This window comes from Lissotriton helveticus, chromosome 6 (genome assembly GCF_964261635.1).
Source record: "Lissotriton helveticus chromosome 6, aLisHel1.1, whole genome shotgun sequence".
In the NCBI taxonomy this organism is placed as follows: Eukaryota; Metazoa; Chordata; class Amphibia; order Caudata; family Salamandridae; genus Lissotriton; species Lissotriton helveticus.
In genome coordinates this window covers 634151892-634296070 of record NC_136067.1, presented here as the reverse complement: position 1 = coordinate 634296070, position 144179 = coordinate 634151892, and positions in this window count along the sequence as shown.

Genomic DNA, 144179 nt, shown 5'->3' with positions numbered 1-144179 from the left:
CATATTACAGAGACTGGGGGATTTTATAAAGGAGAAGGGGGTCCTTTCAGACCTGCAGTATGGGTTTAGGGCCAGGAGAGGAACCATGGACCAGTGCCTAAACCTCCTTATGCTGGTTGGTAAATACACCAAGGCCAAGGAGGGAAATCTATACATGGCCTTCATGGACCTCTCCTCGGCCTTTGACCTTGTCAACCGAACCAAGTTATGGGCCATACTGGCCAGTCTGGACATTGACCCATCGCTGGTCAACTTCCTAGCGTCACTTCACACAGACTTGACAGCCTCCATCAGAATCGATCGGGAGGGCAGCTGTACTCGACCATTTCGTTCTAAAAGGGGTGTTAGGCAGGGCTGTATTTTGCCCCCCCTCCTATTCACCCTTTATATTAACTCATTGGGCAAAGATCTGGAGGACTCAACACCTGATATTCCACGCGTGGGGGATTCCCTGGTGCCCGTATTACTATACACGGATGACGCGGTGCTCTTAGCCCGCACAGGGGTAGGGCTGCAGAAACTTCTCGACGCATTTGGGGAGTTCATGGTCTCACTCGACCTGGCGATCAACAGCAAAAAATCCCATATAATGGTGGCGGGGAAGCGCACGAAAACTCAAAAGTTAAAGACGTTTACCTGCACTGGTGAGGGGGTGACTAGGGTACCAGTTTTTACTTACTTGGGTGTTATCTTTGAAGAGGGGGGCTCTTGGACCGCCCAACTAAATGCAAAAAGCCTTGCAGTCAAGAGATCAACCTCAGCTCTAATGAGCTTTGCAAAGCGATTGGGCTCGCATCCAATGGACGCTCTCTTGAAAGTGTATAAGACAAAATGCTTGTCCATAGCCATGTATGGCGCTCCCTTGTGGGGCTCCTCGCCACAATGTAAAATACAAATTGCGGAAAATACTTTCCTCAGAACATTGCTTGGAGTCCCACAATCAACACCAGTTTTCTCCCTGCATACTGAGTTAGGCATAGGCTATGTAACTGATGAGCTACAATTGGCCCCTCTGGTCTATTGGGCAAAAACCTGGTTAAATAGTGATATCCCTTTGAACCACTGCATCCTCAAGGACTGCTTGGCGTTAAAATTCCTTGGCTAGTTTACATTAAGAACACGTTGAATAAATTGGGCAGGCCAGATCTTTACAAATACCCGAACAACATAGTTAAAAGAGACGTAAAATGGATTAAGGAAAACTTCCTGTTTAGGGCGAATCAGGCTAGGGAGAAGGAGGAATTATTTAAGCCAAAAGTTAGAGCAAATTTTTTGCTCTTAACTACTCCCTCTCTAGAACCCTATTTAAAAATTGTTAGTAAACCATTCCATCATCACCTCCTCATTAGATTCAGGTTTAACATTATACAATACTCCCTGGCTGACTTCCCAGTGTGGGGGGTACCTTATACACTGAGCCCATGTAGTTGTGATAATTTCTCAGAGCAGTCTCTCTTGCACTTTGTAATGTTCTGTGACCACTTCAAGGAGGGCAGAAGGCGGTTCTTAACCCCAATTCTAAGAGAAGCGGGTTTTTTACAAGTACGCCCAGCTCTCTTTTACTTACAACTATTAGGTACCACAAAAGTAATTTTCAGGGTTGCTAGCTTCCTGGTAGCTGCCATGCGTATTAAGAACAGGAAGCTATCCCCGAATAACCTGGCGGGGTGATTGAATATACTGTGTTCTTTTTTACTGCTTTTAACTGTTTTTTAGCATGCCCATTTTTAATAATCTTTGTATGTATTCAATATTATCATTAATGTTTAATGTCTTTTTAAACTGATGAAATGTGACATTGCCTTTTTATTGCATGACTTTGCTTTTATGATTTTAACAATCGAATAAAGCTTGTTTTGACTGACTGACTGACTGACTGAATAGCCAATTAAATGTCTCATGGCTATTTCACAGACAGCTTGGACAGGCTAAAAAAAAAGTAAGAAGACATCAATTTTACCACCCTTAATTTGTATTGGAGCTAGCCTCCATCCCCCATTTTGACAGTTGGACACCCTGAAACAGGTTTGACTTCTGGCAGGACTATCAACCCCTATTTGTAGCAATTGGGCATAAACAAACTTGGAGGAGATAAAGAGCACATTGAGCTTGCTAAAAAACATAAATAACCACCCACCAATCCCTTTAGCAAGTATTTTAGTGATAACATGAGGGCACATCATGAATTCAAACTAAATCCCATTGCGGTCTTATCTCAGCCCTTGCACAGTAATATTCAAACAAAAAGCATTAGTGCTGTATATATGGCAAAGCTATCTGTTAAACAAAGCTCACATATACCATTATATTGCATTTTGTTAATTTGAGAGTATCAGAACTTGCTTGTGCAAAAAAAAGTAAGCAAAACTTCTCCGCCTCTCTCTGCACTGTCACCTCGACTTTCAAAAAGTTTCAGAGGTCAAAATGTTAAAGGAAACCCGTGCTCTGAGCCCTGCTAGGCTTCTAAATGTAGAATTCGACCTTCAACCCTTTACCAGCTGTCCTATTTGTGTGTAAGGCTTTCCATGCGGTTCTCCCAATTCACAGTGACCCTGGAGACTGATAGCTGAAAAGCAGACCTATTCCATTCCTGTGTGCCAGAAATTTAGAGGTAAAAGAATAACTTTGTCTGGTTTATATATTTATTTTCAATTGTAAGCAGTGTGTGGTATACTTTTCTAGCAGTATAGAGGTCATCTATTCATTGTATACTAACATGTGTGCATTTACTGAAGCCTAAGAGCAGTTTGAAAGATGCTCTGAGTTGCAGAACTGCATTTAAATAGTGAATGTTGCCTAATTTTGACTTTGGTGTTTGAAGCAGTTAAAAATGAATATCCTACAATATATTTGCATTGTATGAATCCCCAGAGTGTTCTCTAGATAGCCCAGGAATGGGAAATCAGAAATATATAAGGTATACCCTTATAGAAATTAGTTTTGTACTCCTGGGTAAAGTGACATTTTCACATGTAAGTTTCCTCCTATTGCAGTAGAGCACTGCTTAAATTCAACTTTAATGCTAGGAATTCACAGTATGATGATTAGCCTTTATAAAGATTAAAAACGAATGTAAAACACTTATTTTTAATAATATTTTTTTTCATGTAATCAATTTTTTTTATAATAACTCCAACCCTTTACATATATGAATAAGCAAGCTTCATTCCTGTTTGCCTTCAACATGTATTCATTTATAACCCTAAGCACAGAAGCCTAACTTGAAACATGAAAAATCTGCGCTACTTTGTAAAAGGACAGTTATTATTTAATATCAAAACCACGGATGTGATTATGTAAAAAGGCATTAAGAAAGGAAATCCCTACTTTCAATATTTACCTGTTATCCAAAATAATGAAACTGATTTTTTGTAACTTTTTTTAAAAGCATTCAAGCCTCCACACCAGGTTGACACTGACTTAAAATCCTAGTTGACTTAGCATACCTTTATCTCTGTGGCCTGTAGTCAAAAATAGCCATGTGCTATTTATGCAGCTGTTGTTTGATCAGCGGGCATTGAATTCTCATGCCTTTTTTTCTGTATTTGTAATATTCTGACAGAGTTAAATCCCATTTGTTGTGTCAAACAGCTTCTTCTCAGGGAGACAGGTTAAACACAGCTGTTGGAAAGCCTCTTTTTTCTAGTGTTGAAATGTAAGCACGGTGACAGTCTATTTAAAAACGGAGGCATTTCACTGCAGTCAAATCTATCATTCTATAATGTGTGTTTAGTTCAGCAACAACCAAATTCACTCATATAATGTGAATGCCTTTTAATATCTAATACAATGTATCTTAAGGAAAATGCTGTAACATTTTGTATTTCAGTCACAATCATTACAAAGTACATCATTTCTTTTTTGAGGCCTGTTTTATTCCTATTGAATGTGAATTCTAATTGTATCTTTAGCATTGTAGCAATTTGCATACATATAGGGCCCGATGTAGGTAATTCTTATTTACCACTTCTTAAATACCGAATTTTACCGATTCGGTATTTAAGAAGTGGTAAATATGAAGGGGGGGGATGTAGGTATTTCCAGATGTGTAAATACCGAATCTTTAAGATTCGGTATTTACCGAATCTGGAAATACCGAATCGGTATTTCCTATTGATTCCTATGGGCTGTGAAGCCCATAGGAATCAATGGGCAATACCGATTCTGTAATTACAGAATCTGTAAATACCGAATTTCTCAAGGGTGCAGGGGGTGTCACTTTGACACCCTCTGGCCACCCCAAAACAGGCTCGGGTGCCATGTGGCAGGCATACATGCTCCAAGGGCAGGTCTGCCTGTCATATGGCAGAGGTGTGCATGCACACCGGAATCGGTATTTTACCATCAAATTGGATTTGATGGTAAAATACCGATTTTGTAAGGTTTGTGGGACTCAGAAGAGTCCCACCTACATCTCAAATTTACCGAATCGGTAAAAATACCGATTCGGTATTTTACAGAATCGGTAAATTTACCGATCGGTAAATTTACCGATTCTGTAAAATTAAGGGCCCTACATACCATTTCTGTAATACCGGTCGGTAACGGCCGAAAATACCGATTTTCGGCCGTTACCGACCGACCTACATCTGGCCCATAGTGTCTTACTCTGTCAATTTAATAGTAACATGCAGCTATTTAGCATATGTTATATAATTAATTTCCAGATTTATATTTAATATTAATCAAATGACATTCTGCATAACAGAATGATGACAGAAAAAAAAGCATTGAGCTCATTCCAGACATTTACAGAAGGGGGTCATACACTCACATCATACAATACAGCGCGCTTAAGGCTAGCCATTCTGACACAAAAAGCGCAATCACTATTTACTCACACAAGTATCGCCGGTGTCAAACCACAAACCACATAGACATTTAAACACACATTTCACCCACAAATCAACACTTAGGAGAGAAACAAAAGACAGCCCATAGACTGTACTTAAACCAAACCATTTTTAAATACTAGTTGTAAGTCATATTTACAAGAAGAGCTTCTCAATAGTAGCCCAAAAGACTGCACAAAAACAGCCCAAAGACTGTTCCATTTTGAAGAAGCTAAAATACACCAAATTCACTATTACTGGCTGGCAGAACACAAAAAAAACCCGCTCTGCATATCTCCGCTTATAAAAGTGAGCATATTAGGATCCTTTTTATGTACATATTTTAATTCCATGGGGTACTTTGTCACCAAGGAAGAAATACGTTTTTATACCTAAACCTATTTAGGTAACCCCTCTAGGGAAGCCGGCTGATTCTATTCACATCACATTATGGTACCTCTAAAAAGCAACACACTCTTTGATGTGCGCTTAAAACAGGCATGCCCAAGAATATTGTAAGCTATACAATATTATACCGCAGTGGCACTTAACACCAAATGAGCTGTTATATATTATTCACAAATTAGAGAACAATCTCCTCATTACCTGCCTACACAAATTATAATTTATATATTTTCTCACATTCCCATCATATATTGGCCAATTTCAATTCCCATCACATATTGTCGCATCAAACGACCTTCACATATTGTCGCATCAAGCGACCTTACCACGCACAAGTCTCCAGATTCCAACTGCCAAGTTCTGAATCGACCAAATGGTCGTTTTTAGAATACTCACGCCAAAAAGGTTCTCAGTCAGGAGGATCAAAATCAGGAAGTCCAGAAATATACTGAGCTGCAGAGGCAAAGAATTTCAGTGTGCAGGGTACCTCCTTAGTAGATACCTGTCCTGTCCTCAGTAGATTCCTGTCTCCTGTCAAGACCACTCCCTTGGATAGTCGCTTCTCTGATGAGGTCCACTTTGAGCGCCATTTGAAGACAATAGAAACCTTCTCAGGGGTCTCACTGATACACCCGGTCCTTTTAAACCAACAAAGAAGAGATTGGCAAAGAAGCTGTAATATAATAGACATCTTTATTAACCTCCAATGAGGGAGACTACATCACACAGTACCCTCAGGAAACTGTAGGAGGCATTCTAAGGAGTACAGAGAACAGGGACCTTATATATACATAGATTTACATTGTCAGCATAAAACCAAGGGGAGGTCCTGGCTCATTCCAGCATGCAAAATGACTAATATGGGTATACGAAACTTGTTTGCTCAACAAAGTGGGAGGTGAGACCAAACTGAGCACACCAGTAAGAATACCCTGACAGTTATAACATAAGGTCAGGTGCATTCAACTAGCTAGGCTCCTCTGAGCATGTGCAAGGCTCTGGAAGAGGGAAATGGCACATGGCAAGCACATGGCTAACTAAGATGGCTGCCAAGTACAAAATGGCTTTTAGCTCATGCTAACAGATCCCTGCAATCTTTAACAGTTTCATGCACTGCTTGAAAGCAGTGGGCGATGCTCCTCTGCCATAGCGGAGAGGCCGCCACAGCAGTTTTGGAATTTTACTGGGACATAGCTTAATTGTCTTATTTTTTGGGCTTTCAAATTCCTTCCAGTTATCCAGTATAACTATACATTTCTAAAAAGTAGGCAAAATTCTGAAATTGTGTAATATGTATAGATCCTTTCAGGTTTTCCTATTGAAACAGTTGAAATAATTTTTTTTTTTTATTGAATTGAAAAAACTGCTATTTCTGCAAACATTTTCACCTGCAACTTCTTCTAAGTAAGGCAGATTTTTTAAAACAATATACTATTATGTCTGCTTGACGCTTCTGGTTGCGCGGATATATAGGAATTGTAGGTTCACTTTGAACCGGAGGTACCCAGAGACAATAACTGAGCTGCATCTCGCAATGTTTTAGTATTGTGTCCTTATATATATATATATGTTATATAGGAATACATTTTGTGAAAGAGTGAAAAATAGGTACAGAGGAACCCTACATATTTCCGAAATGGGAATAAAATGCAGAGTTTAGAAGCAGTGATTATTTGCACGACTCTGAAATTGCGGGTACCCATACAAGCATGTGAATTAGAGCACATTTTTCAAAATTACTTCTTTATTACACATTGTCTTACATTTGGAAGGCATGAATGCAAAAAAGTCAATTGCTAATAACACTTGTTCTACTATGCTGTATTCCCCTAAGTTTCCCGATATAAAGAGTACCTTACTTGTGTGGGTAGGCCTAGTGGCTGCAACAGGAAATGGCCCAAACTGCAACACGGACACATCACATTTTTTCAATGAAAACTGACCCTTTTTTTGCAATGTGCCTAGCTGTGGAGTTTGGATCCTAGCTCTACAGGCACCTAACGAAACCGTGCAAATCTGTACATTTTTTAAACACTCAGGGGAATCCAGGATGGGGTGACTTGTGTGGTTCGTTCCAGGTTCTGCTACACAGAAACCCTAAACATTTTTTTAAACTCGACAACGGGGGTAATCCAGGGTAATCCAGGGGAGCCCAGAATCCCTTGTAAACCACAAACGCCTAAAAAAATAAAGCACCTTTTCCACACATTTCCTTGATGGAAAGTTCTGGAATCTGCAGGGTGCAACAAACTTCCACCCACCCTGCATTTCCTGAAGTCTCCTGATAAAATTGGTGCCTCGTTTGCGTGGGTAGGCCTAGTGCCTGCGACTGTAAACAGCCCAAAATGCAACATGGCCGGTCATTCTGGCTGGGAGGGACCGCTATCGAAGCCAAAAGTAATGCATCACCAGGACAGTCCGTCCATCATTCTCTTCTCTCCAGAATAAACATCCCGAGGTAGAGACGATATACTGAACAGGGGAAATGTACTAAGACTTTTACACTTGATTACAAGCCTGGGCAACATCAGCTCCTCTGATCTCCTCCAAATAGAGTTTCTGTCAAGCAACGATCCACAACGCTTAGAAACAACTAGAGCAACTTGGAACTCCATCGAAACAGCTCAGAAAATATTGGAGGAAGTAGCAATGTTTAAAGAATGGGGGATTATACTAAGACTTGAAAAACAACCTCCCTATCCGACACCTTTTCTACCTCCTACCAGACCGTCGGTGCGAAAAAACACCAAATCAGTATTAAAAGTAGCAAGGAGCACCTCTCCAAAAGTGCACCCCAAGACAAAAAAACATTATTTTCTGAACAAGAACCAAGGCAACCTGGTCACGTCTCACCAGTCGCACTACTGAACTGGAGGTCGATTCAACGCACCATCAACACAGTGGAAAACACAAATTGACAAAGGGGAAGGAACTCCCATCACCCCTTGGAAAAGACGGGGCAAATCAGCATACGCGCTTGGAATATTAATGACTTAGCTAGCAAAAGCAACGATCCAGAGTTTATACAGTATTTAAACTCATTTGATTTGCTACTGCTCCAAGAGACCTCGGAGGAAAAGTCATTTGAGCTGCAAGGGTTCACATCTTGTTGTATTCCAGCAAACAAAAGCTCTACCTTCGGTCATAGATCAGGGGGTCTAATGATTTTTGCCTCAATAGCAACAATAGGCAAGAGTATGACAATAGAATCTCAAATGGCACCTCCAAGTGCAATACAGGTGGCAAAGATCTCCCTTTGGTTAAATAACCGACCTCAAGATGTTATAATAATCAACATCTACATCCATCCCAAACAGAAACGACAAGCAGCCAACGAACTGATAAAAGTCTTGGGGAAAATAATGGACAAAGAGGATTCTGACTTACTCATCTTGCAGGTGATTGCAATACTTTCCTTATCAGTTCGGACCCAGTCGACGGCCTTAACCAAGAACTTAACGCTGCATGGGGAGTACCAAGACAGGGCTCTGCAAAAATTAGTAAACTTACAAAATGCTCAAAAAATCCACTCCGACACTTAGAACACCTTAACTTAGGAGCCTTGAATGGGCATTACGCTGAAGACGACCCACCGGTCGCAACCTTCCACTCTGACAATCAATATTCCCATCTGGATTACATATTTACATCTTTAAATATGCTTGGCAGGGTAACTGCGTTCAGGATAGGGTCGAAAGACCTCAGCGACCACTTGCCCCAGAAAGCCACAATAAAAGTCAACTCACTTCTTGAAACTGAACCACACACGGGTATTGACATTGAAGTGACTTCGAATCTAAGGCGGCTCCGGTGCAACCACTGCAACATCGACTCCATAAGCCTTGCAGCCAAAACTCTTTTCACTCATTTCTCCTCACTTTTTTCCCCTTTACGAGTGTTTTGCATTCTGCAGCACACATTCCAAACAGTGTTGTGTAATTTCCACTAATCAATGGGAACTGCGTGTTTATAAACAACATAAACTTTGTGATGGTGTCACGCTCATTCCATGCATCCCTGTAGGATATGTGGTTGTATTGACCAGCTATCCCACAGTGCCACAGAAGCCCCCTAACCTAAACAGGGAGCAAATGGTTTTGGCAACTACTGAACATGACAACCTTGACCCCTCAGGAATCATTGTGACAAATCTAGAACCTTTCTCTCATACAGCTGTGCTCTCTTTTGCTCAGAGAATTGGACAAAGAATACACAGAGGGGCGTTTTCAATATTTATTGAACAAACATGATTCTTTTAGAGAATATGTATGCTGTGATGATCAATTAACAGAAGCAGATGAAAGTTATAACAAACATCAAGACAGTAAACAGAACTGAAAGTCACACCATCTTGCTGAAACAACATATACAAAATCATAGAACAATCTAGCGTACTCCTACTATGCAGACCCTAATCTACGTGTCTAGCGTGTATCTGTATATTATTGCCAAAAATCTCCTTACTAAATTGATACTTGTATAGCGCACTACTCACCCGCAAGGGTCTCAAGGCGCTTGTACAAATACCGCTGTGGAACCCATCCTGGCTTTCCCTGTGAGGTGTCCACTCCTGGGCACCCCCAAGGTGGAGGCTAGGCATCCTTAGCGTTGCGGGGGCCATTGTGGAGATTAAGCAAGCTATTGCCCAGAGTTGCAGAGTGGGACTCCATGATTGGAATAGGCACCGAGGCGAGAATTATCAGGTCCGTGGAATTTTGAGCCCAAGACCCGCCAAGGCGGGGAATTGAACCCTGTTCCCGGGCTAGACCTCTGCATCAGGGTCTGCCGCTCTAACCATTGAGCCACACTTCTCCACTGGATAATCCAACCCATTACCTGGTGGGTAAGGATGTAGGACCCAGTCTTGGTCGTGAGCTGGACACCCCTCACAGAGGGGCCAATTCAGAGAACTATTCTGAGAAAAAATCCTAAACTTACTACTTTTGATATTCACGGAAGGCACTTACAATTTTGGGTATTTACAGAATGCACTCATGACTACTAACTTTACATATGCACTCGGGCCGGCATTTCCGCACTCGGGCCGGAATTTCCGCACCGGGGCGAGAATCCCTCATTCGTGCCAGGATTTCCGCTTCCGGGCCGCAATTACTGCTCCTGGCCAGAATTTCCAAATTTGGGCCAGAATACCCGCACTTTGGCCGCTGATCATTTTCCTCAAGGGTAAACACCTGTCCAAGTGCCTACCATCCCTCACCATGCATAAGCTGACACACTGCAGCCAATCCCAGCCCTGCAGCATGTATGAATGCAGAGCAGACACACACAAACCCTTTCAACATGTCGCTGAATGTGTTTGTTCCTCTGCCCCTTGCCATGCGGCAAGAAGACTTGAGGAGGAGGAGGAGGAGGAGGAGGAGAGTATAGAGGATCTTTAGACAAAGGACCAATCTATTTGGAATGTCCAGCCAAGATGTCAGGGCCAGATACAGTTTCCCTCCAGAAGTCGTCTTGGAGATGGTATATGAGTGGAAGCAGGAACTTGACTCTGACCTGCAGCTCCCATGCCATTACAGCCTATCTCAAGATCCTTTCTGCTCTCCATTTCTTTGCCACTGGGTAATTCCAAAGGGTCCCCAGTGACCATGTGGGCATTTACCTGGCAAGCCAGTTGTGGTGCTTGCATCAGGTACTGACATGCATCACTGCGAGAGCCCACCACCACATACTAATACCCCACATACTGGCCATGGGACAAAGGGCAGCCAGAGATTTCTATATCATTGCTCGCTTCCCATGTGTGCTGGGTGCAATTGATTGTACTCATGTGGCCCTTCAGCCACCCGCTGCAACCCACATATCTTCTGCAACAGACACCAATGGCATTCCATCATTGTGCAAGCTGTCTGTGATGCCAGTGGGAGATTTATTGATGTGTATATAGTGTTCCCAGGCAGTATCCATGAGAGCTTTGTATTCTGCATTTCACCTCTTGCCCAGCGGATGGCAGTGGGAGGATTTTATAACATGTGTCTACTGGGTAAGGACCAAGCACTAAAAATGAGGGTATGTGCAATTTAAATGTCTGAATACCACATTACATTAACAACTATTGTACAATAAGAACCATAAAGCAACATACACAGTCTCAACAGACACTGCATGTACCAATTTGGACATCATGTCCTGTTCAAAGAGGGAAATGTAACCAATTGCCCTTTCTTCCCACCTCAGGCGACACTGGGTATGCACTCTACCCATAACTCCCCACCCCTTACATATATGCAAACACTATACCTCATCGTAGGTACAATAGGGCACACATACGGACTCGAGCCATCATAGAGCGCACTTTTGGGTTGTTGAAGTCACAATTCAGATGTCTTGACCATACAGGGGGTGTGTTGCTGTACTACCCTGAATTTGTGTGCAAGATCATATTAGCCTGTTGTGTTTTGCACAGCTTAGCTTTAACGCATGGCTTACACATACCTCTTGTACCTCGACTAGCTCTGAATCTGGGAAACCAGGCCATTGCACATAACTGAGGTCAGAGTAGGCAAGTCTGTGATGCTGGTTGCCATGTTTTTCACATGAGCGACCTGTTGTGTCATGGACAAAATGTGGTTTGCAGTCTGTAGTCAATTATGAAAGTAGTCCCAGAAATTCCATCCCGGGACTACTTTGCAAGCCACACTGACTGCATGTAAACCACAGCTGTTGAAAGACATCAAAAGATTGACCGTGCTTCAGATAATGTGCCAGTGTTAGCGATCAGTGTAGTGGATGTCCCTAAGGAATCTATTGATGCAGAGGGAAAACTGTACATGTTCTGAGAGACTTTCCTGCACCTTAGGAGTATGGGCATCTTAATCACGAAAGGGCAGAACTATTGCATTCTCAGAGCCTTTGCCCTCAGCAGATTTGACTGCCCCACAAATGATGGGCCCACAATGTGAGTGACAATGTTATGGGTGAAGTTGTTATGGGGGAAACACTTGATGCTACATTTACCTGATGGGCAGGTGCGAGAGTGTTTCAGTGCTGCAGCCAGGCTATCTTGCATTCCGCTGGATGGTGTCATACTGTCAGCAGCTGTGATAAGACATTCATGTCCATATTTCAGTACATCAGATGGTAGCTATGATAAAAGAACTATCAATCTCACAGCTGACTAGATGTTGAGCACCTCAATCTTAGAGTCCCATAAGTATCAACTCCTCTGCCAGTAGCCTCGAAGACCTGCTGTGGTTGGGTCCAACTGGATATCCAGAGACAAAACTTCTAAAAAGCGTGGATGCAGCACCAGGGATGAAGTCATAAAACAGCCAATGTTATCTTTTTCAAAATTCTTTATTCTTCTTCATATATGTAAATCGGACAACAGCCAATGCGTTTCGTTCCTGTTATAGGAACTTCATCAAGGTGAATAAAGTATTGAATGGACCAAATTCAATTTGGTGAGTCCAGATGATATTGAGTCAAATCTGACGAGACCAAGTAAAATCCAATTTGTAAAACGCATCTGTGCAAAGTTGCAGAGAATCCATAAGGTGCAAACAAAGTTACTCCAGGTTTTTCAACTCGACATTCCCATATAAATATGAACAGAGTTCATCGCACATCAAAAAATTCAACGTAGTTTCACTTGTGCGTATAGTATGTTATGTTATGTTATGTTAAGGGGAGCTTTTAGAGCGCTCTGTCACCGTGGGTTTCCTGGCGCTGGTCTGACACTGAGAAAGGAAAGGGAGTTAACCAGAATGTGGAAAGAGGAAAGTTTTTAGAGATTTACCGAATTGGGTAATCAATGTAAAGCAGAGGAGTCCAGATCATTTTAGTATGACTAAACAAAGACCAAACTTCAATAAAATGATGGACCAAATAATACAGAGCCAGTCAGTTCAATAGTGGGACCCCTTTATGTCCAAAGTCCAACTGACTGGCTCTGTATTATTTGGTCCATCGTTTTATTGTAGTTTTGTCTTTATTCAGTCATACTAAAATGATCTGGACTCCTCTGCTTTACATTGATTACACCTTCACCATTAAAACTAACTTGTTTCATGAGTATAATGTTGTCTGTTGACAAGTCAAAAGGAGTGTACATCACCATGCTGACCTGTATCGCATTTGCATATCAGTTTAAACATTGGATTGCAGAGTTCATGTGTGAGATGTGCAATAGTCAGGTACATGATGTGGCTCATTTGTGCTTCCCTACCCATGAAGTCACATAGCTCATTTTGGATTGAGAGATCACACATTTGTTATGTCCATCATTTGAGTGTCCTTTGTTCGCATACTCCATTTCTAACTTCATGGTAGTACTTACCTGACAACGGATGGTGTCTTGTACAGCAGACATCCTAACCTCATATGTCAACTACTCATATGTGTGAAAACAGTAGAAGACGAGGCAAGCAGAATGCAACGTTTCACTAGGATCTCACATTGTGGGTAAGTTGAGAAACTTTGATGGTTGCCGCCTGCACTGAATTTGCGTTGTGCTTTTCAGCTAAGTGATTAGAAAATGTCTCTTCCTGAAGATTCACCTTAGCAGCCCATACACCCATCTCACAAGAACCCAACTGGCATCAGTGCGAGCCTCATCCAAGTCAAGTCAAGTCAAGTCAAAAGATTTGTATAGCGCGCTACATACCCGGAGGGTCTCAAGGCGCTTGAAGAAGGGTGGGGAGTTACTTGTCGAATATCCATGTTTTGAGTTGCTTTCTGAATGTTGGGTGGTTCTGAGTAAGGCGAAGGTGAGTGGGAAGTGAGTTCCAAGTTTTAGCTGCTAGGTAGGAAAAGGATCTACCTCCCATGGTGGTTTTGTTGATGCGAGGTACAGTGGCAAGGGCTTGGTTGGAGGATCGTAGCTGGCGGGAGGGGGTGTAGAAGGATAGTCGTGTGTTGAGGCATTCGGGTCCGATTTTGTAGAGTGCTTTGTGTGCGTGGGTTAGGAGCCGGAAAGTGATTCTCTTATTGACGGGGAGCCAGTGGAGGTTTTTCAGGTGATCAGAGATGTGTTCATTACGCGGGATGTCTAATATGAGCCTGGCTGAGGCGTTCTGGATGCGTTGTAGTTTTTTCTGGAGTTTTGCGGTGGTGCCGGCGTAGAGGGTGTTTCCGTAGTCCAGTCGGCTCGTGACCAGGGTGTGGGTGACTGTTTTTCTAGTTTCGGTAGGGATCCAGCGAAATGTTTTTTTGAGCATGCGAAGAATGTTGAAGCAAGATGAGGAGACGGCGTGGACTTGTCTGTTCATCGAGAGTGAGGAATCCAGGATGACGCCCAGGTTCCGTGCGTGGTCCGTCGGGATGGGTGCTTTTCCAAGGGCCTCTGGCCACCAGGAGTCGTCCCAGGCAGAGGGGGAGGTACCTAAGATGAGGACTTCTGTTTTGTCCGAGTTCAGTTTCAGACGGCTGTGCTTCATCCATTCGGCTACTTCTTTCATTCCTTCGTGTAGGTTGGTTTTGGCTGTGTTAGGGTCTCTGGTGAGTGATAGGATCAGTTGAGTGTCGTCGGCGTAGGAGATGATGTTGAGGTGATGTTGACGTGCGATGGTCGCGAGGGGGCTCATGTAAACGTTGAAGAGGGTGGGACTGAGAGAGGACCCTCGAGGTACGCCGCAGATGACTTCAGTAGCCTCTGACTTGAATGGTGGAAGGCGGACTCTCTGGGTTCTTCCGGTGAGGAACGAGGTGATCCATTCCAGTGCTTTTCCTTGGATTCCGACGTTTCGGAGGCGCTGTAAAAGGGTGCTATGACAGACTGTGTCGAAGGCTGCGGAGAGGTCGAGGAGGATGAGGGCGACTGTGTCTCCATTGTCCAGTAGAGTCCGAATGTCGTCTGTTGCAGCGATGAGGGCGTTTTCGGTGCTGTGCTTGGCTCGGAAGCCGGATTGTGAGGAGTCGAGGGATTTGTTGGTTTCGAGGAATGCGGCGAGTTGGTTGTTGACAGCTTTCTCGATGACTTTGGCCGGGAATGGAAGGAGTGAGATAGGGCGATAGTTTTTGAGTTCGGTGGGGTCAGCTGTGGGTTTCTTCAGGAGGGCGCTGAGTTCGGCATGTTTCCAACTTTACGGGAAGGTTGCGGAGTTGAGGGAGCAGTTGATGACGTCTCGGAGGTGCGGTGCAATAATGGAGTCTGCTTTGTTAAAGATGTAATGAGGGCAAGGGTCTGTGGGGGATCCTGAGTGGATAGAGTTCATCAGACGGATGGTGTCCTCAGTAGAGATTGGCTTCCAGTCATTGAGGATGTTCAGGGGGGGAGGGGGTCCTGCAGGGGAATGGGTGTGTTGATCTCCGGGTTGGTTGTCGAAGCTGTTGTGGATGTCTGCAATTTTGTTGTAGAAGAATGAGGCTAGGGAGTCGCAGAGGGCTTGAGAGGGGGTGATGTCGTTGGAGTTGGCTGATGGGTTGGTAAATTCCTTGACGATGTTGAATAATTCCTTGCTGTTGTGGGTGTTGTTATCTAGACGGTCCTTGAAGGCTGTTTTCTTGGCATTTCGGATTAGTTGGTGGTGTATGCGGGTGGCGTTTTTGAAGGCGTCCTTGGTGCTGGTGGTTGGGTCTTTTTTCCAGGCCTTCTCGAGGGAGCGACAGAATTTCTTGGATTTCTTGAGGTCATCGTTGAACCAGGAGGCCTTCTTGCTGCCTAGTTTGATTTGTCGTTTTTTCAGTGGTGCTAGGGTGTCGGCGCTGTTGGATAGCCATTGGGTGAGGTTGGTGGCTGCTTGGTCGGAGTTGGAGGATTGGGCGGGGGGCTTTTGAAGAAGCGATGATGAGATCTGGTCGATGGTGATTTTGTTCCAGTTTCTTTGTAATGTGGGTCGGGGGTGGTTGTTGGATGTAGGCTTGTTGTAGGTGAAGTGAACGCAGCTGTGGTCAGTCCAAAGGAGAGCTGTGGTGTGGCTGAAGGAAACATGCTTGCTGGAGGTGAAGATGGGGTCGAGTGTGTGACCTGCGATGTGGGTGGGGGTAGTGACAAGTTGTTTAAGTCCGAGGTTTGCGAGGTTGTCCAAAAGGGTGGTGGTGTTGCGGTCGTTGTTCTTTTCAAGGTGAAAGTTGAGGTCTCCCAAAAGGATGTAGTCCTCGGAGGGGAGCGCGTGTGGGGTGATAAAGTCAGTGATGTCTTCACTAAATTGTGCGCGGGGTCCTGGTGGCCTGTAAAGGAGGGTGCCTCTGAGTGTGGTCTTGGGGTCGATGTGAATCTGGAAGTGAAGGTGTTCAGAGTTGGCGAGATTGACGTCTGAGCTGGTTGAGATGCGGATGAATTTCTTATGGACGATAGCGATGCCTCCTCCTGTGTGGCCGGTGCGGTCCTTGCGAGTGATCTTATAGCCTTCCGGGATGGCAATGGTGATGTCTGGGGCTGAAGAGGTATTCATCCATGTTTCTGTTAGGAAGGCGATGTCCGGAGAGATGGTGTCGAGTAGATTCCAGAGGTCAATGGCGTGTCTGTGGACCGAGCGGGTGTTGAGCAGGATGCATTGTAGGTGGTTGGGATCGGATATCTGTTGTGTGTTCGTGGATGAGGAGTTGTTCTTGGTGCCGTCGAACTTGCAGGAGTAGCAGGAAAAGGGTCCGTGGGTGTGTCCAGGGGCGGCTTGGACGCAGTTGGGGGAGCGGCCGGGGTTAAGGGCTAGGAGGGTGGTGGCATCGTAAGTAATGCGGGAGGGGTGGGCATTACGAGGACCAGGGGCTCTGGCGCTAGGCGCGGTCCAGGCGCGGACGGGCGTAGACGGGCTTACCTTTGGCGCACCTTCGGCGCGGCCGTAGCGCGTGGACGCTGCGCGTGGGGGCATTGGCCATAAATGGATGGTGGAGGGGGCGGAGCGTGGGAGGGGCAGCAGCTGGGAGGCAGTAGCAGGGAGGAGGGGCGGGCCAGGGAGCGAGTAAACAAGATGGAGGGTCAAAGGGAGACTAAGGCAGGGGCAGCAGATGCACCACGGCACCGGGGGCACAAATCAGTTTCCAGCGTTAAGTAAAATTAATTAAATAAATCCCAGCGCAGCTGTAAATAAATAATTAAATCCCAGCGCGACTCGAAATAAATAATTACATCTCAGCGCGAGTCGAAATAAATAATTAATGCACACCGCGAGTCAAGTTAAATAGATATACAACAGCGCGAGGTGATTTAAATAAATTGAATCAGTTCCAAATCTGCAGTCTCGGTCTCACCAGCAAGCCAGAGCGTGAGCAGGAGCTGGGATCAGGGAGCGTGGGGGGAGCGACCGTGCTGGATCAGGTCCAGGTAGTCACAGCGCGTCAGAGGAGGTAGGGAGCCCTCTATTCGTGGGTGGGAGGGGCAGCAGCTGGGAGGCGGTAGCAGGGAGGAGGGGCGGGCCTGGGAGCGAGTAAACAAGATGGAGGGTCAAAGGGAGACTAAGGCTGGGGCAGCAGATGCACCACGGCACCGGGGGCACAAATCAGTTTCCAGCGTTAAGTAAAATTAATTAAATAAATCCCAGCGCAGCTGTAAATAAATAATTAAATCCCAGCGCGACTCGTAATAAATAATCACACCACTTTCAATATGATTTTACCCTTGATATTTTGCAAGAGAGTTTTCATGTCACTGAATTGCAATCCAGTTGTGTATAGGACACTTTGTATGACACAATGTACTATTTTATGTCCATTCTACACTCACTTGGCATACATTTTGTGTCATCCTTTCAGTAGCCACCATGGTCTGATATGGTATATGGTTAAATGCCATATGTGAGCGAATTGTGATGCAGCACATCAGTGTTGTACAACACATACAACATACAGTTGAGATTAAAGGCACATTTCACTAGCATTCAGGTACATTATTCTTGGGTTTACTTACCATGGCCCAGCACCTGCCCAGTGTGTGGTCCCTGACCAGATGACACAGCCAACCTTGTAGCAGAAGTCAATGTGGGTGTTGGAATCTGGGAGAACATCATTGGACCTACAATGATAAGCGTGTTTGCAACTTTACATTTCTGCTTCCACATGTGATGCACTCAATTTCAGGCACAAAGGATAAGCACAAGCAGTTGTGGGCATTACCGTTGCAGAAGTGTGTTGCACTAAATATTATGAGTGATCCCACATTTAACTTATAATGGCCCCACTGCCTAAAAGCAATGTCTATCAAAATGACATGACTACAAATCCTGAGGTAAGGTCCACTATTGTGTTTTGTTAACACAATTGTGGACCGGAAACGGAAATTCCGGCTCGAGCGTGGACGTAAAGTTAATTGTCATAAGTGCATTCTGTGAATACCAAAACTTGTAAGTGCCTTCTGTGAATACCAAAAGTAGTAAGTGTATGATTTTGTCTCAGATTAGGTCTGTGAATCAGCCCCAGAGATGTTAGGTAGCTGCTGGGAGAAGCATCATCATGCAAAGGCCTCTTGATGTCAACAGAAATGTCTCCTCTGATCATACCAGGAAACAGATGCTCCGGGCTGGATTATGATCGGACTACCATTGTTTTTGTGTTACTAATAGCTGTGTTGCCATATGGACTAAAGTAACAAACACATTTGCACAATGTGCGCGCATACCCCGTACACAGGACAAAGACAATATGATAATATTCATGCACAGATGAATCATGTATGCAAGGTCGGTATTTCTAGGAAACTAACCCATAGTGTCACAAATGCAAATGTGTGTCAAAATTGGATTTGAAAAGGTGAAGGCATCTTTTGGAAAGACCTGTGTGTATGAAAAACTGTGGCATTTCCTACTAGACCTAACTGGGACACATGGCAGAACAGAAAAGAGCCTCAAAGGATAGGTTTTGTGCAGGAAGGTAGGCCTTCCTGCACAAAAACTATTCTGACCAGAATTCTGGCACCCTTCCGGCGTGATGCAAAAGTGCCTGTATTGGCACTAGGCAGCCACAAGTGAACCAGTGCTCAGAGAAAGCAGGACTGCACAATACCTTTGTAAATATGGTCCAGTCCTGTCCCCTCCCTATCACGCAACACATCAAGCTCCCTTGATGTGCCGCATTGTATGAAATGTTGTTAATATGCAGAGTAATGTTTAGATAAGTTGCTTTGAACATCTGATAGTCCCTCTACAATTCTGTTACGTCTTTAGCCTATATTGCCTCAGAAAGATGCAACTGTCACATCATCTGTGGCTTCCACTGTGTTTCTTCAAGAGTCATGTAAGATGGAAATCTCTTCACTCTGTGGCCTACAGTACAAGTATGTCTACCTCTGTCAGGGCTACCCTAGTTTTGGTCCTTTTCTGGAGGTTTCCTGCTAACCCCTGGGCCCAAACTCATTCTGTGACTGGACCTGCCTGTACCCTATTCTCTGCCTCATCTGTGGAGAGCCTTACCTTTACGAGCCCAATCTAACTCTGGAATTAACTCATCAAGCTCCAATTGCCTACATACAAGTATCTTGAAAATGTGAACATCCTCACCACATGCACAACAGTGCACTTAATATTAAACTGAGTAGAAAAGTAGAAAAACAAGAAGAGGATTTAACAGAAAAGTTGTCTATGCATTCTGAAACGATATGTGAGGAAAAAAGAGAAGAGTAGCTTAAAAGATCAATGGGTGTGGGAGAGAGATAGAAGTCCTTGGTGTCTTGTATATGATAGGCAGGTAAACATACATCAGACTTCATCTTGGAGGAGATTCCATATTCTCCAAGCACAGCATGTGAAGGACCTTTTAGGAATCTTAGTTGTCTTGGTGAAATTAGCGGTTGGCCAGTGGAAACCCCAGTGCTTCATCAGGACAGTGGTAGAAAATCCACTAGATTTAGAGTGCTCCACCGCTATACCATAGTAAGATTTTTTCAAGATATTTAACTTGCACTAATATGTCTTGAATTGTTTTTCGGAAATTAAATATGTGTTAGTATGAATATTAGATATTTTTTATTTTGTATCGAAAATATTTTTAAATATTTGTTACAATGGAGTGGAAAAACTCACATCTTTAGAGTCCAACGACTTTCCCATATTGGTTTACCATGGAGTAAGAATAGTAAACTACCCCTTTACTGTTCAACATATTCCTCTAAATTAAAACTGTTTCTAATGGATTAAATTGGAGTGGGAATAGTAAATCTACCTCCTTTACTATCCAACAAGATCATTAAATTGGTTTTGAATGGAGTGTGAATAGTACATCTAACCCATTTAGTGTCCAAAACCTTCCCCAAAATGGTTTACATTGGAGTGGGAATTTTAAATCTACCCCCTTTAGTGTCCAACACCTTCCCTTAATCTAATTAAATTGAAGCAGCAATAGTAAATCTAACCCCTTTAGAGTCCAGCACCTTCTTCAGAAAGTTTTATCTTGGTTTGTATAATTTCAATTACTTTGTTTTTCATATTTTTTAATGTTTATGTGTACATTTATTTTAACATATATACTTTTTAAAGTAAAAAGCTTCTCAATATTATAGTGGTACAACATTTATCACACTTTTTTTGTAAATTAAAATATGTAAAGAATTTTGTAAACAGTTAAACGTATTTGCAAAAATTTTTACAACAATTGTACACTGTTATTTTTAATATATACAATTCTAAACATACAATTTTGTATGTTTGTATGTTTACAGCTTTAATATGCATTTTTGTATTTAATGGATAGTACCATATTGTATTAAGTTATGTTTTATTTTACTATTAAAATATACTTTACACATTTATTTATGTTGTTAATTCATTTTTATATACTTTCCGTACATTTTTATAAAATTTGTATACTTTTTTCAAATAATTTGAGTTATATTTCTATTGTTTTCTATTATGGAGAGTTTTTTAAATTAGGGGAAGGGGGTAGGGGGTAAGGGATAGGGATAGGGGGGCTTGGGTTGGGGAGTTTTGGGGGGGATGTTTGTTTGGTTTTGTTAGGGGCTCAATAGGCCGGGAGCGAGAGGACCGGGAGAAAAGAAAAGCAGCCCTGAGTACTGCCTGAGGAACAGTTGTATATGAGCCTTAATGCACCTGTCAGCTACTAGTGCTCTCCTGTCTAATGCCGCTCGACCTCCGGGGTGTGAGCTGAATGGCCGTGTAAGGCTTTTATTTAGGAGCCTGTGTTACGCGAAGGAGGGTAGCATGATTGATCGACGAAATGGTTGTACAAACTATGACTCTGCAATAAAAATATATTTTAAAAAAAATGGAGAGTTTTTTAAATCAACATTTAGCAACCATTTTTTTTTTACTTGACCTGTATTTTGTAACTAATTACTGTCTTTTGGGGCTGATTTCATGAGAGCGAGTCATGGCTATTTGGTGATGTTCGATAGAGAAGTTAAGACTTTTTTAATGTTTTCTTTCCAGGGTTTTAGTAGTGGGGGATGTGGGCAGATGTAGTTAGTGTTGGTTGTAGTTTAAATTTTGTTTTTGAAAGTTGTTTTTGCGCAGTTTTTGTTATGTTGTTTTGTAGTGGTATGTGTAAAGCCTAGTTATAGTTTTGTAACTCTAGTGTTAATATTGTTATATCACTTCTTGTGTTTGTATAGTTCGAATGTTATGTTTATGTTGTATTTGAGAGTTGTGTTTTGTGAGGGTGGGCATGTTATGTTTTCTTAGAGGTGTACAGATTGGGGGCATTGTATGGACCTATTTTTGTATCTTTTTTTTTTAGAGGAATTCTTTTGGTTTATTTTATGCCAATATTACTTTTCTAATTTACTCTACATATTGGGTTTCCTGGAGCAGTTCTTATTTTTCAGGTTTTTTAAAGGTTCCTAATGATTGTGGATTACTTTGGTGGATTTACTTTGGATTTCCTAATGTTTTTTTTTTTGTGGGGGTTCTTTGGAATTTGTCTTTTACATTTTGGACTTTTATGAGATCGGTGTGGAGGAAGATCTACAGTTAGACAGCTAGTATTAAAATAATGCATATATATTTATCAGTCTTCTCTAATTTATTACTATATTTATTACTATTTTTTCATGACTGATGTATAAAAATAAATTGTTTAATATTTATTTAAAAATGGTCATATTATGATGGTGTTTTATTTTGTATAGCTTTACTGGTTAGTATGTAGGTAGGTAGGGATGTTGCTATTACTTCTATGTAGTCTACTATTTGTTATTAATAAAGATTCTACCTTTACATTGTAGCATATTTTACATGTTACTGGTATGTTTATTTGTCTTAGGTTTGATTTGGTTTACCAATTGCTCTATCCTTATTATATAGGTAGCTTTATTCTTTTTGAAGGGCTTCTATGAATTTGTAGAGTGTTGATTGGGTTGAGTGTGGCTTGGAAGTCATGATGCCATCCTTCTACTGTGGTGATGGTTTTGGCTTGTTGAGATATGGTGCTGTTATAAGCATTCCACCATGGGGTTGGGATTTGGGTTATCATCTGTGTACAGAGTAGTGCCATTTGCCAACCCAAACGTCTTCAAAATAGTCCATTAGAGGAATAAACTTGTGTTCATTTTGTTAGTAAAATTGGTTTTCAATAAACATGTTGTAGTGGTTAGCTGCCTCTATTACAGGGACATATACCTGTGCAATTATTATTTTAATTTCCAAGGCAAACTGACTTTTCTGGCATATTCTGCATTTCATGCAGATTTTTTTAAGATGCCTCCAAAAGATCAGATTAAATAGGTAATAGGAGACTTGTATGACTGTGTGTGGGTATGGCATGAGTATTGTTTGTATCAATTTCTGTTCAAACTTTATTTTAATTTTATGTGGGGAGTAGTTATTTTATTTTGATGTGATACGGCAGTTCATATTGAGTACTACTTTGTTTGTAAGCAGCAGTGCATTAATGAGGGGTATCTTTGTGTGTTGATATTTACTATGTAAGGTGTATATCTGTGGGAATGATACAGTGCACATTTTGAAAGTTCTGTCGATCCTCTATGTCTCACATAGGGTTAGTGTTAATAGATTTTTTGCTTTAGCAATTATAGTGTTTTTTGGTCATTGTTGTGGCTGTCGTGTAGTAACAAAGATTCATCTTATGTGGAGCAGTTCAGTTTTCAGAAATTTCTACATCTTTTTATCTTCTCAGGGCAGCCGGATTTTCACTGCTAACTTTCTTAGTATGTGCTAGTAAGCATTTTAAAGTGGGTATTGCTGGTAGCTGACCTGTGATATGATCAGGTACTTTAAGTAGTATATCGTTTAGTATTTTAGTAGTGGGCTCTTGGGAACTAGTGACTGTCTCTTTTAAATCTTGAAATCCCTGCCTTACTTCTGTTTCAATTATGTTTGGGGGTGGTTGTGTTCTCTCATGTTAAGAACAACTTGCTTGTGGCTGCAGCAGTCCCATAACAAGAGTTAGGGTAGTATTTGTACATTTCCAATTTACTTGGCATCACAGATTACTTGTACATTAATTGTGTGTGATGACTTCCTGTTCCTGTATATGTGCTCAGTGGCAGCTGGGGGGCATATTGGGATGTGGGTGCCATCAATGCAGCCAATCACGTGTGGGAAATTTGCCATAAGGTAAAAGTCAATCTTGGTCCTGAGCAAGTCCACATCAGTGTCTGGGAAGTGGATGTAATGCTCCATTCTTTGCATCATGGCATCCAGGAACTTCCTGAAAAAATGGGACAGGCAGCTCTGGGACACCCCACCTACCACAGCAACAACACTCTGGTAACTCCCAGATGCAAGCAGGTGTATGCTACAGAGCACCTGCACATGGGGTGGGATGGCGTGGGCCCTTGATTTTTGGTGCTCCAGGAGTGGGTGCAGGTCCCTGATCAGGTCCATGATGGTTTGGGGGTGCAGTCTGTATCTTTGCAGTATCTCTGGCTCTGTCAATTGGAAGAGTGTAATCCTCTGCCTGTAGACCTGCTCCTCCCTTCTCCATTCCCTCTCTCCTGCTGCCTGTAGCCGTAGCCGCCTTGCTATGACGTAGAATGCCGCCATTCTTGTTACAGTGTTGCATTTTGGGGCCCTATTTTATAGGCTGCACCTGGTTACCACCTGATTTCAATCCATGTTAAATACCGACTCTTAAATACCGATTTTTCGGCAAAATCGGTAATTTATGGGTCACCTACATCTCAATGGTGTTATTTTTTCCATTTCTTAATTTCCGAATCGGTAATTTTACCGATTTGGTACATTTACCGACTCGGTATATTTTCCGAATCGGTAATTTTACCGATTCAGAACATTTACCGACTCTGTATATTTTCCGAATCGGTAAAATTTCCGATTCGGTACTTTTACCGATTCGGAAAAATTCCGAAACGGTAAATCTACCGATTCGGAATTTTTACCGAATCGGGACATTTTGGGCGCCCTACATCTCAATGTCCAAATACCGGTCGGTAACGGCCGAAATTACTGATTTTGGACGTTACCGACCGGAATTTGGCTACCTACATCTGGCCCCATGAGTCTGGGATGGTACCTGTCTTTAATGCATAGGTAAACAGGGGGGGTTAGATGTGTAGGCACAGAAGGATGGATAGTTAAATATTATGTTATAAATGTAACTTTATTTTGCTAATGTAGAGAAGACATAATTTCAATTGTTTTACATTTTATGCTTAACAGATGTAGATTGTAATTGCAGGTCTTTTTTTCAATTTTCAATTGAAGCTGTTAAGGTGTGGGGCAGGTGTCTTGTTTTCTGTTGAGCAGGAAAAGATTGTTTTAGCAACATATTAAACATTCAGGTTTGGGATTTTAGCTTTAATATTTATGCATAAGGACCACTTGATGTTTTTAAAAAAAAATACTTTGAATTTACATATGACTTTATCCAGGTGTTTGAATGTTGAGCTCATTTAATTAATTGTTATCCAATGCTTTGATTTGGATGCAGCTGTATCTTAGTATCTAAAGGTTGGTAAAGAAATAAAAGGAAGACTTTGCTTTATAATTAAAGCATTTATGTTTTTTAATAAAGTTTGATTAGAATGAGTTAGTTAAAATGTTTTACTAACTTTGTGAGATATTTGGCTCGTGGTTGAGGGGGTGTGAGCCCTTCTCAAGCAACAACCACAATCCTTGTCAGGATGAACCACAACAAATCACCAAATAACATCTGCTTAACCCTCTGGTAACTTCTCAAAAAAGCAGGCAGGCTCAACCTAGAGGGAATGTGTAAAGTATTTATGCAGCACACAAAACAACAACACAACAACAAAAATCCAATCATTAGAATGGGAGTAATGGGTTTTACATTTTTAAGTGAAAACTATTACCTAAAATATCAAAGCGCCAATCATGGACCTTTAATCGTGCAAGATCTGGGCAAAGTCGAAAGCTATGGCCGACCACGATGGGAAACGGTTCTGAAACACAAAGTAGATTTGCCCAGTCTCTGCATATCTTTGGACTTCAAAGGAATTTAATAAATTGCATGAGATAGTAAAGTTCGCTGGGAAAGGCAGCTGGCTGTGTTAAAGGAGGAAGAGGCACCGTAAGGGAGATGCTAGACGAAGTCAAGGTGAAGATTCCTATGTTTGTACATTGTGACAGATTTTTCAATATTTCATTCAATGCAATGCAGCAAGACACCCTGTGAGGGCATAAATGCACCATATTTACCATTATATGGTGCATTTCTTTCCTTTCCTTGCACTTGTATATGTTTGGCTGACTAGTGCAAAAAGCAGGCACCCTTGCATTATGGTGCAAAGGGAAATTCTTTTTGTGCATGAAGGGATACCTTCATGCACAAAAGCAATCTCATGAGGTATTGTTCTCTTTCTATGTGTGCTTCTGAATGCAGCATACATCGAAAGAGGAAACAATGAGGGAAAATAAAGATATTTCTCCTCGTTATGCCTCCCCTGGGAAGGTGTAGCATTTTGACACATTCCCAGGTCTACCAATCATGGTAAATCTGGGAATGCACAAAAATCCATGGGTGGATACATGGGATGGAGTAACGCAAGGCAGTGACTTGCACTGCCTTGCTGCACTCCAGATTTATCAAGCACCACAGATCCATGCAAGGTGGCCCTGCGTAGCTTGGTAAATTTGACTTTAGTGTTGCTTTGACCTTGCGTTACCTTGGGTGATGCAAGGGCAATGCAACACATTGATAAATATGGCACTTAGTGCCTTTTTTGAAAGTTGAAAATCTCCAGTGGAATGAAATGGCAGTCTGTAGCTGACAAGAGTTCCACGAGACTGGATACCCATCATGTGAGGAGCCACTGAATAAGATTCCCTGCTGTGGATAAGACCATTGCGGGAGCTGCCATGAAGTCAGGTCTATAGGCCATGCTTCTTGGGCGGAGCAATGTGCAGGTAGGTCCCAGTTCTCAGAACACATTTTTGACAAAAATGTTTTAAGTCCCATGTTTTTGACTTCAGCTATCTAGGCACCTATACCACCATTTCCAAGGGGCCAGGACTGGAGAGATACCACTTGGAGGTTCAGAACCAATTTAGGCAAGGTCCAGAAACGGGTTCAAGTTGGTTTAAGCATTTACCTTTCCTGAGGCTATGATCAGGAGGATAGCCAACTAGCCTTTGGAGTCACCCTGAAAGTCCTGGATCGAAATGTAGTGCAGGGCTCAAGCAGCAGAGCAGACCTCTGGGGATGCAAAGCGGGCTTCAAGGAGCAAATCAGTCCTTCTTGGTACAGCAAAGCAGACTTCAAAAAACACAGCAGGCCACACTAGCAGTGATAGTCCTTCTGCAATTCCAGAACATGAGCTGAAGAATGGGTCTGAGGGTCTCCTGTTTAGACCTGGTACCTACTTTGAAGTAGAAGAAACATCTGGAAGCTTCCCCCCACAGAAGTGTCTTCAATTTCCATTTCTGGCTGCTGCCTGGCAACAGACACAAATTGCTAGTGTGAGGTTCTTTGTGTAAGAGCAGGGCATAGCCTACTGAAGGTGCAAGTGGACTACACCCATCCTACCTGAGATGGCCCATCCAGATACACCTAATCCCTCTATTATGTGGCTGTCCAGCAGGGATATACAAAGGCCAACTGCCACTCATGCCTAGTCAGGTGGCACAGCAAAAGGCTGCCGACACCAAATGCCTAGGGTACACAATTACCAACTTTCTAAAAGTGAAATTTTCAAAATCTTTACTTAAAATCCAATTTTACTATAGAAGGGGTTTAAATTACAATTTCTAGGACAGCAAATATAACTTGTATACCTGCTCTCGATAAAAGGTTAGCACTTAGTAAATGCATCCCTTTGTTATCCTACATGAGAGGTAGGTCTTGCAGAAGTGAAAAACAAAGTTGTGAGTTTTACTCTACCATGACATGTAAACTTAAAAGTACATGTCCAACTTTTTAATTACAATACACTCTGCTCTATGGGCTGTCTAGGGCAGAATTTAGGGGTGACACTAAAAAGGCAGTTTACGGCTTGGCAAAAGGATTACTTTTCCTACTCAAATTGGCTGAAAGGGCTACTTAAGTCGGTGGCACAAAAGGTGCTGCAGGCCCACGAGTAACATTTAATGTACAGGCCCTGAGTAATGCAAATCAGGTGTAAGTTAATTTTACCATGTCTTAGGGAGTGGGCACAGACTCATTAGCACTGGTTAGCAGTGGTAGAGTGTACAGAGTTCTTAGACCAACAAAACAAAGTCAGAAACAAAGGAGGGTGAAGGCAAAAGGTTTGGGGGAGGAGCACCTTAAGGCTGATAGGTCTACCAATCTTGTTAATGTAGTTGCTATTATTTTTGCAGATTTCCTTTTTGCTGTTGTTTTAAGAATCCGGCAGAGTGTCGCTCTCGTGCAGGTTTTGTATTTCTTCTGTGAGAAGTAGTGAGTTTCCTTTATATACTGTATTGTTAATTAAATTAATATTTGAATTTGTTAGTTGTTGCTTTTTTTCAGTTTTTATCTTTGTGGTGGACGCTAATTAGTGATTCTGTTTGAATGTGAAATGCTTGTTTGCATTGTTTTGTGTCATTATGAATATAGTTATAATGTTTATAATGTTTAAAGCCATATTTTAAAGTTTGCATTTTTAATGCAATTTATTTTATTATGTATGTATTTTTTGATGAATGATTAATTATTTAAAATTAAATACTTTTTAATGTGTTTAATGTTAATCTTAATGTAGTAATATATTAATAATATTTTGTGTTGATATATGTATTTTACATTTATTTATATTTGTTCTATTATTCAAATAAGAGTTTTCATGTTAATTTGTTATGTTTTGCTTACTTATAAGTGATAATATTGTAGTTGATATATATATATTTTCTCCATCCAACAAACTTTATTTTGGTCATCGTGGACCATAAAAGTGCATACACACTTAAGAGAGTCCCAGGTGCTATCGCAAGAGACCAGCGAGGCTCGATTAGTAGACCCATAGCCCCGGCCCTGGCAGTTTATGAAGGGAAGACATTAGCCTCAGCAGTTTATGGCTCCGAGCTTTGGGGGTTCGAGAACATCCCGGAACTGGTTAGGGCAGAGAATAAGTTTTTTCGAGATCTAGTCTCCCTTCCAGTCTCAACCCCTCTAAAGCCACTTTTTCTTGTTTTGGGCAGACGCTCAATCAAGGATATAGTCCGCCTGCGCCCATTATTGTTCTGCGTGCGCATGAGAAGATCACCTGATTTGGCCAACTATGCTGCAGTGTTTGACGAACTCATCAGCTTGGGCGGCTGTGCTAAGATCCGATGGCTGACCAAGGAGTTGGTGACACAGTTAGGATTAGGTGAGCTCTGGCGGACGCAATCCCCCCCACCAAAAAATGTTGTTAAGAAAATGTACTGGGACTGGGCACAGAAGGAGGAATTAGAGGGGCAAAGGTGGGGACCCCTGACCGACCAATTTTTTAACATTAAGCCTGCCAGAAAGTTCGAACCATTATTGGATTTTATCCAATCACCTAGTGACAGATCTCTCTTCCTAAAATTTAGGTATGGAACCTTACCATTAAACTCATTCGCTGAGAAGTGGAGATCTTCCCCGTCTGACCGTACTTCATGTCCATGTTGCCCATGCCCCAAAGAGTCCTTAGCCCATTTCTTATTCGCTTGTAGAGCCTATAGGGGGGCAAGAAGACGGTGGCTTAGGCCGATTTGCAGGGAATTGGGCTTCAGACAGCATCTTAAAGCCCTACGCATTCTCACATCAGATGTAACATCACTGGCTCTTGTGTGTGGGGTTGCAAAATTCTTGGGAAGAGCCTGGCAGATACGATCCAACCAGATAAAGATGATTTTGAACGAGGGTATCAAAAGATAATTTAGGTTAACTGTGTCCGACCCTGCTGCTGCCATTTTCAATGGCCCTTCTGGTTTGTTCAATTTTAAATGTATATATATCTTTTTATTTTATTTATGATCTATATACCGCTTTGTATGAATTTTTAAGGGTTGTTTTTACTTGAAATTGGTTTTACTTTTATGATAAATGTTTTTATCGAATAAAGTACTACAACAGCATACACAGAAAATTCACACACACAAAACCATGTACTATAAAACATCTCCATAAATAGCTATACAAATTAATAGATTAATAGCGTTAAAGTGCACAGCAGGGTTCACATGGTTCCCAGGGTGGTAGAACCGGACTGTTCAAATCAACATCCCGACCTCATCCAGCTACCATCTATGTTTCCCCATATGTAAAAGCCACTTGGGACATAAACACTGTACATGCAATTTGCCAAAGTTAAAGCTCATTTCATCAGCAGTCTTAATGTTAAAACATTAAAAGGAGTAAAAAATGTAGATAAAACAGTTAAAATATGCAGACAATATGTACTTTAAGGACGCAGTGACGAATTTAGGAACATCCAGTGTGTACACCACATTAAGGTTATGAATCTAGATACAGTAAAGCCAATGGGCATAAACGTATCGTACTTCAAGCATCTAAATGCCTCATTGCAGTGGAAAACCCCTGAGTTCCAGCTCAGTTGGATAAGTCAGCACTGTCTAGCTCATTTATAACCAGGGCAAATGAAAAAATGTGGAACTCTTACTCAACCTCACATTTGCAGGCAAGGCACCCTCGAGATGTAGTTTTTGACCATTCATTAGAGAAAGTACGAAGCAGCAAGGTCCCAAATCTAAACTGAACATAAAATGTCCTTGCCAGGGTTGGTTGGTTGTCATCCAGAAAAGACTTTAATGTATATTTGTCTTTGAATTTCAAGAATTTGGCTGTCAGATGTCCTAAGGACGAACTCCCCTAGATATCTGCAAGTTTTTGCTCCTATAAAATCTTACCAATTTTGAACTTGAGATTACAGGGCACGATTCCTCTGGATTGCTACATAAACATGATTTTCCCAGTCTACAAGATTCATCCTTTACATGTGCAAATCATGATATTTTACCTAGGGAAACTCAGTAGCTCCTTTAATTCTGAACTATAGACGGCCTGTTCCGGGGGCACCAACAGTCTGCGCTAAAAGTTTAGAGGTCTAAGTCCAATCTCTCCCCCAATTGGTCTAATTCCTAAGTCCAGTCATAGGGAGGTGAGAGGGTACTGGGTGGGAGGCCCAACAAATGCCTCATGAAATTCTTCTCTATTTTACTCAAACTACCAGAACAACAATAACCCCATAATTCCGCCCGATACATTGTCACACCCCTTGCTTGCACTTTATATATATATGTGTTATTGGCCCAGCTGGCTTGTAGGAGGAGTTTTTATACAGTTTTGCAATTCCCCCCGGGGTCTGGGAAATTTGAGAAATGCTTTGGCCATTTGTGGCCCACACTCCAGATTTTCTGTTAACGTGACACCCAGGCTCTCAAATACCGACACCTTCTCAAACATAGTGCCATCAAAACAAGGGTTAGAACGTGATGTTTTGCCTGAGTTGAAGACCATAAATGTAATCTTCTGCTTGTTAATCTCCAAACCCCTGTGTTTGCAGAAGGTGACCAAGCTATCAAGGACCCTCTGGATACCCATGGGCGACTTTCATATTAAGAGGGTGTCGTCCGCAAACATCATTGCTGATACCTTTCTACGTGCTATCTTCAGGGTATCGTTATCCTTTACCTCAATGAGTTAGATGACCAATGCATTAACAAAGAGACAAAACTGGGTAGGTGCAAGCACACCACCCTGCCTTACTCCTCTGTTAACTGGGAGTCGAGAGGTTAGGTTGCCACATTTCCCATACCTCACCGGCAAAGTTGCCTTTATGCAATCTCATAAGCAAACTCAGGAGGTAGAGGGGGATCCCCAGATCTCTAAGTACACCCCATAATTCAGCACTTGGCACCAAATCAAAGGCCATCTTCAGATCCACAAATAATAAACAGAGACTGCCACCCTCTATTGTCACTGTTCGCACCCTTAGATAGTCTTCCTGCGCCCAGGTTTCCTGAAACATGCATACATCATATTGGTCCACAAAAAGCCCCCAATCGGGGCAGGACAGTTTACTTTTTAAACCAGCAACGTTCTAGGATAAGACCCTCAACTTATTACCTAGGTTGCGCTTGTCAGGGGTGCCATCCAAAGTATAGATAACAGGGGGTTGGATATCCCTTGTTTGGATTGAGGGATAATTGTGTAATACTCTCTTGGGTGGACCGTCCCTCAACATGCTATTACATAGGAGAACAGGGATTAGGGTAGCTGGTGTTGCAGGCGCCTCTTTCTGTATCCCTTCTAGACCATTTGCCGTCTGTTGTGTTCCTATTTCCAGCTCCTTTCATCATGCCCCTACCCCATGGCAAGTGGTCTGGCTTGGCTGGCCGCAACTATACTCCTCTGGTTCTCTTGCAGACCTCAGGGCTCTAGTTCCATGGGCTGGTCCCAATGCCATTCTACGTCAATCAACCTCTTCCAGAAGCCCAAATCTATTTGTTACTGGTATATAAAATAGCAAAGGTCTGGGAGGTGGGTGCCAGTGGCCCACAGTTTGAAGTTCCAGTGGCCACCTGACTAGATCTGGGCTAATATGGGCCCTAGCTGGCATGTAATAGTGAAAATAAAAATAGTTCAATGCAAGGGCCCTCATCCCTGTTGGTGGGTAACGGGAATATATTTCTGATTTAGTGTACTACAACAGTCTGTTTTTTTTGTTAATTAATAACTACACAGTCCCCTTGTATTGTCTTATTGACTGCCTCCCACCCAATCAACGCTACGGACCATTAGGATTTCCCCAGCCCTGTTATAGGGGAATTGTTTGTACCTTACCAACCACAAACATGTATTGCTGAGGTCCAGTTGTGTTTCCCTTTGGCCAGTTTTAATTTTTGGTACTCCTGTCATTGTAATTACAAACGAAGATGAAGTAGGGTGTAAGTTTATAGTTGGAAGGTTTATTACTTCGGGCCTACCACTTGAACTCTCCTCACCCCTAACCGTTTTCTGCTTTCCATAGACCCTAGTGGAGTGGGGTTGTTTTTATTTATACCCTGTTTCGGATTGATTGTTCCCAACCTCATAGTTAGGACTGCTGGGTCCAGTGGAGGTGATATGGTCTTGGGCCTGCCGTGCACCTGGACTTTCTATGGGATTCAGGGTAGATTTACCTAACTGATGACTATGGTCATTAGCCCGACTGCAACCCAGGAGAATGGAGGGATCTTGGTTCCTCAGTGCACCAGGCCTATCTAATGGTGGCAGCTAAAATCATTCCCCCTCAGTTGGGCTTGTGTGGTACTTACACTAGTGTGTTTTTGCCTACTATCCCCCATTATTACCAATTTATCTAGGGGGACACTTCTTCACACAATAGCTCTAAATTGGCTCTAGAAGTCCGTTAACAAATTCAGCATCGAAGATGGATAATCCATCTCTGCTCGAGAGTTAGCAGTACTTCCTGTAGATTCGCCAGGATTATCCAGGTCCTCCACACTAGTTATTAACCCCACATTTGTTTTCTTTCTTTCAGCTCCCACCCGCTTGGGCTTCCCATTCTCTGGCATACTGGTAATGATACCCCACTTCCAGGTAACTGTTTTATGTGCAACTTCTTGATGTGGGGATGGCAGAGGCATGGTTGCCCTGGGTGTAGAAGCAGGGGTGGTAACTTGAGAGGTAGCTAAATATAACAGCGGCCTCTCGCACTGAATTAGCAAAAAACAAAGCTAAAGAAATCATCTTCTGTATTGTACAGAGCTTCACGTCCCCTGCCGCTCTATATAGGGAGTCTTAAACCACAGACACCTGGTGGGAGTGCCGTTCTAATCTTTTCCAGGAAAAAATCCTCTCTATTCAGGCGGTGTTTGCCCCCTGTAATATGGATACTAGGATAGCTAAGGCATCACCACCGGCTGATCCAGATCATTATCTGTACACATTCAAGCCTGTGAACCTTACTGAGTCCCTTAATATTCTCAAGGGCCTGAAGTCGAGCTCTCCCTCGGACTCCTGCCCAGCTAGAATGTTGGCAGCATTAATAACAAGGTCAATGGTATCATCCGTCTATCTCTCGTGGCTGCCTGCGTACCACAGGCCTGGAAACAGGCCAAGATGTTGCCTCTTTTCAAAAAGCCGTCCCTCGATCCACTTATCCTAACGAAATACCTGCTCATCTCCCTGCTACCTAGCCTGGCCAAGGTATTTGCGAAGGTTGTTGAGAGACCTATTGCATCCTGCCCTTTCAGGATTTAGAGTCTCCCACAGCACCGAGTCTGTCCTGGTGGAGGTTGCGGAGTCAATTAGGGAGTGCCTGGATGCCGGCGGGAAAGCAGCGTTGGTTTTGCCTGACCTGTCGGTGGCGTTCAACACTATCCCCCACTCCCTCCTCCTATCATGGTTAACAGAGATTGGGGTGTTGGGTGCGGTGTGGGGATGGTTCAGATCCTTCCTGGAAGGACGGGTTCAACAGATATGGCTCCCACCGGCCTCTTCTACTGCTCAGGTAGTGACCACAAGAGTTTCGCAGGTGTCCTCCTTTAGCCCCCTTCTTTTTTACAACTATGTCACACCTCTGGTGTACGTAGCAGAGGAACTTGGGGCTAATTGGCACCCTCATCGCAACATGGCCTATGCTGATGACACCCAGCTCCTTTTCACTTGGGATAAGAATGTGGACTCGGTCTCCTCTGCTCAACACTGCCTGTCCTCTATTTTTCATTGGATTGCCGTTGCACAATTCAAGTGCAATGAAGATAAATCAGAGATTTTTCTCTACAGAAAGTTTCCTCCAAACTTTAGAGACACTTTCTGGCCCCCCGAGTTCCCCAGTCCCAATCCTACAGGGAAGCCGGCCAAGAACCTAGGGGTGTGGTTTGAGAAGAATCTTTCTTCACTACTCAGGTCAGGAAACCTGCGGGGCCTTGTTTTGGTCTTTTGAAATCTTTGAGAAAATGTCTCCCGCTCCTGCCTAGGAAGGCGAAGGAGTCCGTTATTTGCGCCCTTGTTTTGTCTCGATTGGACTACGCTAATGCCCTATATATGGGTGTTCCGGGACTCCAGGTGGCCCAGAATGCGGCAGCCAGACTTCTTCTGGAAATTCTGGCCAGGTCTTGCATGAGACCTTACCTGCGCTCTCTGCACTGGCTCTGCACTGGCTCCCGGTGGTTGAACAGGTTAAATTCAAATCCTTGGTCATGGCCCATCGTGCTTTTCATGGGCTTGGTCTCATCTACTTACAGAATTGCTTCGCCTTCAACACCCCAGCGCGTCATCTGAACTCTCTAACCCAGCGCCTCGCTCCGGTCCACTGCTTCCAACGTCAGAGGCTTGTAGGCAGCCCCTGGGTGAGAAAAACTGCTGTTGCCTGGAACGCTCTCCCTCTCACCCTTCGGAATATCCGGGACCCGCTGAACTTAAAGAAGAACTTGAAAACCTATCTCTTTCCCTAACTCTCTAATGGTTGCCTCTTTCTACTCTGCGCCGGGACACTTACGAGGATCTGTGCGCGATACAAATTAAAATAACATAACAGAGATCTGGGGATGGTGACAAGTGCCTCTTAGTGAGCTCCATTGCTGTGGTTGCCACACCTATAGCCCTCTGTAACATCCTGTTGATTGAAGCTGGTGGCAGAAAGGAGAAAGGAGTTACTTGGTGTCGGAGTTGTTGTTCAGCGGCACAGTTGCACTTTCCCATTATTAAGCCTTGGTGGTACCGCGGTTCAGCCACCTCACTAGGATCAGCTAACAAGCATCTATGGTCCATTAGACAAAATGTGAGCTGTGCAGGCAAGAGGCTTCAAAACATATAAAAAGCACAATTAGCGAGTGAAAAGAATAAGAGTTTTCAGTCTCTGGGCTCACGATTCTGGCCGGCAGTCGAACGTCTCTTGTACGAACCCTGCCCTTCTGAGACATTACTAAATGAGGGCGAGTGATTACAAGTTAGTCGGCCAACAAACAGGAAAAGTTATCAGAACGGTTTCAGATACTCCCCAGCCCCCAACAGTGGGAAGTGATAGACAAAATTTTTCCCTTGGATCGTAAAAGAGACACTCGTCTGATTCCTCAATAGAGGCTCCTGCCAGTAGCCCACCTTGATCCCTGCTGCGAATGAACAAGTTAACATCAAATGACTACATACAGTTCAGCAGAGTACTTTTAATGGGTGCAATTCCAGGGGTATTAGCCGGATGATGACTCAAATAGAAAGAAAAGGATACGTTTATGGAACCAACAAGATCTTACCCGCAGGTCACCATATGGGAGTCGGAGTCAAGGGGGGTGATGCAAGCACCTCCCTCTCACCTGAGGTAGTGGTAAGAACTTGTGTTGCACCCTGGTACTTGTAGCCCCACCAGGGTGATTGGTGGCCCAGCAAGATTAAGTGTGAGAGGCAGAAGGTGCACCCTGGGACTGGGGTCCCACCAGGGTGTTGCTGCTGGATGGTGGATGCCCCCAACTGTGCCCCAGCAAAACCAGCATACCACACCGCGGGATGAGTCAGCGCTTTTGAGCGTGATGCAAGCGCATCCCCCTCACCTGCGGCAGCGGTAAGAACTTGCGTTGCACCCAGGGTGATTGGCGGTCCAGCAAGATTAAGTGCAGGAGGCAAAAAATTGCAGAAGATGGCAGAAGGTGCAACCTGGGGCTGGAGTCCCACCAGGGTGATACTGCTGGATGGTGGATACCCCCAACAACGGCTTGACTGTGCCCCATCAAAACAAGCGTTATGTTTTCAATATTGTTATTTACTATGGCGATAATTTTGTCATCAATATTTATGTTTTTTGTAATTAGGTACGGTGATATTTTCGCAAACAATATTATTTTTACATTTTTGTCAGTCGATATTGTTTTTCCCCATATTATATCATGCGCCCAAAATGGGATTTAGCTACCCAAGCATATCAAAAACCGATAATATTTTGTACTTGACAAGGCTTCACTGAAACCTACATGTCACAGTAGACACACGTCGCTTCATGTGTGCTTTAGAATAAATTCCTAGTTTAATTTTTTCACGTGCACCTCATTTCGCTGTTTCTCTCTGAGGAGCACAGGGTACATACTTGGGATTGCCTGAAACTATTTATGTAGTTGCCACTTATTAAAATAGAAACATCCAGCAGTTTCAACTGAATTTCCACAGGTTTAACAACTCCTCACTCTCAACTCACCTGCTAGTTTTCTGCGTAGAGTTTGAAAAACGTACCATTCGTCTCAGACGCATGAGCAAAAAAGGGGTCTGACAATCAGCCATTTTCCTGATACAGTGGAAACTTTAATATTCTTGTAGGGATGTGTTATAAATTTAAAATCACATGTAGAACTCAACCTCATATAATCCTTTGTTGTATTAACTCAAAGTGTTAGAATCGTGAAGCATGCTAAAAGAAAAATGTGATGTGTTTTAGGTCATTGAAAAGCAACATGGAGATTTAACGTAGAAAATGAATTTAACTAGCAGAACACACTAAAGTGAAGAACTCATGTTGTGCAACTGACAATTATTCATATACCAAATGTGCTTATTAATTGCTCATATGATGCTTTCTTATGTTAGCTGAATTTTAGAGGCCTGAAATGCAGTTCCCTGGAAACTCTCTCTTTAGAAATAGCAGTTTGAATGTCATGTGTGCTGTGCAATTTGTTCTTTCTCATGTTTTGTGTTGCAAGTGAGAGAAGCGCTCCTCAGGCAAGGAGAGAGGCTACTATTGTGTGGCTTGAGTCGCTAAAGGAAGGTAGTTGTGCTTCACAGAGGAGAAGGTCTGGGAACCAAGGACAAAATGTATCAGTGACTAACGCAGTCTACAGGTGGCGGTGTGTGTTAGACGCTGTATTGAATTGTAAACTGTGCCGCTGCTGATCCTAAGAGCACGCATGATTGTTTTTAAACAACTTAGCATATTTGCACATTGATCTCTAACGTCCGCGGCTGATATTAAAAGCACGCTGGACAAATTATTTTAAAATATTTTAAATTGTTCATTGTACCTTTCTCATGTGAAAGCTGCATTTCCTGCACTTTACCGCCCTCGTGGTCCCGTTCCGCCCCGGCTTGTGCCGTTTGTTGCGGAGGGCCAGTTCGAGGAGCGCACTTCCTGTAGGCTGACACCACTTCCGCCCTGCGCTAGTCCTTGCAGGTGAGCGGTCTAGTGGTGCCGAGCCCGCCTTACTATTTAATTGGCGCTTTTTGCTCCCAGCCCCAGTGACTAACGCAGTCTACAGGTGGCGGTGTGTGTTAGACGCTGTATTGAATTGTAAACTGTGCCGCTGCTGATCCTAAGAGCACGCATGATTATTTTTAAACAACTTAGCATATTTGCACATTGATCTCTAACGTCCGCGGCTGATATTAAAAGCACGCTGGACAAATTATTTTAACATTTTTAAAATTGTTCATTGTACCTTTCTCATGTGAAAGCTGCATTTCCTGCACTTTACCGCCCTCGTGGTCCCGTTCCGCCCCGGCTTGTGCCGTTTGTTGCGGAGGGCCAGTTCGAGGAGCGCACTTCCTGTAGGCTGACACCACTTCCGCCCTGCGCTAGTCCTTGCAGGTGAGCGGTCTAGTGGTGCCGAGCCCGCCTTACTATTTAATTGGCGCTTTTTGCTCCCAGCCCCAGTGACTAACGCAGTCTACAGGTGGCGGTGTGTGTTAGACGCTGTATTGAATTGTAAACTGTGCCGCTGCTGATCCTAAGAGCACGCATGATTATTTTTAAACAACTTCGCATATTTGCACATTGATCTCTAACGTCCGCGGCTGATATTAAAAGCACGCTGGACAAATTATTTTAAAATTTTTAAAATTGTTCATTGTACCTTTCTCATGTGAAAGCTGCATTTCCTGCACTTTACCGCCCTCGTGGTCCCGTTCCGCCCCGGCTTGTGCCGTTTGTTGCGGAGGGCCAGTTCGAGGAGCGCACTTCCTGTAGGCTGACACCACTTCCGCCCTGCGCTAGTCCTTGCAGGTGAGCGGTCTAGTGGTGCCGAGCCCGCCTTACTATTTAATTGGCGCTTTTTGCTCCCAACCCCAGTGACTAACGCAGTCTACAGGTGGCGGTGTGTGTTAGACGCTGTATTGAATTGTAAACTGTGCCGCTGCTGATCCTAAGAGCACGCATGATTATTTTTAAACAACTTAGCATATTTGCACATTGATCTCTAACGTCCGCGGCTGATATTAAAAGCACGCTGGACAAATTATTTTAAAATTTTTAAAATTGTTCATTGTACCTTTCTCATGTGAAAGCTGCATTTCCTGCACTTTACCGCCCTCGTGGTCCCGTTCCGCCCCGGCTTGTGCCGTTTGTTGCGGAGGGCCAGTTCGAGGAGCGCACTTCCTGTAGGCTGACACCACTTCCGCCCTGCGCTAGTCCTTGCAGGTGAGCGGTCTAGTGGTGCCGAGCCCGCCTTACTATTTAATTGCCGCTTTTTGCTCCCAGCCCCAGTGACTAACGCAGTCTACAGGTGGCGGTGTGTGTTAGACGCTGTATTGAATTGTAAACTGTGCCGCTGCTGATCCTAAGAGCACGCATGATTATTTTTAAACAACTTAGCATATTTGCACATTGATCTCTAACGTCCGCGGCTGATATTAAAAGCACGCTGGACAAATTATTTTAAATTTTTTTAAATTGTTCATTGTACCTTTCTCATGTGAAAGCTGCATTTCCTGCACTTTACCGCCCTCGTGGTCCCGTTCCGCCCCGGCTTGTGCCGTTTGTTGCGGAGGGCCAGTTCGAGGAGCGCACTTCCTGTAGGCTGACACCACTTCCGCCCTGCGCTAGTCCTTGCAGGTGAGCGGTCTAGTGGTCCCTCACCCTTAGTACTTAATGGTGGCATGGAGGAAGCGCAGCGGACGAGCGCAGCGGACGAGCGCAGCGGGAGCGCCGACTTCGCGCCGAAGTCGCGCACAAGTCAAGCCCGTCTGCGCCCGTCCGCGCCAGTACGTGCCCAGGGCCCAGTTCCCCTGCCCACGATTATGTCACGTATTCTCGTACCGCCTTATTGCGGTTGCGGGGACCTTCTTGTTCTTCGAACATTGTTTTTAACTGTCACAATGCTCCAATTTCTTGTTCATCCTGCAGCCTCTCATTGGAATCTTCCACTTCAAGTATAGACTGTATGTCTTCTACTTTTTGGAACATTCCCTCCCGGAGTCACACTCTCCCCTCCATTCCACCCAATCCCGGCTCCTCTCTGAGGTTTATTAGTATTAATTGTCGATCTCTCGCGAAACACAAGAGAGACATTTTTGACCTGTTAGAGACAGTTAGCCCAGCTGCCATGTTTGTCACGGAAACCTGGTTAAATGACAGCTCTGGCCCTGACATCGCCATGGCTCTCCCCAATGATTACACCTATGTTGGGCGAAACCGGGCTCTTAAAGATGGCGGGGGAATTGCCATTATTTTCAGGAGAGAATTCTCTTGTAAATGGGAAGATCTCGATTTCCCTAATTGCGAAGCTGGTTTGTTTAAGCTCTTACTTACCCCGCATTTTACTTTAACCGGCACGCTGATCTATCGTCCGCCGGGCTCTGCTAGTAGTTGGGCTTCCTCCTTCCCTGACCTTATTGCCCCACTCCTGGCGCAATCAAATAATTTTATCGTCGTTGGTGATTTAAACATCCATTTTAACTCTGCTTCATGTGCTATCTCCACACGCCTTTTACAGGATCTTGCAGCTTTAGATCTCCACCTTCACAATTTCGACCCCACTCATAAGGCCGGTAATCTTTTAGACCCCATTATTTCTAACCTCACTGGCATTTCCTACCAATCTTCAACGCCGGTCCCTTGGTCGGACCATTTTATTGTTAATTTCTCTATTGAAATGGCTACGGTAAACCCCTCTAATCCCGCTCTCCCTCACAAAGCCAGCAGGAACTGGAAACGTTTAGATGTAGATAAACTAAACTCATTTCTTACCAATTCAATACCCCTGTTTTCCAGTATTACTACCGAAGAACTACCTTCTGTTAGACGGTGGTTGACTACTGCTTTGGATTCTTGTCTCCCGATTCAAAGAAATAAATCTCATATCCATCACCCACCAGCACCATGGTTCACTGACGCCCTTCGCCAAGAAAAATCTAAAAGTAAAAAACTGGAACGCATATGGCGCTCCAACTATGATGCTGTTCAGAAAGCTGAATATAAGGCTGCCCTTAAAGCCTATCACGCGGCTTGTGATAGTGCCAGAGCAAATTTTGCTAATACCACTATCCTTACGGCGCAGAATAGACCCAAGGCCCTGTTTAAAATTGTGCAGGAGCTATCAGGTGCATCTACTGTACCTAAGGACCCCAGTCTGGATACTGCCCAGTGTGAAGTTTTAGCCAATTTCTTTGTTGAGAAAATTGAGAAGATCTATGAGACTTTTAACTCTACTCCCGTTGCGTCCACTTACCCTGATCCAACCATATGTACTCCCCCACCGGTTACTTCCCCTTGCTCCACTTCCATTACTCCCCAACTTCATGCCTGGGACCCCATCTCCCCTACGCTTTTAAAAAAGTATCTGCAGGACATAAAATCTGGTTCTCCCCTTGACCCTATGCCTCCTCAAGTTCTGAGCTCTTTGGACCCAGCCCTACTCCTTATTATTCTGAAGGTTCTGAACGCCTCACTTACTGAAGCTACCGTTCCTAACGAATGGAAGCACGCTATGGTGGTCCCATTATTAAAAAAGGCCAACGCAGATCCCAATAACCCATCTAATTTTCGCCCTATTTCTTTGCTTTCATGTTTCTCTAAAATTTTAGAGAAACACGTTAATTCTTTGCTCAATTCTCACGTGGAAACCTCCAACTTTCTTCATGGCTCTCAATCCGGGTTCAGGGCGGGTTTCTCAACTGAAACCACTCTCCTTGGTGTGTCAGAATCCATCAGGCAAAAGGTGGACAATGGGGAGACAGTGGCACTCATATTGCTTGATTTGAGTGCCGCATTTGACACCGTCTCCCATTCCATCTTGTTGTCCACCTTGAAATCGGCGGGTGTCGATGGTTCCGCCCTGGCATGGATTGCTAATTTCCTTTCTGATCGCACGTTTCAAGTTTTTTCTTCTACATCTGTCTCATCAATATTCCCCTCCAATCACGGTGTCCCACAAGGGTCTATCCTCAGCCCTCTTTTTTTTTAATTTATATGTTAGACCTCTTGCTTTTTTGGCGGAACAGGCAGGTCTCACTATTTATTCCTATGCCGATGACACGCAAGTCATCTACTCACTCTCTACCAACAAACATCTTCCCTCCTCCTCTCTTCAAGCTGGACTGAAACAGATATCGGCATGGATGTTTGAGCACAAATTAAAACTGAACGGGGAGAAAACAGAACTGCTCCTGTTTGGCTCTGACACCCCGCTCTGGGGCCCACAACATTGGCCACCGGAGATGGGCCCTCTTCCTACCCCAACTACTACTGCTCGTAATCTTGGGGTCCTCCTTGACAATCAACTGTCCTTCAGGCAACACGTCGTGAAAGTCTCCGCCACCTGTACCACCATCATCAGGTGGCTGAGGAAAATCACGTGGATGCTGCCTGCTGACACCCTGAGAACTGTAGTCCAGGCTCTTGTCACCTCACGCCTGGACTATGGTAACATCCTACTCCTGGGTGCCTGCAAGGAGGTAACTAAGAAGTACCAGGTGGTACAAAATATGGCTGTTCGCCTTATTTGTAACCTACCCGCCAGAACCTCAGCCACGTCTCATATGCGTAAACTACATTGGCTGCGAATTGAGAGCAGAGTCAAATTCAAGGCACTATGTCTTATGCACAAGATCATGACTGGAAAAGCTCCACACTACCTATCTGTTCTTGTGCAGCAATATCTTCCACCTCGCACACTTAGGGCATCTACCCAGAATAAGTTCAGGATACCGCGTGTCAAGAGAGCTAAAATGGGAGGTCGCTCATTCTCCCTGTTGGCACCTTCTCTTTGGAACTCCCTTCCCCTCCCTCTGCGTTCTGAAATGTGCTTCTTGACTTTCCGTAAAGGAATTAAGACCTGGCTCTTCAATATGTAAACTGCTGTCCTGACGCTCCTCCCACCCTGTATACTGTTCTATTTGCCTAGCGCCGGGAAACCTCCGGGTAGCTGTGCGCTCAATAAATGTAATAATAATAATAATAATAATAATCAATGAAAGAACACTGTTGTCCCGTGGAAAAACACCTTCAGGATTGTACCAAGAGCAGATGGCGTGATTTGAACTGGATTCTGGGAATATTACCTACAAATATGTGTCGTTGGGAGTAGGGAAAGTTGCCCTCTTTCACCTTTGGACGAGAGCATCTTAGAGCAATCTCTGTCTCTGTAGCTTTATGCTACATGACCCATTGATCTTGGTGAGACTTCTTAGGATGACTGCACATGCTGACACCTTTTTCCTCCTTCTTCAAGATGCTTAAGTAGTGATACCCCTTTAGTATTCGAGTAGGGATAGATTTAATGTTTTTCACTTAACCAACTCTAGATGCAGGGAAACTTGCACTCATGCTTTCTGATCTTCTGCATTCTGCTTCTAAACTGGATACACAGAGTTGGTTTCATGCTAATTCCAATGTATTTGTACACCATCCTATTGAGGTGTCTTTATGTTCAGTTATTCTTGGCTTTGTAATAAATCAAATAACCTTACATAGTTGTCTGTTGTACTATGTGTCCAAGAGAATTATGAATTTGCTAATTGGTCACCTTATGACTTTTCCTCCCTTTACACTTTCGTGCTGCAATATAGAGCCATTGAAATTGTAACTCTTGAACAGGTTTTGAACTTATACCCTTAAACTCCTATTGTTCTGTATTAGATACTTGCTTAAGAAAAGGAGCAAAAGCCATCGGCGAATGAGGTTTAATAAGCACATAAGTGTGCCATGCATGTGCCATGCATGTTTATCCAGTATGCTTTCGTCCCGGAGCAATAGTCTTCTTAAGTAAAGGATCAATGTAGAGAGACAATTTAGTTCCGACAATCAGTCTCTGTCCTCCCCTTGACCTCAAGCTCAGATCAAGTCCAAAATGCCTAGACCCAGTAGCAGTGTTTATCTTACTTAAAATTATTGGACGGGATATTCCTACGTTACCAAAAATGCCAGTTAGATAGTAGAGAGAGCACCAACAATGGAGTGAGCTATAGTAACACACTTAAACCTTGGCGCTCGGATCACAGTCTGAAATGTTTTTCAATACATTTATATAAAAACGTTTGGAAAAGTGGACTCAGGAAAATATCCGGCAGTACAAATCGTAGTTCACGAAAAAAGACAGTCAACGGTCACCATGTAGGTGCAAGATGTATTTCCAAGACAGTAGTATACTGATATGAGTGGAGATACATTAAAGCAATAGCTCTTCATTGTCGTGCCATCAGGTGTATAACCATGCCTGTACACTTTATATACAATAATATACTGCACGATACCTGCTAAAACATTCTGACAATTACAATATGCTTTCTGTTAAATGCCATCTGGCGGTCAATTGGAATGGAGCCAGAAACATAAAAACAGTGTTATGGCTCCAGTCGTTAACCAGCTGTTAACGCTGATGTCAGGCAACATCCCTGGAACACTGAGCATAATTCAGTAAAACAGAGCTCCATTTCAAGCTGCGAATCCTACCTCAGAAGCAAGGATCGACAGTCTCTCTGGTTTAGTGTTCAATATGATATGTTTTGCTAACCAAACTATGTTTTTTTATTTCATCAAAGTTCTGAATGGCTTGTGCAGATGGTTTGCTTTACAAGAGTGATTGCGATTTCCTGAAATAAAAGAATCTGTGAGGTGTTAAAATTCTAATGTAATTAATAAATAATTAACGCGGTCCTTAGCTAAAATAACGGGTTTATAAAAAAGATACATAGAATATATATTATGCATCCGGATTACTTATTTAATTAGAATAATTGACCCATGTAGGCGAGTCATTACCTTGAACTTACCTCAAATCACTATGTGCCAATGTTTCTTATTGCTATATTTCAGCTAAAACGCAATAAATACACATCACAGAATGATTACTTGTTTTGGCAGTTTTTTATTCTGCATTGCACAATCTGAAATGCCACAGCTAGTAACAGAGGACATGGTTTGTGGATATTCAGCATCAAGTCGTAAACATTGCCAGCTGTTGAACAAACGTCACTTTGAATTAACAGATCATCTGACATAATGGGACAAAATGAGCTAGAGGGTAAAGATCTGTAGCTGTGCAAGTTTTTTGCTGCTCGGATTTTGCCTCCATGTTTTCTCAAATTTGACTAATGTAAGATGCTTGGCATTTTTTAAGGCATAGAATGGAGATTTTCTTTGGCTGTGCAGAGAAAAGTTTCTTAAAGACAAATACGTGTATAGTATATGAAAAAATATCTTTAATTGCAACTCACACGAGAAAGAATATCACAAAGCATCCTTAATCATTAAAACAAAAAAGACTATGGGCCTTATTACGAGTTTGGCAGTCAGACCCCAGTGGTGAAGAAGACTGCCGTATTGCGATTGTCTCGTATGGGCCGGCTGCGGTCTTACTGGCAGCAGTGAATGTTTTTTCATATTTGTCAATGCTGGTGTATATATTTTGCCGCATAACTGCCGAAGTACACATGTGCATGATACATGTGAAAAAATGTCTACTACCTAATGCTGGAGTCAGGACCATATGTGCACAGTCCTGTCAATGGGTAACAGGCTTACCTGGATTTTGGCTCCACAAGGGATGTTTTCTTTGGTGTCTAGATGCTGTTGTGAAGGGAGGGGGAACAGGAGGAAGGGATTCAAATCAACGACTGAAGCGAAGAAATGTTCCCCAAATCCTTCATTTCTGACAACTCGAAGGACACAGTCCCACCACCATGCCAGGCTCTTCGGAAAGCCAACTCATAATTCGTTCAGCAGAGAAACCGCACTGTGCCTCCGTACCGCAACTGCTTTTCTCTGACCAACGTCGTGGGGTTGGGAAAATGGGTGGTGGCAGTGCTCTGGCGGTCTTTCATTCTGAAATCTGACAACATTGTAATACGGTAGGCGGACAGCTTAGTCAGCGGAGGTGAATCTTATGCCGAATGGACCGCTAAACTCTTAACCAGGCCCTATGTTACTAACAATAGATACATTGATGAAAAGAGCAGCTGCTGAATGTAGAAAAAAAGAATGTAATAAAGAAACAACATATCAAGGTCAGTTTACATTAAGTATGTTCCTACATGAAAGTTTGTACAAGGTTAACAAAGAAATTCAAACAACTGGAAGGAGATTTCACAACAGTGGACGTGGACCTATCTAGGGCCTGAACACAAGCACGGTGGTGAATCAGCCAGAGACATGTTGAGAGCAACAGAAGAAGAAAATTCCACAGCAGCAGTTGACAATCACATTACGTGAACCTATGTTTCTTCCTACAGCTTAAACATAATGTAAGCTTTATAATACACACCAGGATTATTCCTATCTATTAAGAAGTTCCTACTTTAAATAACTGCTTTTACTTCTATATGAATATGGTGTAATGTAATGTTTTGTTAAAATATTTTTACAGCGCTCGATAACCCCAGGGTGCCTTGGCGCCAGCTTTGATACAGTAGAAGAGATGTGCAGGAGGAACAGCAAGCTTAGCAGGTGTTAAGAAAACAGGCTTTAAAGCTTTCTGAAGATAATAAGATTAGGTGCACTCTTAATATAGAGTAGTAGGGTGTTCCAGGTTGCTGTTGTTCCCAGAAAGAAACTCCTGCCTCCCCTAGTGGAGTGTTTAAATTTGGGAAAGTCAACATGTTTGGCCATGGTGGAGTGAGAATTCGACTCTGGGTGTACCATTTCAAGTTTTGTTTGAAAAATTCAGGACCTAAGTCATAGAGTGCCTTTTAAGTGATGCAGAGTGCTTTGAAAGTGATGCACTGTTTGATAGGGAGCCAATGAAGGTTCCTGATTGCAGAGGCTACAGAATGATGCCTTGGAAGTTTTAGCAGAACACCTGTCATCGTATTTTGTCAAATTTGCAGTCTCTTGAGGATGTATTGGTGTGCAGTAAGTAGTAGACCATTGCATTAGTCCAACTTATAAAAGTTGCTATAAAAACATTTTTTAAGCTGGACTGGAACGATCAGAAGAATCCTTTTCAAGGTGAAAAAAGTGGAGGAAGATAGAGCACTGACATGGTTGAAATATCATAATATCTTGTCAGTGAAGATTTCTGGGTTCTGGGTCTTGTTGACAGGAGTTGGGAGAGGGCTCACACCTGCTGGCCAGCAGGACGGGGACCAGAAGGACGTTTGTTCTCTGAAAAGCATCACTTCTGTTTTCCCTGCTGTTGGACTTGGCCCTTTTGGCAGGGTCATCCATGAACTTTTTGCCTTCCTCCTGTATTTAGTCCGAACTGTTTTTGTTGGTTTTATGACTCTGGGCACTTTACCACTGCTGATCAGTGCCGAAGTGCATAGGCTCTCCCTATTTAAATTAATGTATGGATTAGTGATTCCATGATTGGCTTGTTTGGTTTACCTGCCAGACCCTAATACAGTGCACCAAGAGTGCCCAGGGCTTGTAACCCAAACGCTGCTGGTGGGCTTGCAGCACTGGTTGTGCCACCCACAGAAGCTGCCTGTAAAAGTGTGTCTAAGGCTTGCCATTGCAGAGCCTGTGTGCAGTCTGGTACTGCCATGTTGACTGGTCAAGTGCACCCACTTGCCAGTCCCTAAACCTTCCCTTTTCTTCATATCAGACACCCCTATTGTAGGCCCAGAGGCAGGGTGCATTGTAAGTATAAGATAGGACAAGCCCTGATGTGCATGGCATGTCGCAATAGTGAATTACAGCCATTTTTGTTTTTCACTATTGCAAGGCTACCTAGTCCCCATAGGCCAGAATGGGCAGTTTGATTATTACATCTTCTAATCCTAACTGAATCAGGGAACTAGGTGGAAATTCGAGTTGAGTATGCCTGAACCCAGAATGATAAAATACATCTTTTAGTGAAGTTGGTTTTAACATTCTGTGTTTGAAAATACCACTTTTAGAAAGTAGGTATTTTCTTGTCTAACTATCCAAGCCTGCCTCTGGTAGGTTGTGTATTCCTTGTCTGGAGTTTGAGTAACAGGGGCTGGGGGATTCCAGGAGACAGGGTGAGTCAACCCAGTGCTGAATAGAGAGATCTGCATCTGGATGGGAGAGAGGAGTTGCACCTGGGAACCTGAATAGGGCTGTGCCTTCCCTGCACAATGCTGGCTCCACCTCCTGTGGTCCGTCTGATGTCTCTGCCCTGCACTGTGAAAGGAAATGTCATGTAAACAGAGTGCTCCAGGACTGACCAGAACTGCTTTGGACTAGGCAGAGGCCTCTCTGCCTTCAGAGAACACAGGGAAACTGTGTATAAAAGAGGGGGCCCAAACCCCAGAACTTTAGATCACTTTTGGACACCAAGAAGAAACATTTGCTGAGGAGTGGAACCAGAGAGACTGAGGAGAGACTATCCCTAGGCTGAAGTGCTGCTTGGAGGATTGGCCTGCTGTGGTTGCCTGACTGCCAAAGAAAGGAGAGAGGAACTTTGTGTGCACATTCATCAAATTGTATAAGGATCTCCAAGGGCTTGAGAAAGAGCTTGCCTCCTGCTGAAGTCTCAGGGACAACAGACTTCACCCACCAGCTCCCCAAGAATTATTTTGTAGTGCCTGCAGTTGTGCTGGACTTTTTGAGGACTTGCGTGCCGCAAGGAGCTGGAAGCGCGACGCAAGAACAGGAAGCGTGTCGCCGAACTGCCGCTGTCGCTTCACAACACGAAGCGCCTCGCCGGAGAAGAGGATCGATGTTGCAACAGACACCGCTGCATCACCGGGAAGCGTGTCGCAGAAAAATCGCTGAGTCATTACAGGTCCACTGAAGAGCCCGACATCGCCCTGGAGAAGAGGATCGACGTTGCAGCAGACGCTGCCACATCACTCAGAAGCATGTCGCAGGGTATGTTGCGGCTCACATGTAAAGCATCTCGCATCTCTGGAAAAAGAGGACCAACGCCGCAGCAGACACCGCCTCATCACCGGTAAGAGTATTGCATCAAGGAGAAAGCGTCATCTTTGTTTCTTTGCACCAGACCGTCAATGCATCACCGTCCTTGCGTGTATGGGACTACCACATCACCTTCCCTGCAACACTTGCATTGCCCTGCGATACGCATCTTAAGGTATATTGACTCAAAAGTGTCGCATTTTAAGATCTAAAGAGAACTAAGCTAATTCTACCATTTTAAGTACTGTATTGTGGATTTTTGTCGTTTGTGGTCTTGTGTTAAATCTATATGAAGAATACTTATTTTTAAAATATACAACTGTGTGGTGTCCATCTGTAGTGTTGTCACTGGTTTACTGTATGTATTCACAAATGCTTTACACATTGCCTCTAAGATAAACCTGTCTGCTTAGCCTGACTAGACACAAGGGTCCCTATTTGTCACAGGTACCTACCTATGCCAACTAGAGACCCATAAATCTAACAATATGCATAAATTTTTTTTTTTTTTTTAAGAGTTTTCTATAGCGCGAACAAGACCCTTAGGTATCAGAGCGCTTCACATTACATGAGATGGTTAACGACAAGTATTTTTCAGGAAGATTTCTCACCTTGTTTTGAGGTAGGTACAATTTCAAGGTAGATGTTTTGAGGTAGTTACATTGATATTATACATTAAAGGATATATAGCAAAATACATATAGCTGCCCTAGACTGATAATATACATTAAAGGATATACAGTAAATACATATAGTGTGTTCGATAAAGATTAGCATCTAGCTAAATATAATTTTCAAATAGAAATAATATCTCCCAAGAGTCTCTTTTCATGTGTATCTTTCAGTCCTTGTTGATGTATTCTAGTTTCTTGAGTCAAGCCTTATGGAAGGAACTTACTCATTAAGTAGAGTTTAGTTTCCCTCTTAAAGGATGTTGTGTCCGTAATTTTTCTAATGTTTGGAGGAAGTGAGTTCCAGATCCTCGGGGCTGCTCCTGAGAAGGCTCTATCGTATGTTTTTTTCTTTCTGAAGATGGCTGGTCTCAACGCTAGCTGCTTAGCACTCCTGGCTGGTCTGTTTCCTCCAGATACTTTGATTTTCTGGGCAAGGTAACTTGGTGTATTGTGGTGTAGTGCTTTGTGGGTTATGCATGCCATTTTTAACTGGATTCTGGCTTCGTAAGGTAGCCAGTTTAATGACTTCAGGTGTGGTGATATGTGGTCAAACTTTCTCGATCCGGTGATCAGTCTTGTCGCTGCGTTGAGACATGCCTTTAGAGGTGCTGTTTAAATTTTTGGAAGACCTGCTAGCGTTGTGCATCCGTATTCAATCCTTGCGATAACTAGTGATTGTACCGCCAATTTGAGATCCGCCTTAGATATGAATGGTTTCATTTTTCTGATGTAGTTCAGATGATAGCGTGCGCTTTTTGTCATTGATTTATTGTTGGCTTTCATGTTTAGGTTCTCATCAAGAATGATTCCTAATGATTTCGCTGATCCAACTAGGGTGGGGGTGCAGTTTAATGCTGTGATCAAGTTGGTCCATTCTTTTACTTCTGTGGGTTTCTTTGATGGTGTGATTAGTAAGTATTCTGTTTTTTGCGCATTTAGTTTCAGATGATTATCAGTTAGCCATTGTAATGATGTTTTTAGGGCATTATCCATTCTCATGATATCCTCCCTGGACGAGATCTTGATGTAAATCTGCGTATCATCCGCATACATATGAGAGGATATTTTGGAATTTCGAAGGATTTCTGTGAGAGGTTCGATGTAGAGGTTAAACAGTGATGGAGATAATGTAGAACCTTGAGGGACTCCAATTGAGTTAGGGCATGATGGTGAGAGTGATTGATTGACCAAGAATCTTTGCGTTCTATTCTGAAGAAAAGATTCAAACCATTTTAGTACATTTCCCGACAGTCCCATCCTGTCGTGGAGCCTGTTCAGTAGTTTCTCATGATTTACCGTATCAAATGCTGATGATAGGTCAAGGAGGATAAGTAGACATGTCTGATTCTGGTCTAATGCCTGTAGTGCATAATCGACAATATGTAGGATCGCTGTTTCTGTGCTGTGTCCTGTTCTGAATCCTGACTGGCAGTCGTCTAGTAGCGAGAAGTTCGTGATGTGTTGGCTTAATTGGTTTTGTACGCATTTCTCAATTAGTTTGGCAAGAATAGGGATATTGGTCACTGGGCGAAAGTTATTTGGATCTGCTGGGTCCACTGACGGTTTTTTGATGATGGGAACGACTTGACCTGTCTTTAGGCAGTCTGGAAGGATCCCTTGAGAAAGGGAGGCGTTTATTATTTTCGTCCATATGGGAATCACAATATGATTTATTTCTCTGATGCATTTTGATGGGAGTGGATCATTATAGTGGTTGTTGGGTTTGATGTCCGATAGTGTTTTGGCTACGGTATTTTGGTCAAGTGTTATGAAAGTGTCCCATAACGCCTTGTTTTTTGTGTTGTTCTGAGTATTTTCCAATGTGATATTGATTGTTTGGGGTGTTCGATTGTCTGTAATGCCATTGTTGTCAGCTTCTTTTCTGAGCTCTCTTTCCATAGTATTGGCCTTGTTTGTGAAGAAGGTTGCGAACTCCTCACAACTTAGTTTCGTTTTTGTCGTTTCTTGGGCAGTTTTGGCCTCTTTATTGGATTGTTGTTTTATGATCTCGAATAGTTTCCGAGGTCTATTTTTGGCGTTGTCTAGTTCAGCTCTAATAAATTCCTTTTTTGAGTTTAGGATTTTTTTGTTGTATTCCCTCCTGATTCTTCTGAGGGTATTCAGTTCAGGCGATGATGGGCATTGTCTCCATTTTCTTTCCGCCAGTCTCAGTTTCCGCCTTTCTTCATTCAGTGTTCCACTGAACCATGTATTTTTAATCTTCTCTGTGATTTGTTTCATTTTTAGTGGCATTGTGGTGTTGATTATGTTCATCACTGTTGTAGTGTAATGATCTGTGAGATCCTCCACTTTCAGCATGTTGTTTGGTGGGTTTAGGTCCTTCTCACAACTTTCTATTAGTAATTTCATATTCAGATCTTTAATATCTCGCGTCCATTTCTTGTGTCTGGTAGGTTGCATGGTCTTGTTCTTTTTCGTTGTATTTATCTGGAACGTTATGGCATGTTGATCTGACCAGTCGCAGGGCTCAATTGCTATAATTGAGGAATTGTTAGTTTTTGAGATTATCCAGTCTAATGTGGCTCCTTTCCTGTGTGTTGGCTGTGTACGCGCTTGGTTAAGGTTTAGCTCCGCTAGAAGGTCTTTAAGAGCATTCACCTGTTTGTCATCCTTGTCATTCCAGTGTAAATTAAAGTCTCCTAGAACAATGTTATTAGTTTCAGAATTGGTGTTGGTGGTAATGATTTCCATTAATTGCTCTATGAAGGACATATTATTGCCTGGAGGGTGGTAAATCGCATGCAGGTTGCATCTTTGATTCTCTGCAGATCTTATCTTGAGACTCAGGTATTCACAGGTATCGATTGCTTCTGATTGATCTTGTCTGACCTCTATATCTGATCTGTATATGCAGCCAATCCCACCCCCTTTTCAGTTTCAGACATTGTCCACTCAACTATGTGCTGACGGCATGCAGTCGCAGAATCTGGAGGATATGCCTGTGTCATCCTTGCTCAATGAGACGACTGTCTGGGTGTCATCTGCGTAGGAGGTAATCGAAAAGTCGAAACATTTGATTACCCCACTTAAGGGTGTGATGTATATTTTAAATAAAGTTGGGCTTAGCGAGGACCCCTGAGGGATCACGCATGGTGAAGAGAAAGGATGAAAGGTAAAGTCATCCAGCCTGATCGATTGGTCACTGTTCAACAAAAATTATTTTATTAGATCCCAAGCACGACCGGGAACAATGATTTCTAGCAGGCATTTCAGCAGCAGTCCATGGTCTACCATGTCAAAAGCAGCTGAGAGGTCTAGCAGGATGAGGGCTGCCCCTGTTGCAGGGATTCTGCACATGCATAGAACTATGCACAGGAAAATGAGACCTCGGTGTTTAGGGGCTAAGCCTTCCTTCTGCCCCAGTACCCGAAATACCAGGACTGACTGACTATAGTGTCTCATTCGCTCCCCTACATAATCACAGATCTGCAAATGATTAGACAACTCAGAACACAACATTCCTGACTCTCTCAGAAATCGAGGTAACAAGATGTACCCTTTTGCTTACTCACTTGTACCTGTCCACAATTAGAATTGACAGAGTCACTGTTATAATTCAAAAAGTTTATTTTAAGCTATAGTGCTCTATAATGCAAGTACACAAGCCACTACCAACAGCAAAACACATTAACCTAAAACAGTTAGTATTTTACAAGTCCACAGATTATGAAGGGGGATGTCATCCTATGCAGACAGTGGATAGAGGACTATACGGCCTAACCACGCTCCCCTTGGTTAGAAGAAGTTGTATTATATAAAGGATGATCTCTGGGCTTTGTCAGCAGACCCCATACCTTAGTGCCTAGTTGGTATTTCTACATAGGAGCAGCACAGCTCTTCTCCCTGCAAAGGTCCCTCTCCAAGTGTGTGTTAGAACATCACGCATCCCCATAATATAAAAGCACGTGTTTCCAGCAGCAGCTGTGTTAGCATGTTTTGTCTAGGTGCTAGGGACTGACCAGAACAGAATAACAAGGGGCATTGTTTATCGACCTTGCACATCATTTCACACTAACCTTCAGGAACAGGCAGAGAATGCAGAAAGCAGACAGTTCTCATATGAAAGGCTCAAACAGAGTCTTACAAAATAAAGTCATGTAGTAACGTGTGCAAAAGCAGCATCATGGCAGCAGAACTCATGCTAACTTTACCAATGTCGATAATGACCCTAACGGCCATATGACACCCCATTGGCCAGGTCGTACCATATAGATAAAAGACCCAAACAGAGTTCAAAGGTAAGCAGAGTCCAGAAGCCCTCAAAAAAGTCAAATTGGAAAAAGAAAAAGAAAAAGAAAAAATAATAAATTTTCATTTAAAATGTTGTTGTTCATTGTGAACGGGATTAATTTGAAAATGGAAAATCCATCAAAGTACGTGAACTTAAGAATGCAATTCGTTCCAATAGTTCATCCCTCGTTCAGGGCAAAAAGGGATGCAATCCAATGAAGTAGCTCAAAGGAACACACATGTTCTTCATAATCCAATGCCTCGAAGAGCATATCCAAGCGACTTGTGTGGTATTTGATGACACTCCATTGCAAGAGGTTCTGTGCAGCGCACAGATATTCCACTCAGCCAACATTCCAAGTGCTGCAGCACACACCATATGGTCATCCCGAGAACAGGCCTGGTCATGGGGCACTAATGGACCCATCAACAGATCATAACCCAGGACTGTGCATGACGTATTGGAGAGGCATAAATCCAAGGCCCAATAGAAAGGGCACTGCTTACAGTAGAACACAGGTTGCATGCAAGTGAAATAGGCAAAGCGAAAAGTTAGTCCTTAACTCACACTAAGCATTGCTAATGGCAAGCATCCAAAAAGTTGTTGCATTTGGTAACAGTACAGTTGCAATTGGCCAGGTCTGTGCATTACCACATGATGGACAGCCATTGCATACCAGGAGCAGAAGAATCAGGATGCCACCAACCAGTGCTAATAATAAGGTGAACCCTGAAAGGCACTGGAAAAAATAGAATGGATAAAGGTCGGTATTACTCAAAAAATCGTCTGAAAAGAAGTCACAAGGCCGGATCCCACTGGTTTTAAAAAATGAGCGAGTACCTCTATATTTTTAGATTAAATTAAATATTTGATGTATTAGTCCCCCAAAATGAAGCGGGAGATTCATGTTCAACAGTGACTGACTCTCACTATATGTTCTGGCCACCTGCAATTCAAAGGTCTCTCGAGCCGAAGCGAGAGACACTTCTTGTTGAAACAATAGCGCTTTGAATGTGCTCAATTTATTGAAATCTGTTTTCAAAGTCAGAATGGAAGGCAAAAGGGAACTATCTACATTCCCATGTGGGGGTGGAAAAAGCACATTCCTACAACAAGTAACACATTGTGAAACTTTTTACTATATACCGGATGCCTGCCCGTAAGCCACAGCAGTCGTGATTATTCAAAATAAGATAACTGACGTCAGAAAGCAAAGTGAGAGCGGGAATTAATGCCGGGACAGGTGTCTCTCTCAAAAAACAAGCCAGATTAGATGCGGACACATTACAAGCGCTGTGCAACTTAACTTGTTTGCAAACTAGGGAGTGTCCTACTGTGGAATTGCAGTCCTCCCCTGTTAGGAAAACTTCCTTACCCTCCCGTTGACATCTGTAGGTGAAAGGTAGGGACCATAATTAATGGAGAAAGGCACTACTCAAGGGTTCAAATCTGCCAATTGAGAAATGTTTCATGAAAGATTTAAATTGAAACAGTGAAAATGGCAGAGAGATAACGCCATGATTTAACCATACAGTCAAATCAGTCTCCGCTACAGAAAATGTTCTAATTATTTAATGTGTAACAGTGTGTATGCAGTATCTCTCATGGACATAAATCTCTGTTTATCAGTTAGATTAAATGGTAAAAACAAAGCAGAAGCATTCAAATAATCCCATGATACCTTTCCCATTTTGAGAGTTTATAACATCCATGCAAATTGCATCACAGATCGTACTTGATTTTGACCATGATATAACACAGATACATCACTTTGAACAATATCAATAACAGACGAAAACATTTTATCCAAAGTATAAATGCTTTAAGACAGTGTATTTATGCTGTTGTCTACTACTGCAAGAACTTTCTCCAAATTTGCTTTGTCAATTTGGCGCAGACGGAATGCTGCTTCCATCTGCGAAAGTTTCCATAATTCATTGTAATCCTCATAGATTAATCTCTTTGATTTGGGAGTTTTAGGACCCAAGATAAAATCAGCCAAATTGATTTTGCTCGACAAGAGTGACAGGTGTTGTTTCACTGACGACAAAGTGAAGTGCTACAACGATTGTTGAGATCATTTTCCCACCGAATATGTCGTGATCGAGTGTGAATGTTGGTAACGGGGATTAGGTCTAGTTTGTGTGTAATCGGGAGTCCCATTATAAAAACGCAGTTGATATGCATTGGAATTGGTTTTGCCACAACAACCATCCTGAGGGGTCCACATCAGAGATAATGAAACTGTCATTTTGAAACAGAGCTTGTAGTACATCAATGGTACAATTGGTGTGTTTAAGCCAATTATCATACCCAGCCAATGACAGAATGGATGGAATATTCAGATTTTTGGCAGTAGCCAGGCCAAAACAAGCATTTTGGTGCACTGTGTCATTTAAAAATAATATTTGAGTCAGAATGAGGCACGCACAATGCATAGCTCCGGTTTCCTGGACCTGCCAAGCTTTAGTGCCCTAAATCGATTTCAAATCAATTGTATGTTTCTAGTGATCATAACCCTGTAAGACCAATTCAGTTCTTTTAATACATTTGAATATATTAGTTTTGTGTGTGTCAGTATAAATTAAGATTGAGACAACAATTTCAATTTAAAGAAATAGGACTCTGGATTGGATGTGTTGTAATCATTGAAACAGGTGAACTTATTTCTAAGAATTTTGGAACTCCCCTGTAAGGGAGTTGGAAAATGTTCCCACCGCGTGTAATTAAAAACAAGTCCTAACATATTTGTTTTGTGCAAGAAATGATGGCCATAATGTTGATAACAGAATAAATCAGTATAATTGGCAGAATTTAAAGACAAATATTCAGCATCAAAAGCAGCGAAATACTTAAATCAGAAAACAATTAATGCAATTGTACATCCCATTCATCTCAATCATCAAAATGTATGTCCTGTGTTATCACATCTCCTAATGAAACACAAACCACGTATGGTATCTTGAGGACTTCCGTCGAACCATGGGTTTTGAATGCAACTTTATCCCAAATGATGCCTTCTGCAACAGGGAAAGCCGAAATGTTCACAAGGGCTTAATCACGTTTCATGATATGGGATGATGTCTGGGGAGCCAGAATTCCGCCAACCAACTTTACAGAAGAGCGTTCTGGCAAATAATGACCATTGATGAGCAAGAAGATCACTGTCACAAACCCAATCGACATGAAGAGGAAAATCCAGATAAGCACCAACAAGCTGTAGGTCCAGGGTGGGACCAGGTAAGTCTTTTTGAACCAAAAGACAAAAATATTTGTTTGTGTTGATGCAGTGCCACAGAGGAGGATGAGGAGGAAGAGTCATAAGAGAAGCTCGTACGGTCCCCAAAATAACCGCTTACTCCCACGATCATTAACGATGGCAGCACAGCATCAGCTTGATGATGCAAAGGACTGTCTGCTACTTCAATATGGGACTCATCCGCAGGATAAGCGTACTCAACATTTGCGTTGGAAGAGGATGAAGGTACAACAGGCAAAAGGTTAAGAGTAGTCTCCATCTCACCCTCAACGACACGGGCATTAGATAAAGAGGCCATCAGACTCAAAGGAATAGCATTGTATGAAACACTAGGAGTCACACTATTCAGAATCGGCAAGATGGTGTAGTTTGACATTGTCAACTGCAACGTATGTTTTCTTAGCGACCAGGCAAAAGTAGTAGTATGAGTGTATGAGTACCCTTCAATCCAAGAACTGGGACTGGTACACAAGATGAGGGACCAAATTATTTTTTGTTCTCCAGCTTTTCTCGTACCAGATCTCCAATCTTGGAAAACCAGCCGCTGACTGGAATCAGCATTCCAGTGTCATTGAAAGAGGATATATATTCTGTAACGTAGCTGTCACAGGTCTGTTGTAGGTCCTGTAACATAGTGAATGGTTATCTACATAAAATGTCGCAGCTGCCACCACAACGTTTAGACCATCAAGGTCTGGCACAACCATTTTATTGCCAAAGAGCGTTTTGTATGGGGTCCGCCCACCCAGAGATCTTCTTCGGAAATTATTAAGTGAACTCCATAAAAATGGGCCAGCCAGTTCCTGCCAGTACCTAAGACTCTGGCTGTCAAAGATTTCTTTCACTCCACTGTTGAATTGCCCTCAGGCCTGTATGGAGACGAAAACAGCACCAGCACCCCAAAATACTTCATCGTGTCCTTGTACGCCTTAAAGGCGAATGCTGGACCTTGGTCACAATGGAAGGTGCCATAGGCAAACCTCCCGACAAAGACACGTAAATCTCTAATGACATTTCAAGAGTCAGCGCTGGATTGTGGCCAAACCCATAGGAATCTAGCGCACAAATCAACTGCAACAAAAATATGTTTATATGTAGTATCAGAAGTCAATGGACTGCAGTCATCAAGACATACACAGCCAAATGGCTGATTTGATATATATAGCTGTGTTCATGGTAGCCGTGAAACCGTTGACAGTTGGATTTGTTGACAAATGTCACAAGAAAGCACATAATTACGGGTTTGTTTGTATTAACCACACCACTAATGACATTGCTGTAAAATAGAGACAGTAGCAGACACTCCAGCATGTGCAGAAGCCACGCCTTCATGTGTGGCTATGATTAAAGGAAGTCTGCGGTCCAAGTTGGGAATAAACCGATCCCCAACTGACAGAATTGTAGCATAGGGAACTTGTTCTGGAAATAAATTATTAGAATACTTTGAAAGGAAGCCCTGCAGGTAAGCAGTTCCATCCTTCATAGCAGCAAAAGCTGTCAAGATGTCATTATCTATCTTAGTCATGGACCTTGTAACTGCTGCAACGGAACATGTGGCTACAGCAGAGTTGGCTGCCTCATCAGCCAAAGAATTACGAACAGCATGCGCTCCCACACACTGATGGCCAGGAGCATGAATAACCTGTGTGAGTGGAAGACGTTCTTTAGGCTACGCCACTCGAACCCAAAGCATTTTATGCTTTATTGCGCGGCCCTTAGAATCCCGATGATCATTCAGAGACCAAAAGACTAAGTTGTCAATAAAAGACTGGACACAGTAGTAAGAATTGCACACAATAAGAGAATTCACATTAGGATCTGCAAACTCGAGTGCTAGAACAAGAGCACGCAGCACAGCCAATTGCACCGTACAGTCCTCAAGTGCCTGTGTTTGCACAATGGAAGACTTAAATTCACCATTTACAATTGAACCAGACACAATAGCACTAGCTGCTGAATAGGCATGTTTGGACTCGATGGCCATTTGAGCCGAGCCATCGGTATAACTGATACATTTGTACTGATCCAAAGGAAGCAATGACGACGGACGGAGGATGAACATGTTCATACTGTAAAAACTCCTGTGTCAGAAGAGCAAGATCAAAGATAAAGATGAATTCAGCCGAAGTCAAAGAAGTAGCCCATTGTATGCAACAGGGATGTAAAGATTTAGAGTTCGGTACACTCGCCTTAGTCAATACTTCTAAAGCAGATATAGCGGAAACCATTAGAATACGTTTCCCATGCGCCAGCGAGTATTCTTTTAGAATCGCCATTTGGACCGGAGTCAAAATCTTTTCGACATTCGAAAATCACATTTCAGCTGCTGTGTACAAATGTCACTTGTATGCAATAGGTACTGTTTTGCCTTCGTTGAACATCAAGTAAGTGAAACCCACCGTCCCCGGTACAATACGTACGACCAGGTCCGTAGAATTATCACGCGTCAACAACTAGTTAGTCTCTAGCAGATCTGACTGTAAAAGATTGTAGAATAGAAGTATGTTCCAGAAGCCAGCAGGCAGAAGAATATGTAGGTTGTACCAACGCATAGAGCAGTTTAATACGCTAGGCATAGTCAAGTATGTATGTCCTCCCGAAATTTAAAAATCCCAGCAAAGACTGAAACTTCTTCAGTGTACACGGAGGTTGCAATTGTTTACATTTCTCCAGAAAGCGGGGGGCTAACTTCCTACCTTCAATATTGAGCTCATAGCCCAAAAAGAGCACTGCGATGTGTGATTTAAAAAAATGACATTTGTATCCATAGTCGGCAAAGGACAGAATAATTTGGTTGACTCAGACAAGATGCTGTATCAGTTCGTCGTCTGTCAGATAAAAAAGATCTACATACGAGAACGCATATGGGTCTATACTGTGTAAGAGAGACACAACACGTGCAACAAAAGCCCAGGGGCTGTTGTTACACCCCATAAGCAAACGAGTAATCTTTTTTGATTTCCGACAGCTGTAAATGCTGTCAAGTCACGCCTCTCAGGAGCCAAGTTGTGACCATAGAAACCATTGGATATATCCTGTATCATTTTGTATTTTTTACGAACAATACCATTCATTAGCACAGAGCTTTGAGTGCTTTGTACCGCAAACTTACGATAATGACTATTCAAATTTCGATAATCTAATGCAATGCGATATGAATGATCTGGCTTCGATACCAGAGAGGATTATTCATCGGTGATACACAGTATTTAATTACACCTTGATATTCCATTTGAGTCCGAATGTCACAAAAAGGAGTTTTAGCCTCTCGTCTGATTTGATATTGTGGTTGTGGCTGTGGCATAGACTGCAATGGTATCTCATGCACCAGTGAACCTCTATACCAGAACACTTGATTGCGGTACTCCGCTGGGAAAAGGGCTGATGCCCACTCAGATGTGTAAGCCTGTTTAGCTTCCTCATGGATGTAAGGTGAAAAACATGGAAGTATCAAGTCCTCCCCTCTAGAAGTGGCCAGAGCAAATTGTGGAGGCCAATCCGCCTCCGCCAATAAAATTTCATAGGAGGAAGTGAGATTATCCCAGAAAACCGTAGTAATTGTACGCTGTATATCACCCTCAATTTGGAAGACAATTTCATAGAGTCTATCCGGGGGAGCAACTTGAGTATCTGCTGTTTCTATTTTAATAAATGTATCAGTTGCTCTCGCCTCCAGACAGGAATGCAGTGCCTCCTGCACTATGGTAACCTCAGCCGCGCTGTCAAGCAGAGTAACTGCCCATGTCCAATTTAGGAGTAGCGTTCTCACCAACTGAGGCATACTTTGCTGTTAAAGCGGCAACTTTCTTCCTTTGATACAGCGGTCAAAAATGAGGCAGCCCCTCTTGTTTTACTTTTACGTCAACCTGTTGTTGTTGATCCCGCCCCTGTTGAGTCGCTGCACCTTTGCAGCTATCCTGGCACTCCTCGCCACCGATTTGAGAGTCCGATGCATCCTGCAAAGAATAAGGAGTGCACTGATCAGGGATTTGGAATCTATCAGGAGTATGCTTAGAACGAATCAGGTGTCGAAGAACCAGCACGCAAACCTTGCTCTGTTGTTGCTGCCCCTGTTTTTTTTCAGCAATAGTCTCCAAGTGTTGCGCCACTTATAAGCTAACAGGTTCTCCCTTCACATTAGCAAGGATCATATAGCAAACAATGTCGAACACTCCCACCAGTCTCATTCCAAACTCCAGGGCCGATTAGGCCCCACGTTCATCCTGAACACGTTTTATCATGGAAGGGAGTACGGTCATTGAGGGGGTGCAGAATCCTATTGAATATACTGCTGCAAACACTCTTCCCCAAGTGTTACAATCAGCAAACTCGGAAACAAGCTCTTTAGGTAAGTTCATGGTCAGAATCCTGTGTTTCTCCACAGGTCTGGTATGTGGAAAAACAGCTTCAAGTTGGCCAAATGTTTCAGAAATCCAATAGGGAATCTCGCCCTTATTTTGCAGATGCCTGCCCATCACTGAATTAATCATGACAGGACTGACAACTATACCACTGTGTCCCAGTGGTTGTGCAGCAACTCCAGGTGGTCCCACCTGTATGTTGCATGACATGAACACTATACCGACTCTATGTAGACATATTAATGAAATATGTAATATGCATAGCTCTGCGACTGGAACATTAAGATAATTTGGACGTAGGGAATGCCCAGCCAAAACGGGCCACGTGGCCCCATCAAATGATAAGGGACCTAAACGGACCACTGGATGTGGAAGGGCTACATTAAACCATATGGTGTGTCGCCAAGTCGTTAACTGAATTTCAAGACATCAATAAGGCCGATAATCTCACGGAAGCGTGGTGACAGTATATTTGTGAAAGAATTGATCATTTCCATCTACTGTCGGACAGGTGACCTAAGATAAAAATACCTCGAAGCGATGTGCATTATCCACTTCAACAACAAAAATAAGATCAGCCCCGTCATTACGGAGTCCATATTGAGTCAAATAAGTGGTAACTGGAGCACGGTTAGGAGCCACTATGGCTACCTTTTAAAATGTAAGCTTGAAAAACCTATAATATCTCAATATAGCAGGCTACACCGTCACAACTGTCTCTGGAAACAGAAGTGAGGGGGTTGTGGACAAGCACTACTTAGGAGTCTCGCTGATAGGTTCCAGAACAAAAGTTGGCGGCGCCTTGTTGTAGGGATTCTGCACATACACAGAACTATGGACAGAAAAACGGGACCTCAGTGTATAGGGCTAAGCCTTCCTACCGCCTCAGTACCAAAAATCCCAGGTGTAGGAGAGTACGATCTGCTTACTATGGTTACCCCCACTTTTTGCTGGTGTTTCACTGTTTGTCGACTTTAGTCTGGCTGGGCCCTGCTAACCAGGACCCCAGCCTAGCTGCTTCCTCTCTAAACTGATTGCATGTACATTAGGTACACTCCAGATTGGTTACTGGGTTACCCTTGTGAGTCCCTAGTATATGGTACCTTAGGTACTAAGGGCGTAGGTACCCCAGACTCCTACCAGGGGCTGAAGCATGTAGAATACCACCCCTGGGAAGCCTTCCAAAATGGCACCACAGGTCTGCTACTGCAGCCTGGGTAAGGTGGTGCACGCACCACTTACTAATATATAAGTTACGTATATCTACCTTTAATCACTAAAACATATAAACCTATAAGTCACTCCTATGGCAGGCCTTATCAATCCTGAAGGCAGAGTGTTTGGTTTTGTGTGAGAGGGTGCCCATGCATGAGCATGGCCTCTCTGCAGCTTTCGGAATCTATTCTCTGAAGCTGTTCTGTGATGCAGCCAGACAATATCCTCTAAAGTGCATTATAACCTCGCGGTAAATGCTAACTTTGGAATGGCTGCATGGAAACATGTTGTGTTTGGTGTCAAAAACTTTGGAATCCTACCCTCCCTGCCAGTTCTGGTGGCGGGGGTAGAATTCCACCCTTCTAGAGGGAGAGACATGTAAACACTGACCTAACTGGTAATAGTTTAGAAGAGCCCCAGCATCACAAAATGGATGCTGCAGTGACAGACACGAGTCTGGCTCCTGCTGCTGGACTAAACTCTGGCATGGGAGGCCTGGACAATAGGTCACACCTCCCAGACAGGCTTTAGTGTATTAGGGCTGGGTGGGTGCATTCATAGAATGCTTTTCAGGCAGTGCTGGGGGCACACTTGGTGTCCCTGTGCATAGCCCAGTTAAAACTGGTTGCAGGGGTACTCAGCCCGTGCACTGGCATGAAACTAGACAAAGAGAAAGGGGTGTAGCCACCCCCCTCCCTAGATCCTGCCATAGGTGGGTCCCCAGAGTATGTCTAGCCCCCTATCTTAGAATAAGTATGGGAACCCAGTCCTTAGGACTTCAGATTACACCTGGATGTAACTCTGCAACATATATCCTGGAACTTTATCATTCTACATCGACAAGAAGATGGAAGAATCCCCTTGGGGTCAAGGAGTGACTCCCCTGTTCAAACAGGCACCAAAGAAGCATCTTGCCGATCTGCATTTCCAAGGCTCCCGCCAGGTCCAAACAGATTTTCGACTCACAACATAGACTTCGCAGAGGCTGACACGAGATCCCAGCAAAGCTGAGACTCACAGCCCAAACGTGTCACATGGGACCATAACTCCTGGACACCATGCAAATTTGCAAGTGCTTCAATTTCCCGAGCTTTCTCAAAGTTGTGCATTGGGCTACTTGTAGTCCGATCCTCAAGCACCATCTGCACCAAGGATTGTGGGCCTACACTCCACAAGTGTTCCGTTGCCAAGGGGTGGTTTGAGGCGGAGCGGATCTGGGGACCAGAGGGCAGAGACTGGATGCAACATATACACTATTGGGGTCGATTCATCGTCGACTGTCTATTGATATGGACTGGGACGGTAGAAGAACTGAAAGGATTTTTTGATTATTTGAATGATAACATCCTGAATCTCCAATTTACTACTCATTATGATAGTAAATGCATCACATTCTTGGATATCGAGTTGTTTGTGGAGGGGAATAGGATAATGAGTCGAATGTACAGAAAACCAACTAGCTGTAACGCAATTCTTCATGCTGGAAGTTGCCACCCCAGCAGTCAAATTAATTTGATACCTTATGGAGAGATGTTGAGGGCACGGCGTAACTGTGCCCTTAATGGGGACTTTGAGAAGAACCTGGAAGATATGTCATACAGGTTCCAGAATCGTGGATATCGTGACGAGATAATTAAGACTGCAATATTTAGAGCTAGGAAAACCAACCGAGAAAAGACTTTGATCAGATATAATAAACAAGATAAAATTAAAAATAAAGAGGGCAAGATTAGACTGATAACTAACTATGGTGGTGATAGCTCTAGATTATTTAACATCTTGAAAAAACACTGGCACCTTCTTCTTATGGATCAGGATCTGAAACCTTTTCTTACTGATAGACCTAGCCTGACTTTCAGGAAGGGCTTAACTTTGGGTAACATGGTAAGTCCCAGTTACCCCAAGAAACCAGATAAAACAGATTGGTTGTCTAAATTTAAAGGTGTCTACAAATGTGGCAGATGTAGTTCGTGTAGATGGCCTAAACCTAAGGTTGTACAGTTTGAGTATAATAACTCAGGTGTAAATGTAATTGGAATGTTCATAAATTGCGATACCACACATGTGGTTTATGTGATTGTTTGCACCTGCGGTAAAATTGACGTCGGGAGCACAATCAGGAGATTGAGAGACAGAATGGCCGAACACTTTAGAGCCTTAAAAACTGGAGACACACGGTATCCCATTGCGTCTCACATGGTACAGAATTATGACAGGAGAGAACAACATACATTTACCTATCATGGCATAGACCATGTCAGATTGGACCCCAGAGGGGGGAATAGACTTCTGACCCTTAGGAGAAGGGAAGTATTATGGCTGATTAAACTCAGAGCAGTTGAATGTGGCTTATATAATGATCATGAATATGAATTTTTCCTAGGTGATGAGTAACATTGTGAATACTGTATGATAATACCTGGATTATTATCACCTTTTAGTTTAATTTATTTTGTACCTTTATATATGAATTGGACAAATGCATTAATCATGTTTTGAAAGTATGACTGTATAGGACTACAAACATCTTAACTTAGATTGCGATGGTGTAACAGATTGCATTAATTATGCACATGACCTGCTTTACAATTTAGGAATATGAAATATTGCTGGATCTCTCTCATTCTGAAACTCTCTCTTACCTTTTCTTTTTCTTTTTCTTTCCTTTTTTAGATAAAACTTTTCCAGGTGTGACTAGGTTAAGTGACAACTAAATACTGATGGACTGATCGGGTATTTATGGCATTTTTAGTAAAGGATCATCTACGTAACTAAGTTATGAGACGTCTTATAATAACGTTGAGACAATATGATCATAACTATACTTGGTGACCAAATGAAATAAATCAGCTCATACATGATGTTTTATATCAGTATAAGATATCATGTAGAGACAAAATTAGATAATATTTGCAGTACGTAAATATTACGGTTATTACTGACACTGTTTAGCTAGCATGCAATAGTGACGCCAATAGACTCGCAGGTACTGATAGATGTGTTTTCTACTATAATGATGAGACCAATCCAAGATGGCGCTTGAATAAAGAGGTTAGCGCCTACTATCGACTTTACTTCATTATTGACTATTGGCTCACTTAATAAAAGTATTATTAGAATTATTTAACGTACTTATATTAATAATACTATACGTGGGTTATTGTACAACATTACCCACTCTAACATGGCGCGGAAAATAGCTACGCATAAATAGCCACTCCAAGATGGCGACGAGAGTGGACGCCACTTTTTTCTCCTACTCGGGAAATCATTTACACGATAGGTAAGCTAAGAAATGAAAAATTGGATTGGAGTCTTGTGAAATCCACAGTGGACGCCCGCATGGCTAGATTATTAAATTAGTCCTGACCTGACGATGCCTGTCAACTAATCAATATACTTATTACTTTATTGTAGAACTCGTACACGGGTTGAATCTACAACGGCAGAACTTCGCGGTGGGACGTTTGTTACTTAGGACCATAGAAGACTTGAGGTGAGGGGCGTTTGAACGTAATAAAATAAGATACATTTGGAATCATTCTGGTTAACTTAAACATACTGAATGTCCAAAGCTCGATTATGTGCCTATTCAGAATAAATTATTTGAACAAACTTAGACAAACAGCACTAACACAATGTGGTATTACATTTGTATGTTAGAGGAATTTGACTATTTAGGAGTAAGAAACTCACAATACTTATATTGTCATTCTAGGACGTCACCCGTTTACTTGCATTACTTTGCGATTGGATCGATAACTCTGAAAAAAAAATTATGATTTTGAACGTGGAACCATAAGAAGGTGAGGTCTTATGTCGAGTTTTAGTATATAAATAGTTAGTTGAGATCCCCATAGTATAAATAGGGACTAATGAGTGATATTGTTTTTATAATTAGATTTGATGGCATACATGATCTCTGTGGGAAGGTGAAAGAGAACATAACACATAATGGTGAGCAACTACTTTTGATAATTCTGATACGTGACTAGACAACCCACTTGAAATAGGTGAAATGTTGTCACTTAATAACCACAACCTGATTGACTCATACAAGCCCTGAATTACTTTTCAAGGCACAATTTATGAAGACTTATCACTTGATAAGATAGGGACGTTCGTTACTAAGCACTCTACTAATCCATCCTATATTTTTAGGTGGATCTTCGAGCACGAATCAATCCTGAAGACAGAGTGCTTGGTGTTGTGTGAGAGGGTGCCCATGCATGAGCAGGGCCTCCCTGCAGCTTTGGGAATCTATTCTCTGAAGCTGTTCTGTGATGCAGCCAGACCATATACTCTAAAGTGCATTATAACCTCACGGTAAATGCTAACTTTGGAATGGATGCATGGAAACATGTCCTGTTTGGTGTCAAACACTTTGGAATCCTACCCCACTCCAGTCTTGACAGCAGGGGTAGAATTCCACTCTTCTAGAGGGAGAGACACACTGACCTAACCAGTAATAGTTTAAAAGAGCCCCAGCATCACAAAATGGATGCTGCAGACACAGACACTAGTCTGGCCTCCTGCTGCTGGACGACACTCTGGCAGGGGAGTCCTGGACAATAGGTTTCCCATCACAGGGAGATGTAACCACCTCCCAGACAGGCTTTAGTGTGTTGGGGCTGGGTGGGTGCATTCATAGAATGCTTTTCAGACAGTGCTGGAGGCACACTTGGTGTCCCTGTGCATATCCCATTTCAGACCGGTTACAGGGGCTCTCAGCCCCTGCTGTGCTGTGAAACTGGACAAAGGGAAAGGGGTGTAGCCACTACCCTCCCTGGATCCTCCCATAGGTGGGTCCCCAGAATATGTCCAACCCCCTATCTTAGTATAAGTACAGGAACCCAGTCCTTAGGATTTTAGATTACACTTGGATGAAACTCTGCAACTTATATCCTGGAACTTCGACATTCTACATCTAGAAGACGGAAGAATCTCCCTTGGGGTCAAGGAGTGACTCCCCTGTTCAAACAGGCACCATAGAAGCATCTTGTTGGTCTGAATTTCCAAGGCTCCCGCCGGATCCCAATGCATTTGCGACTCAGGACATGGACTTCCAGACTTCTCAGAGACTGACACGAGATCCCATCAAAACTGAGGGCCGCAGCCCTCACGAGTGACGTGGGACCAGAAATTCTGGACACCGTGCACATTTGCAAGTGCATCAACGTCCCGAACTTTCCTGAAGTTGTGCATTGGGCTAATTGTAGTCCAAGTCCGAGCACCATCTGCACCAAAGATTGTGGGCTTACACTCCAGGAGTGTTCCATGAGCCCGCTTCTAGCATTTCTGTTCGAGGCCCCTTCGCGATCCGTGGTCCGTCGACTGGTGGGTCCCCACAAAGGTAACTCTTCTGTTTCTTGGGCGCTTCTTGTTGCTCCAGACGTGCTCTGACTCCCCTTCAAAGGTTGAGTCCCTCAGACCTTGCTCGTCTGCACCAAAGCCAATTTTTGCTTCCTGCATGGGATGCTGTTGCCAAGGCTTGTTGGGTCTAATTCAGAAACCGACACCGCAGCACTCGACACTCTTTGTGGAACCGCTCAAATCCAGCTCCTGGTTTTCCTTGATGCCTCCTGGTCCTCGTGGCTGAAGAGTCAAGCTTCACCTTATTCACCTGAAATCACCCGACATCGACTAGCATCTTCTCATCGCCTTCCTGGTCACTGGCAAGTGACCGAGACTCTGTGCCCTCTGCTTTTAGGTTCTTCAGATCTCCAATCCACCCAGACACTTTCCACTTGGTCGCCTGCAGCACTTTTCAGCAGCTCGCCATTGAAATCGATGACAAAACCCGACATGAAAAGACACCTATGCACCCGGCTTCCCTGGGTGAGGTAACTCGAGTACTCTGATGCTCCTGTGGGTGTTGACTCTAGAATCTCCTAGTTCTAAAGGGGTTTGCTCCAAGTCCTCTTCTAAGTGTCCTTAATCTGTAATTTTCCAACCACAAATTTCCTCATAGAAGTTAATGGTGATTCACGGCTGTGTTTAGAAACTGCACACGTCCCCTGTGGGTCCCCTGTGTCACTACCTTGGGTGGTCCCTGGTGGCCCTAGCAGTTCTAAAGGCTCTAGGCCTTGTATCTATGTCGGTCGTCGTTCTTACACCACTTTCTTAATATATGGTTTGGTGCGCCCCTAGGGCTCAAACTATATTTTGCTAATTTACTGTGTGCTAAATAAGTTTACTGAATGTACTTTTGCCTCTAGCCTCATAAAGAGACTAGAGTGATGTGTTTAGAATAAATACTTATATTTTATATATATACCTGGTGTGGTTCTCCTTTCATTTGGTCATTCATGAGATTATAGACTGGTAAAACAAGCTGCTTTACATTCCTTCAAGACTTGCATGAAGGCTGCTCTCCACAGCTACCACTAGGATAGCTTTCTATATAGGTTGTATTTAAACCTACCATCAATAAGTGTAGTTTGGACTGGTGCAAGGTGCCCACTAGAATAGTGGACAGCATATGCCAGGTGAACTTCTCACACCAGGACTGACTAGCTATAGTGTCTCATTCACTCTCCTACATAATCACAAAGCTGCAAATAATTAGACAACCCGGAACATAACACTCCCAACTCCCTCAGGAATCGTGGTAGCAAGATGTACCCTTTCGCTCACTCACTTGCACCTGTTCACAATAAGAATTGACAGAGTCACTGTTATAGTTAAAAACATTTAATTTAACTATATTGCTCTATAACGCAGTCCACAAGGCACAAGCAACAGCAAAACACATAAACCTAAAACAGTTAATATTGTAGCAAGTCCAAAGATTATGAAGGGGGATGTCATCCTATACAGACAGAGGATAAAAGAATATAAGGCCTAACCACCCTCCCCTTGGTTAGAATATGTTTTAATATATAAAGGAAGATCTCTGGGCTTTGTCAGCAGACCCCATACCTTAGTGCCTAGATGGTATTTCTCCATAACAGGAGCTCTTCTCCCTGGAAAGGTCCCTTTCCAAGTGTGTGTTAGAACAACATGCATCCCGTTAATATCAAAACACGAGTTTCCAGCAGCAGCTGTGTTAGTATGTTTTGTCCAGGTGGTATTTCTACATCATAGGAACAGCATAGCTCTTCTCGCTGGAAAGGTCCCTCTCCAAGTTAAAACATTTTTTTTTAGATTTATTAAGCACACCTACCACCCGGGGGGGTCATGCCACTTGATTATGACTCCACTGAACTGGAGGTCAGATAAAGGAAAGTATGTGTTAGAACAACATGCATCCCCATAATATCAAAGCACAAGTTTCCAGTAGCAGCTGTGTTAGCATGTTTTGTCTAGGTGCTAGGAACAGACCAGAACAGAATAACAAGGGGCATTGTTTGTTGACCTTGCACACTGTGTTCAGACTAAACTTCAGGAACAGGCAGAGAAGGCAGAAAGAAGACAGTTCTCACGGGAAAGGCACAAATGGAGTCTTGCAAAATATAGTCATGCAGTAACGTGCGCAAAAGCAGCATCATGGCAGCAGAACTCGTGCTAACTTTAGCAATGTCAAAAATGACCCTAATGGCCATATGCCACCCCTCTGCCTTGGTCCAGAGTCTGCCTGATCTGCTCAGTGGCCTAATCAAAGCTGTTTCAGTGCTGTGCCCGCTGCGGAAGCCAAACTGGGAGTTGCCTAGGTGATTATTAAGTTGAATATGTTCCATCTACTAGTGCTTCTTGATTTTTTCTGGGTTTATTTCTGGTAAGGAGAGACAGGAAATTGTGTGGTAATTGCAAGGGTCTTTGGGATCCAGTGTTGCCTTTTTAAAAAAAAAATGAAAGTATGGAAGCTTTCTTCCAGACAGCCGCGGCCCGTGGAGGGAGTTTTGGTGGGGCAAGCAGGCGGGGTGGGGCGGTGATAAACACTGGAATATTAATAAAACAAATTTTGTTCCGTGCCCTGCATGTCAGAGTATTGCTAGTTTGCAAGCACAACATATATATTGTATATGTATGTATATGTATGTACCCAGTCTCATACCCACCCATCATCAATCGCCTCCCTCCGACTCCGAGGCACACTCCCTACCAATGTTATTTCGAATGTGTCAGCCATGGGTGGCCTATCTGCTACATGGTTACACAATCAAACAATAGTAGTACCTCATGTTGTCCCTTATATAATCATTCATATCAGATATCATCTGCCTTTTTGTAGTAGTCAGGGTGAAAGTGTAATTGCCTGTTTTTTTAATATGGGGAAGAACACAGAGGTGTATTGGAGATGGGAAACCTAAAAGAATTTAACAGGTTTTTAGAAGAGAATGACCATGATGTTTTTGTTTTGTATCCCTTGCAGAAGACAAATGTGTTATTGAGAAATCAGAAGGTGCCTTTTAGAATAGCTTTTATATAAATGATTACACACTGATCAGAACCACATTGCCAAGGGATCAATACCCTGAAGAAGGCCTATGACCCATGAGGGCTAATCCAAAAGGCTGAAACATGTTTGTACACTCAGTGGGGGTTTAGGAGAAGTTACCCCTCCTTCACATGCCCCATTCCTTTTTTTTTTTTTTTTAATATTTTTATTGAGAAGTTTTTTCCCCCCTCTTTTTTACATATAAATGCAGGGCACGACAATATTTACATAAAACATGGCATATCAAATTGAACAGAAGCAAAAAAAACATATAGACAAATAAATACAGTGATGATTGAAGTTCAAACAAACAAAATTAAATTACAAGCTTTTTCCCCCACAATGGGTCAAGATCAGCATCTCCTATCTTTTCTTCAATAGCTATAATAATCTTCATAGCGAAGTATATATTGTTCAAACATTTTCAAACCTATCAGACCGTATTCCTTTCTTTCCAACGAGTAATGGGATCCCAGATATGTTTACCCATTTTCCTTCCCTTTTTCCCTTTCCTTGCATATATCTCAGTTTCCAAATTGTATATTGCTAATAATTTAGCCAACCATAGATGAAATGATGGTGGTAGTGGATCCAGCCATGCAGAGGCAATACAGAGTCTCATAACTGCCATAGCTAAGAATAAGAAAGATTCCCAGCTATACTGATGTTGTCTCTCCTCATCCTTGATCCCCAGTAGAATGATTGGGGGGGTAAGATGAATGTTTATTCCTAATTCTTGATTTAGAAATCCCTGTATGTTCTTTATAAGTGGCTGCAGATGTGGGCATGCTGCAAATACATGAGTTAAATCCGCCTCTGAGCTTCCACATCTAAAACAGTTTGTTCCTACTGTCCCCCCCCATTGGGCTATCCTTGCAGGCGTGTGGTATAGGTGGTATAATGTTTTATAATGTTGTGTCTGGAGAGATGCTGAGCATAAAAGTGTATACCCCATTTCCAAAGACATATAGAAACTTTCCTCCCTTATTTCCAAACTATCTTTCCATTTATTTGCCCATTTTTCAATATCATCCTCTTTTGAGCTTAATAACTCAGCATAAAATTTCTTTATAGTGCATTCCTCGCCAACCTCAACCACTTCCATAATTGCATTTTTGCTGAATCCTGCCGCACCACCTTGTTTGTTATGCAAAAGACTCCTTATCTGTAAATACTTAAAAAACTGTCTTTTATCGATTGCATACTTAGCTTGTAGGTCAGAAAACTGGCAGACGCCCTGCTGACCCATTAGGTCTCCCATCCTTCTAATTCCTTTTCTTTCCCATTCTATAAATATACTATCAGAGACTACTTCCGCGGGAAGATTTGGATTCCCTCTCAGTCTGGTGTAGAAATTATACCGCCCCAACCCAGATCTTTTAGTAAAGGCTTTCCAAACTATATAGGCAGCTAGGAGCGTCCTGAATCGTGTCTTTTTGTAGTAACTAATTTCAGTATATTTTAAAAAGACATTTTCTGCTACTGGACCCAGCAACAAACCATAAATTACCAGTGATCCCAACACATTCACCCCATCCGTTTCTGCACCCCCCACTAAACCACCCATGTTTTGCAGGGCTGCTGCCCAATAGTAAAACTTTAAATCTGGTAGTGCCCACCCCCCCCTCTCCCGTGGTAGTGTCATAAATCTAAGTGCTCTCCTAGTTTTCCCCTTTGCCCATATAAACCGATTAATCATGTCTTCTATCTTTTTAAACAATTTAGCTTCAAATAATAAAGGTATTGCCCTAAAAAAGTAAAGAAACTTAGGTAAAATCAGCATCTTTACTACATTTGTTCTTCCCAATATTGATAAATGTAAGTTATCTAATCTGTCTAGATCTCTCCGTACTTTATTGATTAAAGGTGTTAGAGTCTTTTCCACTAAGTGGTCTAAATCAGCTGAGATAGAAACTCCGAGGTATGTGCCTGCCTGTACAACTCGGGTATCTGTACAGATGGTGTTGTGGTTTTTAATTATCTGGGTCTTATTAGTGTTAAGTTTATAACCCGAGATTTCCCCAAACTTCAAAGCTTCTATTTCCACTTGTGTAATAGCTTCCGTGGGTGTTGGTGTAATTATTGCGACGTCGTCAGCATACGCTAGAATTTTACACAAACCTATTCTAGTAGGTAATGCTTTGATTCTATCACAGGTCTCAATTCTCCGAATTAATGGGTCCATATAGATTGCAAATAACAGTGGAGAGCAGGGGCAACCTTGTCTCGTACCTCTCCTTATCTGAAATTGTGTTGTACTCCCTGCATTCACATGCACAGAGGCCACAGGATCTACATATAGCCCCTGGATAGCTTTAATATACTTTTTTTTTACTCCTGATCTTTCAAGAGTATGCCACAGATAGTCCCAGGAGACCCGGTCAAATGCCTTTTCCGCATCTAATAGCATAATAGCCATTGGGTCCCCTGAGACTGCTGTGGCATCAAGTAAAGTTATTACCTTACGTATATGATGCGTAGTGCCTCTTCCGGGTATAAAACCATGTTGATTATTGCTCACTACTCTATCTATTATTTTAGCAAATCGTGTTGCTAATACTTTAGAAAAGATTTTAGTGTCCGAGTTCATCAAAGTGATGGGCCTGTATGACCCTGGTTCTTCTGGGGGCTTTCCTTTCTTTAAGATTATCACTATCTCAGCCCCACCCCATGAAGTAGGTGTTGAATCTCCAGTTTGTGCTTGCTGCAACATCCTAACCATGTCAGCTTCTAAGATATCCCAGAATACTTTATAAAACTCTATCGGAATCTGGTCTGGGCCTGCCGCTTTTCCAGAGGGGAGATTCAAGATAGCATTTTTAATTTCTTCCCCCTGGAAATCTTCCTCTAGAGTATCTGCCTCTTCATCCGAGAATCTAGTCACTGGAATTTCTTGTAGATAATCCCTAATTTTAGCAACATCACCCCTTATTGATTCCCCATATAGCTTCTCATAAAAGTTTCTAAACACCTCCCTTATTTTCCCTGATTCTGTATGGATCCTACCAGTGGTATCCCTGATTTCCCTTACTGTTCCTATCGCTTCTTGCTGCCTTGTTCGAACAGCTAAGGTTCTACCGACTGTTTCGCTGCATTCGTGGCATTTTTCTCTTTTTGCAGTATATAATTTTGCCGCCTTTCTAGCGATTTCTCCCTCTGCTTCCCCTTTCACTTTTAAAAGTTCCACAATTGCATTATCTACTGCCCCATTCCTAATTGTTTTTAACCCTGTCAAGGGGGGCCAAGAATAAAGGTATCCTAGTGGTACCCCCTTAGGCAGTTTTACTTTTCTTTTTTCTACACTAGTGATCCCTTCTGGGGAATACTTTTTTCTTCTCACACCTTTCCTTTTTTCTTCTCCCTCACAAGAAAAAGCAGCACTCTGTCCAGTGTGTTGGTCTGCACCTGGACGTCTGCAGTGGCCCTATGATAAAGCATGCCACTACATAGTGGGTGAGGACAGTATTAACACATCTTTTGACTTTCCTCTTGTCTTGTTTTTCCTCAGTTTATTATCTCTATACAGTGAGTAGGACAGGGATACGAATCCACATTTTCACTTGGGTTAGTGTCCTTGGTTCTCTATTCAGTTCTCTTTTTTTGTGAGTTTTGAAAGTGAAATTGTATAGTTGCCATTGATTTAACAGAGTATGGCCATAATTGAAAAATAGATAATTGTGTAGATGTAGACTACAGCTTCCCCACCTGCAGAGAGTAGTAATGTTATGTGAGTCACCGACTGAGATACAAGTATGTCTGTCTAGGGCACAAGCTGACAGAGCTGGCATGCCTACAAGGTTAATTTAGCTGACCAAGATTGAGAGGAAAAAGACTTGTCTAATCCATAGTGCCTAGTAATGCCTGAAACGCCCACAAATGTCAAAGGTTGAGGAAGTGGGAGAATACCACAAATGTTTTATACTGTGCTTACTAGTGTTACTGTGCCACTATAATTGTATGTGTATATTTAATGTTGTGCTACTGTTTTACTAAGAGCATTGGTTGAAATTGTTTTTTTCTTTCTTGATGTAGCTAATCCTTCCCAACTGAAAAAAACATCCAACAGGCAGGAGTTAACAGCCAGAACCCGGTAACAGAAGCTGGAGGCCATCCAGGATGATTTTTATTGAAATCCACCGATAGTGTAACACACGAACAGATAGATGCGGGACCCTCACTTATCCGTCTAGTACTGTCAGTCTCTCCTCCTAGTCTATGCAGTCTGCAACTAAAACCCCTATGCACTTGGAGGGGTGTGGATGTGTGAATTCATTAATTTCCGTATTATATACATTATGCCTCCCCCAAACGTCTTCTCTTACCTGTGATTGTTGTTTATACTTAGGCATATCGATGGCTGCATGGTGATGGTTTGGTTTCCCAAGGTGTCATGGTGGTGGTAGTAGTAGTAGACACTACCAGTAGCATTTGCAGAAAAAGAAAATGAGACAGTCAGTCGCCTGAGGGAGACTAGGAAACGAGTAGTAGAAGCACAGTACACAAGAAGACTGCCAAACAAGAAACCATGATGATGATAAGGAATGCTAAAGTAAAATAAAAACAGAATGCCTGGAGGGCTAGCCTAGTACAAGTTACAAACTGAAGTCGACTCAAGCTATGAAGAGAACAAGCGGCTTTGTAACCTTTAGTGCTGGAACTAGGATGATTGATAACTTGATGCTGTCAATTATATTATGATGGATTATGTTACTCTGGAACACAATTGAATATCGAACACTGTGCATGTGTTCTATGCATTGCCAGTGTGGTCAATATTATATATACTTAGAGCTGAAGAAGATCCTTGTCCTGCCTTGAGTTAGTGTTGCTTTCACCACATCCTCCCCAGCAAGTGTGTGATCAATAAGTGGTGTAAATGTAATATAAATTACACAACCCGGGAAAAAAGGGTTAGGGTTTGATGCTTGGATGGGAAGGGGGATTTGAGGGAAAGGTTTGACAAAGACAAACACTACAAATAGACAACATACATAATCTTGGCAGCTGACCATCATAAATCTGTTAATGGAGAAATTCATGCATGATAATGACTTGATGAGTAGGACTAGACTAGTACAGGGCAGTATATTATTAATTATTATGCAACTTCTTTGCCTGTCTGCCCCAGAGAGCCCCACGTTACATACACGTTATGTTCTGCTGTACCGGGCTTCCTTTAAAAGAGACCAAAGAAAAAAAAATATCTGTAGGAGTCAGATAGAAGCAAACATATACAACAACACACACAGTCGTAATGATTGAAGAGAAAAAATGAATCAAATGAAATGATACTAAAATATTGCCAAATTGAGAGTTATATCTCCTCATTCCTCTTGGTCCTTCCTTGGACTGTCCATCTGTGAATCTTGCGTGCCTGCCTGGTGGTTGTGATTTGGTAAGGTGAGTTGTTTTATCCAGTATAGCACAGGGTAAAAGCAGGCCTGTAGATGGAAAAACAAAAAGGGTATTGAAAAATCAAGGAGAAAAGTTAAACTGCATAAATGAAGGAGGAGTGCATCAAGAGGACTTTCAGAGGCGGAATGGCTAAATCATGTCTATTTCAAGCAGTTACCTCTAACAACAGGAGCAGGCACCCCACCCACCCTCCACTTAGATTAGAATTTGATCCAGACAGCATTAAGCCCACATACGCACAGGGCAACATAGTAATTTCCAAATTAAGTAACAAAATCAATGCACCGCTGTCAGTCACACCACCACACTCACCTCCACCACTACACAGACATGTAGGTCTGGTGTTGTTTACCTTTTAGGTCACTTCATGAAACGCCCCAAGTTATTCCATAAATCATCTCTGATGCTACTGACTGACTGCGAGTATGGTATGGTCATGGTTTTCAACTCTGTACCAAAAGTGTCCCGAGTGAGTCCAGACTCAAAATATAATGGATTGGACTGCAGTAGCACAATGCTGTTATTGAACAACAAGAAGGGAATAACTGACTTGACTCACCTTTTTTGTGTGTAGAATACTAGTAGACATCATGCACAACAAACACCAATCACTCAGTGTGCAATGCATGCCATCATTTACCTGATCTTCTGGGACAGTCTCTGTAGGCTAGGAAAGCATAGATATTTATTCAGGTTTGGACTCGAGGCAGGCACACATTTCACATTTGTTTATTCTCCATCCAATGTCTGGCTTGAGGGAAATGGATTTGGGGCAAGTCAGGAGGAGTGGACTTACTTCTTCACTGACTGCACACAGTTGCAACTCCAGTCCGGCAATAAAAGAGTAAGACAGTGGTGATGGATTTGTTGTGACTTGAGCCAGAAAGACAGTGACACACACAAATAATAAAGTAAATAATATTCCTTAGCTATATATTTTTTGGTAGCTTTTTTCTGGGTGTGAAAGAAAAATAGTAACTTGAAAGCCTAGTTGTCCGGAAAGTAGAGCTCGTTCTCAAACTCTGGTGTTTTTCCCAGAAGTAGGTCACCTAACACACTACTTCCATATAAGCATGGGCGGATTTTGCAGATTGGCAATCCGCGAACTTGCGTATTTACGGATTCGCAATCCGCAAAATCCGCGAACTCCCGCAAATTTGCGGATTTTTTTTTTTTGTGTTCGCAAGGGTTTCTGCCAGTTCGCGAGGTTTGTGTACCAGTTCACAATTGCGAACTTACTTGTCGGCTCGCAACGGCCGCGACTGGTTCATCATCACAGGTTTGCAAAGTTACCCTAGCGGTCATAAATGGGCGCGGCCATCTTGTTTGCGTGACGTAATTCCGTTTCTGGGCGCTACGTGTAATCTCGCAAAGTGTGCGGCTGCTAGTACAATTTCACGTGGGATCGCGAGGAAAATCTCGCGCGAACTTACCCACGCGGTCGTGAACGGGCGCGGCCATCTTGTTTCTCATTCATTGCTATGGTTCTGGGCATGCTTTCTGTATCCTCTCTGAATCTCTGCCATCCTTTGCTTGTTTGAAGTTTTTTTAATCTATTTTACTTATTATCTATCCCTCTATTTTTCTAGCTCTATATTTTTGTGTTTTCTGCTACTTTTTGTTAATTTTAAACTACTTTTTTAAACTCTTTTCTTTTCTTCTTCCCTATTCTATTTCTTCTTTATTATGTAGCTTCCTTTCTGCCCAGACCATGGTAAAGGGAGTCGGGAAGCAGCCCGCGAAGGGGAAGGGTCCCGCACCCCGTGCTCGGCTTCCGTGCGGGCGTTTGAGGGGGGAGAATGTCGCGCCCCGGGAGATCTTCAGCGCGGGGGAGGTGGCCGCACTAGTTTTTTATGTTCAGCGCCGCCTCCCCAGGACCATCATGGCAGGCGGCAAGATCGCTAGCGGTTACGTGATCCGGGAGCGCCGGAAGCGGTGGGAGAAGGTGTGCCGGTCCATGTACCAACAATCTCGGGTCCGGCGCACCTACAACCATGTCACCCACCGTTGGATGGATATCCTGGACCGGGAACGCGATCTGCTGGACCTGCTCGGCCTTGAGATCCCCGGGCTTGGTGAGTAGTAGTAGCTATTTCTTTACTACTCTGTTTTCTCCTGCTCTGTGTGTTATTATCTTGCAAATTTTTGTTTTTTACCAAGAGCAATAATGCTGCTGATTACATTGTAGGTAAATTATATTTCAAAATCTTCTGTGCATTTCAGGTGCACTGCTCTCCTTCTCAGTAGCGCTGCTACTATGCTTATTTGTTTTCGATTTTGTGTTCATTTCATTGGCCTGTGAAATTATGCATGAGTGTAGTTTAAAGAACTGTGTAATGCTAGACACTAAGGGTCAGATATTTAATTACCGGCGCATCCCTGCAAAGTAGCAGGGATGCGCCAGTAATTGTGCGCCACGCCACCACCACCCATGGTGCACCGTATTTACAATGCGGCACACCATGTGCCCAAAACGTCACCGAAGCGTTACGGTTCTGTGCCGTTAAGGCGGCGCATTGCTGGAGTTGCGTCGCAGCGATGGTGCAGCTCCAGCAATGCTCTGGGGTGCTCTATCTCCCCAATGCTGTGTCAAGCCATACGTCTGCTTCAAGCAGGAGCAGGGTTTGAGTCACGCATCATTGTCCTCAAAGTGACCGATTAAAATCTTGTAGATGTCACTCAGCCACTTTTAGGATGCGTTCCTGCGCAGGAACGCCCTCCCTTGCGCCGGAACGCCCCCTGATGGCGCAGGGCTTTACAACGTGATGCATCTCCCATATGCGTCACGTTGTTAATATACCCCGCACCATGGCGCCTCTTTTGTCCTGCCGCTGCGTCACAAAAGTCATGCAACAATGGAGCAAAAGAGCCGCAAGGGGCTTCTAAATCAGCCCCTACAGACTCAAGTCCAGTCTTTCCTTTGTACACATGGCGATAAGAAGAAATAGTGGTGGAGGATTGATAGTTTGAGTATTTTAATGACTGATTAATGTAGTAGGAAACTTTTTAGTGTTGTCACTGATCTGTAATCACGATGGACTTTGTCTGTCACTTTGCGTGCTGCGGACTGCTGCCTGCCAGTCCTAGGCGAACCTTTTTAGTAGTTTGTTTAGTGAGTTACATAAGAACTTTCCAAGTTGACGGTCCGCAAATCAAGCAATACTAATAACGTAGTAGACCACATGGGATCGGTCAATATATCCCGTGGAATAGTTGTCTATTTGCTATTTCGCCAAAATATTTTGTTATTGTTCTTTTGAAATGTTTGATTTGGTTGACAACAATCATCCATGTTTTCGTGTCTTTCTTACTTTCATGTTGTACATCAGCTCCCCCCAGGGGCAAGAGGACAGAGAAGGAGGTGGTTGCTGCTGCTGCTGTAGAAGGCCAGGATCGGCCAGGCGAGGGCTCCTTTGCTGGCCCCAGTAAGTTTTCATTTTAATATAGAGTACCTAATTTTTCCTAGCGTTCCTCATTCGATTTTTTCTAAATCGTCTTTGATCTTCTTGTAGACTGTATCTAAATTCTTATCCTGCCTCAACTATGACTCCCTGTGGTATTACTAGATTATTCTTCTTAGTCTGTCTATGTAGCTAACTAAGATTGCACATTTGGCAATTCCATTGGACTCCCATTCTAGTCAGCAATAGCTCTATGCACTGAGCCTTCCCTGGAAAAAGGAACATTTTTACTTTAGATTAGACAGTCACAAATTATTACATTGTTTTCTGTTTTTTTCACATTTCTTTATTCCTAGACCAAATATTATATAGTAGTGAGTGGTGTATTCTAACAATCTTAAATGTACTTTGTAGGTGGAACATCTGGTGGCGGGGCCAGCGCGGAGGTGGTGGTAGTGGATGAGGAGGACACTTCTGGGGAGGAGGCGGTGCAAGTGCCGGACAACACCAATGTGCCTGTGAGGGTTCACACGGTGGTGGCTGGCAGAGGTAAGCTATATATTCCTTACTTATTGAGATTGAAGACTGCAGAGTGTGCTTTCTGCATGGGTGTATTATAAATCAACCAGGTAGTAGCCTCCTCTAAATCTACTTTGACTTAGCTGTGAAGTTTTTGGCGAGAAGAATCCCAATCAGATCTGAGATGAACTTGATGGATGGGATGAACGAAAAGCGAAAGAATGGTGTAAGTAAGTGTGGAAGGACGAGAAATGTAATGATTACTGGCAAAGAAGAATGATATGTGTTTGCTTGGTCCCCGAGGTGGCTGGGAAGGAAAGAATATGGTATGGTGCATGGGTGGGTGAATGATGAAGCAAGGATGGGTGGAAGGAGAACAGCCTTGGTGGGTGAAACAGAAACTGTATGTGTGCATATACTTTGAATGGATGGATGCCTGGATCATGGTACTATCTGACTCTTAGATAGCATATGTGTATCTAGAGAGAGTAGATGGTCACTGGATGAACTAAGTGTTACTTTGAAGAGCATGTAACACCGCACCCCCACGTCCGTTCCAGTGTAGGAAAGGCAAGGAAAAGAAGTTGTAATTTTGTCCAAATACTACCATGAATAGTAGCAGTAGTTTGTATTGCAACTGTAAGCACAGCATATATCCGGTTATTACGGTGGACACTCCCTACCTCTCTTAATAATTTTAGTTTAGTAGTAGTACGTCATTCATGTGTGGGTGTATCAGTGTTCACTCATTAAAAAGCAAAGCACCTAAAGTCATCCCATATGTAATCAAATACATCCCATGTGAAGTGATAGATAATCAGATTATTTAGTTTCTTCTTTTTCCTTCTCTAGTACTCATTTGCATTGTAGGGTGAAAGTTAAAATAATTAAGCAGTAGCCCTTTTAACAGAGTATTCTCAGTGCCACCTGTAATAGAAAAATATGAGCTTCACCACCTGCATGTACTGTACCGGTACAGTAACGCAAGTCTGTCTCACTCATCATGGTGTGCGTCTGTTTTTCTCGGGTGCAAGTTCACTGCGCTGGCATTATGCCGGCTTGCAGAAGATAACGTACCAATTTTCCTAAACAAGAGAGAAGAAGAAGAATAAGACTGGTGTACTGTCATAGTCGACTGTAATGGAAGTCCATAGTGCTCGTAGAATTTGTTCCTTAAACTCCCACTAATGTTAGAGAAAGGATGAAGAAGTGGGAGGTTAGATAGATACTGGCCTCAAACTTATGTACTGTGCTTTTAAGTTGCTAGTTGTACTGTGACACAACTTTCTGCTCAATCATTTTGTGTTAATCTTAAGAGCATTGGTTACAGACTATGTCTTTCTTTCTTTATATAGTTGCTCCTTCCAAATCCAACAAACCATCAAGGAAGGAGCAGGCTCGAATGGCCCGGCAATGGAGGCTGGATGCCACTGTCGCAGAATATCGGCGGCTGCTGGCCCTGGAGGAGGAGGACACGCAGTCTACTAGTACATCTACTGCGACAGCTGCATCCTCCTCCGGGCCCACACAGGCAGCCAGCCAGCGCAGTGCTCCAGCGGAACGGAGCCGGGCTACCAAAACCAACCGCCACCGCCGAGCAGCAAAGACATCAGCTGCCCCCCACAGGAGTTGCAAGGCATGCCAGCGCCGCTTATGCCTCAGAGTGTCCTACCTGGAGCAGGAGGTCTTAACTTATAAGAACTTGGTGGAGGGCCTCCGCTCCGACCATGCCACCCTCCGCAAGGAGTATGATGCCCTGGCCGCTACAGTGAACAGCATCCTGCCGTAGTGTCCCTTGCCCCTTTTTTAGAAACTTTTGGGGGGTGGGAATTGGGAGTTGGGTTCTTTTTGGGACTTTTGAAGGACAATCGTTGGGGTTAGGGAGGGTCTTGCGGGAGATTATTTTGTTAGGGCTACAGAAATATACTTTTTGAAACTTTATCTGAGCATACCTGTTTTTTACTGCTTTTGAGTCTGGTGGGTGGGGGTTTAACAGTAAGTTTGTTTTCCTCAAACTTAAGTCTGTGTCATTTTCTTCCTTTAAATGTCAATGGCTAAATGTTTTCAACACTAAGTGCCTCTCACAGAGTAAGTGATCCCCCCTTTCCCACCATGGATTTTCTTCAAATCACTTGCAACCAAAATTACACATTCCCATGAGTGCAAAAATCAAGAACACCCCGAAACACATGCAATCCTGCTGCTAGGGCTAACCCTAACGAACCCTAAGTTACAAAAAGTGCCAAAAGGCTTTTCCTCATGGATGTTGTCCAAACCAGTTTTATCCGGTATTAGACCTTCCCAGCAATGGCCCCAGAGCCATCAACCCAGGCGAAAACAAGTAGAAGACCCCCAAACAGCCAAAAAGCAAAAGTACAAAAATGTGGACTTTGTCACTTTCCTGAAAATTTCCAAAATCACTCAGTGCGCGCTCTGCAGCTAGGCCCTAACTCCCCTCTGCCTCCATGGATTCCCTTCAAACCTCTTGCTATCAAAACTATCCATACCCAGAGTTGCTCCCAGACCCCGAAACCCACCCACAAACACCAGGAAGCCCCCCAAACAGGCCCCCGAAAACGCTACATGGAGCGAAATGTCAGAAAATGCAAAAACTTTTTCCTCATGGATGTTGTCCAAACCAGTTTTATCAGGTATTAGACCTTCCCAGCAATGGCCCCAGAGCCGTCAACCCAGGCGAAAACAAGTAGAAGACCCCCAAACAGCCAAAAAGCAAAAGTACAAAAATGTGGATTTTGTCACTTTCCTGAAAACTTCCAAAATCACTCAGTGCGCGCACTGCAGCTAGGCCCTAACTCCCCTCTGCCTCCATGGATTCCCTTCAAACCTCTTGCTATCAAAACTATCCATACCCAGCGTTGCTCCCAGACCCCGAAACCCACCCACAAACACCAGGAAGCCCCCCAAACAGGCCCCCGAAAACGCTACATGGAGCGGAATGTCAGAAAATGCAAAAACTTTTTCCTCATGGATGTTGTCCAAACCAGTTTTATCCGGTATTAGACCTTCCCAGCAATGGCCCCAGAGCCGTCAACCCAGGCGAAAACAAGTAGAAGACCCCCAAACAGCCAAAAAGCAAAAGTACAAAAATGTGGACTTTGTCACTTTCCTGAAAATTTCCAAAATCACTCAGTGCGCACTCTGCAGCCAGGCCCTAACTCCCCTCTGCCTCCATGGATTCCCTTCAAACCTCTTGCTATCAAAACTATCCATACCCAGCGTTGCTCCTAGACCCCAAAACCCACCCACAAACACCAGGAAGCCCCCCAAACAGGCCCCCGAAAACGCTACATGGAGTGAAATGTCAGAAAATGCAAAAACTTTTTCCTCATGGATGTTGTCCAAACCAGTTTTATCCAGTATTGAACCTTCCCAGCAATGGCCCCAGAGCCGTCAACCCAGGCGAAAACAAGCAGAAGACCCCCAAACAGCCAAAAAGCAAAAGTACAGGTGATTAAAGTTTTAATTATATTAACTGTGCAAAATAAAGAAAGACAGAAACACAGGAATAAAAGTGAATAAGTACGAAAAAGAAAATTTTTGATTCATTGGCTAATTTTTAGGGCTCGGTGTCAGGGAAGAAGAGTTCGTCCTCATACTCTGCGAATTCAGACAGGAGTAGGTCAGTGTCACCTAACACAGAAGAAATTCCCTCATCTAAGTTGCTGTCCTGCTCGTCTTCTTCCGTCGTGCAATCTGGTACTTTGTAATCTGGTGGTATGAGGTGCTCATTCATCTTGATCATTGTTAACCTCTCCACATTTTTGGGCGAGAGACGGGTCCGTTTGCAAGTTATAATGCCACCAGCAGCACTGAAAACACGTTCAGAAGACACGCTTGCGAGTGGGCAAGACAAGTAATGTATAGCCAGGTTGGTGATCTCTGGCCACAATTCTTTTTTCCCATGCCAATACGCCAATGGGTCAGCATTAACATAGACCTCTGTTGAGTCATTCAGATAGTCCTGCACCATCGACTCAAGGTTCTCCACGGTTCCTCCACTTTGCTTACTTTTTGCTCGGACCTTTTGAGAACCAAACCCAAGCTCAGCTAGCCAATCCTCTTCACTATCATCACCCGATATTTCTGTTGTGTCTGGTGCAGATGATCCGGTTGCCGGTGTCTTTAACGGCTGAGAGGTCACTTCTGCCACAGCCACAGGTGCAGAAGTGGAGTCTTTTGACTGGGGATGGCCTGCTGATGCTGATGTACTGCCTCTTCCTTGAATTTGCTGCCGTTCTCTTTCAAACCTCATGGCTGACAAGGCTAGCCAATGTTTGTACTTTGTAACATCTTCATCACCAAAAGGAAATAATGCACTGCCTGCCAGCGCCTTTTTGTAGCGTGGATGCAGAATAGTAGCACAAATGTAATGCTGTTCTGAGTGGATATTTTGAAGACGTTCATCGCCAAGTAGGCGCTCTAATAATTTCTCCGCCAAAACAAAAGCTTCTTGCTTTTCTTCATCTTTTTTAAACTTAGAAGACACCGCCTTCAGTTTGTGCTCCAGCATGCGCAACAATGGGATAGCTTTTCCCAAATTACAGTCCTCCCTGCTGACTGCACGCGTGAAGACCTCTAAAGGACGAAGCATGTCTGTCAGGCTTTTAACTAGCTCCCATTGCTCCGCATGTAACCTCAGGTCCTTCACAGCTGTACCCAGTGTAAGGAAATACTGATCGAGTACAGTAAACTGCTCATACAGACGCTCAAGCATGTAGAAGGTTGAGTTCCAACGTGTTGGCACCTCCTGGATGAGTGCTTTCACTTGCATTCGACGTTCATGTAGCAGGCGCCTCAGATGCTTCCGGGCCTTAAAAGAATGGCTAAAATGGTTGCACATTTTTCGTCAGGTGACCACTAACTCGCATGCTGGACTGTCTTTATCCAAGAATTTGTTTACCACCAGGTTTCTACAGTGCGCCAAACACGGCACTCTGAAATAGTTACCCAGATCCATGGCCTTAACTACATTGGCGCCATTATCCGTGGAAACATAACCAATCTGGCGTTTTTTTGGGGACAGCCAGTGAAAGACCTTTGTGTTAAACTCATTCAAAATGTTTTCTGCTGTATGACGTTTCTCCAAGCCAAACATGGCTAGTGTTGCATGTTTCCGAGCAGCTTTAAAAACTTGGTCCAGGTCAGCAACTGCGTTTAGCTTTGCTTTAACCCCCGAAAAAGAGACCCAGTGTGCAGTGATGCACATGTAATCAGTGCCTGCGCCACTGGTCCACATGTCTGTTGTCAGATGTATAGTGTGAACAGCACTCTTCTGCAAAGCTGCCCCAATCACCTCCAGCACATCTTCATGTAGTGCTGGAACCGCAACTCGGGCAAAATAGAACCGGCTAGGAACCTTCCATTTAGGGCAGAGCGCTGCCACTAATTCTAGAAAACCAACCCCTTCTACAAAAGAAAAAGGGAGAAGATCCAGCGCTAGCATTTTAGCCAGCTTAGTGTTATACAGACGCACCGTTGGGTGGTTGCGTTCATATGGCGCGTCTGAAAACAACATGGTACTACTGTTGCCCTGGACCATTTTACGGGATGATAATGATGACTTCTTCGACCCAGTTACGCTTGCTGATGAACTTTTTCGAATTGGTGTCTCACTCTGTCCCACACTCTTAGTGTGGCTCACAGGGTGTGTGCTGACAGGGGTACTGGGTGTAAGTGAAGCGTGTGACGCTTCTTCCTCCTCGTCATCATCAGATGGAACATCAACGTTTTCTTGACTTCTAATTCGGGCTTCCTTGATCTTCTTTAGGTGCGCAAACCATTGGACAAGGTGCTGTCTCTTAAGATGACCTCTCTGGCCTCCGGTACCATAGTTGGTACCAAGCTTACCACGACTAACTGCAAGCTTACAAATGCCACAAATGGCTAGGTTTTCCTTTTTTGGGCAAATACTAAAGAAGTCCCAAACTGCGGACTTGAAATGTCTAGGGGGGCCAGAGGAGGCGATACTGGTGGTGGTCATGCTGCTAATGCTAAATGAAGTGGAGGATGCGTATTGCTGAACTTTACTATGTTGTGCAGTTTGCCCACCACTAATTGAGGTCGAGGTGGATGGAGCTCCCTTCTGGCGAGGAAGAAATATGGAAGCGGTAGGTGGTGGTGTACTAGTTAACTTCAATGATTGTGGTGTTCCCAATGCCTCCTCGTCGACTTCATCATCACGCTCAGCAGCTTGTCGGGCTAGGGACAAAATGTCTGTTTGCTGCATGCCCGCTGGGGCTTCAGTGACGTTAGTGATGACTGCATCGTCGTCGTGAGAGTCTTCAGCAGCAGGAGTATACGCCACTTCTTGTTGAGCGTCATCACACTCCATAACTATGAGAGTTTCGACTATCTTCCTTTTACGCTTAGCTACCTTTGTCAGATCATGGTGTGCCTCAGCCTCACTCTCAGACGGCAGTGGTGCTGGTTCCCAAGTAAGATCCATATCATCAGAAGGAGGTGGGCTTGAAGAAGATGTAGACACCACCACCCTTGATCTTTTCCTTACTCGGGATGTGGAAGACAATGAATGATCATCAGGAGGAGTGGCTTCCTCGAATGATACCTCGGCTTGATTGTCGATTTCCAGATGTGCCCCTACTTCTGGAGGAACAACTACTGTGGGCACTTGTTGTGCCCCTCCATGCACCTCTGCTTGCTCCTCTCCTTGCGCCGCCTCTCCTTCCACATGTACTTGGGCTTGTACTTGCACATGTGGTTGTTGTTGCGGCTGTGGTTGTTCAACACTCGTCAGATGAGTTACAACAACCTATGTTGATCGAGGGACATTGCTGCTACTTTCTTGCGATGAGCCAACATCACTGGTCGATGGTGATTGAACAAGTAGACTGGCTGCCTCTGCAGCACTCAAGGGCTTGGACTTAAGTTGGCGTGGGGGTGGTGGCACTGAGCCCAATGGAGCGGGGGTGCTGCTCCCAGCTTGGTCCCCAGCAGATCCTGCTGCTGCTGCAGGCGTACTTTTTTTTTATTTCCAAAAAATGTGGCGGTCGGCACACCAGTTTGCTTGGTAACTTGCTTCTTCTGCTCCTTTCTGGCATCTTTCTTGCTAGAGGAGCTACGGGGAACTTTTTTGGGGCCATCTTCTTCAGATGTCACTCAGAACAGCAGGCCGCAGTTGCACAAGTTGCAGAGTTGTCTGTGGCCACACGTGACATTGTGCTGCACACACCGCAGCAGGACTTCTTCCTGGCACTGGTGGTTCTCTTGTGCACTTAAAAGCAATGGAAGACAGAGGAACATCAGTTATACAACCCAAAAAATCGACAAAAACCACAAAAATCAGCACAATCCCAGCCCACCCATGCCCTCAATGATGTTTAAATTCAAGAAGACACCCCACAGAAAGACTAGGCCCATGCACCACTCACTACCCCTGGGCATAATGGATGAAAGTTATGCAAAATGGGTGCACCCCAAGCACATGTTGCCTGTACCAGCACTCAAGATGGCCACCACCACCCACATGGCCAGTCCACATCAACAGTACACCCCAAAAAAAACAAAAAACACACAAAAATCACCACAATCCAATGCCATCCAGGATGTTTACATTAAAGAGAGTGAGAGCCCACAGGCAGACTCAGTCCATGCACCACTCACTACCCCTGGGCAAAAGGCCCCACCAGCAGCCCCAAAAAATCGACAAAAACCACAAAATTCAGTACAATCCCAGCCCACCCATGGCCTTAATGATGTTTAAATTCAAGAAGACACCCCACAGAAACACTAGGCCCATGCACCACTCACTACCCCTGGGCATAATGGATGAAAGGTAGGCAAAATGGGTGCAGGCCTCAGACCCTGCCTGTCTTCAAAATGGCCCCTTGCACCCCAAGCACATGTGGAGGGCCTGCCTGTACAAGCACTCAAAATGGCCACCACCACCCACATGGCCAGTCCACATCAACAGTACACCCCAAAAAAAACGAAAAACACACAAAAATCACCACAATCCAATGCCATCCAGGATGTTTACATTAAAGAGACCCCACAGGCAGACTCAGTCCATGCACCACTCACTACCCCTGGGCAAAAGGTCACAACAGCAGCCCCCAAAAAATCGACAAAAACCACAAAATTCAGCACAATCCCAGCCCACCCATGGCCTCAATGATGTTTAAATTCAAGAAGACACCCCACAGAAAGACTAGACCCATGCACCACTCACTACCCCTGGGCATAATGGATGAAAGCTAGGCAAAATGGGTGCAGGCCTCAGACACTGCCTGTCTTCAAAATGCCCCCTTGCACCCCAAGCACATGGGGAGGGCCTGCCTGTACAAGCACCCAAAATGGCCACCACCACCCACATGGCCAGTCCACATCAACAGAACACCCCAAAAAAACGAAAAACACACAAAAATCACCACAATCCAATGCCATCCAGGATGTTTACATTAAAGAGACCCCACAGGCAGACTCAGTCCATGCACCACTCACTACCCCTGGGCAAAAGGTCACAACAGCAGCCCCACAAAACATCGACAAAAAAAACAAAATTCAGCACAATCCCAGCCCATCCATGGCCTCAATGATGTTTAAATTCAACAAAACAGTTGTATCTTGCACCCATAACTAACCCTGGTCCTACTGGATACTGTGGCTACCCACAATATATTTTATTTAATGTTCTGAAAAAGTTCCAAAATTGTAGTTGCAGCAACTGTAATGCCCCAAACAAACTTACTTGTGAAAGTTGATTTCTAATCCAAAAGTGATCCAAAGAAAGTCAAAAAGGCCTTAAATCCAAATATCCAGCAGCATCCACAAAGAGTAATCCTTCCAGGTCAAGGTCCAAATGAAAGTGACCAGCACATGAAGAAAGCACTGGGAGGATCCTGCTGGACAGGAACAGGAAGTTGGAGACTGTGGGGCACTTCCTTCCAAAATGGACTCCTTGCTAAAAAAAGTGCAGGCAAATGTCAACCTGAGGAGTGATTCTGATAAAAATCATCATTTTCTGAAGGTTTATGCTGTTTGCTGGTGGATTTCTTGTGCAGTATTGCAAAATCTGTATTTCGCGAGTGTGAGATTGTTGCTGCTCGTCGCACCTACGTGTTCGCAATTGCAAACTCTCGCGATGCGTGCTGTGCAAGGTGGCAAGGCGCGATTACGTAATCGCGGTCGCCAAACTCCCGCGGGATCCCGCAGCAAGATCCAAAATGGCGCAGCACTCGCAAAATATCGAGAAAAACAACTCTGCAAACGCTGAATGATGGTAAGTGAACGCCGCTCGCCGCAAAATTGTATCACCAAGAAAAAAAATCCGCCGCGTGCGAATTTACGGATTTTCGGCAAATTCGCTAGAGTTCGCGAATTACGAATTTGTCGAAAATCCGCGAATTCCGCGAGCGGAACGGATTTTACGCCCATGCTTACTTCCATAAACTGGGTTGCCGTCATCATCTTCCTGCTGTGTTACTTCAGGTTTAGCATAATCTGGTGGTATAAAGTGCTTATTCATTTTGATCATGGTTAACATACTACTTCCATAAACTGGGTTGCGTCATCATCTTCCTACTGTGTTACTTCAGGTATAGTATAATCTGGTGGTATAAAGTGCTGATTCATTTTGATCATGGTTAACCTTGCCACATTTTGTGGAGAGATACTGGTCCTTCTCACTGTCAGAATGGCACCAGAAGCACTGAAAACATGCTCTGAAGAGAGACTTGCGACAGGGCAAGCCAGCTAGTTTATCACCAGCCTGCTGAGCACTGACTATTGGTGGCTTTTCCCATACCAATACAGCAATGGGTTTTGATCAAAGTAGACCTCTGTTGGGTCATCCAGATAGGCCAGGACCATCTGCTCAATGCTCATGGGTGCTCCACTTTGCTCAACCTCTTTTGCCTTTCCTCAGCACTGGACTTAAGCCCTGCCTGTAGAAACCATTCCTGTACTGGTTTTGGGGCTGATGCTCATGTTGTTGTTGTTCTTCTTCTTGGTGGATGATCCAAAGGACTTCAATACCTTCTGACCCATCTCCCTGCTCCCGTTCCTGGCAAAGGTCATTGAGAAGACCGTCAACAGACAGCTGACCTGCTACCTGGAGGAGAACAGCAGCCAGGACCCACTCTGTCCGGTTTCTATCGCAACCACCGCAGCGAAACTGCCCTCATCACCGGCACAGGGCACACAATTCAAATTCAGTCTTGATTCATTAATTGCAGAGTCCAGTAGGCAACATACATTGCACCCATTGTGGCCCGCCCAGACAACTCATTACCACTGGCTGTGCACACACTGAGTGCTTCAGGTGCCACTAACTCTATGCAGGGCTAACAATTCAAGATTAGTGAGATGCAAACTGTGTAAGAGAGTATCATCGGTTAAGAAGAGTATATGCTCCCAATCTGTGTAACTCAAGTCAATGCCACATGGCTGTGGGCCCTTGCTGACCGCTGCCTCCGGCCTACACTGTGGACAGCAGGGCTCACAATTCAGATCGAGTTACGATTGCAGATGACGCAGTCCAGTAGGCAACAGACATTGCTAACAGTGCGGCCCACCCGGACCACACATCATCGCTGGCTGCGCACATGTTGAGTTCTTCAGGTGCCACTAACTCAGTGCAGCTCAAGATCACACCACTCTGCAATTAATGAATCAAGACTGAATTTGAATTGTGAGCCCTGCTGACCACAGTGTAGGCTGGAGGCAGGGGTCAGCAAGGACCCACAGCCACATGAGCTGCACAGAGTTAGTGCCACCTGAAGCATTCAGTGTGTGCGCAGCCAGTGATGATGCGTGGTCCAGGCGGGCCGCACTGGTAGTAAAGTCTGTTGTCTACTGGACTGCGTCATCTGCAATCGTAAATCGATCTGAATTGTGATCCCTGCTGTCCGCAGTGTAGGCCGGAGGCAGCAGTCAGCAAGGGCCCACAGCCACGTGGCTTTGACTTGAGCTGCACAACATTAGTGGCACCTGAAGCACTCAGCATGTGCACAGCCAGCGATGATGCGTCGTCTGGGCGGGCCGCAATGGAGGCAATGTCTGCTGCCTACTGGACTCTGCAATTAATGAATCAAGACTTAATTTTAATTGTGAGCCCTGCTGACCGCAGTGTAAGCCAGAGGCAGCAGTCAGCGAGGGCACACAGCCACGTGGTGTTGACTTGAGCTGCACAGAGTTAGTGGCACCTGAAGCACTCAGTGTGTGCGCAGCCAGTGATGATGCGTCGTCCGGGTGAACCACACTGGATGCAATGTCTGTTGCATACTGGACTCTGCAATTAATGAATCAAGACATAATTTGAATTGTGAGCCCTGCTGACCGCAGTGTAGGCCGGAGGCAGCAGTCAGCAAGGGCCCACAGCCACTTGGCGATGACTTGAGCTGCACAGAGGTAGAGGTAACTGAAGCACTCAGCTTGTGCCCAGGCAGCGACTCAGCAATTAATTAATCAAGACTGAATTTCAACCAATCAGTGGTTTATAGAGGACGCTACTCACTCGCGAGGGTCTCAAGGAGCTGGGGGGGTAAATCAGTTCCGGGTCAGTCGAAGAGCCAGGTCTTGAGGTCTTTCCTGAACATGTGGAGGGTTGGGGAGCATCTGATGCTGATTGGGAGCTCATTCCAGGTTTTGGCTGCGGTGCAGGAGAAATCTCTCCCACCCGTTCTGCTTCTGTGGATGCAAGGGCCCTCTGTTAGGGTGAGGTCGGCGGAGCTGAGGTTCCTCTTGGGTGCGATGTTGTTGAGGGTTTTGTAGGCGTGGGTGAGGAGTTTGTAGGTGACCCTCTTCTCGATGGGGAGCCAGTGGAGGTCTTGCAGGTGTTCGGTCATATGTTTGTGGCACGGTGTCCCTAGGACGAGCCTGGCGGCAGCGTTCTGGATGGTTTTGAGCTTGCATAGAAGAGTTTTGTTGATTCCGGCGTGTAGGGCATTGCCGTAGTCAAGTCTGCTGGTGATAAGTGTATGGGTGACGGTCTTTCTGCATTCGGGGGGATCCATTTGTAAGTCTTACTGAGGATGCGGAGGCAGTTGAATCTGGCGGAGGAGACGGCGTTGATATGGCAGTTTATGGAGAGTGAGGAGTCAAGGGATATGCCGAGGTTCCGAGAGTGGTCTATCAGGGTGGGTGGGCTACCCAGGGCAGGGGGCCACCAGGTTTTATCCCAGGCGGAGGTGCAGGGTCCAATGATGTGGACCTCTTTCTTCTCGTAGTTGGGCTTTAGGCAGCTGTCCTTCATCCAGGCCGCTAAGTCTCTCATTCCTTCCTGGAAGCTGAGTCTGGTGGTTTCTGGGTTCTTGGTGAGGGAAAGGATGAGTTGTGTGTTGTCAGTGTAGGATACGATGCTAAGCCCATGTTGTCTAACCATGGCAGTAAAATTTTTTAAAGAAAAATGTGCCTGTGTCTAGCATTTTTTTGAAAGCTGAATGTCTTTGCTAAATAGCCAAACCCATTGATTTCAGTTTGAACCAGTGTATTTATTTTCACCTTTTTATTATCACTATGTTTTCCTTAGTTGTTTCTTTCAATCTGAAAAAATACGTATATCTTGTCATATCAATACATCCTTGTTCTCAAAACAATTTAACAAACAAACTTAAATAAATATAAATGTGCAGTACATCATATATCACAAACACTTTTCACATGAAACATTTTAACAAAAAAGACATCCAATACATATATCGCTATTGGTGATGTGCTTTTGATTATGCACCTTAAGACTCTTTAATGTCTATATCCGATATCCAATCTTATACAGGGCAATTTGGATGTTTGTGAAAAATTTGGGATTTTTCACTCTGATCACAAATTAAAATTATTCTGCAGTCCTCTGTATATTTATCTGCTGACGCGTTTCTGTTCCTGGGCGCGAAGTACCAGGAAACTCATCAGGGCAATTGTATTTGAACCGCAATGGCGATTTCTGTAAGGGTATGTGACATAAAACAATTGTTACACGGCGCTCCTTTCTATTTACCTTTTATTCACTAGCCTCATTGTTTATGGTAAGGTAATTTACCTTGGACTTCTTATTTATCTTTCTCTTCTTTGCATATTTTAAACCAGCAGGTATTTATTTGCAGAAGGTGGCAGTTCTGTGTGAAATAGAAGAAACCGTCATTATTGTGCATTTGTATTACTGTATTTAAATGTTTATGCTGTTAGCAGCTGTCTCCTACCTTTATTTTTCTTTTAGGTCTATTTATCAAAGTTTGTGTGGTGGCAGTTGCAGTCCTGTGAAGAATAAATTGGCTTAGTCATGCGCATGAGGTGGAGGAACAAAGTTTTAACTAATTCTATTTTCGCTCTGTGTAAGCTCATTATTTATTGTACCTTCTGGCTGGGCGTTTACAACCTGCTGTGCACTCTACTTCTCAAACGTTTAATGCAGCGTCTCCTTGCAATTACGGGGCTTTTTAAAAAAATTTTACTTGCGCGCTCTGCAAGAAATATATTTCAGAACGTGGTTACTGGTTGTCGTTCTGTGTCTATTTAACAAACGGTTGCTGCCATATCTCTTTTATCTTTTTGCGCTTACCTCATTTTTGGTTCTCTACTTTGCACTTGCTTTCTACTCCTTCTTCGTTTGGTCAGCAATGGAGTTCATTCTCAGTGTTCAAACTAATATGATGTTGATGTACTTGGGAGTTGTAGTTTCTGATTGTTGTCCAATAACACCCTATTACCTTGAAAAAACATTGACGTGCATTCTGGGTGCAGTAGTTTTTAAGTGTTTGATAACTCTGACATGCTGTTAAGACCTGTCAGTGTACAGTTGTACTTAAGAATGAGGTAAGCCTCTTTTTTAAGTAGTGCATCGTCAATATCGATTTGATGTTTAGAAGTCCTAATGACCGCCAGTTTAGTCCATTTGAAGTCATTTTCACTGTGCGATTTCTCCACAAAATGTTCTACCATTGGTGCAGTGTTCACTTTTTTCCTTATTCGTGATCTGTGTTGCGTGATCCTAGCATTGACTTGTTGGTTTGCTTTGCCTATGTATATTTTATAACATCGGCAAACTATTGAATATACCGCATTCTTAGTTCTGTAATTAGTAAAATCATGATGTTTCCATCTGATATTATTGTGAACAAATTCCGTGCCTTCTATTGTAGTGTAGCAAGTGACACAATTGCCTCACTTGCGATGACCTTCAATAGGTTTCAAGTTCCATTGTGTTAATAAATCATCTATTTGTTTAGGTAGAGAGGTGTCGGCTCTGACTATTTGCTGGCCAATACTTTGGCTCTTTTTCATTGCAAATAGTGGTTTGGAAAATGGGCATTCTAGGTTTTCAAGGAGGTGCCAGTTCTTCAAAACTATTTGCATACATTTGTTTGTGTCGGGCCAAATGTTGATACACACACTAGTCTGTCTAGGGGTTTCTTCTCTTTGACATTGAGGAGCGTTTCTCGTGGTATGAATCTCGCTTTTTTTGCTGAGTGTCTAAGCAACTTTTTGGATACCCTCTTTTAGTCATCTCATTACAAAAAGAGGTGGCATGTTTTTCAAATTCTGATACCATTGCGTAATTTCTCCTAATCCTTATTAGTTGCCCATAAGGTAGATTTTCCTTGAGGCCTCTTGGATGCGCACTTTTGTGGTGCATTATAGTGTTCCTGTCTGTTTTTTTCTTATACTGAGATGTTGTTAAACACTTCTCTAGAGGGGAGACCTCAACATCTAGAAATGTCATTTTTGTTGCACTTGATTTAACAGAGAACTTGATGTCTTGATGTCGGGCATTCAGCCATTCAAGGAACGAATTCAATTCCATCTGGCTTCCCTGCCACAGGATCCAGATGTCGTCAATGTATTGTTGCCACTGCAGTATGTTTTCTTGAAAGGGATTGTTGTGTTTTGTGTACCTTTTTTCATATTGGGCCATAAAGAGCATCGCCATCTCCAGTGCATAAGGACATCCCATGGCGGTGCCCTTCACCTGCATAAAGAACTGATCGTCAAATCTGACGTGGTTATTTTAAGGGTGACCTCTGCCAGTTGTAATATGAATGAGGTAGGAACCCTATGAGGGTGTTCTCTGCTATCCAAATATAGCTCCATCACTTGCAACTCCTCATCCTGAGGTATCGGCTTGTAAAGTGATGTGACATCGAATGTCGCCATTATTTGTGCCTGGTCGTCAAATGAGGTGCCCTCAATCTTGGTAATAAAATCTATAGTGTCACGCAAGTATGACAGGACATCTTTAATGAAAGGCTTCAAGAAGTGATCTATATATTTAGAAATTGGCTCTAAAATAGAATCACACCCAGAAACTATGGGTCTTCCCGGTGGGTTTTCTAGATTTTTATGTATCTTCGGTGCGAAGTACAATATGGGCGTTCTTGGAAACTTCTTAGTTAAAAAGTCAAACTCTTTTGGTCCCAAATTGCCTTCCTTTAGTCCTAGCTGCAATATTTCAGATATTGTGACTTGTATATATTGTGCCGGATCTTCCTTAATTGGATGATACCAGGTCTAATTATTTACTTCGTTTCTTCCTTCTTTCATGTACTTCTCCCTAGCCAAATCACCACCGCCCCACCTTTATCGGCCTGCTTGATTATCACAGATGTATCTTGTTTGACACTCTGTATGGCTACCTGCTGTTTATTGGTTATATTCCTCTGTATGTATTTCTTTTTCTGTTCCAATGTAGTAATGGATGATAAGACCGTTTGTTCAAATGCTATAATTTGTTTGGGAATATTTTGTATGTGGGAACACATTTGGACTTATTTCTTAGCCCTGTCATTTTATTGTTTGCTATTGGGTCATGACTAGCAAAAAGGTTTTCAACCGAATTTTCCTACAAAATTCAATTGCCTCTAGTTTTAGTTTTGTATAATCTGTCTGTCTATTTGGGACACATTTTTGAGCCCAAATTTAATATGGTTTCTTCCTCTTTTGACAGCTGCTTCTGTGATAAATTGACTATGATGGAGGCTTCTACGATTTGTAGAACCGGTTCCTGGTTTTCATTTCCCATTGTGGTTTGTATCTTGTCTTTTGTTGTTGGCCCCTGTCTAAAAAAGCTATCTGCTTCTTAGGGGCACCTTCTCTAGGAAGAATCTGACGACGAGGTGTCTGAAAAAGTTGAAAAACGGTTTTTGGAACGTCCCTGATATGTGGTGAGTGCTCTACGTGCCTCTATTGAGGTATAGTAATCCTCCTTGAGGAATGAATAAAAGTGTTCGATGTTGAACGTCTTGGTGTCTCTTTCAAATTTAGCACTTATTGTATTAATGGCACTGTCTTTGAATACTTGAATGTCCTTATCAATTTTCTCTAAAAGCGTCTTTACTTCTGTTGCAGACTGATTATCCTAATGGTCTGTGTTAACTGTTCAAGTTCCTCTGCTTCTTACAAGCATAGTCTTTGAGTCGTCTCTATTGTATGGACCATAACGTCTCTACTGCACTTTGTATTGATGAAACTAAAGCCTTTTTTGTATTCACTGTCAACGTTTTTCACTTGGAGCCCCAAGGTATTGTCCCAGCTTTTAGTTGCTCCAATAGAAAATGGCCGTGCAACCCGGTAAGGATGTTTTTTATGGAGACAGACTCATTTTTCAGTTTCATTCTGTTGTCTTGCTAATGAACTTAATGAGATTGTGGAAAAGAAGAAGGAGCAGACATCAAATTCTGTATATAACTTAATGTGTATGACGTTTTCAGCAGGTAGAGTACTGAAGCACACCCTGTTTTAATAATTTGATTCCTTTAGACTGTAATCCGATTTAGCGTGCATCACTCGTTTTTGTGCTCCGTTCCGTTGGCACGCATTAGATTAAATCACGAAAATAGATGTCCCGCACTTTGCAGTTCATCACGAGTTGCACAGCTGTATGTACGTAGTATCCCAAATGATTCACTTTCACGCAAGTTTTTCAACGTTTATCCATGTTTATTTCCATTATTTTATCCAAGTTTCAATGTCACGCCAGGGCCAAGAGATTCGTTAAAACGTATGCGTATAATTGCTTCATGATTGCCCATCCAGGCCTAAACATGCACAATGCTCTGAACCTCGAGTCCTCCACATTATACAAGAATTACGTCACACAAAATGCATTTCGGTAAAACCTTTGTCAGGAGTATCTATGATGTTAAAATATACATGTATGAATCACTTTTTTTTTTAAAAAAAACAAGCGTTATAATTTACAAATACATTTAACGAATATACCCAATATCACTTTATGACTTAAACTAAGCCCATTACTTCCCAACTAGTCTTAAAAGCCTATCAAACCCGTGTTGATCCTAATATGACCCTACAACATGATTAAAAATTACAAATTAATGAAACCACCCTCTCATACTAAGTCATCAAACAAATCCTCTCTATGACTAACAAAACCCTGAACCTCCCCCCCTGCTTCACCCCACCCATGTCACGTAACTTTACTCAATCCCGATATTTCCCGCCATCAAATTTGAATCATCCACTACATAAGCAGTCTAGCTCCTCTTCCCCTAACAAAACGCTGTCCACTCCTAATTCACTTCCCTTCGTACCTGGTATAAAGTTGCCACGTAACGACCTCCATATTAAACCCCCATTTCCCTCTTCTGCCTCTGCTCCACTTAATTTAAAGATACGTAACCTGCCCTCCTGCACCTCTATTGCTTTGTTTGATCACGTGTCTTTTATACCCCATTCACCTGCCGTTCCCACTTATCAAAAACAACACACATTTAAAGCTGTATCAATACAAATAAAAGTGAAAATAAAGGTGAAAATAAATGTGAAAATAAACCTGTGCATCATAAACATTTCCCCTCCCCACATAAATGTATGTACTTGCACAACTGTCATGATCTAATGTTCCATTCATAGCATAAAAAAGTGACTCGTGCATGATCAGGCAATCCTCAGTATTGATGACTTGATGAAATGATCCTTGGCGTGACCTTCACATAAACCTTTTTAGCTTAACAATGTATTCACGGGGCGCTAACAGGTTGGAACGGTTGCAGAAAGTTTTCAGCAGGTAGAGTACTGAAGCATACCCTGTTTTAATTATTTGATTCCTTTAGACTGTAATCCGATTTAGCGTGCATCACTCGTTTTTGTGCTCCATTCCGTTGGCACGCATTAGATTAAATCACGAAAATAGATGTCCCGCACCTTGCAGTTTATCATGAGTTGCACAGCTGTATGTACGTAGTATCCCAAATGATTCACTTTCACCCAAGTTTTTCAATGTTTATCCATGTTTATTTCCATTATTTTATCCAAGTTTTAATGTCACGCCAGGGCCAAGAGATTCGTTAAAACTTATGCGTATAATTGCTTCATGATTGCCCATCCAGGTCTAAACATGCGCAATGCTCTGAACCTCGAGTCCTCCACATTATACAAGAATTAAGTCACACCCAATGCATTTCGGTAAAACCTTCGTCAGGGGTATCTATAATGTTAAAATATACATGTATGAATCACTTTTTTTTTTAAAACAAGCGTTATAATTTACAAATACATTTAACAAATATACCCAATATCACTTTATGACTTAAACTAAGCCCATTACTACGTGCCTCTATTGAGGTATAGTAATCCTCCTTGAGGAATGAATAAACGTGTTCGATGTTGAACGTCTTGGTGTCTCTTTCAAATTTAGCACTTATTGTATTAATGGCACTGTCTTTGAATACCTGAATGTCCTTATCAATTTTCGCTAAATGAGTCTTTGCTTCTGTTCCAGACTGATTATCCTTAATGGCCTGTGTTAACTGTTCAAGTTCCTGTGCTTCTTTCAAGCATAGTCTTTGAGCCCTCTCTATTGTATGGACCATACGGTCTCTACTGCCCTTCGTATTGATGAAACTAAAGCCTTTTTTGTATTCACTGTCTTCAACAAATATAACAGGAACGTTTTTCACTTGGAGCCCCAAGGTATTGTCCCAGCTTTTAGTTGCTCCAATAGAAAATGGGCTTGCAACCCGGTACGGATATGTTTTTATGGAGACAGACTCATTTTTCAGTTTCATTCTGTTGTCTTGCTAATGAACTAATGAAAAGGGAGAAGGAGCAGACATCAAATTCTGTATATGACTTAATGTGTATGACAACATGTCTTTTTCAGCCATATTTTTACAAGGAGGTAGCCTGCCTGTTGTTGGTTTTGACAGTATCACTAGGGCAGGTGTTAAATTTCTACTGCTGAAGCCGCTTATCGCCTATTTTTTTATCACATCGCAGATTTGGCTGGTCATTGAAAATATCGGGAAGTGGTGTTTTCGTGCTTTTTTGCATGGGAACGCCTACTCTGCATATTATCAGCGTTAGTTGTCGCTCTCATCGTTGGTAATATTTTTTACCAAAGTTATAGCTGGAAAACTGCCAATATCGGCAGTTTGCACCAGGTTGAGAATGGGCCAATAATTCTTCTGCCACTTTTGCTGCGCTAAAAGGCCAATAACTCGGCAATAAGTCTTCGAGAATATGCCCCATTGTCTTTTTTATTTTTTGGTCTGGATTCGTGCACCCAGCCACTTTTTATTTTTTCAAATAAATGCTTTTTTTGGCCCTGGGGGTCCTTGTGGGATCCCCTGAGCAGGCTTAGTGGGTCAGGGTGTTTGTACCCTGCCCACTTTTCTGTTTTTTCACCTTTTTTAAAATTATTTTCTTGTGATTTGCATGTAGCTACAACAAACTCCTAATAAACACAAGGGCTCGTTTTAGAGCCACCCTATAACCAAACAGTGGGGACTTATCGCCATGTTATCAGCACTTTAGCACAGCAAAAGTGGCAAAAGAATTATCCCCCCATTCTCAAGTTGGTGCACACTGCCATATTGCCCACAGGTTGACGGTACCAACACAGCAGACAACTAAAATCCCCCATGGACAAAGCTGCTGCTGTGCTGCACATGTTGGCCTCTGGTACTTGCCAATCAACAACTGCCAGAGTCAGAGGAGTCTCACAGCCAGCCCTATTGAACTTCCTCACACAGGTCTTGGATGCATGTCCACAAAAGCAATGACGAGCCCCTGTATCCGCACCCCACGCTCGTCCCAATTTGTTGTATTCCTACCCCAACCATTGCCTTGTGCCCCTGATCTCCAGATCCAAGAATGTGGTTTCTGAAATGGGTGTGCGCCAGGTCATGACGTTTAGTAGTCAACAGTAGTGGAAAAACAGTACTTTAATACAAAAATATAACTTAACAACACGAAACATTGAACAACGAGTGACATTCCCAACGGAAAACATAATTACTGCAACTTGTGTATCCAAATAATTGCAGATCGTCCTGGAAATCCCAATACAATTCCGAAAGTCCGTATTCAGAAACCTGTTGGATAAATGGTGACAATGGTCAAGTGTTAGTATTGTCACAAACGTAATCTGGTACAATGTGTTGCATTTGGACAAACCAGAATGCTTACAGGTATAATCAATCCTGTACAAAAGGAGCGTAACAGAAGTTTGTGGGGTCGTAACCTTCGTAGGAAAGAAAAGGAAGGTTACGACCACATGATTTTCTGTTACGGTCTCATTATGCAGGATTTATCATACCTGTAAGAATCACGGTTCGCTTCAGCTTGATACACCAACAGCTTCACTTCACCCACACTGCGCAAGAACAGCTGGAGACTAAGCAAGGTAGCCACATCATAGCAGACTTCCCGCACGTGTTGGGGGCAATTGATTGCCCACATGTACAACTTGTGCCCTCTGCCGACACTGCACAAAATCACCGCAACAGAAACCACACACATTCTAACAATGTGCAGGCAAAACTGGACCACCGGGGCCTGTACACTAGTGTTGTTGCAAAATTCCCAGGCGGTGTGCATGCTTCCTACATCTTTTGCAAGCACCCCAGCCCTAGTCCCCAGACCGTTCCGCTGCCCAGCGATGACTGCCCGACCCTGCACACCTAGACCTCAATGCTCACCTGCCGCCACCGGCATCTCTCCAAGATGGCCCGCCAACCTCCTTAGCTGCCTCTGAATTCCACAAAATAGGCCCCCAGCGCATCCTGCTGTACCGCAGGGAGGAGTCTTGTTTGTACAGGCTGCTGCCTTTGGTGTACACGCGGTGCAGCTGAGCTCACAATTCAAATTGGGTCTTGATTGCCTAGATAGCATATCGAGTCCTACACATCATCGCAGGTTGCACAATAAGGGTGGGCGGAATTTGCATAGTCGTGCTACGCAAAGTTCAGCGAAACAGTAACAAATCTCCACGAGGACGCGTAAATTCCAGGAACATGCGGAATTGCTTGTCCCGCCCGTTTGTTATGTGTTTTTGCGTTCTCGCGGGGAAATGTTTCACTAACTTGCCCATGCGGTCGCCTATGGGCATGGCCATCTTGTTTTCTACTTGTCCCTGCGATTCACAATGCTTATTTCCTGTTCTGGGTTGCGTATTGTGTACTCCCACCCGTTCGTGATGACTATTTCCTGTTCAAGAATGCTTTTTACGTGTTTGCGATGCTTTTTGTGTGCTCCTGTGGGAATATGGAGCAAACTTGCCCATGCGGTCGCAATGGGCACAGCCATCTTGTTTTTCACTCTATTGATATGGTTCTCGGCCTGCTTTTCTATCCTCCCTCTATCTTTTCAATCCTTTGTTTCTGTACATTTTTAAAAAAAATCTTCTGTATTTATTATCTATCTCTCTATTTTCCTGTTTCTATATTTTGACTTTTTTTCTACTTTTTATGACTTTTTTTATTACCTTTTCACTCTTTTTCTATAACTTTCTTTTTTCTTTTCTTTTACTTACTTTTTGAATTACTCCCTTTTCTTTTCCACCCCCCTCGAATCCCAGAACCATGGGCATGGATGTGGGCAATTCGAAGGGCAAGGGCAAGGCTGCTTGTGCTCGCAGCCATGACTGCCTTCCCTGCGGAAGGCGGAGCCCACATAGGTCCAGACACAGGCCTTATTTAGTGAGGTGGAGGTGGCCGCACTTGTTTTTTTTTGTACAGTGCCACCTCCCCTTAACCCTGGCAGCAGCCGGCAGGCCTGTGTCCCGGTACAGGCTCCAGGGGCCACAGCAGTGGTGGGAAAGGTGTGCCAGGCACTGTATCCCAGCTCTTGGGTCCGGCGCACCCATAACCAGCTGATACACCGGTGGTCCGATATCCTGGACCAGGAGCTGGGCCTGTTAGGAGTGGAGGTCCCGGGGCTTGGTGAGTAGCTACTTAATATTACTACTTTGTGTTCTTCTACTCTGTGTTATATATTGCGAATATAATTGTTTTTCCAAACAGCAAGAATGCTGGTGCTTACATTGCAGGTAAATTACTTCTGAGATTGTTATGACACAGGTGCTGCTCGGCGCTACTAATCTTACTTGTTTGCAACTTTGCGCCCGCTTGGCCTGATTATGTAAGAGTTTACTTTAGAGAACTTAAGTTAGGTAATGTTAGAGAGACTTTAGTTCTTCCTTTGTCCTCCTGCCACTAAAAAGAGATAGTGGTGGGTTGATAGATTTAGTTACTTATTAGTGTTAGGTGGTAATTTTATAGTTGTCTGTGTGTCTCCTCCTCTGTCACGTCACATGCTTCTGAGTGCTGCCTACCCCAGTCCTTAGTAGAATCTTTTGTAGTTTGTTTAGTAAGTGATAATAGGCTTATCACAAGCATAACATCAGCAGCAACCAACCAACAGTTTGGTGTATGCAGAAATCTATTCTTGTATCCTCAATCCATGCATTTTTTAGGGCAAAAATAAATGGAAATGCAGATTTAATGAACAATTGGCCTGTCTGGAATAGGTGGGCTATGTCAGGTGGTACTTAGGCGTAATTAGTATACTGGAATCAGAATGGAACACTGGATTAGTGTTCATAAATAATAAGTAAACGGTCTGTGAATCCCGCAATACTTCTAGTCGATCAGATTAGATAGGTACATTTTATTGCAATTGTTGGTTCCTAAAATGTTTTTGGAGAGTTTTTTAAAAATATCGTATTTGTTTCACACCAATCATTAATGTTAGTCTCTTTCTTTATTATATCTTACATGATCCGCACCCAGGGGCAAGAAGACGGGGTCAGAGTCGGCGGGACCACAAGAATAAGATGCCTCCCAGGGCCAGGACCGCTCCTGTACCGAGGGCTCTACTGCTGGACCCAGTAAGTCCTCCAGTGCTTAATATTATATTTCCCTAACTTTTACTGCACCTTATCCTTTTTCAAACTATTATTTCGGTTTCCTAATACTATTTATTACAAAATCTTCGTTGATCTAGACTATCTGTTTCTAAATTCTTGTTATCCCTGCCTCTAACTGCCTCTGCTACGACTCTCTGTACTACTACTATAAGTCTGTCTGTAACTAAGCTTGCCCAGTTGGCCACTCTTTATTGAAAAGGTTTTAAATAGAACTCAGATTCACCAATAGCTCTAGCTACTTTGTCCTGTCCTTTGGGTTGTCCTGTTCTAGTCTTCTGAATCTTGAGGCTTTTCAACAAGTCCCACCAACAAAATGCCCAACCAGATATTTTACTATTTTTTATAGGATAAGGATAGTACATAATACTGTTGTAGGGATTCTGCACATACAGAACTATGCACACGATAGGACGTTGGTGATAGGAGGTTGGACCTTCCTCACATCTCAGTCAGAACCCACATTCCCCTGACCGACTAGCTATAGTGTCTCCTTAGCTCCTCAAACCCCCGAAGATACCCAATGATTAGACAACCCAGAACATGACCTCTCAGAGTCATGGAAGCAATGCAAATTCCAATTGGTCGCACACTGCTTGTCCTACCAGCGTGTTGCCCCAAAGCTTTATGGTCCATGAAGTAAGCATCAGTGGGTGCGCCTCTGCCAGGGTCTTGAGCAAAAAATCACTGTTGCGTAGGCCATCCCTGGACACGTGTTTCGAGGTTGTTGCCTCTCGTCAGCAGGGAATAGGCATATATGTAGGGGTGCTGCGTAAGCTGTTAAAAAATGTTCTCAGGTCCAGTATCGCTCATGGCACGCAGGTGCGTAACCCGGGCTCGTCAGCCCCACCAGCTCCAGGGAGCCTGAATTTAAAACAAAGTCCAATTGGTCGCACACTGGTTGTCCTACCAGCGTGTTGCCCCAAAGCATTATGGTCCATGAAGTAAGCATAAGAGTAAGCATAAGCGGGTGCGCCTCTGCCAGGGTCTTGAGCAAAAAGTCACTGTCGCGTAGGCCATCCCTGGACACGTGTTTCGAGGTTGTTGCCTCTCGTCAGCAGGGAATAGGCATATATGTAGGGGTGCTGCGTAAGCTGCCAAAAAATGTTCTCAGGTCCGGTACCACTCATGGCACGCAGGTGCGTAACCCGTGCTCGTCAGCCCCACCAGCTCCAGGGAGCCTGAATATAAAACAAAGTCCAATTGGTCGCACACTGCTTGTCCTACCAGCATGTTGCCCCAAAGCATTATGGTCCATGAAGTAAGCATCAGCGGGTGCGCCTCTGCCAGGGTCTTGAGCAAAAAATCACTGTCGCCTAGGCCATCCCTGGACACGTGTTTCGAGCTTGTTGCCTCTCGTCACCAGGGAATAGGCATATATGTAGGGGTGCTGCGTAAGCTGGCAAAAAAATTTTCAGGTCCGGTACCGCTCATGGCACGCAGGTGCGTAACCCGGGCTCGTCAGACCCACCAGCTCCAGGGAGCCTGAATATAAAACAATGTCCAATTGGTCGCACACTGCTTGACCTACCAGCGTGTTGCCCAAAAGCATTATGGTCCATGAAGTAAGCATCAGCGGGTGCGCCTCTGCCAGGGTCGTGAGCAAAAAATCACTGTTGCATAGGCCATCCCTGGACACGTGTTTCGAGGTTGTTGCCTCTCGTCAGCAGGGAATAGGCATATATGTAGGGGTGCTGCATAAGCTACCAAAAAAAGTTCTCAGGTCCGGTACGTCTCATGGTACGCAGGTGCGTAACCCGGGCTCGTCAGCCCCACCAGCTCCAGGGAGCCTGAATATAAAACAAAGTCCAATTGGTTGCACACTGCTTGTCCTACCAGCGTGTTGCCCCAAAGCATTATGGTCCATGAAGTAAGCATCAGCGAGTGCGCCTCTGCCAGGGTCTTGAGCAAAAAATCACTGTCGCGTAGGACATCCCTGGACACGTGTTTTGAGGTTGTTGCCTCTCGTCAGCAGGGAATAGGCATATATGTAGGGGTGCTGCGTAAGCTGCCAAAAAATGTTCCCAGGACTGGTACCGCTCATGGCACGCAGGTGCGTCACCCAGGCTTGTCAGCCCTACCAGCTCCAGGGAGCCTGAATATAAAACAAAGTCCAATTGGTCGCACACTGCTTGTCCTACCAGCGTGTTGCCCCAAAGCACTATGGTCCATGAAGTAAGCATCAGCGGGTGCGCCTCTGCCAGGGTCTTGAGCGAAAAATCACTGTCGCGTAGGCCATCCCTGGACACGTGTTTCGAGGTTGTTGCCTCTCGTCAGCAGGGAATAGGCATATATGTAGGGGTGCTGCGTAAGCTGCCAAAAAATGTTCTCAGGTCCGGTACCGCTCTTGGCACGCAGGTGCGTAACCCGGGCTCGTCAGCCCCACCAGCTCCAGGGATCCTGAATATAAAACAAAGTCCAATTGGTCGCACACTGCTTGTCTTACCAGCATGTTGCCCCAAAGCATTATGGTCCATGAAGTAAGCATCAGCGGGTGCGCCTCTGCCAGTGTCTTGAGTAAAAAATCACTGTCGCGTAGGCCATCCCAGGACACGTGTTTCGAGGTTGTTGCCTCTCGTCAGCAGGGAATAGGCATATATGTAGGGGTGCTGCGTAAGCTGCTAAAAAATGTTCTCCGGTCCGGTACCGCTCATGGCACGCAGGTGCGTAACCCGGGCTCCTCAGCCCCACCAGCTCCAGGGAGCCTGAATATAAAACAAAGTCCAATTGGTCGCACACTGCTTGTCCTACCAGCGTGTTGCCCCAAAGCTTTATGGTCCATGAAGTAAGCATCAGCGGGTGCGCCTCTGCCAGGGTATTCTGCAAAAAATCACTGTCGCGTAGGCCATCCCTGGACACGTGTTTCGAGGTTGTTGCCTCTCGTCAGCAGGGAATAGGCATATATGTAGGGGTGCTGCGTAAGCTGTCAAAAAATGTTCTCAGGTCCGGTACCGCTCATGGCACGCAGGTGCGTAACCCGGGCTCGTCAGCCCCACCAGCTCCAGGGAGCCTGAATATAAAACAAAGTCCAATTGGTCGCACACTGCTTGTCCTACCAGCGTGTTGCCCCAAAGCACCATGGTCCATGAAGTAAGCATCAGCGGGTGCGCCTCTGCCAGGGTCTTGAGCGAAAAATCACTGTCGCGTAGGCCATCCCTGGACACGTGTTTCGAGGTTGTTGCCTCTCGTCAGCAGGGAATAGGCATATATGTAGGGGTGCTGCGTAAGCTGCTAAAAAATGTTCTCCGGTCCGGTACCGCTCATGGCACGCAGGTGCGTAACCCGGGCTCCTCAGCCCCACCAGCTCCAGGGAGCCTGAATATAAAACAAAGTCCAATTGGTCGCACACTGCTTGTCCTACCAGCGTGTTGCCCCAAAGCTTTATGGTCCATGAAGTAAGCATCAGCGGGTGCGCCTCTGCCAGGGTCTTCTGCAAAAAATCACTGTCGCGTAGGCCATCCCTGGACACGGGTTTCGAGGTTGTTGCCTCTCGTCAGCAGGGAATAGGCATATATGTAGGGGTGCTGCGTAAGCTGCCAAAAAATGTTCTCAGGTCCGGTACCGCTCATGGCACGCAGGTGCGTAACCCGGGTTCGTCAGCCCCACCAGCTCCAGGGAGCCTGAATATAAAACAAAGTCCAATTGGTCGCACACTGCTTGTCCTACCAGCGTGTTGCCCCAAAGCATTATGGTCCATGAAGTAAGCATCAGCGGGTGCGCCTCTGCCGAGGTCTTGAGCAAAAAATCACTGTCGCGTAGGCCATCCCTGGACACGTGTTTCAAGGTTGTTGCCTCTCGTCAGCAGGGAATAGGCATATATGTAGGGGTGCTGCGTAAGCTGCCAAAAAATTTTCTCAGGTCCGGTACCGCTCATGGCACGCAGGTGCGTAACCCAGGCTTGTCAGCCCCACCAGCTCCAGGGAGCCTGAATATAAAACAAAGTCCAATTGGTTGCACACTGCTTGTCCTACCAGCGTGTTGCCTCAAAGCATTATGGTCCATGAAGTAAGCATCAGCGAGTGCGCCTCTGCCAGGGTCTTGAGCAAAAAATCACTGTCGCGTAGGACATCCCTGGACACGTGTTTTGAGGTTGTTGCCTCTCGTCAGCAGGGAATAGGCATATATGTAGGGGTGCTGCGTAAGCTGCCAAAAAATGTTCTCAGGACTGGTACCGCTCATGGCACGCAGGTGCGTCACCCAGGCTTGTCAGCCCCACCAGCTCCAGGGAGCCTGAATATAAAACAAAGTCCAATTGGTCGCACACAGCTTGTCCTACCAGCGTGTTGCCCCAAAGCACTATGGTCCATGAATTAAGCATCAGCGGGTGCGCCTCTGCCAGGGTCTTGAGCGAAATATCACTGTCGCGTAGGCCATCCCTGGACACGTGTTTCGAGGTTGTTGCCTCTCGTCAGCAGGGAATAGGCATATATGTAGGGGTGCTGCGTAAGCTGGCAAAAAATTTTCTCAGGTCCGGTACCGCTCTTGGCACGCAGGTGCGTAACCCGTGCTCGTCAGCCCCACCAGCTCCAGGGATCCTGAATATAAAACAAAGTCCAATTGGTCGCACACTGCTTGTCTTACCAGCATGTTGCCCCAAAGCATTATGGTCCATGAAGTAAGCATCAGCGGGTGCGCCTCTGCCAGTGTCTTGAGCAAAAAATCACTGTCGCGTAGGCCATCCCTGGACACGTGTTTCGAGGTTGTTGCCTCTCGTCAGCAGGGAATAGGCATATATGTAGGGGTGCTGCGTAAGCTGCTAAAAAATGTTCTCCGGTCCGGTACCGCTCATGGCACGCAGGTGCGTAACCCGGGCTCCTCAGCCCCACCAGCTCCAGGGAGCCCGAATATAAAACAAAGTCCAATTGGTCGCACACTGCTTGTCCTACCAGCGTGTTGCCCCAAAGCTTTATGGTCCATGAAGTAAGCATCAGCGGGTGCGCCTCTGCCAGGGTCTTCTGCAAAAAATCACTGTCGCGTAGGCCATCCCTGGACACGTGTTTCGAGGTTGTTGCCTCTCGTCAGCAGGGAATAGGCATATATGTAGGGGTGCTGCGTAAGCTGCCAAAAAATGTTCTCAGGTCCGGTACCGCTCATGGCACGCAGGTGCGTAACCCGGGCTCGTCAGCCCCACCAGCTCCAGGGAGCCTGAATATAAAACAAAGTCCAATTGGTCGCACACTGCTTGTCCTACCAGCGTGTTGCCCCAAAGCACTATAGTCCATGAAGTAAGCATCAGCGGGTGCGCCTCTGCCAGGGTCTTGAGCGAAAAATCACTGTCGCGTAGGCCATCCCTGGACACGTGTTTTGAGGTTGTTGCCTCTCGTCAGCAGGGAATAGGCATATATGTAGGGGTGCTGCGTAAGCTGCCAAAAAATGTTCTCAGGTCCGGTACCGCTCTTGGCACGCAGGTGCGTAACCCGGGCTCGTCAGCCCCACCAGCTCCAGGGATCCTGAATATAAAACAAAGTCCAATTGGTCGCACACTGCTTGTCTTACCAGCATGTTGCCCCAAAGCATTATGGTCCATGAAGTAAGCATCAGCGGGTGCGCCTCTGCCAGTGTCTTGAGCAAAAAATCACTGTTGCGTAGGCCATCCCTGGACACGTGTTTCGAGGTTGTTGCCTCTCGTCAGCAGGGAATAGGCATATATGTAGGGGTGCTGCGTAAGCTGCTAAAAAATGTTCTCCGGTCCGGTACCGCTCATGGCACGCAAATGCGTAACCCGGGCTCCTCAGCCCCACCAGCTCCAGGGAGCCTGAATATAAAACAAAGTCCAATTGGTCGCACACTGCTTGTCCTACCAGCGTGTTGCCCCAAAGCTTTATGGTCCATGAAGTAAGCATCAGCGGGTGCGCCTCTGCCAGGGTCTTCTGCAAAAAATCACTGTCGCGTAGGCCATCCCTGGACACGTGTTTCGAGGTTGTTGCCTCTCGTCAGCAGGGAATAGGCATATATGTAGGGGTGCTGCGTAAGCTGCCAAAAAATTTTCTCAGGTCCGGTACCGCTCATGGCACGCAGGTGCATAACCCGGGCTCGTCAGCCCCACCAGCTCCAGGGAGCCTGAATATAAAACAAAGTCCAATTGGTCGCACACTGCTTGTCCTACCAGCGTGTTGCCCCAAAGCATTATGGTCCATGAAGTAAGCATCAGCGGGTGCGCCTCTGCCGAGGTCTTGAGCAAAAAATCACTGTCGCGTAGGCCATCCCTGGACACGTGTTTCAAGGTTGTTGCCTCTCGTCAGCAGGGAATAGGCATATATGTAGGGGTGCTGCGTAAGCTGCCAAAAAATGTTCTCAGGTCCGGTACCGCTCATGGCACGCAGGTGCGTAACCCAGGCTCGTCAGCCCCACCAGCTCCATGGAGCCTGAATATAAAACAAAGTCCAATTGGTCGCACACTGCTTGTCCTACCAGCGTGTTGCCCCAAAGCATTATGGTCCACGAAGTAAGCATCAGCGGGTGCCCCTCTGCCAGGGTCTTGAGCAAAAAATCACTGTCGCGTAGGCCATCCCTGGACACGTGTTTCGAGGTAGTTACCTCTCGTCAGCAGGGAATAGGCATATATGTAGGGGTGCTGCGTAAGCTGCCAAAAAATGTTCTCAGGTCCGGTACCGCTCATGGCACGCAGGTGCGTAACCCAGGCTCGTCAGCCCCACCAGCTCCAGGGAGCCTGAATATAAAACAAAGTCCAATTGGTCACACACTGCTTGTCCTACCAGCGTGTTGCCCCAAAGCATTATGGTCCATGAAGTAAGCATCAGCGGGTGCGCCTCTGCCAGGGTCTTGAGCAAAAAATCAGTCGCGTAGGCCATCCCTGGACACGTGTTTCGAGGTTGTTGCCTCTCGTCAGCAGGGAATAGGCATATATGTAGGGGTGCTGCGTAAGCTGCCAAAAAATGTTCTCTGGTCCGGTACCGCTCATGGCACGCAGGTGCGTAACCCAGGCTCATCAGCCCCACCAGCTCCATGGAGCCTGAATATAAAACAAAGTCCAATTGGTCGCACACTGCTTGTCCTACCAGCGTGTTGCCCCAAAGCATTATGGTCCACGAAGTAAGCATCAGCGGGTGCCCCTCTGCCAGGGTCTTGAGCAAAAAATCACTGTCGCGTAGGCCATCCCTGGACACGTGTTTCGAGGTAGTTGCCTCTCGTCAGCAGGGAATAGGCATATATGTAGGGGTGCTGCGTAAGCTGCCAAAAAATTTTCTCAGGTCCGGTACCGCTCATGGCACGCAGGTGCGTAACCCAGGCTCGTCAGCCCCACCAGCTCCAGGGAGCCTGAATATAAAACAAAGTCCAATTGGTCGCACACTGCTTGTCCTACCAGCGTGTTGCCCCAAAGCATTATGGTCCATGAAGTAAGCATCAGCGGGTGCGCCTCTGCCAGGGTCTTGAGCAAAAAATCATTCGCGTAGGCCATCCCTGGACACGTGTTTCGAGGTTGTTGCCTCTCGTCAGCAGGGAATAGGCATATATGTAGGGGTGCTGCGTAAGCTGGCAAAACATTTTCTCAGGTCCGGTACCGCTCATGGCACGCAGGTGCGTAACCCTGGCTCTTCAGCCCCACCAGCTCCAGGGAGCCTGAATATAAAACAAAGTCCAATTGGTCGCACACTGCTTGTCCTACCAGCGTGTTGCCCCAAAGCATTATGGTCCATGAAGTAAGCATCAGCAGGTGCGCCTCTGCCAGGGTCTTGTGCAAAAAATCACTGTCGTGTAGGCCTTCCCTGGACACGTGTTTCGAGGTTGGAAGCAATGCACACCCTTTCGCTCAGTGATTTGTGTAAGTCCACGCCAAATACCATAGTCTATGTAACTTCCAAAGGTTTATTTTCAACTAACAAGCTATGTGCGTTCTATAATGCTGTATACGAGCCAGCACCAACAGCTAAATGCACAGGATTAAAACAATGAACAATGTTACAACTGTCTATAGCAGACAAAAGATCGCTGAACGAATTCTGGGGGACCCCGGCCTCACCTTAGATCCTAGAAGTACTGTTTACATCATAAGCTCTGCAAAGCTCTGGTTCGTAGAAGGGAATCTTCCGCCTATTATGAGAAAAATGGTGCATGTTAGTATAATGTAAGCATTTATTACTCATGCCAAAAAGTGTAGCATGTTATGGCTAAGCAATATGGACTGACCAGAACTCCATAATAAAGCTGCGAGGTAACGTGTGAAAAAGTCACGTGCTAAATTGGTTGCATGGCTCAGGCTAACCCAGCAAAGACTAGAATGAGCCTAGGTACCATATAACACTACTAGTGTCTACTCTACTCTAGTACCTGATTTATAGTAGTGGTATATGTTGTATATGTATGAATTAACTTTTTTCAATTTTGCTAGTGAAGGAAAAGAATAAATAGGGGGAGGTGTATATGACATCTAAAAAATGTGTGATGTTTTTTTAGGCGTACTACCAACCACCAGGGTCGGGATCAGCGGCGTGGCCATTTTGGAGGGAGCAGGAGATGCGGTACCTGCTGGAGATACAGGTGGTGAGCCAGCAGCAATGGTTGGCGGTGTTAATATATACCTTACTTATTGACATTACACTCGCTGCAATGGTGTACACTTACCGTACTGTTGAGACTTAGTAAGTATGAAGTTGTAGAGAACAACGGTTGAAGAAGACACCCTTTGTATAGCATTAGCAATAGCATTAGTGGTGGGAGTTGAGAAACCAATGGTCTCTTCTGTCTGACTTTAACTCAGCTGTGAAAGTTTTATGGAGAAGACTAAAAGTCCGATCAGATGACCTTGATGGATGTGTTGAACGAAAAGGATAAGAAGGGTGGAAGGAGGAAAGACAGGCGAGATATAATATGACTGGCAGAGCATGCATAGGTGGCTGATAGGAATCAGATGTATGGGTGGTTGAAGGATGGGTGGAAGGTGGAAGAAAAGATGTCTGCCTGGGTGGGTTAAACTATGTGGGTGGATAGCAAGAATCCTCAGTGGTGTTTGGGTCAAACTCAAAGCCAAGGCAAGCAATGAAGGACGCATGGGTGGTGGTTTAAAAAAAAGAATACATTTTTGTTGTTGGTTTGAGAGATTAAGAAGAATGATAGACGTTTACTTTGAATGGATGAATGCCTGGATGGTATTCATCATAGATAGGTGGAGACTGTCCCTGGATGAAGAGTCTTACTTTGAAGAGAATGTAAAAGAAACTGCACGAGAGTAGCAAAGCTGAGGAAAATATAAGTAGTATTTTCAGAATACTCCCTTGACTCACAGTAGTTTACAAGCACAGCATATATATTTATTGTGTATTTATGTAGTTATCAAGCGCCTTCCTCCGACTTCGAGGACCACTCCCTACCAATGTTAATATATTTTCAACTGTGTCAGCCAGCCTGTCATGGGTGGCCTATCGGCTGGTTAGTGGTTACACAGTCAATCAAAACAAAGTACCTCATGTTGTCCCATATATAAGCAATGATCATTGAATCAGATATCATCTGCCTTTTTGTCGTAGTAACTCAGGGCAGGGTAAAAGTGAAATTGAGCAGTTGCCCGTGATGTAACTGAGAGCTTATGGCCAGTGCCACCAGTAATAGAAAAATACTAGCTTCCCCACCTGCAGACAGTAGTAAATAAAACTAAAGTGAGTCTGCGTCATGACTTGAGTATGTTTGTCTTGGGCGCAAGCTGACTGAGCAGGCATCCAGGCTACAACAAGGTTACATAATTTCGCTAATCAAGGGAGAAGATGAAGACTTGTGTGCTGTGTACTTGAGTCCATAGTGCTAGTATAATGCCTGAAACTCCCACAAATGTTTAAGGCCGAGGAAGTGGGAGGATAGCTACATACCACAAATGTTATGTACTGTGCTGGCTAGTGCTACTGTGCCACTATGTGTTGAATTAATTTTGTGTTACTGTTTTGCTAAGTGTATTGATTACTGTCTTTTTTCTTTCTTGATATAGCTCCTCCTTCCCAAGCAAAATCAACCAGGAAGAAGTTGACAGCCATGGCCTGGTGCCGGGAGCTGGAGGCCATCTGCAAAGAAAACCGGTGGCAGCTGGTTCTGGCGGAGGAGGAGGTGGCAGCAGCTGCAGCCTCCTCCAATGCCCCGGGCCCCTAGACATGCCCCTTCACGGTAAAGCAGCCGCCCGCTGCCCGCCGCCCGCTGCCGTACTTTAACATCCTGCACGGCTGCCCCCCATAGATACAAGTGCAGGGAATATGTGTGCCGCATGCTCCTCCGGAATGCACGTCTAGAGGAGAAGGTAGAGGAGCTGAAGAGGAAGTTCAAGGTCCTGGAGAGGGAAATCCAAAGATCCTGCTGATAAGAGACCCTGTTGGATTGCCTCTTTTTTAATTTTACTGTTGGTGGGTGGGAATTGGGCATTGGGCTTTATTATGGACATTTTGGACATTTGCTACGTTGGACTTTCTGGTTTTGGACATTGGTTGGGTTTAGGGAGAGGGGTGAGTCATTTGTTGTGGGATTTTTTACATAGTTCATTTTTGTTAGAGTATTAAATTATATTTATACTCAAACATAGCATAAGGTGCTAATGTGTTGTGGGGGGTTATTGTTTTACGTCACATGGTTTCCTTCCTGGCTGCTGCAGGGCCGCAGCCAGTGTTTGATTGAAATAATCTGCTTATTTTGTAACACACAAACAGATAGATGCAGTCCCCCTCACTGAGGGACTTGTCCTACTAGTACTGTCAGTCACTCCTCCTAGTCCATTATTATACCTCCCCCAAAATTCTTTTCTTACCTGTGATTGATGTTTTAGTTAGGCACAGAGATGGCTGCAAGACAATGTTGGTGTGGTTTCCCAAGGGAATGGAGATGCCATGGTTGTGGTGGTAGCTGTAGACACTGGCAGTAGCCTTTGCAAAAAAAGAACATGAGACAGTCAGTCACCTGGCAGAGACTCTGGGAGGAGTAGTAGTAGAACATAGTAAATAGAACATAATGGCGGCGGGAATAGCCTAGTAAAACAAGTTACAAAATGTAGTTGTGTCGAGTCACTCGACATAAGCGTAACCTTTAGTGCTGTTTAGGGGGATGTTGATGAATCCACTCGATGCCGGAAATTAATTATGATGTATTAGGTTCCTTTTGAAAAAAATGACTTGCAATTTAAATATACTGAGCATGGGTGGGCAAAAAGAAGATGATCCTCGCCCTGACTTGAAATTGAATTAGTGTTGCTTTTACCACATCCGTCCCAGCAAGCGTGTGGTCAATTATTGGTGTACAATTAATTTACTCAACAACAAGAAGAGAGGTAGGGAGAAGAGGACACTCTCTCAGTCCCCAGTCAATTGTACATAAACAAGAAAAGAGAGGTCAAAAACGAACTCCTGGCCACTCCAGGAGAAATCTTAACAGACCACAATTCAAGGAGTCAAAACAAGGTTAACACACCCGATTTGGGTGGTAAAGAAAGCCCTCACACACTGACCTAGTCAGTGTCATGCTTCATCATCGGGCCCCACCAAAGAGGCTGAGTGCCTCTTTGGTGTGCTGCGACGCCAGAAAGACTGCGGAGCTGGTTGTGTGTGGAGGGCGTGCTCTAATTTACAGTGAAGAATTTTAAAAGTGCCTGAAAGAAGGGTATCAAAAAAAGTTTAATGGGTGATCCCTGGGGCACGTAACAAAGAGTATTAAGTGTCTGTATTTAGTAGCCAAGGTTCAGGGTTGGTTAAATACAGGATATACTCAAATTAATCTAGTCAACATGTTTCTGCCATAAGGGTGGTAATTACCAAGGCATTCGTCAGGACTAAACCCCGGCGGTATGGGCTCTCTAATCACCCACCCTAACCTGGGGACGTGAAAGTGAAAATTATAAAGGTGAAAAAAGTGCATAGAAAAATGGGAAGAGTAAAATACTCATTCCAAAAAATACTCCGTAAATTTGGAGTTTCACTGCACCTGTAAATTGAAAAACAAAGACAAACAGAAGACAAACATGAACATTATTAATATGAGCCTTTCTGAGTTGTCATAGTGCTCCATGATATGTGGCTCAAATAGTGATCCCAAAGTAGTCATAGATTTTATGCACCATCCAGATAGCCCCTAGAGGATGATAGCAAATAACTCTGGGAAGTGATGTGCTAGAGGTGTGCTATTTACAAGAAAACGATATAGAATGGGGGGATTTAAAAACACAAATACGTGTACTCCTTATGAAGGGATCAATGGACCTCAAAGGTCTGTGCCCCTCAAGTTGGTAACAAAAGGTAGAGCTCTCACTTTCAAAAGGGGCGCTACTAGCACCATGGGTCTCGGGAGGGGGTCGGAGCGACCTGGCACATCCTAAGAGAGAGGGATATTACAGTTTCAGCAGCCTGCGCACAAGCGGGTACTTAGCTCTAGTTACAGCGGAAGCCGCGATCTCCTTTGCAGCGGTTACTCACGCCCTCAGCGCTCTCGACCCGCCGGAAACCTGGATATGGCCTCGATGCCGGACCCCGTGGATGGAAAACGGGGCCGGTAAGCTTGTTCTTAAAGTGATCGGTCGCGTGTGCGACCTGGTTCCGGGTGGGCGTGTCGGCTTGGGCGTGTCCAGCCGACAACGAGGCTCGGAACGCATCCGGCCCTCCCGGACGGCTCGATCTGAGATTAAAGCGAGTCTTGGATGGCGGCAGTGTATCTCAGGCCAAAGGCCATCGGAGTAAAGGGGACAATGTTATCAATACTAATATTTTTGTCGCGCTTATGCCTAAGATTAAAAGCGCTGGATTAATGAAAGTGAATACGAAGCATTAATTATGAAAATTAATTTGATATAAGACACTCCGTTAATCATCATCTTTTTTACGGGCATAGGCTATAATAAAACTGGCAGGAAGGCAAGATGCTCGACCTGAGGGCAAGTAAGAGTGGATGACCAGATCAGTGTCAGAATACCTCTCTTTTCTTGTTTATGTACAATTAATTTAGTCACACCTCAAAAAAAATCATACAGCCTGGGGGAAGACGGTTAGGGTTTGATGTATGGTTGGGAAGGGGGTTTGGGGAAAGGTTTGACAAAGATAAACACTACGCATTGACAAACAACAAAACACAATATTGGCAGGCGACCATGTCCATACATTTGTTAAGGGTGAAAAAGCGAATGCATGCATGATGATGATAAGTTGATGGTTAATGATAATTAGTACTTACCAACTAGCTACTACTAGACAATTAGACAGTACAGGGTCGCAGTATATTATGCAATTTGCCTTGCCTGTCTTCCCTCAGAGAGACCCAAATTACATACATTTCTGTTCTGTTGTACCGGGCTTACTTTTTAAGATAGCAAAAAAATAGCTGTAGGGATGAATTATAACCTAGCTGAGAGCAAACATAATAACAACAACACACAATTGTAATGATGGAAGATAACAAATTCATCAAATTATTTAAAAGATGATGAATGTTGATACTGTTGCTGTATGTTATCCTGATCAAATTGGGAAGTTGCATCTCGGCATTCCTCTTAGTCCTCCCTTTCATGGACACTCCGTTCATCATTCTTGGGTGCCGTCAATGCCTACCTGGCAGATGGGGATTGGTAAGGTAAGTGTGAGATCTTTTTTTCCAGTTTAGCACAGGATAAGGACTGGACTCAGAGTAGTGGACTTATGCAGACGGCTGTACCTCCAATATGGCAATAAAAAGACTAGAAGACGGTGGTGATGAATTTGTTGTGATTCAACGTTTCAAACCAGAAAGACAGATACACGCAAATAATAAAAGTAAATAAGGAAGAACGAAAGTAAGAAGTTCAGGCCTAGTTGTCAGGGAAGTATAGCTCATCCTCAAACCCCGGGGGTTCAACCCGAAGTAGGTACTCATCTAAGACACTACTTCCTCACCTAAGCCAATATCCTCATCTTCCTGCGTTGATTCATGCATTGAGTAATTTGGTGGTATAAAGTGCTGATTCTTTTGATCATGGTTAACCTCTCCACGTTTTGGGCAAGAGACTGGTCCTTTTCGTGTTACAATGTGTCGCGATCTCTCTCGCCACCACAGCCAGAAGAAAGGCACGTCACAGGGGGCGTCCTTACCAGACGGACTACATGTCCCAGAGAGCAACAGAAAGGTGCTTGACAATTGTTTTAGTGGTCCAGGTAATGGCGGAAGGTGTTGTCCCCGCCGGATTTATTACCAAGAAGCCCAGCGCCGACGAAGAGCCTGCGATGTCAGAGTGTGTGTCCCAGCGCCGATGAAGAGCCTGCGAGGTCAGAGGGTGTGTTCCAGCGCCGACGAAGAGCCTGCGAGGTCAGAGGAGAAGCTGTTTTCCAGCTGAAAGTCGCAAGTAATGTTAAAGAAAAACGGGATCGTTTTTCTTCCAAAACCTTTTCCTGATTGAATTTCAACAGCGCGGAAGCGCATCCTATGTGTATTTCTCGAACCAGAGTTCGTTTACCTTTAGAGGTCAAGTATTTGAGTTATAATCATTCCCTTGATACTTTGGCAATCGTTTGTTCCCAAGAGTTATTGGGAGCAACACGAGACTGGCAAGAAACATTGCATCTTGTTAAAAACAGTATCTTTCAGAGCCGGAGGTTAGGGACGTCTCTCTGGAACAAACTATTTCTATTGAGGGAAGTGATTATAACTTTCCTTTTCGCTGTATTCCGTTGTCTTGGAATAGGGGACAGCATCATAACATCGCACGAATCATATCGTGGTGTTTTTGGTAGGTGTAGTAACCTGGGGATAGGGGGTGTTGATGCTAGTCAGAGGAGGCTCTTACTCTTGCTCTCTGTCTCCCCACGCTGCAGTACCTTCCTCAACCGAGATCTCGTGGATAACCCAGTCCAGACCCAGAAGAGAGTGCAGCAAAACCTGGTCAGACTATTACCTTCTCACCTCCCGGCTTCTTACAATACACGCTCAGGAAGTGGCTGCAGATTTACTGCTGGGTGTTGTGTTGGGAAAAGTCGAGGGGACTTAGGTCCGATCGTCTCTGCTGGACATCGGAATAAGGTTAGTGGCGCGCGTTTATTCTTGCGCTGCTTACAATCATGACACAATGGCACCAGCAGAACTGAAAACACGTTCAGAAGAGACATTTGTGACAGGGCAAGCCAGATAGTTTATCGCCAGCCTGCTGAGCACTGGCCATTGGTTCCTTTTTCCATACCATTACCGCAATGGGTTTTGATCAATGTAGACCTCAGTAGGGTCATCCTGATAGGCCTGGACCATCCACTCAATGTTCAGGGGTGCTACACTTTGTTTGGCCTCATTTGTTTTTGCATCAGCACTCAACCATGCAAACACTTGCTGTAAATACCAATCCGGTGCTGGTTTTACTGGGGTTGATGATACGGTTCTTGCTGTTATTGTCAATAGTATTGGTGACCGCTCTGAGCCAAACGCACTGCCCTCAGGCTCTGAAGTGGAACTTTATGCCCTATGACCTGTTGCAGTTCTTGTTGTGGGTTTGAGTAGCGGGCCTTTAATTGCCAGCCGTTTATTTTCAAAGTGAGTGGCTACCTCAGCTATTCAACTTTTGTACTGGGCAACATCCACTTCTGAAAAAGGAATTATTGTCTCACTGTTCAGTGCCAATTTGTACCTTGGATCCAGAATTGTGGCACAAATGTAATGTTCTTCTGAAAATGTTATTTTGCATCCTTGTATTTCCAGCTAAGCAACGGGATAAGCTCTCCACCAACTCATATGCTTAATTTTTTTCCTCCACATATTTGTACGCTTCAGATACCTCCTTCAACTGTTGCTGTAGCATGTGCAACAATGGGATAGCTTGACCCATAGTACAGTCCTCCTTGCTGACTTCACGTGTGAAGACCTCGAAAAGAAGAAGCATTTCTGTCAGGCATTTAACTAGGCACCCCTGGTCTATCTGAAGGGTCATGCCTTTCACAGTAGCATACCCTCTTTGCATGACATATTCATTGAATACAGACAGTCAAATATGTAATAAGTTGAGTTCCAAGGTGTTGCCACCTCCTGGATAAGTGCTTTGACTCGCATTCTATATTCATGTTGAATGATCCTCAGGTGCTGAATTGTGTGCATATTCTTCGGCAGGTGGTCAGTAAGTCTTGCACAATTCTGTTAATGCAGTGCGCCAAACACTGGACCCTGACCCTGAAATAGCCACCATCCTCCATGGCCTTAAGTACATTACTGCCATTATCCGTGGCAACAATAAAATTGGTAAGCCCTCTTGGGTGCAGCCATTCAATGACCTTGCTGTTAAACACTTTTTGTTTGCAGCAGTATTAGATTTCTCCATGGCGAACATGGCTACAGTTGCATGTTTCCGAGTAGCATTAAAAGCCTCAGAAGTGTCAACAGCACCTGTTTCAGATATCTTGTCTCTAAACCCCACAAAAGAGATCCAGTGTGCAGTGATGCAGTGATACACATGTAATTAGTGACTTGGCAACTGGACCACATGTCTGTTGTCAGGTGGATATTGTGAACTGCTGCAAAGCTTGACCAAGCAAGTCCAGCACATCGTGATGTAGTGCTGGATCAGCAACCATGGCGAAATAGGACCGGCTGGGAACCTTCCATTTAGGGCAGATGACTGACACAAATTCAAAGAAACCCACCCCTTCCACAAAAGAAAAAGGGAGAAGGTCCAGCACTAACATTTTAGCCAGCTTCACATTGTACAAACGTACCGATGGGTGGTTACGTTTGTACTGCCCCTTCGACCTAAGCATGCTGTCAATGGTAGGCTGGATTATTTTCCTTTGTGGTGCAGCTGTCTTCTTGTACCCAGATAGGCTCAACGACAATGCATTTTTTTCATTGCAGTACTAGGTTGCCTTGGTGTCTCAGTCTGAGTATGAGTCTTCTTACTACTTACTACGGTGCCACTCAGATGTTGCTGAGGAAGTGGGCGGTACAATTACACTGCTAGGGACAGGGCTAGAAATGTCTCCCTCTTGTTCACCTTCCACCACAATCATATCTTATTCTACTTCTTCATCCACAGTAACAGCAATGGGCGCAGTTTTACTTTTTTGTAAGCAAAGTAGGTGAGACTCCCACTGGATCATGTGTTGTTTTTTTAGATGACTTGTTTGGCCTCCGGTACCATAGTTTGTACCAAGCTTACCCCGCCAAACAGCGACTCAATAAATTGAGCATATAGCAATGTTCTCCTCCTTACTGCTAATAAAAAAGAAGTTCCAAACTTGGGAGGTGTGCTTTCTGGTGCTGATGGAGGTGCCACTTTCAATGCCAGATGAACTGTAGGGTAGGCGTGGAATCTGACTCTGTACACTTACAGTACCACTACCTACTGAAGTGCCTGTCTTGGTGGTATCCGTGCTACATCCCTCACAGCGAGTTTGGATAGGGTAATAATGTTGGTCTCCATCTCCTCTCGGCCGGGAGTGATGTTTGTGATGACTGGCTCATCATCATCCCCCTCTTCTATATCCACCTCCTTAACTCTAAGGCTTTCTGGAATCTTCCTTTTCACTAGCTTTGTCTTGTGGCGTATAACACTCTCAGACTGAGCTGGTTGCTTCCAATTGGCATCTAGATCATCAGAAGCGAGACTTGAAGAAAAAGTTGATGGACTAACCCTCCTTTTCCTTGCTGGGGATTTGGAAGACAATGGATCTTCTAAAAGAGAGGCTTGCTCTTCTTCGTCTGCAGGAAGCTCGATTTCGTGAACTGCCCCTACTTCAGGAGGAACAACTACTATTGTGGGCTGTTGTTGTGGCTCTTGTTGCGGCTGTTGTTGCGACTGTTGTCCTGGCTGTTGTTGCGGCTGTTGTTGCGGCTGTTCTTCCGGCTGTTGTTGTGGCTGTTGTTGTGGCTGTTGTTCCGGCTGTTGTTGTTGCTTATATTGTGGCTGTTGTTGCAGCTGGTGTTGCCCACTTATCTGCTGAGTTTCCACCTGCTTTGATTGGGTACTACTTTGCAATAATGACATTTCAACATCACTGCTCGTTAGTAGACTGGCTACCTCTGCCACACTCATGGGCTTGGGCCTAGGTTGGTGGGGTGGGCCTGCTGATGCGGAGGTGCTGCTCCCTGCTTGGTCCCCGCCGGACACCACTACTGCAGGCATAAGTTTTTTTTCCCAAAAAATAATACGGGCGGCACACCAATCTTGGCAAGTGCCATTTCCTTCTTCTGTTCCTTCTTCTCACTGGCAACTTTCTTGGTACTGGAGGACCTGGTAACTTTCTTTGGGGCCATCTTGTTTAGATGTCAGCAGGATGCTATTGCACAAGTTGCAGAGATGTCTGTGGCCACATGTCACGTGCCGTGTGGAACATAGAAAAGACATGCAGGCCTATCGCAAAAGCGCACTGACTGGCTTTAAAATGGCCACCAGCCACATGGTCAGGCCCACAAAAACAACGAGAAAGTGAAGACAGACAATTCAGGCCTATGGCAAAAGCACCATGCATGGCTTCAAAATGGCCACCAGTCACATGGCCAGGCCCACAACAACAAGAAGCCTAGGCCAAAAAGGAACAAAGGAAATACATGCAGTCCTATATGGCAAAAGCAGCACACTTATAAATACCACCACAAAATAGCCAGGCAAAGGAGGCATGCTTTGCTAAACAACACTGCTTTAATGCAATAAAAAATGCAAAAACGAAAATCCACAAGGCTAACCAAGGTGTGCAAGGTACCCAACAAACACACCACACACAACAAAGGCATTTATTTACATACACGAAAAAAGTGAAATACCCCAAAAAACACATTTTGTAATTCAATCCAATGCCATCCAGCCCCTAAATGATGTTTACATTCAACAGAACACACAGAAACAGTTGTTTCATGCACCCATGACTTCCTCTGGGCCTACTGGATGAAAGGCCTGTTGGCAGACTAGACCACAAGTCTTGGCAAGTACTATTTCCTTCTTCTGTTCCTTCTTCTCACTGGCAACTTTCTTGGTACTGGAGGACCTGGTAACTTTCTTTGGGGCCATGTTCTTCAGATGTCAGCAGGATGCTATTGCACAAGTTGCCAAGATATCTGTGGCCACACGTCACGTGACGTGTGGACATAGGAAAGACATGCAGACCTATGGCAAAAGCACACTGCCTGGCTTCAAAATGGCCACCAGCCACATGGTCAGGCCCACAACAACAATGAGGAAGCGAAGACTGACAATACAGGCCTATGGCAAAAGCACACTGCCTGGCTTCAAGATGGCCACCAGCTACATGGCCAGGCCCACAACAAGAAGCCTAGGCAAAAAGGAACAAAGGAAACAGATGCAGGCCTATATGGCAAAAGCAGCATACTTATATAACTACCACCACATAAAGGCCACCAGCCACATGGACACACAGTCACAAGCAACAAGCAGGAGGCCTAGAAAACAATGAACTGAAACAGGCCTATAGTAGCCAGGCAAAGGAGGCATGCTAAACAAGACAGATTTAATGCAATAAAATGCAATAACAAAACTCCAGAGAGCTAAACAAGGTGTGCAGGGAAAGTACACAACACACCACACACACACAAAAAAATGCATTTATTTAACACACACCCAAAAACTGAAATAACATAAAAAATACACATTTTGCAATTCAATCCAATGCCATCCATGCCCTAAATGATTTTTCAAATAAATTCTACACACACCAACGGAACAGTTGTTTCATCATGCACCCATGTTTAGCTCCGAGCCTACTTGCTACCCACAATACATTTTATAAAAAAATTATGAAAAGTACCATAATTGTAGTTGCAGCAACTGCACTGCCCCAATCAAACAAACAACAACACCAACTTACTTGTAAAATCTCAAATCCAAAAGTCCTCAAATCCAATGATATATGATGCAGCAGAGAGCAGACACAAAGTGTGATCCTTCCAGCTCCAAATCCAAATGAAAAATGAACAGGAGATGGACAAAGCACTGGGAGGAGCCTGCTGGACAGGAACAGGACTCTAAATGTCAATCTGAGGAGTTTTGTCATACAAATCATCATTTTAGAGAAGGTTTTATGCTGCTCGAGATATTATTCTTCTCCAGACTGTAAATTTTGCATGTTCCGCATCGCAAGCTTCACCAAACTTCCGCCGGATGTCCGATGACGCGTCTGAATGACGTGTTCGCGATTGCACACTCTTGCGGGACCACGAGGCGTGCTACCTAAATCTTAATCTTGTGGTGCACGCCAATGGATAGGAAATCTAGTTGGTGAACGCAGGCCTTTTTAAAGCACGAGCAAGGAAATAATTCCGCTACGCTGCAGATCGTGGAATTTACAGTAATTACACGTTGCCGTCGGAATTGTCGAAATTCCGCAACTTCCACGAGCAGAGCAGATTTTTCCACCCAGGGTTCTTGCACACCCGCTCAGCTCAGGTGCCACTAACTCAGTGCAGCTTTAGTCATTGCCCTGTGGCAGGAGGCCCATGACTGCCAAAATGCCTCGGCTGCCACTACCTCTGTGCACCTCAAGTCATCGCCACTTGGTGGGAGGAATGTGTCTACCAAAGTGCCTTGGCTGCCACCAACTATGTGTACCTCAAGCCATCGCCATGTTGCGGAAGGCCCGTGTCGACGAAAGTGTCTCGGCTGCCACCAACTTTGTGCACCTCAAGTCATGGGCCCTTTATGATTGAATATCGTGGTACGGACAACATCATGTCACCTCCGGCAGCTGGGAATGTGATGTGGTAGGTCCCTAAGCACTCATGCATAAATAATAACCACACGGACACACCCAGATAGAGAGTGGAAATGGCGTTGAGCACGTGCGCCTGGCCATTTTTATTGGCAGGGTCACATGTCCTGTGATGCCTGTGCTGGATGGGCGTGCTGTGGGTATAAACCAGCCCTGAGGGAGTGGCTATGGCATTCTGACAACTAGACCTGTGATCAGGAGATCACTGGGACATGTAGCATTGTAGTTCCCTCCCAGTAAGCATAAGCGGAGTGGGCTGGCTTGGCGTATGCCAGTCCAGGGTAGAGGTGTGAACAATGACCCCGACGCTCTGGCGTGGTTCCGTCCTGGGCTGGACAAGGAAGTAACTAATGGATGTGTCTCTTTTGTAGTGTCGGCACCACCCGGAGCGCAATCGATAATGTTGCACCCTCTGCCTCAATCCCAGAACATGAGCAATATGGACGTAAGGGGGAATCACTGACCCTACATTCATTCCATACACTTGAATGATCATAGATATCTGGGTGAATTTGAATGTTTAATGCACATTCAGTGGAGTACATCAGATTATCACGTGGGTGATGTCATCAGTGACGTCATCAGTGATGTTATCATTGATATCATTGACCATGTCACTGACCATGTCTTGAATGATGTAATATGTGATGTAATCTACAGTGCATTGCGGGGGAGTGAGTTATAGTTGGCTGAACTAACTATAATGGCCAAATTTCTCTGGTTTTGTACAAGTGAAATGTCCAACTAATTATAACGTCCCTGAAACTTGTGGTCTTTTCGTTTTCAGTGAATTTCTAAGGTTTTTTAAATGCTAATTTCTAACTATAACGTCCCTGAAACCTATGGTTTTTTTCTGTGAATATATACATATATATTCACACACATATATATATATATATGACCCTGCAGCATCTGAGGCTGAGGCAGTACAGGGGAGCTGAGGAGGTCGTTTTGGTGAATTGCAAAGTTGGAGAATCAAAAAACATTTCATTTTGTTTTTCTTTCGTTTTGGGTGCACTTTTGCTGACGATCCTGCCATATGCACATTGGAGTGTGTCATCATTCCTTCCCCAAGCAACACCATCCCGAGGACCTACCACATGGGATTCTGGGACATGTAGTCTCCCTTCATGCACGGGACGCTGCACAGGTGTGCTGGATCATCAGAGGGCGGTGCGGACTCACAACAGCGAGTTCTTAAGAGGCAGAACTTACCAGCTAAGTGTATCTCATTTGTGGAGGCTTTGGGCGCTGACGACGGCAAACACCGGCCAGAAATGCATCCGCCACTTCTTTCATTAAAAGGCTTCCAACTGTTCCCCTAGGGTCTCTGCTCTTCTTTATTGGGGAGGAGTTCTTGTGACATATATATATATATATATATATATATATATCAGGAAACAGTCGCCTCCACCAGGAAGACAATGAAGAACTCAGCGGGCAGTGGAAGGTAATTGTGAACAGAGATTCGTAAGGCATGACGCGTTTCGGGATTCGTCCCTCTTCAGATGCCTGTGCTCCCCTCCTGACTCCTTGTTGCAGTCCCTCCCTTTTGAATGTTGAATGCATCCTCCTCATTGGGGAAAGATGGTAGACTGCAATTACCAGCATCCCTAGTGGTGGGATGTTTGGACAGGCTGCCAGGATTCAGAAAAGTTCCGCTTGGGGCTGTAACAATTCACCCCCACTGCCCAACGCCTTCTGCAGCCTCCGTTGCGGGCAAATACGGTGAGTCCATGGCAATACTCTGGGCTACACCGCGAAGCCGCGGTCCCAACAGGGCCAGGTATATGCCCTCCCGTGACTTGCAGCGCTCCAAGCACACCATCGCTACCGCGATACTCCTCCAGTGTGCCACAAAAGGTGCTTGACTCGTTAGGGCGGGTTACCTCAATTGCGCTGTGGCCTCGCAAAAATATCAGGAAACAGTCGCCTCCACCAGGAAGACAACGAGGAACTCAGCGGGCAGTGGAAGGTAATTGTGAACAGAGATTTGTGAGGCATGACACGTATATATATATATTTGCTTGTTGGCTCAAATCCACTGGAAGGTATGGTGCTCTTTGGTGGTGCATATCCCTTAATCAGCAGAGCCTCGTCGTCGTTAGCCCTACATGTTTCGGCCTCACTGAGACCTTGATCACAGGTATGCCATTACAAAGTCAGGCACATTTAAACACCTTCATCTGCTTAATCCATATACCCATTACAATGGATTCTGGGAAAAGTAGTGCATATTTGGTGCTAATGTAAAAAAAACACAATACAAGCCATACAATTATGTAAGTAGCAACAAGCAAAATTAATGTAGCTTTTCATTGAGTGTAATATATTATTATTAAAACATTGGTGACTATTGATAGTTGAAGCTAATGTAAAAAATGAATAACATTTCATACATTCTATTGATGCAGCTTATTGTGCCCTCCAGTGGGCTATTCACCTCCATAGATGATTTAATGTTCTTTGATGCTTTTTTATTAACTAATCACTACCCCCCTCCATTGAACCACATGCCTACATTTTGGGCTGACAGTGAAAAAAGTGTGCACATAATTGAATAAAATAATTAAAATAGATAAGGCGACTTACAGTACTCTCCTAGAGAAGCCAATAATCAAGTGTTTTGTAAAGTTCTTAAAGATGCATATACATTTCTTCATCCTGGTTCAAGCCAAAGGGGGATGATGTTCGTAAATTTAGTATGTGTCAAGACTCACTTTGTCTCAACTTACGTATTCTGGCAAGTCTCATCACAATGTTATTCAATCATTTCAATTGTGTAAAATCTCAATTGTTTCCAAATACTATCAGGGGTAAATTCCATGTGTTTTGCAAATGCATTCCCACAATCTTTATTGATAAAAGCCCTAACATGTCCTAAAATCCTTTTCTACAGTTTGCAAATTGTACTGCCAACATATTTCAAATTGAATGGGCATTCAATTACATAAATCACATATTGACTCTTATATGTGAAATTTTGTTTGATTGTCCATTGTTTCTTTGATGTCATAGTGATTTAACGTGTGTTCACAGCAATCTGACAAACCTTGCATTTATTGCACCTCACAAAACCAGTTAGGTGTAACCAAGTTATGTTATTTCTCTTTCAATAGTGACAAGGTGTCCTGATGTTGGCCCATTAGTTTAGCCACTGTTGGATCAAGTTGTAAAATATTCCAGTTTTTTTCTCAGGATCTTCCTGATTTCTTTTGCCTCAGCTGAGAAGGTAGTGATCAGCCGTATCACATTAGATTGCTCTTTGGTTCCCCTTGTTATCCTTCTTATTTTTTACCATGTCAGTTCTAGATCTTTTACCAGCTTTGATTGCATTGTGTCTGTAGCCTCTCAAATTGGCAGGCTGTTCCCCTCAGATGTTTATTCATCTGAGCCTCTTTGGAAGATATCCTTTGTATCCTCAAAAATTCTCCATATGGACTACTGTTGATTAGTGATGAAAACTATTAGCATAAAGTAATGTATTAGTTGCCGTCTTTTTCCTATGGAGAGTGGTTTGAATTTTGTTTTGTTCAATATAAATTTCTGTGTCCAAAAAGGTCACTCTCGATGTACTGATCTCATAAATGAATTTGAAGTTTGCTCTGGTTGTATTGAGTATCCTGAAGTATTCTGTGAAGTCATCCTCAGTGCCCTCCCAGATGATGAACAAATCGTCAATATATCGTAACCATATAACGATCTTGTCCACATGTATATCATTATCTGGCGCCCATGCAATGTGCTGTTCCCACTAACCCATTGTTAAACATACATAGGTTGGGCTGAATGAGAATCCCATCGCAGAGCCTTTGATTTGTTTATAGATTTCCAAATACAAATACATTTTGTGTTAGGCATAATTCAATCATTTCTAACAGCATTTTAATATAATTGAGTAGTTGTATGTTCCTTTTCTTGAGAAAATGTTTGCATGCTCCCAAACCTATTTTATTTTCAATATTCGTTTACAATGATGTAACGTCCATTGTGATTAGTTTGAAGGTTGGTGACCAAGGAATTTCTTGTAGACGTTGAAGTAAATCGCTTGTATCTCTTAGGGAAGAACTAAGGTCTTGGACGAAAGGTGAAAGGAAATAATCAGTATAGTTAGCAATAGGTTCTAACAGTGCTCCTTAGCCAACATGATTGGTCTACCTGGTGGTTTGGTTGCATGTTTATAGACTGGATAAAAAGTATATTGTTGCTGTTACAAGGTATATATTTGGAAGGGGGGGCAATCTTTGGGGGTCCGTATCTGTTAATTGGCAGAGCCTCGCTGTTTCTATCACAGCAGTTTTTAAGACAGTTGAAATGGGTTGCAATCATAAGCTTCATTAACCCTTATTTTATTTCCATCTTAGTTAGACGATTTACGATGGCCCTACCAGTTTCATTCTCATTAAGACCTTGATCATGGGTATGCCATTACAGAATCAGGCACATTTAAATACCTTCATATCTCCATTACAATGGTTTCTGGGAAAAGTAGTACATATTTGGTGCTAATGTGAAAAACCCCTGAATACAGGCCATGCAATTACGAGAGTAGAAACAAGAGAGGGGCAAATTAATGCACCTTTAGCTGACATGATTGGGCGTCTCAGTGGTTTGGTTGGGTGTTTATATATTTTTGGTAAGAGGTGTATTGTCCCTGTCACTGGGAGAGTTGTTATTAAGGATTTGCATTTGCCGTAATGTAGTAAATTCATCTGTGTCCAGATTGTAGCTTGTCATCCAACTCCTTTTGGTATTTGGATATGTTACAAGTTTTTCATAGTACTCCTGATTATTCAATTGTGAATGCGCTTCCCTTACATACTCTGTTTTCGCCATGGTGACTATATTTCCACCTGTCAGCAAATTTGATCTCAATTGTTTCATCCTGTTGGATTTCTTGAATTGACTTTTATTCCTGTGGAGATAAGTTAACCTTGCATTTTCTTTTTGTTAATTTGTACAAGTCTTGTATTACTGCTTCATGAAAAATATCTATTTTGTGACCTGGTTGCAAATGTGGATAGTGGTCTGAGTAATTGAATGCCCATGCGATCTTAAATACATCAGCAGTGTCATTTGCGAACTGAAGAAAAGGATTCTAGAACATGTCAGAGCAACTGTAAATATAAATCTTGGAAATGCTATTTCAAAACATATGGAATCTAATTGTAAAAGTAATTTATATCGAACAAAGTGAAAGAGGTGGCGCAAATTAAGACAAAGTGAATCCCAACACATATTTAACTTACGAACATGAACACCATTTGGTCTGAATCAGGATGAAGAAATGTATATACATCTTTCAAAATAACTTAAGAAAAAATTGAATATTGCTTTCTCTATAGACTTTTTATTTGTGCACACTTTCACAATTGGCCCACTAGGGGACATTATGATTTAAGTGAGAGTTCAGCAAGTGCTGAAAATAATGGATGCATAAAAAAATAATATAACAATAACATGTATGTGAATACAAAACCAACAGAGGGCATGATTGTAGTTATCTGAATTGTCAAGAAAATCAAGTAAGAATCATGGAAATTTAAATTTTCACAGACAGTAAGGTAATCACTGAATATCAAAGATTTTACATCATGGCAGATGACCCCATTTGTTATTCCCAATTTAGTTTAATTAGCACTTTGGACGCACTACGTTTCCCAGAATGTATGGTCATGGATGAGTGGACTGAGCACATGATGATATTTAAATGTGGATGACTCTGTAATGGCATACCCATGAGCAAGGTCTCTGCAAGTCCAAAATGCGTAGGGCCATCGTGATTTGATCTTCACAAGAATATGAAAGAAAATCAAGGGTTATTGAGTGCGACCCATCTTCTACTACGGTCAAAGTGTTTTGATAGTGACGACAAGGCTCTGCCGTACAAGGAAATGCACCATCGGAGAGTGCTGATACTCCCAGCAAAACCGGTTTGGCTTTAATTGACTGCTGATATACGGGTTTGTAAAATGAAGATACAATCAAATGAAACATTACTCAGCAGAAATATAAAACAAGCACTCTTTCCAATAGAGAAAACAAATAGACAAAGCGAGGCAAATTTCTTTTTTTTTAATTGGAAGAATCAAATGCATAACAATGGATGCTAGAGAAGTGAAACAAAACTTCATTATAGCAACAATCTTTGAGTAAGTCAATCTCAACTCTCCTGGTGGGAGTAATACAGAAACCATAAAAAGAGGTACAGACATTAGGAGTAAACTCAAATTAATGGCAAAACTATAAAAAAATAAACTAATAAATGATGGAAATTTCTCTCCTTTAAGAGGTATTTAGAGGTGAAAAGAGTACCTAGAGTTTTGTGAATCACTCTAATGCCAAGTCATCCACATACAAGCAACAAACGCCTTAAAGAATAGGCTGAACACCTTCTCAACTTCTCGCTTGGATTAATTGTCATTTTAGTAAAACAGACAGAGTTTTCGCTCCAAATTTTTCAGACACAGCTCAAAGAATTGGACAAGGAGTTGGAACAACTGGAGTTAACAAATGAATTTAAAAAATTCAAGGTAGAACTGAAAAAACAATTGAGCATCATGAGGAGGTTGTACAATTACGCAAACAAACTAAATTCCGAAGAGACAAGGATGTTTATAATGAAGGAGGAATTTTCACATATGCGAGAAAGTTCACTAATTTAAAACAATAAGAAAACCTGGATATAGTATCCAACACATCAGGGAGTCTATCCTCCTTAACTGATACTCATTTGAGCCAGAAACGACAGATGCAAGGGCCAAACATACCTTTTAGGATAAATTAGGCTAGCCCTACAACAACGACAATGAAAGAAATTAGTTGAACCCTCCAATTACACCACAAGACAAAGAGGAAGGGGATGGAGTCAAGACAGAGGAAACAAATGAGAAGAGGCAAAAGAGGCAATCGAAAAAGAGAAAATGGGAGCCACAACCAGGAGCATGAAACAGAAGAAAACATAGATTCTGAAAAACAAGAATTGAATGTAATCAACCTCTCAAATACACATATGGAGGAGCCGGAATTCTCACTCCATAAAAGAGGCTATAACTTCTGTCCCACGAGTCACATGGTTCTTGCACAAACCAGAATTGACCTATATAAATATACTAGAACAATAAAACTAGCTAAAATATTTGCGGAAAAAATGAAAATGAAGGAGTACAGAAAGAACATTGATGAACCAACCATTGATATGCTAGTAGAGCATCAGGGGGATTACAAAACACTAATCGACTTACAAGAAGAAGGAGAACATGCTGTAACTCCTCATCTCACCAACAACTGTCCACAATTAGGGGCAGAAATGAGTGGAAATAAACCTAACTCACACTACTATTCACAATTGCGACCAGGTAATAAAATAAATATTTTTCATGAGGCAGTAATACAAGACTTGTACAAATTAACAAAAAGAAAATGTACCCTAAACTTATCCCCACAGGAATGAAAGTTGCTTCAAGAATTCCAACAGGATGAAACAATTGAGAAGAAAACTGCTGAAAAAGGTAGAAGTATAGTCATGGCGGCGAAAATAAAGTATATAAGGGAAGCACATTCACAATTGAATAATCAGGAGTACTATGAACAACTTGTAACAAATCCAATGTCTAAATACTAAAAGGAGTTGGAGGACAAGCTAAAAATCTGGGCACAGATTAAACTACTGGATGACGATGAATACAAATACTTAACAACAACTCACCCAGTGACAGCAACAATATACTTCTTACCAAAAATACATAAACACCCAACCAAACCACTGGGAAGACCAATCATATCAGCTAAAGGCGCATTATTAGAACCCATTGCAAATTACATGGACTTCATCCCTACACCTTGTGTTCAACCCCTTTAGTTCTTACTTCAGAGACACAAGTGATCTACTCAGACATCTACAGGCAATTCCTTGGTCACAAACTTTTAAACTAATCACAATGGATGTCACAGCATTATGTACTAATGTTGAGAATGAAATTGGCCTGCGAGCATGTGAATACTTTCTCAAGAAAAGGAACATACAATTGTCTAGCCATATTTAAATGCTTTTAAAAATGATTAAACTATGCCTAACACATAATGTATTTCTATTTGGAAAGGAAATCTACAAACAAACTAAAGGATCTGCGATAGTCCAACCTATGCATGTCTAACTATGGGCTAGTGGAATCAACACATTGCATGGTCACCAGAAAATGATCAATATGTAGAAAAGATCATCATGTGATCAGAATACATAGAAGATTTGTTTATTATCTGGGATGGTACTGAGGAGGAATTCTCCAAATACTTTATAATACTCAACACAAGATCACACTGTGGGTCAAGCTGGATTTTAAATGGATCTGGGTGAATAATTTGCTTAGTTGATGTGTTTAAAGTATGGAAATACATGTATTTTTAAAGTCTGTTAGGCTTTAGCGTATGTACTAGTAGGGAATTTTAGGCAGCATGTCTGTTAGGCCTCTTACTTCACAAATAGGCTCTAAGCTGTGTAATCAAGATCCAGGGTGTGCCTTTGAAATGAAAAAGGAATGTTATGTCTTGCTTATATATATGTGGTCTGTTTTTTGCCAGTAGACACAGTGAAATAGTATGAGCAGAGACACACATATTGCATGCAGAGACAGACATGGTAGATTACATGTAACATCCTGGTCAAGTGCCCAAGATCACACTGTGACTCAAGCTTGATTTTAAATGGATCTGGGTGAATAATTTGCTTAGTTGATGTGTTTAAAGTATGGAAATACATGTATTTTTAAAGTCCGTTAGGCTTTAGCATATGTACTAGTAGGGAATCTAAGGCAGCATGTCTGTTAGGCCTCTTACTTCACAAATAGGCTCTAAGCTGTGCAATCAAGATCCAGGGTGTGCCTTTGAAATGAAAAAGGAATGTTATGTCTTGCTTATATATATGTGGTCTGTTTCTTGCCAGTAGACACAGTGAAATAGTATGAGCAGAGACACACATATTGCATGCAGAGACAGACATGGAAGATTACATGTAACATCCTGGTCATGTGCCTAAGATCACACTGTGAGTCAAGCTTGATTTTAAATGGATCTGGTGAATAATTTGCTTAGTTGATGTGTTTAAAGTATGGAAATACAAGTATTTTTAAAGTCAGTTAGGCTTTAGCATATGTACTAGTAGGGAATCTTAGGCAGCATGTCTGTTAGGCCTCTTACTTCACAAATAGGCTCTAAGCTGTGCAATCAAGATCCAGGGTGTGCCTTTGAAATGAAAAAGGAATGTTTTGTCTTGCTTGTATATATGTGGTCTGTTTTTTGCCAGTAGACACAGTGAAATAGTATGAGCAGAGACACACATATTGCATGCAGAGACAGACATGGTAGATTACATGTAACATCCTGGTCATGTGCCTAAGATCACACTGTGAGTCAAGCTTGATTTTAAATGGATCTGGGTGAATAATTTGCTTAGTTGATGTGTTTAAAGTATGGAAATACATGTATGTTTAAAGTCAGTTAGGCTTTAGCATATGTACTAGTAGGGAATCTTAGGCAGCATGTCTGTAAGGCCTCTTACTTCACAAATAGGCTCTAAGCTGTGCAATCAAGATCCAGGGTGTGCCTTTGAAATGAAAAAGGAATGTTATGTCTTGCTTATATATATGTGGTCTGTTTTTTGCCAGTAGACACAGTGAAATAGTATGAGCAGAGACACACATATTGCATGCAGAGACAGACATGGAAGATTACATATAACATCCTGGTCATGTGCCTAAGATCACACTAGTCAAGCTTGATTTTAAAAGGATCTGGGTGAATAATTTGCTTAGTTGATGTGTTTAAAGTATGGAAATACATGTATGTTTAAAGTCAGTTAGGCTTTAGCATATGTACTAGTAGGGAATCTTAGGCAGCATGTCTGTTAGGCCTCTTACTTCACAAATAGGCTCTAAGCTGTGCAATCAAGATCCAGGGTGTGCCTTTGAAATGAAAAAGGAATGTTTTGTCTTGCTTGTATATATGTGGTCTGTTTTTTGCCAGTAGACACAGTGAAATAGTATGAGCAGAGACACACATATTGCATGCAGAGACAGACATGGAAGATTACATGTAACATCCTGGTCATGTGCCTAAGATCACACTGTGAGTCAAGCTTGATTTTAAATGGATCTGGTGAATAATTTGCTTAGTTGATGTGTTTAAAGTATGGAAATACAAGTATTTTTAAAGTCAGTTAGGCTTTAGCATATGTACTAGTAGGGAATCTTAGGCAGCATGTCTGTTAGGCCTCTTACTTCACAAATAGGCTCTAAGCTGTGCAATCAAGATCCAGGGTGTGCCTTTGAAATGAAAAAGGAATGTTTTGTCTTGCTTGTATATATGTGGTCTGTTTTTTGCCAGTAGACACAGTGAAATAGTATGAGCAGAGACACACATATTGCATGCAGAGACAGACATGGTAGATTACATGTAACATCCTGGTCATGTGCCTAAGATCACACTGTGAGTCAAGCTTGATTTTAAATGGATCTGGGTGAATAATTTGCTTAGTTGATGTGTTTAAAGTATGGAAATACATGTATGTTTAAAGTCAGTTAGGCTTTAGCATATGTACTAGTAGGGAATCTTAGGCAGCATGTCTGTAAGGCCTCTTACTTCACAAATAGGCTCTAAGCTGTGCAATCAAGATCCAGGGTGTGCCTTTGAAATGAAAAAGGAATGTTATGTCTTGCTTATATATATGTGGTCTGTTTTTTGCCAGTAGACACAGTGAAATAGTATGAGCAGAGACACACATATTGCATGCAGAGACAGACATGGAAGATTACATATAACATCCTGGTCATGTGCCTAAGATCACACTAGTCAAGCTTGATTTTAAATGGATCTGGGTGAATAATTTGCTTAGTTGATGTGTTTAAAGTATGGAAATACATGTATGTTTAAAGTCAGTTAGGCTTTAGCATATGTACTAGTAGGGAATCTTAGGCAGCATGTCTGTTAGGCCTCTTACTTCACAAATAGGCTCTAAGCTGTGCAATCAAGATCCAGGGTGTGCCTTTGAAATGAAAAAGGAATGTTGTGTCTTGCTTGTATATATGTGGTCTGTTTTTTGCCAGTAGACACAGTGAAATAGTATGAGCAGAGACACACATATTTTGCATGCAGAGACAGACATGGTAGATTACATGTAACATCCTGGTCATGTGCCTAAGATCACACTGTGAGTCAAGCTTGGTTTTAAATGGATCTGGGTGAATAATTTGCTTAGTTGATGAGTTTAAAGTATGGAAATACATGTATTTTTAAAGTCAGTTAGGCTTTAGCATATGTACTAGTAGGGAATCTTAGGCAGCATGTCTGTTAGGCCTCTTACTTCACAAATAGGCTCTAAGCTGTGCAATCAAGATCCAGGGTGTGCCTTTGAAATTAAAAAGGAATGTTATATCTTGCTTATATATATGTGGTCTGTTTTGTGCCAGTAGACACAGTAAAATAGTATGAGCAGAGACACACATATTGCATGCAGAGACAGACATGGTAGATTACATGTAACATCCTGGTCATGTGCCTAAGATCACACTGTGAGTCAAGCTTGATTTTAAATGGATCTGGGTGAATAATTTGCTTAGTTGATGTGTTTAAAGTATGGAAATACATGTATTTCTAAAGTCAGTTAGGCTTTAGCATATGTTCTAGTAGGGAATCTTAGGCAGCATGTCTGTTAGGCCTCTTACTTCACAAACAGGCTCTAAGCTGTGCAATCAAGATCCAGGGTGTGCCTTTGAAATAAAAAAAGGAATGTTATGTCTTGCTCATATATATGTGGTCTGTTTTTTTCCAGTAGACACAGTGAAATAGTATGAGCAGAGACACACATATTTCATGCAGAGACTGACATGGTAGATTACATGTAACATCCTGGTCATGTGCCTAAGATCACACTGTGAGTGAAGCTTGATTTTAAATGGATCTGGGTGAATAATTTGATGAGAGTTAGAAAGATGGAAACTGTGAGCAGACACAGGTGACATTATTGAAAAATGTGAAAATATAATTCCTTATTTCATACAGACACTCAGTGTGATCCTTGTCAACAATGTTAAAGCCATACTTTTTAGCATGAAACATTGACCAGAGTGAGATGAGACACACACAAACAGACAAATGCCACATAAAAAAAGAGAGAGAGATGGGGCAGGCACAGAGTGAGATGACACACAGGAACAGAGTGAGGTGAGACACAGGCACAGAGTACCCTTTAAGCTTAGAGATGCAAACTGTGAGCAGACACAGGTGACATTATTGACAAATGTGAAAATATAATTCCTTATTTCATACAGAGACTCAGTGTGATCCTTGTGAAAAATGTTAAAGCCATGCCTTTTACCATAAAACATTTACCAGAATGAGATGAGACAGACGCAAACAGACAGTGACACAGTTGCTGTGGTATAAAGTAACTTATGTTGTAAACTAGTGCTTATATCGTTCAGTTATTGTAATTGCTATGTAGTATGTTTGTAGTGGTCTATAATATGTTATTTTTTCTTTACCACAGATTGTAATCATCTATAGAAAGATAAAAGAATACGCCGTCAAAGGAAAGACGTCAAAAGAAACATAAACAGGATTTAAGGTCCAAGAAAACAGAAATACAAGACTCATCCAAAACACAATCTTCTTTGAAAAAAATAATGCTGCTGGTAAGCAAACTAAGGACTTTTTAACGAAGTTATTGAAATGTAAAAAAAAAAGAAGTTGTTTCAAAGAAGAATAACGGATCTCTTAATAGAAAGAAAAAATTCTGCCCCTCAAAAAATGTTAGACCTGTAGAAGGAGATGATATTGTCTATAGCAAAAGAAGGAGAAATCAATTTATTGAAATTCGTAGACAAATGTTTTATAACAGAATAGTTTGAAATGTATTAAAAAATGTAAAGATGAATCAAAAAAAGACCACTTTTTACAAGAAAAAAAACACATAGTGAAGAATGTGGATGAAGCATTTAAAGTGAAAATAAATTATATTGTTTAGTAGTCAATAGAATTCGTACACTAGATAAGGTAATCAATATGTTCAAATGAAAATGTAAGTGAAAAAGAGTAATTAATCGGACTCATTTTTGTGATGTTTTTTCTGGAGAATGGAAGCATAGTTCAAGTTGTGAGCTTTTTTTTAATGAAGAAAGTTACTTTCAGGATAATGATTTGGTGCATGCAGTTGACACCAGTGGTCGAGCATATGAGGTGAAGGACGGTTGTCCGGTTGAAAAATAAAAATTGTGCCTAGAAATACAGAAGAGGTGTTAGCTGATGAAGTTTTAGGGAGATGTCCTAAGGCTCCGGTGTATACTTGGAATTGTAGTAGTATTTGTAGTGTGCAACAGGATTCAATTGATTTGAAGTCTTACGGACATATACTAAGAAAAGACTAAAACAAAAAATGAAAATTTTGCAAGACTTAGATCCTTGTAGAGTGAGAGAAAAAACAGGTTTGCATGGGCATTCACTGGCTTGTCTTTCAAGAAAAGTATGTCAGCGTGTTTTTCACCATTTTAGGATGTTAGCAGTGCATCATAATAAAGTGAGGAAATTAGTGAGAAGGTTGTATTATGCAAATAGTCCAGCACTTAAGCTAAAACATTTAAACAGTGCTATTTTGCATGGGACTGAATTAGATGTGAAGAAAATTTGTGAAGAAATTGAGTTTTGTTACTTTGGTGAAAAAGAGGACAGTGCAGAAACTGATACAGTTAGAAGGTAATGTGGAAGAGAATGTAGAGATTTCAAGTACAGAAAAATTTGAAAATGAAATTACAAAGTTTAAGGTCAATTCAAGTGAAAGGCCTAATTTTACTTGTGTGTGTTGTCGACTAACTCATTACAAGAATCAGACTGGATTAGTTGATTTATATGTAAAAAGCGAAAAGGAAAATAATAATGAGTGGAAGGATTTTGCAACTTATTTGTTGGTAGAAAATTGTTTTGATTTGTGTTCTGATCAACGTATTTGTAAATATTGTTATAATAAATTAAATGAAAACAGAATGCCTGCTAGAGCTGTTCAAAATAATCTGGAGTTGGTAGACATTCCTTTTGAATTGATGGATTTAGATACCTATGAGTCTATTCTGATTCAATGTGTGCATCCTTTTCAGGCTATTGTTTGCATGGAGCCTAAGACAGGGAAATTGCCTCCTTCAGATTTATAGAGAGGATTAAAGGGAATAGTTGTTTATTTGCCTCTAGATTTTAAGAAAAATATTGATACAATTGGAGTAGAAAAAGTAGAAGAGGAACCTCTGGTTATTCTAGGTATTGGTGTTCAGACAAAGAGTAAGAAAATCTGGCAAGAATTAGTGGATGCTAGAAAAGTCAAAAAGGCAACGTTGTATTTGGTAAAAAACAATCACTACTACCAAAATGTATATGTTGGAGAAAAGGAAACAACTGTAGAAGAGGACAGTGATTTCTCAGCTGGGCAAATTGAAAAAGTTGATGTCTCTAGAAGTGAAGAAATGTATGAACATTATAGTGTTCATCCATTGCATTCCAAAGAAGTAATGGAGAATGCTATTGACTTGTTTCGAATGAAAGAAGCAAAAGGAAGTCCCATCAGTGTATGGGAAGAGAGTTTGGAAGCCGTTGTTTTCCACAGTTATTTCCAACAGGTCAAGGTGGACGATATGACGACCGACCTGTTCAAATTCCTGCATCTAAATACCGGACTTTAAGATTATATGCAGAAGATCCAAGGTTTCGTCAATGAATTCCATATTTGTTCCATCTACTGTTTGAGAGTGACTTGTCTGGACTTTCTTATGCATTGAACCATATACTGAAAATTGGAGTACATCTGCAAAATGTTTCAGCAAGGGACTTTATGGATAAAGTGAAACTGCAAGACAGTGTTTTGGAATCTCAGCTAATTTATGTCATGGCATGTCAGCGTGGTACTAACGAGTATTGGTATCGTCGTCATGGGGAATTAAAAATGTATGCTAAGAAACTTAGGAACTCCTACATGGTTCCTCACTCTTAGCTGTGCTGAGTATGCTTGGGAAGACTTACTTGAATTTCTACGAGAGGCAAATAAAAACATTGAAAATATTGAATACAAGACACCTGGAGAACTGTGCTCTTTGGATCCAGTTAATGTATGCAGATATTTCAATCATAGGTTTGAAGCTAAGATGTCGTTTATTACAAGCAAAAAAAATACTCCGCTTGGAGAGGTGTTGGATTTCTTTTGGAGAAAGGAGTATCAAGCAAGAGGTGCTTCTCACATACATATGCTGCTATGGATTAAAGATGCACCAAAATTTGGAACAGATTCAGATGAGAAAGTGATGAGTTTCATTGAGCAGTATTCTACATGTGCTGTTCCGAAAAGTACAGAAGAAAACAATTTAAGACATCAAGTTTTAAGCTTTCAAACCCATCGTTGTGGAAAATACTGTCGTCGAAAATACAAATCTGAGGACAAGTTCTACACAAAATGTCGTTTTGCATTTCCACGTCCAGTAACATCAAAAGGAAGAGTGAACAATTTTATGTCTTCTCTGCGACATACTGTGACAAGAAAATCACCTAAAAATACATACAACTTAAGAAGAAATGAGGAGTCCAAATACATAAATGACTACAACCCAGTCATTTTGTCCATGTGGAATGCTAACATGGATATTCAATATGTTGCTGACAACTCTATTGCTCTGGCTCGATATGTGACGTCTTACATCACAGAATCAGAAAAGACGGAACTGAAGGAAATGTGGCAGGAAATTTCACATGAAAAGAGTCTAAGCAAGAAATTATACAGTTACAGTCTGAAGATGTTGTCGCATCGAGAAATTGGAGCATATGAATGTTCTGATCGGTTGACATCAGCAAGTCTATATGCCAAATCTAGAACCATCATTTGGGTGAGTCTAGGTCTTGCTGCAAAACGAAACCGAGTTTTGAAATCTGTACAAGAAATAGAGTATTTGGCGGAGAAAGAACCAAACAGTACAGATATTTTGAAGACAAACATGTTGGATGCATACTATCCAAATAGAAGTAGTCATCTTGAGAACGTTTGTCTCTATGAAGTTCTGCAAACCTATACTTTTAAGAGGAACGTCACAGAAGATATCAATAAAGGTGTATATGCTGTAATTGGATGTGAAGGCTGTCTGGTGAAACAAAGAAAAGGCCATTTGATTAATCATCGAAAATTGAGTTGTGAATCTTCAGACGAAAGGGAATTTTACTATTTAGCTCTTTTGCAACTCTTTAAGCCATGGCGTACAGAAGAGGAACTACTTGGAGATTTTCTTACTTATGAAGATTCGTTCAATGCAACCAAGGATACCATAGAATGTCCTGTTTTTTCAAATTATCTGCAAATGTTGAACGAGGAAATACAGCAAGTAGCTACAATTGCAGCAGAGATTGCTAGAGACAGTTCTCAAGACAGTCAGAGTTCTGCTTCATTGAGTCAGGATCCACTAGGAGGACCAATTATACAAAATGAAGCTGCCACTGCCATGAATGAAGTGGAAAGAGCTATGGAACAAGCTCAGGAGGATGTAGTTAACTTAGAAGATTTGGAAAAAGAACTAAACGTTGAGCAGAGACAAATATATGACGAAGTCACAGAGCAGATTGAGCATGGTTTATGTCATGAGAAAAAAGAGTGCTCATGTACATCATTTATACCTGTCTGACTGTACGTGAGTGGAGAAGCAGGAACTGGAAAACGTTTTGGGATTAAAGCAATTGCAACGTATCTGCAGAAAAGAACGGAGTCATCGCTGTCTTGTGTTGTTACCGCTCCAACTGGGTTGGCAGCACATAACATTAAAGGGATTACTTTACATCGCTTATTGATGCTGCCAGTAGAGCATGATAATAAATTACAATACCACAAGCTATCTGGAGAAGCTTGTTGTCAAGTTTCAAGAGTCCTAAAGAAAATGAAACTTCTTATCATTGATGAGGTAAGCATGGTATCAAATGTAATGCTTGCTTTTGTGCATTTAAGAATGCAAGACATTCTTAACACAGAGTATGATGTGTTATTTGGAGGCAAACACATCATTGTTTTTGGAGATCTACTGCAGCTTTCCAGTGAAAGGACAACCAGTGTTTAAAATGCTTACACATGAAAATACCAGGATGTGCCTAGGAAGCATTGGAAATGTTACCATATGGTTAAATTTCAAATATGCAGAACTGCTTCAAAATATGCAACAGGCAAAGGATGAAGATTATAAAAATATTCTACAAGATGTAAGAATTGGAAAACTTACTGAGCATGGCAAAGAAGCTTTACATGGACGATTGATTTCAAATTTGTTTCCAAATGAAAATATTCTGCCAGAGAATATTTTTAAGAAAATTCCTGAAAACAAATCTGTTATATGCTTGATGCCAACTCTGCAAGAATGTTCAATCTTCAACAACAAAATGTTACAGTTAGAAAATCAACAGATTGTGAAACTCGTAGCAATTGATAAAATAGAGCATGAAGGAGCAACTATTATTTTGTCAGAAAAGTTGAAATCAAAATTGGATTCTTTAGAGAAAACAATATCTAAAACTGATGGTTTGGAAAAGACTCTGTATGTATCTTTAAATTGTCGTATAATTTTACGACGGAATTTACATGTGGAAAGAGGTTTAGTAAATGGAGCAATGGGTCTTGTTGTTGATTTTGTGAATTACCGAAATAGAGATGGAATTGAATTTCTAAAAATTAAATTTGATGGTATTGAAGAAGTAGAACAAATCAGTCTTTGTTCTGCTCGATTTTTGCTTGCGAAAGACTTATATGTCCGCCGAAAACAGTTTCCTGTTTCTTTGGCATATGCAGTGACTATTCATAAATCTCAAGGTTTAAGTGTAGATAGTGCTTTGGTGAATATTGGAAGTTCTGTGTTCAAAGAGGGTATGGCATATGTTGCTTTATCTCGAGTCAGAACTTTATCTGGATTGTACTTGATTGATTTTGATGAGACATAGATTAGTGCTGATCTAAATTGTGTAAAAGAATATAATAGGTTAAGAAGAGAGTATGCTCCAAATTTACCTCAATATCCTCTATTTGAAAAGCATGTGGTAGGCCGAAAAAGAAGAAATGAGAAAAATTGTAGTGAAGTTGTAGCAAAAAGAAAAACAGTAGATGAACCAGTAATTGTAAGCAAAAAGGAAAAGGATTCAGTTAAAGATGTTGTTGGATTTAAGTTTGAAAACAGTTCTGGTGTCAACTGCTATGCTAATGTAGTGGTTAATGTTGGTTTTTTTCTCCAAACTGTACAAGAACAGATTGCTGAAAATCGGGATCAAAGATTTTGTTCTTTGTTGAATTCTGTGTTTGAGAAATGTAGCAGTGATAGAACAAAAATACAAACTGTTTCTGAAATTCGAAATGTTTTAGACATATGTTCTGGTCTAAATCAATTTACACAGAATATTCAGCAAGATTGTCAGGAATTTCTAATGTATATGCTAGTTGTTTTGCAAGATGAAGGTGTAGATGTAGAAAATCTTTTTGGCCTTTCTTATAAATGGCAGCATGACTGCGACAATTGCTCCTTTTCAAGTTGTACTACAATAGACACTGAAAGATTTATATATTTGACTTTACCAGACTGCAAATCAGTGTCTTTTAATAATCTAGTTAGAGAAGCAAATCAAAACATGGTCTTTACTCAATGTAAATCTGCAATGCTATCAACATTATTTATACAAAGATATGGAAAGTATGTAATTTTAATGTTCCAACGGTGTAGACCTGATGGAACTAAATTGACAACTTTAATTAAAAATGTTGTGGCTTCTCAATTATCAATTTCAGGAAGAACCTTTGCAACTGCAGCAATTATTTTCCATGATGGTCCTTCGACAACATCAGGACATTACACAGCTTATTTAAAATGTCAAAAAGGGTGGACTAATTGTAATGATACTCAATTGGCTTTCACACAACGTTTGCCATATCAGTTACCAAATTCTTACCTAGTATTCTTACAACCAAAATTTTAGGAAAGGTAATTGGCCTATGAAGATTGGAGCAGTTAATAAAACTTAGTCTGCTGTTAAAAATTACTTTGTGAGTGAGATTGATTAAGATATTAAAAAACTTGTAGTTGTCATAGAGGTAGTGTAAGTGTATCACGTAGTGTGTGATGTGAGTATTATAGGAAATATTAATCATAGAGGTGGAAATATAACTATTGTTTCATAATGTAAAAGATGTTGGAGCTTTTCTTTCAGAAACTCGGGTAAATGAAAGAATAAGAATACTATTGAGTAATTTCCAAAGAAAAGGACTTTCCCTATACTATTTGGCCTCGTGGAAAAGTATGTGGCTCAAAAGTGAGTTAAGATATGCTTTTTCTAAATTTTACATTATTTATGAATCGTTATATGGGTTTTTTAAACACAATCATTTTGATTGTGGGTTTTTTTGCCCGCTGTCATATGATGAGTAGTATTGAAGTCACGGTTTTAAGTGAAATTCAATATATTCTGAGAACAGCAAAAAGTAAACCATATAACATGTTGTGCAAGTTAAATTATATTTTGTATTATTAAATATATATTATTATTCCTTGTCTCACACTCACTCACCTTTTACAACCCTCTATCACTCCTCTTAAGTCACCCTCACAGCCCTTCTCTCACCCTCCCTCACCTCCCTTCCCTTATTCCACTTCCCTCACTTATCCTCATTCCCCTGTCCTTTACTGCCGTTTCCCTCTCTCCCATCCACCACTTTCCAGCTATCAATCACTCTACTTCACTCCCCTTCCCCTTCTTTCCTTTCTTTGCTCCCTCAATAATTCCCCTTCTCTCACTCACCTTACTCCACTTCACTCACTCCTTCTCTCACTCCCTCTGTCCTCTCACATCTTCTCTCACCTTCCCTCACTCACTCTCTCTTAGCCTCACTCTCTCGGTCCTCTCACTCTCTCACTCCTCTTCCATCACGCTCACTCCCTATAACTCACCCACACTCCCTCACTTACCTTTCTTTGCTCTCTCACTCAGTCCCTTTCTGTCACTCTTTCCTTCACTACCTCTATGTCCTCACTCCTTCACTTCCCTTGTCTCATGCTCACTTGCCTTTATCCTCCCTCTATCCTCATCCTCCCTGCCCTTCACTCACCCTCCCTTACCCTTATTCCCTTGCTCCGGTTCCCTCAGCTATCCTCATTCATCATCCTTAACTCACCTTCTTCTTTCTCTCCTCATGAACTCACCTTTTCACAGTCTCTTTGCTTCACTTCTCTTCCCCTTCTTTTCTTCCTTTGCTCCCTCAGTCATTCCCCTTTCCTCACTCACCTTACTCCCCTTTACTCACTCTTTCTCTCACTCCCTCTGTTCTCTCATATTCTCACTTGTCTTCCCTCACTCCCTCTCTGTTACCCTCACTCCCATTGTCCCCTCACTGCCTTACGTCCCTACATTCACCCTCACTCACCTTCCATCCCTCA